We start from the raw sequence: 140,135 nt of genomic DNA, 5'->3' as shown, positions 1-140,135 counted from the left end.
CCAGACTTAAGGTCTGTGTTGACGTTACTGCTGGCCGGCTTTTCCTAAATTCCGAAAGGGCGGAGGGCGGCATGAGGCGTGGCCGACCACCGCTTCCCATCGTGGCCTGAAGCAGTCTTTCTGGTTAACGTTGGGGTGTCCTGGCCCAGAGGAGGGGTCCATTCAGACGGTCGGGGAGGAGCCTTAGAATTTTATTTTTTGTTTACACTGCAGAGATGGCTTTGAACACCTCTCAGCAGGCCACCACTGCTCCCACCCACATGCAGGCACCCCAGGCTTCATTCCACGGCCAGGTCAGAGGGACCCAGGCCTGGAGGTCCGTGGTCACTGGCCCAGGTGGTCACCTCCAGGGGTCACCAGCATCTGGGCTCCCACAACTCCACTCCAAAAGCCCACCTGCTGGCAGGTCCCTGAGGTCTCATCACAGACCTGGAGACTCTCCCAGAGGAGCCTCAAGAAGGTGGGTGACCAGGGAATGGCCCCTCCTGCTGGGAGCAGGTTCCAGGGAGAGCCTTTGGGAATGAGGAGGGATGGGGCAGCCAGACACAGAAAGGTCAATCCTGCAGGATAACAGTTGCAGGCAGAGCCTGGAGTTGTCAAATTCTAGGAGACACAGGCAGAACGGGGGGTGCCAGGGGCTGGGGGAGGGGAATGGGAGTCAGTTTAATGGGTGCAGAGCTGCAGTTTTGCAAAGGAAGTTCTGGAGAAGGATGGCGGTGATGGTTTTACAGCATTGTGACTGCATTTAATGCCACTGAACTGCTCACCCAAAAATGGTAAAAATGGTAAAATGTTATGTGTATTTTATCACAATACAAAAAATACCAAAAAGAAAATGCAAGCAGACAGTAGGGGCCTAGAGATAAACTAAATCCTCCCCCAACCCCAGCCCCTTCCTTCTGCAGAGGACAGTGGCGCTTGATCCTGGCCTCTAGTTTTCTGAGAGGAGGCCAGTTTGATTAAATCAATTCACACCTAGGCAGGCTCTCCAGGGAGGGGGTCCTGTTTAATCTAAATTACTCTCTGCAAGGTGCTCTTTCAGGCCTCTTGGAAAAGATATTTTTGTCCAGGGACCTTCCTGTTTCAAATAACATCCTTTGTGAGCCCTTCCTGGCTGGTCCTGGAAAGGTCAGTGAAGGGGCTGGCAGCCTCTGACTTCCTGTGGGCAGATTCCAGGAAGGGGCAGCAAGCCTGGCCCCTAGGCAGCCTGCAGCCTCCGATGGCTCCTCAGTGCTCCAAGAGCAAGCACCTGGCCGCAATTACCCCGCTGGGCACTCAGGGCTTCTGCAGGGGCACCTCAGCTGGGAATTAGGGGGAGGGGTGACCACCCCAGCAGCTGTGTCCCCACAGGGAGGGGGTCTGCGGAACCGGCCGTCATTTACTGCACAGACCGTGTGATGGACATGAGCCGTCGCTGGTCTTCCAGGCCCACTGGCAGCAGCCCCTGCCTGGCCCTTGCGGCCACTCACTGTCCTGTCTCCAGAGACCCCGCACCCAAGTGTGAGGGCCGAGTTCTCGGCGCAGGTTCCCTTTGAAGAAGGGGTGATCCCTGGGCCCCCTGCGGCCTCCAGCTGCTGTCCCATGCAGGCTCTCTCCAGCCCTCCAGGCCCGGCCTGGCCGTGCCGACAGCACATGCTCCTTCCCCAGCCCTGGCCCGGTCCGTCCAGTGGTGCCGGCTGCTGCTGTGGGTGCTGCACTTCCTTCCTCGGATGCAGTAAACTTCACGTTTTGCCTCAGGACGTTCCGAATCAGCCGTGGGAATTGAACACTGGTTTAAAGCCACATTGGTGTCATCCCTGCTTTCTGCCGCTCGGAGGCCTGTGCATGCGTGGCCGGGATGGCAGCGGCCCCTGTTTACTCAGACGGGCATTTCAGCAGGGCTGGAACTCAGAGACACACCTGGTTCTAGTCTCTGCTTCCTTGCCTGTAATTTTCTCACATGTCCCCACCGCAGCCTGGTGATCTGTTGGTCTGGAAGTGGTGCAGGTGTTAATGGATAAATATCTGTACTCAATTGTAAAGTGTGGTGCGGTCTGCTGGTTTGAGGGGTCATTTTCAAGGCGGGTGCCCACCGGGCTGCCTGCCTCATCATCTCACCGTGACCCAGCGTGACCTCACCGTGCCCTCCACCCAGCGTGACCCGGAGCTGAGGGCTCCTCCCGTTCCACAGTTGAATTCCTGCCCCCAAATTGTCATGATGATGCTGGGACCAAGAACAGGTGGGTGGGGGCGGTGGCGGCGGCCTGGGAGCAACTGTTTTAAAGCTGAGTGAAAACCCTGACTCTCCAGGATCTCGTTCAAAGGGGCCACTCCTTGTCGGAGCTGCCCTGAGCTGCCCTGGCAGAGGAAGGCCCTGGCGTGGAGCCCGGGACGTGGGCCCCTGCCTTGCAGGAGCTTGGGCATGGCGTAAGCCCCAGACACCATCCTCTCCCGCCACCCGGCGCTGCGCTGGCCAACTTCCCCTCCCTGAGGTTGGCAGGTGCATCCAGGTCCCCTCCCTGAGGTTGGTGGGTGCGTCCACGTCCTCTCCCTGAAGGTGGTGGGTGCGTCCAGGTCCCCTCTCTGAGGTTGGCGGGTGTGCCCCTCCCTGCAGGGCTGTTCGCCCCCTCCCTATTTCTTGGTTCTGGGCTGCAGTCTTAGAACACACTGGTGATAGCCGCCCGAGCCAGCCAGGGGTAGGAGGGCAGGGTGCCCAAGAGGCCAGGTTTCCCAGCGCCAGGGTGCCCAGGAGGCCAGGGTGCCAAGCACCAGGGTGCCCAGGAGGCCAGGGTGCCCAGCACTCTGCCCGAGCGTGTCTGCTGGCCCCGGTGCAGCCACAGGTTTGCTGGTTGGTACTGAGGAAGGTGCAGGGCTTGCAGAGGGGACTGGGCAGGTCACATGTCTGAAGCTCAGCAGTGGGTGGCAGCACTCTGGGTGGAGAAGCAGCACCAGGACACAGGGAGAACCCTGGGAAGGTCAGCGGAGGCGCACGCAGGACACAGACAGCTGCCGACTGAGTCGTGCCCCCAGATTCGCAGCTGAGGCCCAGCCCCAACGGGACTGTATCTGGAGCTAGGACCTTGAGGGAGGGACTTAAGGTTAAATGAGGTTGTGAGGAAGGCCCTGACCCAATAGGACGTGTCCTTGTAAGAAGAGAAAGCGACACCAGGGATGCGTGTGCGCAGAGGAGTGGCCGTGGGAGGACACAGGAGAAGCCACCGTCTGCGGGCCATGAATAGGCCTTGGGAGAAACTGCCCAGCAACCCCTTGGTCTTGGACTTCCAGCCCCCAGGCTGCGAGGGAACAATTTCTAGTGTTGAAGCCCCCGCCCATGGCGCTTTGTTACAACTGCTGGAGCTGATGAGGCCGGTCTTACACTTGCCCCTTATCTGAGAGGACTGGCACCAGCGCTGCGGGAGGTGGCGGGATGTCGGGAAGCTCCGGTCTTGGGAAATGCCACCTTCCGCAGGTGATCCTTGAGCTGTGGCTTCTGACCCTGCGGACGGAGGGGCGTGTTGCCCGGGAGGCTGTGTTGGGGCCCTCAGGGAAGGAAGGCCCATGTCACAGATGGAGCCGTAAGCTCTGTGGTGCCCGGCACGGGAACAAGCCTTCTTTGGCCGCCTCTCAGCCCCCGTTACCATGAATACCGGGGCCCGGGGCCTGGGGCCCAGGGCCCAGTGCCCTCCCAGGATGGAGAATGGGCCAGGAAAGTCCATTTCCTCTTCTGCTGACCTACTCCCCCTTACCTCCCCTGAGTTCTGAGCACGTTGCCCAAAGAACAGGGGCTCTGAGTGAGTTTGGGATTGGAGGGGAGGGGTGTGTATGGGGGGGCAGCTGATGGTCACGGGTATTCTAGGGGGAAGATGTGGGGAGGGCCGTGAGCAGCTCCTGCCTGGAGTTCTGGGCAGTGGCTCAGGAAGACGGGAGGGGGACAGAGAGAGACACAGAGACAGAGACAGAGACAGAGAGACAGGGAGACAGAGACAGCCAGACAGAGACAGCGAGAGACAGAAAAACAGAGACAGAGAGAGATTGACAGAGACAGAAAGAGAGACAGATGGACAGAGACAGAGACAGAGAGAGAGACACACACAGAAAAGCAGAGAACGGGGAAGAGAGGGGAGAGAGGGGAGTGGGGAGGGGAAAGGGGAGGGGGGGAGGGGAGGGTGGAGAGGGGAGGGGACAGCGAAGATGCGAGAGTAGGGAGGGGAGAGGGGAAAGGGGAGAGGGGAGTTGGGAGAGGGGAGACGGGAGAGGGGAGACAGGAGAAGGTGGAGGGGAGAGGGGAGAGGGAAGAGGAGAGAGGGGAGAGGAGAGAGGGGAGACGGGAAAGGGGGGAGGGGGGAGGGGAGAGGGGAGAGAGGGGACAGGAGACGGGGGAGGTTTTCTTCCTCCTGATTATGGGGGCACCAGGGCTTATAGGGCTGGGCTGCCCCTGCCCTGTGGAGCATCTGGGCTCTGTATGGAGGGGCCCTGTCTGGGGCCCAGAGATGCTGCCAGGGGTGGCCGGGTGAACTGACTGTGGCCCAGTGCAGCTCTGGGGAGGGGAGCGGCCACCCTGACGCCACCTGCCCCGCCTCTAGCACCAGAAGCAATAGTGGAGGCCGGGAAGCCCCGGGCAGTCCTGCAGGGCTGCAGGGAAGAGGGGTATCTCTAAGCAACAGCCACAGTTGGTGGCTGGGAGCACTTCAGACTCCACATGACCGGGTCTGATCCTGCCAGCAGCACCCATGATAATGGTGACTTGGACAAAATGAAAATTCACTTCTCCCTCACTAAGCATTTTGTTCTGAATTTGTTCATCTGTTGATCTGTCCCGGCGAACCCTCTTGTCTCTGCCTGAGTGTCCAATGGCCTCTCTGCACCAACGGAGTTATTCCTTGTCCACGCTGTCCTATGCAGCAGCCACTGGCCACATGTGGCTATCGGCACTTGAGCTGTAGCTGCTGTGGCTGAGGACCTGGATTCATTTTTTTAAAAAAATTTTCACTTAAATATAAACTTCAGTGACCACACAAGCTTAGTGGCTGCTGTCCCAGTGAGGTCTGGGTGCTGAGGACACAGCGGGGAAGACAGTCCCCAGGGAGCCTCCATCCCAGGAGATACAGAAAACAAGCCAGGGGAGAGCACAGAAAGGGAGGCAGGGACAGCTGTGGTGCCCGTGGCGGCAGGGACAGCTGTGGTGCCCGTGGCGGCTGTGGTGCCCGTGGCGGCTGTGGTGCTCGTGGCGGCAGGGATGGCTGTGGTGCCCGTGGTGGCAGGGATGGCTGTGGTGCCCGTGGCGGCTGTGGTGCCCGTGGCAGCAGGGACGGCTGGGACAGCCAAGTTACAGGCTCAGTGACATCTCTCCATTAGGACTGGGAGAGGACTGGGGGTCCTACTGCCTAGCACTTGAGAATGTGATGGTATTGGGAGGGAGCTGTTTGCAGAGGTCATCAAGTGACAGCTCACAGGGGTGCGTCCTAATTCAATATGACGGGTGTCCTTATTAAAAGGGGGAATCTGGACACAGAAATAGACACTCACAGAGCAGGGACGATGCAGAGACACAGGGAGAAGCTGGGGCCTGCAAGCCAAGAAGAGGCCGGAACCGGTGCCCCCCACAGCTCAGGGGAGCAGCCCAGCCACACACTGACCTGGGACTTCAGGCCCGAGGCTTCGAGACGTGTCTGTGGTGTGCACAGCCTGGCTGCACTCATTTCCACAGCGGCCCGAGCGTATTGGTATAAATGTCCCGTGTCCACCCTCCCCCTCAGCCTGGCTGCTCTGAACTGGCCCAGGCCCAGCTTGCCCACCTTGGCTGCAGCCCCCCACAGCTCTGCCTCATGCTGAGCCTCCCAAGGGGTTCCCCTCAGAACATTCTCCCATGGCGTGGTCACCAAGAAGCTACTCTGAGCTGTCATGCCGGTGCAGTGACCACATCCCTCCCCAGCCAGTGCTTGTCAACGGCCCTCCTGGGTGAATCTCCCTCCCCTGCACCCCCTCCGCCAGCCACCTGAGCCCTCCCCGGGGCCCTGGGCTCCGCCCTTGCGCCTCTCGTTGCCTGGTGAGCAGAGCTTTCTTGTCCCCCTGGAGTAGAGAGCGTGGAGCCAGCGGTGCGAGTTCCTGAGCACGGGGAACTCCGGGATTGCTGGGCATGCTGGCACCATCCTGAACCCCATCTCCCTGTTTACAGAATGATGCCTCCCTCCAGGGACAGCTGTGGGGAGGGGAAGCCAGCAGGGAGCACCCCCCTCACCAGCAGGGGGCACCCACTCACCAGCAGGGAGCACCGCCTCGCTGGAGCTGCACCTGTTTCCTCCTCCCCTGCTTACCAGTGTCTTCCAGACCCGGGGGTGGGAACGGAACTGAGGGAGATGGAGACGCAGGTGTGGCTGTGTGTGCAGATTGGCGGTCAGCATTCACCCGAGGGGCCATGGGGATCACATGCCTCATCGCCTGGGATGTGCTGGCTGGGGCAGGGCCACCTTCCTCAGGAGGGGGATCTGCCTGGGTTCCCATGGGGCCCTGCTCCCTGCACGCAGGTGGGCCGGGGCTGCAGAGTCTCTCACATCCTGCTGCGGCTGGTACGAGACAGCCAGCCAGCGATGGGAAACAGCGTTTCTGGGGGGCCTTCTGAGGGCAGGACGGCGCCTCTGGGGTGCTGGTTGAGGCCAAGGCGGTGGTGCCCGGTCACCGACCTCGGAGCATTTGATGCCCTGAGACCTGGGATGCTCTGGGAGACAGAGGTGCAGGTCGGGCGTGTCCTGACACCTTCCAGCATGTCCCGGCCTGGTCCGCATCTGTGACCACAGAGGTCTTTTTGGCACTTCTTGGGATCAGAGCCCTGAGGCCCATGCATCCGGAAACGCCGTTTGGAGATGTGGAAAGTCCCTTTTGACTCACAAAATCTGCCTTTGTCTCAGCAAGTGTCCCAGAACCGTGGGGACACAGTGGCCCTAGACTGGGAAGTGGGGCTCGGGAACCAGATTCAGAATTACTCACCTTCCCCAAAGACACAGGGCCTGCCGGGAGGAGGGGCGTGGGTCACAAAAGTGGGCCGTGGCCACCCCAGGGTCAAGCAAGCTTGCTGTGTGCAATCGGGGAAGGCAGGCTGTGCGGACGCCCGCAGAGGAACATGGGGGCCACTCTGCCTCCTGTTTCCCGGCACCCACACCCGCTAGGGCCACTGCCCAAACAGTTCTCGAGGCAACCTCGGCTCCAGGTTCCGGCATGTGGCACCATTGCTGCTGTGTGGACACCACCCCTCAGAGAAGGCCAAGCCGGCAAGGCCCAGGCAGTGTCAACCGCCCCAGCTCCCAGAACCGCATCTGTCAGGCTGAGCCGCCTCTTGGTTTGGGGCCCAGGGCCCTCGTGAGGATGTAGCTGAGCACCAGTTGCATTTGCCTGGAGTGGTTCCCGCCTTCCAGGGGCTGCTCCCCACCAGGACTGGGCTTGGGTGCAGGCACTGGGGCCGCACGTCCTGGGGAGATGCTGTTACCAGCGAGGGTCCCCCGCCAGGATCCCAGCCGGCTGCCGTGGAGGCCAAGGGCCCACACTTTCCCCCTTCCTCTTGCCTACGGACCATGAGGACTCAGCAGCCACCTGGTGGGCTACACCCATGGGGATGAGGAGGGAGCCCAGCTGTGGGGACCATCGGAGGCTCCCAAAGTGCACCTGCTGCCGCCCAGAGGCTCCCCCACCCCAAGCTTGGGTGAGGGGCGACCCCTGCAGCTGTTTCAAAGTCAAGACTTCAGCTTGCTCTCCTTTCAGAGGCCTGGGTGGTGGGTGCAGGTCCAAGGCTTCTGGCCAGTGCCCTGGAGTCGAGTATCCCCGGCTCACCTCAGGGCACATGTTAGGACCCAGCATGTGTTAAGGACCTGGTAGAAAGCTGTGTGTTGCAGCTGAACAGACACCCTGGGGCTCCCACTGTGCACACAGGGCTGTGTCGGGCAGTGGGGCTTAGCTTCCTGGGCCTCTCTCTGGAGCCCAAGTCCTTCTAAGTTTGGACCTTGATCCTGTTTTGGTTTCAAGGTTTGTAGTAAGCTAAATGGTGGCCTCCAAAGAGCTACATCTATGTCCTGATTCCTGGAACCCGAGAATATGACCTTATTTGGAAAAGAATCTTTGCATGTGGGGTAAAGATCTCCAGCTGAAGTCGCCCCAGTTTATCTGAGCGGGCTCTAAGCCCACTGGCAAATCAGAAACAGAGGAGGAGAGAGGCACGCAAACGAGGAGGCCCTATGAGGTGAAGAGGTGAAGCCCACTGGGCTTCTGGGTCGGGTGGGGACTTGGAGAACTCTTCTGTCTAGCTAAAGGATTGTAAACACACCAATGAGCAGCTCTGTGTCTGGCTAAAGGTTTGTAAATGCACCAATCAGCACTCTGTAAAAACGGAGCAATCAGCACTCTGTAAAATGAACCAATCAGTGCTCTGTAAAATGGACCAATCAGCAGGATGTGGGTGGGGACAAATAAGGGAATAAAAGCCGCCCCGCTGCGCCCGGCCGTGCCCCGCCATCCATTTCAATGCTGTGGAAGGTTTGTGTTTTTTCCGCTTTTCCCCTTTTGCAATAAATCTTGCTGCTGCTCACTCTTTGGGTCCGTGCCACCTTTAAGAGCTGTAACATTGCAAAGATCTGGGGCTTCATTCTTGAAGTCAGCATAAACCAAGAACCCACTGGAAGGAACCAACTCTGGACACAGCGTGACCACTCCTGAGAAGAGGAGGGGCAGGTGCCGGGGGCTATCCCTGCTCCAGGGTCACTCAGGAACCAGGAGCCCAGGAACCAACCCAGCAAGAGAGACTGCTCCTTCTGCCACAGCCCACTGGACCCCCTTAGGGTGTCTTCCACAGCGCTGGCGCCGACGTCCATGATTCTCCCTCACAGTGCGCCAGGCCCCGGGGAGCTGGTGCCGGGGGAGGGGCAGATCCGGGCGCTTGTGCTGGCTTCTCCGCCAGCCAGACCACGGGTTCTGATGACGCACCTGGGTGAGCAGGGAGGGCCTGACCTGCAGAGGCCATGTCCAGGAAGAGGAGCCCCAGCCCCGAATCGCCCAGACGTGTGGCCCAAGGACAGCTGTGCGAAGTCCTGGGGCGGGCCCTGTTTGCCAAGTCCAGGATGAGGCCGTGGACATGAGTGGGGACCACCCGGAGGGGAACGGGGTCATTCAGTGCCTGCTCTGGGGGTCTGGACGTCCAGGCAGGTTGAGGAGGAGGGAGAAGGTGTGGATAACGGGAAGGGAAGGTGTAGCTGGAGCTGAAGGTGGTCGTCTAGCAGTGGGGACCCCCTGGGGCTGGATGGGGTGTATTTGACGTCCCTGGCAGGTGCCGACCTGTAAGGAAACAAGGTGGGGAGGCAGGCAGTCAGGGATGGAGTCCTGGCTCTCTGGGCCAAGGTTCTTTGTCATTCGTGGTCTGATCCTTGTCCTTCCGAGTCCTTGGTTTCTCGGGGCACAGATGGAGGGGGCTACACAGGAAGTGGCTCCGGATCGTGCCTGGCCTCGAGTGCTCTGGGAAGAGGGCACAGGTGGCCCCGCCTGTGATTGGGGCATGAATCCTTGCAGTAGGGGCAGGGTGAGGTTGAGGGGGTGAAAACCCGGGACTGCAGCGGCCTCACTGTGGCTGGGTGTGGCTCTGTGCAGCCAGCTCTGGGCTGGGAAACACTCACTGTAGACACACGTGTGTCTGCATGTGTGTCCTGGTGTTGGAGTGTGTGAGCACGTGTGTGTGTGTCCTGCTGTTGGTGTGTGTGCACGTGTGTCCTGGTGGTGTGTGAGTACATGTGTGTGTGTCCTGGTGGTATGTGTGCACGTCTGTGTGTCCTGGTGTTGGTGTCTGAGCACGTGTGTCTGCGTGTCCTGGTGTTGGGGTCTGAGCACGTGTGCCTGCGTGTCCTGGTGTTGGTGTCTGAGCACGTGTGCCTGCGTGTCCTGGTGTTGGTGTCTGAGCACGCGTGTGCCTGCGTGTCCTGGTGTTGGTGTCTGAGCACGCGTGTGCCTGCGTGTCCTGGTGTTGGTGTCTGAGCACGCGTGTGCCTGCGTGTCCTGGTGTTGGTGTCTGAGCACGCGTGCCTGCGTGTCCTGGTGTTGGTGTCTGAGCACGCGTGTGCCTGCGTGTCCTGGTGTTGGTGTCTGAGCACGCGTGTGCCTGCGTGTCCTGGTGTTGGTGTCTGAGCACGCGTGTGCCTGCGTGTCCTGGTGTTGGTGTCTGAGCACGCGTGTGCCTGCGTGTCCTGGTGTTGGTGTCTGAGCACGCGTGTGCCTGCGTGTCCTGGTGTTGGTGTCTGAGCACGCGTGTGCCTGCGTGTCCTGGTGTTGGTGTCTGAGCACGCGTGTGCCTGCGTGTCCTGGTGTTGGTGTCTGAGCACGCGTGTGCCTGCGTGTCCTGGTGTTGGTGTCTGAGCACGCGTGTGCCTGCGTGTCCTGGTGTTGGGGTGTGAGCACGTGTGTGTCTGCGTGTCCTGGTGTTGGTGTCTGAGCACGTGTGTGCCTGCGTGTCCTGGTGTTGGGGTGTGAGCACGTGTGTGCCTGCGTGTCCTGGTGTTGGTGTCTGAGCACGTGTGTGCCTGCGTGTCCTGGTGTTGGTGTCTGAGCACGTGTGTGCCTGCGTGTCCTGGTGTTGGTGTCTGAGCACGTGTGTGCCTGCGTGTCCTGGTGTTGGGGTGTGAGCACGTGTGTGCCTGCGTGTCCTGGTGTTGGTGTCTGAGCACGTGTGTGTCTGCGTGTCCTGGTGTTGGTGTCTGAGCACGTGTGTGTCTGCGTGTCCTGGTGTTGGTGTCTGAGCACGTGTGTGGCTGCGTGTCCTGGTGTTGGGGTGTGTGCACATGTCTGTGTGTCAGTCGTGTCTCATGTCTTGGTGGGTGTCAGGAGGAGTCGTGATTTCTCGGAGCTGGGTTGGAGGGACAGTGGAGTGTTTCCCTCTATTGCATGGATGGTTCCTTGGGAGGACAAAGCCGCACAGCAGTGCCTGCAGGAGCAGAGACGGCCACGATTCTCCCTCCTCCTGTGGCCTCTCCGCAGTCTCCTCTTCCATGGCCTCTGAACCTTCTCATCAGCAGCTGTTTGCTTAAACATGGGAATCTCAGCATGAATCAAGGGGCAATGTGCATCCGTGTCCTCTGGACCCAAGCCAGGCCTGGAGATGGTGTGCTGCTTACCCCTGCACCCCGCAGGGCCGACGAGGCCACCATTTCTGTGGGAAACTTACAGGATGAGCAGGGAGGTTGAGGGAAACGGGGAGTGCGTTTTGGATGTGGGGATGGTGCAGTCCAAGCTGGCACTGTTTGTCAAACTCTTGAAGATATTTTTGGAAAACCCACCAGCAGTGAAACTGCACTCCTCTGCAAGAGACCTGGTGTGTTCCTGCCCTTACCAGGGCGAGGGACTTAAGCTGAGCCTTCAGTAAACCCTGAATGGGACGTTTGTCTTTCCAGGAATATCGTCACACTGTCACCACTCATGCACGCACCTGAAGCTGCGTGTGGCATCACTTTGCACATGTTCACACTTACAGAAATGGCACTAGGGGTAAGCACCGCCCTAGACTTGTTTTGGAGCTGTCTTTGTACCCCTGTGGCGACTTCAACCCTGGGACCAGCATCATGTATCTCCATGGCCACCCTGGATCCCGGGGCAGCAGGGCTGGGGACGAGGGCCGCAGGTGACATCACCCACAGTTGACTGCACCTGGGCTGGAGCGAGAATGGCTAGTGTTGAGGCATTTGTCCAAGGCCCTGGAAACGGGCCTAGTGTTGAGGCATTTGTCCAAGGCCCTGGAAAACGGAGCATGGTGGTTGTGTGTGGTTGACTTCCTGGGTCCTGGGAACTCCCTCTGCCTGTTTAGTCAAAATCTCACAGGCTCAGCTGCAAATGCACCTTTCAATTTCCTTACTAGGAAGGTTCTGGCTGGCCCCACAGTCTTTCCAGATGTTTCTCCTTTCATTTTCCATCTACTCATCCCCATCTTACAGATGAGCAAACTGAGGCTCAGGAAGGTGAATGTCTTTTGTTTGAGATGGAGTCTTGCCCTGTCGCCCAGGCTGGGGTGCAGTGGTGAGATCTCGGCTCACTGCAGCCTCTGCCTCCCGGATTCAAGCGATTCTCCTGCCTCAGCCTCCCGAGTAGCTGGGTTTACAGGCCCCCGCCACCACACCCAGGTAATTTTTGTATTTTTGGTAGAGACGGGGTTTCACCATGTTCGCCAGGCAGGTCTCGAACTCCTGGTAATCTGCCTATCTCAGCCTCCCAAAGTGCTGGAGTTACAGGGATGAGCCACCGCGCCTGGCCGTGTCCTTCTTTCTTAAGGCGGAACAACATCCCGCTGTGTGGACGGACTTGTTTTGTTCATGGCTTTATCTGCTCACCACCTCTCGGGCTGATTCTGCCACCTGGCTGTTGTGGGTAGTGCTGCTCTAATCACGGGTGTGCAAATATCTGTTCGAGTCCCTGCTTTCAGTTCTTTATAGCACGTGCAGAAGTGAAATTGCTGGGTCAGAGGGTCATTCTATTAACTTTTTCAGGAACTGCCATTCTGTTTCCGTATGGACTGTACCAATTTACACTCCCACCGGTAGAAGACAAGGGCCCTGTATTTTCACATTCTTACAGCATTCATTTTCTCCTGTTTTGATAGTAGCCGTCTTCATGGGTGTTCAAATTTTTTTTTTTAAACGGAATTTTGCTCTTATTGCCCAGGCTGAAGTGAAATGGCATGATCTCAGCTCACTATAACCTCTGCCTCCCGGGTTCAAGTGATTCTCCTGCCTCAGCCTCTCCAGTAGCTGGGATTATAGATGTGTGCCACCACACCCGGCTGATTTTTGTATTTTTAGTAGAGACGGGGTTTCATCATGTTGGCCAGGCTGGTCTCAAACTCCTGACCTCAGGTGATCCGCCCACCTCGGCCTCCCAAAGTGCTGGGATTACAGGCATGAGCCACCGCGCCCAGCCAAGTTTTTTTAACTCACTAGAAACACGTAGCTGTCCCAGAATTGCAGAGCTGGAGCTGGGAGAGGCACCCAGTTCTCTCAGAACATGAGAGTCAGCCGGGAGGCTTTTAAAGGGGAGGCTGGGCTTGTACTAGGCTCCGGCTGTCTGGGGTGGGTCTGTGGTGGGCCAGGGAGACTGGCTGGGCTGAGCAGGCTTGTGGGCACAATCAAGCTCCCTCTCTCCATGGTGTACGTGCTGGAAAGTTCAGGGAGCAAGGCCACGCAGCGGTTAGAACAAGAGCCCACCCCCACCTCCAGCTGCAGCTCCACACAACCCTCTCTGGTGTTGCTGCCTCGGTTGGTCAGGGAAATAACTTGGCTCCCCTGGGATTACTGGGAAAGTTATTTACAGGGTCTGAGAACCCCAGGGGGTTCCTGAGCTGCCCCCAACCTCAGCCTCTGAGATTCAGCAGCAGATGTTCATACCCCAAAACTCCACACATAGAGGAAGTTCTCACCGAGGGGCGCACGTCCAGCCTCCCGTCTCTGACAGTGCTTTGGGGTGACACCCAGCAAGCATGCCGGCCAGCAAGCGTCAGCGTCAGCAGCAGCCACAGCGGCCTACCAGTATTTGGGATTGTTCTCTCCACCCACAGTCAACCCCAGAAAGCACTGTGTGGGGTCCCCCTCGCCTCTCTTGCCTTAAGTCCTGTCGACGGAAAGAACAGGCACCTCATGGCTCTGCCCCCACCTCACCCAGCCCTCTCCCCCAGGACCAGCAGGGCAGGGTTTCCAGGGAGCTGTGTGCATTTGAAAATCCTCCACTCCTGGAGGAGGTGGGGCTGACGGGATTCAAGCTGGGGTCTGAAGATCCTGAGGAGGTCGGGGGGTTGGGGGGAGCTCTTGCCCACATGTGCAACTCCCAGCCATTAGCCCAGCTCAGGGCGCCTGGTTAAATTTGTTTCAAACTAACACAAATAATTCTTAGTAGAAGCAGCTGGGTGCGGTGGCTCATGTCTGTAATCTCAGCACTTTGGGAAGCCAAGCCTGGCAGATCACTTGAAGTTGGGAGTTCGAGACCAGCCTGGCCAACATGGTGAAACTCCGTCTACCAAAAATACAAAAATTAGCTGTGTGTGGTGACGCACGCCTGTAATCCCAGCTACTCGGGAGGTTGAGGCAGGAGAATCACTTGAACCCAGGAGGCAGAGGTTGCAGTGAGCCAAGATCCAAGATCACGCCCCTGCACTCCAGCCTAGATGACAGAGCGAGACTGTCTCAAAAATAAATTCTTAGTAGAAGCAATATTTGGGTCACACTACATCAAAATAAAATTCATCATTTATCTGAAATTTGTGCTGGGCCAAGTGCCCGTGTCTTATCTGGCAGCCCTACCAGGTCCTTTGGCCATGGACACTGCAGTGCAGTTCTTGGGAGGCGGTGCTGGCCCCAAGGCTCCAGAGGGAAGCAAGCTGGGCACACGCCTCTTAGGAGGGGCCGAAGCACGCCAAGGAGATGTTCTGGGGACATTAGGATGATCTCAGGAAGCCGAGGGGGAAAGCTGGCCCCGGAATGGTCCAGAAGGCAGGCAAGGGTTCTTCGTGCGTCAGGGCCCGGAATGGTCCAGAAGGCAGGCAAGGGTTCTTCATGAGTCAGGGCCCCCTGGAAGGGAAGGGACAGAAAACAGCCCGGGTTTTAGTTCAAAAAAGAAAAGAAAAAAGAACTGTTACCAGAAAGGGGCCCCAATCCAGACGACCCCCAAGAGAAGGTTCTTGGACCTCACACAAGAAAGAATTGGAGGCGAGTCCATAGAGTAAAGTGAAAGTAAGTTTATTAAGAAAGTGAAGGGATGAAGAACGGCTCCCCGACCAAGGACACTTACTGTTACTTCTTCATTATGCTCTGAACAAGGGGTGGATTTTTCATGAATTTTCCGGGAAAGGGGTACAAAATTCCCAGAACTGTGGGCTCCTCCCCTTTTTAGGCCATAGAGGGTAGCTTCCCGACGTTGGACGTTGCCGTGGCCCCTATAAACTGCCACCGTGCTGGTAGGAGTGTCTCTTAGATGCTAATGCATTCTAATTAGCGTGTAATGAGCGGTGAGGGCAACCAGAGGTCACTTTCATGCCGCCTTGGTTTTGGTGGGTCCTGGGTATCGGGCGGCTTCCTGACCACAACTTGTTTTATTAATCGGGTTTTAACGACCTGCCTCTTGCGCGGTCGTCCCGTCTCACCGTGTGACTGAGAATCCCTAAGCTCCTGGGAATGCAGCGCAGCAGGCCGCAGCCTCATCAGACCCAGCCCCTGTTCAAGATGGAGTCACTCTGGTTCAAAAGCCCCTGACGGAAGCAGGGGCAGTGAGCTTTGCCGTGTACACAGCCAGGGCGCTGGGCCCCGCCTGGGAAGCTGCTCCTGGCAGGCATTGCCCTACCTCCCAGGAGGATCACCTTGCTTACCGAGCCCTTCCACAGCACAGGCCACAAAGGGAGCCCCTTTCCCGTGTCCTGGACAAGGATCTGGGAACCCACCCCAGACAAGCCATGGCTGGGCAAGGCTCTGGGGGTTGGCCTGACTCAGGATCTCAGTCCCAGCAGCCGTTCCAGGGTGGATTCTGGGGGCCCCAAGGGAGGCAGCCCTAGCGCCTGGTTAGGGACCCGGAGAGGTCAGGTGAGGCCCCCAACACTGGGCAGGAGAGGTGGTCCTGGCAGGTTGCCTGGAGCATGCCCTCTGGGGGGTCCTCAGGACTTGTGTTGACCACCAGGGCCGGTGCCTGCTTCCGACAGCGTGGCGGCCATGCAGGACTGTGCCTCAGGTGCTAGGATTGTGTAGAATCCTGAGTTTCTGGAACCATCTGCCTGTTGCACCAATACCGGCTCCCTCCCCCACGCCCTTCAGCAGCTGCTGAGGCTGAGGTGCCAAAAGGAGGGGCCCAGGAATGCCCCTGTCTGAAAGTGGTGCCAGGCCCCAGCCTCTGGGTGACTCTCGGCAAGGAGCAGGACAGCCGGGGGGGACGGTGTCCCTGCACATCCCCATGGGCCCCTGCAAGTCCCCGTGAGTCCGAGCATGTCCCCACGTGTCCCCGTGAGTCCCCTAGCGATCCGGGACGTCCCTGTGAGTCCCTGTGTGTCCCTGCTAATATGGGCGCTGAGCTCTGAGTCTCTGTTTTGCTTTGATTAGGCCTCCATCTCCTAGTCCAGGCCTTGCTACCCTCCCCCAGGCCTCACCCTGGAAACACCACCCACTCCCTGTTCTGTGTCCTGGGACCCCATCTCCTAGGTGGGCCCCCAGCGGCCCTCAGACCACCCTCCGACGTGAGGTTCTGTCAGGGACCCCTGTGCTACTCCAATGCTGTCCCCAGGGCTTACTCCCTGAGCTGCCTCCCGGCTCAGACTGGCCCAGCCGCTCCCCTTGGCCGGAAGGAGACTGCATGGGCTGTGCTGAGCTCAGCCTCCTCCTCTGCCCGCTTCTGCCACCCTCCCACCACCCGCCCACCTGCGTCTGTGCTGGGTTTCCCTGGCAGGAGCTCCGTGCACCTGTCCAGGTGTGTCTGCTGGAAGCTCCTGCTGCTCCCTCTGGGCAGGCACAGGTGCACCTGCAGGCCCAGGGAAGAATGCAGCACGCCCTCCCTCCCTGCTGCCCCCGCCCTGGCTAAGGAGGTGAGGGGACCTGCGCGGGCAGCCGCCCTGGCTAAGGAGGTGAGGGGACCTGCGCAGGCAGCTGCCCTGGCTAAGGAGGTGAGGGGACACGCATGTGCAGCCGCCCTGGCTAAGGAGGTGAGGGGACATGCGTGTGCAGCCGCCCTGGCTAAGGAGGTGAGGGGACACACGTGTGCAGCCGTGGGCAGGGCTGTGGGAGGCCCCAGGTGGCCTCTCCTGGGGTGGGGCGGGGGCGGGGCTTTCATTCAGCCTCTCTTCCTCCCACAGCTCAAGCTCTGGGAAGGCCACGTCTTTGCTCCTCCGCACAGACGCAGATGCAGGTGCACCCTGGTCCTCCTGTCCTCGCTGGGTGTCGAGCGGAGACAGGAGGTGCCTGCCCAGGTCCCTTGTCCTGAGAGTGCCTACTCCCAGCCAGCCTTGCCCGGTGGGGTCCTGCAGGTTATGACTGAAGCGAGTGCTGTGGCTTCTGGAAGATTCTGGAGGGTCCTGGGCTGCCCGGGAGGCCACTTGATGGGGGTGGTGGAAAAGGGGCCCCCACAGCTAATACTCCTGTAAACCAAACGGGTGCAATTCTGGGTGATTTTCCGCAGATTTTTCTGAACCACATCCAGAAGTAAAGTCATGGAGGAGATATCAAAGCTTCTTGGGTATTTAAACTTCCTCCTTCAGGGGAAGAAGCAGAGGTAGCTTTGACTGCCCCAGGTGGCCAGGGCGTCCCTTGAGTTCTGACCCCTGACCCACAGGCTCCTCACCTGGGAGTCAGGTGATGGCTTCACGCCCAGGACACAATGGGCTGTGCAGTTTCCAGCTCTGACGGGAGCAGGGCGTTCTTTTCCTCTTGAATCACCAGGTTTCGGGTCAGCAGTGTCAAGAGCCCGGCTCCAAGGTGCTTCTGAACAGTAATCTCAGCCGGGATCTTTTCTTCCTGTTTAATCATATCCAGAAATTACATCCCATCAGGGTGACCGCTGTGACTTTTTCCGTGAAACAGTGGGCGCCCCAGGTGTTCTCGTGTTCATCCGCGTGAGGGCTTTGGAAACCTTGCCAGGGACGCCTGAGCAAGTGTGTCTCTCGGGGGTTGGCCAATGCCCCAGCTGGGCTCCTGGAGCCGCCCTCCACCCTGTCGCCTGGGACACTGTGGTTTCCCTGGTCCTGGTCCTTGTCCTGGTCCTGGGCGTCACAGGAAAGCTGAGGGGGCCAGGAGGGGAGGGCGCCTGGTTCTGTCCCTTACGCCAGGGGAAGCCCGGAACTTTCTCTGGCCCTTGTGGGCCTGGGATGCCCGGGACACTCCTGGTGGCCCTGTGGCCACCTCCTTGCCTTGGGTGGCTGCTAAGGCTCTGTGAGACTGGACTTCGGAGGTGGGGGTGTTACCTGAACGTCCTGCCCACCTCCGACTTTCACTTGGAGCCAGGAGGCGTTGTACCCTGCAGCAGCTCAGTCCTTGGGGATGCACGGAGGGGCCGGCAGCAGTGGCGGCTGGCTGAGGGAGGCCTCTTGGAGGGGTGTCCTCGTGTGTCTAGGAGAGATGTGGCTGTCCCCCTGGCCTGGCAGGCCCTAGGCAGCAGCTGTGACCGAGGTTTGAGGAGAGGGACTTCTAGAGGCCATCAGACTTGGGATCCCAGGGGTGCTCCCAAGCCTTGCAGGGGCAGCGGGGTATGCTTGGCCATCAGGGAAAGCTGAAAGCAGAGCTGGCAGGTGTGTTGGACGCACATGGGGATGGAGCACGTGGCAGGGAGCCGCGTGACTGAGGGTCCAGCTTGTGTGGGTGGATGGTGGGAGTGGGTCTGGCTTCTGCATGTGTGTGCACATATGTGTGTATGCAAACATGTGATCCGTTCTAGGAAAAGGCTGGAAGCCGTGTAGAGACCAGGCAGGCACTTGGGGCCACTCCCATTGGTGTGCACGCATGCACACACACACACACATGCACACATGTGCACACATGCTCCGCTGCAGCCTGTCAGGACTGGTGGTCACAGGGCAGCCCCAATACCCATGGGCCACCTGGTCTGTACCAGTCTCACTAGCCACCGCACCTGCTGAGCCTGTTGTTTATCAAATATTTACTGAGCCCCAGAGGTCTCAGACTGTTGGGGGCTGGGCAGCACTTTTCCTCCCTATGAGAAGACGAATTCTAGAATCTTCCGTCGAGCCTGTTGTTTATCAAATATTTACCGAGCCCCAGTGGTCTCAGTGTGTAGGGGGCTGGGCAGCACTTTTCCTCCCTATGAGAAGATGAATTCTAGAACCTTCCATCAACCACATGAGGAAAGAAACCCCTGTTGGGGGCTCCATCTGTACCCAGGCATGCTCCAGGGTCCCTGGGTCCGCGTGAGATGTCCCGTCCTGCCTCCATGCATTGCTGGTGGCTTTTGTTTGTCTGAGTCTGGCTTCATTTCCTGGAGTGAGGCCACCAGTTTCCACTGGGCCTGACTGCTCCGTGAGAGCTCGTCCTGGGATTTGGCTCTTGTGCTGCAGATCAGCGGGAGTTTACCTGGCAACTTGGATCCAGCAACCCTGATCCCACAGGAGCTGGAGCGGACTTCCCACCAGGTTGAGACCACAGGTGCAGGGGAGGGGGCGAGAGTGTTCCTCAGGCACCCACCTCCCAGCCACGCCCACTCCCGGCCTTCCTTAAGGACGAGATCTGTTTCCTCAGTGAACTTGCCCCAGTGCATGGCGTGAGAAGCTAAATGACACACATCCTACATTCACTGCTTCTGGAATAACCAGAGATCACGCGCCTGTCACCACCCCCAGATGAAAACCAGGACGTCGCAGCCCTGGAGAATCTGAGCCACTCTTGGGACACTTTCCTGGGGTGTGGGCATCTCCTCGTGCTTTGTCTTCCCTTCTGTGATGACAAGTGCTAATTTGATAACAGGAGATGTGCAAAATTACTTCTTTTTTAAAATTCTCTGAAAGACTTCAATGTAACTGGTATTATTTCTTCCTTCAGTGTTTGGAAAAGTTTATCAGTGAGTCTGTGTGGCCCTGAAGGTTTTATGTGCAGGAGGGGGGCAAGGTTAAATCAAGGATTTAATTTCTTCATGAGACATAGTACTATTCAGAGCTTCTGTTTCTTTTTGTATGGATTTTGGTAGGTTTTGTTTCCCAGAGAATGTGTCTATTTTATCTCCATTTACAAGATCGTTATCACAGAGTTATCTGTGGTATTTGTATATCCATCAGTTTCCTCGGACTGCTGTGATCACCACACACTGTGGCTTCACAGATCTGCCTTCTCAGTGGTGGAGAAAGGAAATCTGAAGTCCAGGTGTGGGCAGGGCTGCACGCCCTCCGGAGGCTCTAAAAGAGGATCCTTCCTGCCCCTTCCAACTTCTGCGGCTCCAGGCATCCCTGGGTCTGTGGCCCCATCGCCCCAACCTCTGCCTCCATCTCTGTGGCCCTTGCCTTTTGCCTCTCCTCTGTGGTCTCAAAGCTGTCCATATAAGGACATCAGTCGGCCAGGCGTGGTGGCTCACGCCTGTAATCCCAGCACTTTGGGAGGCCAAGGCGGGTGGATCACGAAGTCAAGAGATCGAGACTATCCTGGTCAACACAGTGAAACCCCATCTCTACTAAAAATACAAAAATTAGCTGGGCGTGGTGGCGTGTGCCTGTAGTCCCAGCTACTTGGGAGGCCGAGGCAGGAGAATCACTTGAACCTGGGCGGTGGAGGTTGCAGTGAGCCGAGATTGCGCCACTGCACTTCAGCCTGGCAACAAAGCAAGACTTCGTCTAAAAAAAAAGACATCAGTCATTGGATTGAGAGCCCACACCCTACTCCAGGATGACCCCATCTTCATGATGTGGTCCCCACTGCAAGGAGCTACCTCCCAGTCAGGGCATTCACAGGTACCTGTGTTAGAACTTCAACATATCCTTCTGGGGGAGCCCAGCTCAACCCACCCCACTACCTTTATACTTTTGCAGGATCTACAGTGGTGATGCTTCCCTTAAGCACAGTTTCAGCTGCATCTTATGGTTTCGATAGGTTGTATTTTCATTATAATTTAGTTCAACAGAAAACCAAATACAGCATGTTCTCACTTATAAGTGGGAGCTAAACGATGAGAACGCATGGACACATAGAGGGAAACAACACAGCCTGGGGCCCACTTGAGGGCAGAGAGTGGGAGGAGGGGGAGGATCAGGAAAGATAACTAATGGGTACTGGGTTTAATACCTGAGTAATGAAATAATCTGTACAACAAACCCCATGACACAAATTTACCTGTGTAATAAACGTGAATATATACCCCTGAAACTTAAAACACAAAACAAAAACCAAAAACAAATCAGAAGAGAAAAACTAAACAATTTAAAATGTTTTAAAAAGTGAGTAACATCTCAATTATATTAAACATTAAAAAGAATAGGTAGGGGCTGGGTGCAGTGGCTCACGCCTGTAATCCCAGCACTTTGGGAGGCCGAGGCGATCAGATTACCTGAGGCCAGGAGTTCAAGACCAGCCTGGCCAACATGGTGAAACCCTGTCTCTACTAAAAATATAGAAAATTAGCCAGGCATGGTGGCCCATGCCTGTAATCCCAGCTGTCAGCTACTTGGGAGGCTGAGACACGAGAATCACTTGAACCTGGGAGGTGGAGGCTGCAGTGAGCTGAGATCATACCACTGCACTCCAGCCTGGAATGGGACTCTGTCTCAAAAAATAATAAAATAAAATAAAAAGAATAGATGAATTCATGGGTTAACATTGTGTAAATATACTATGTGTATATTGCTAAGAATTAGCTTAATAACATGGGTGACTTTTTGGAAACATTAACAATTAAATTAATGAAGATATAACAATGCAAGCAGACAGACTTTTTTTTTTTTTTTTTTTTTTTTTTGAGGCAGAGCCTGGCACTGTTGCCAGGCTAGAGTGCAGTGATGTGATCTCAGCTCACTGCAACTTCCGCCTCCCAGGTTCAAGTGATTCTCCTGTCTCAGTCTCCTGAGTAGCTGGGATTACAGGCACATGCCACCATGCCTGGCTAATTTTTGTATATTTAGTAGAGATGGGGTTTCACCATGTGGGCCAGGCTGATCTCAAACTCCTGGCCTCAGGTGATCTGCTCGCCTCGGCCTCCCAAAATGCTGGGATTACAGGCATGAGCCACTGTGCCCGACCCAGGTAGACATTTTAACCATGTTTGATATATTTCATATGTTACCATTTATCCAAAGTAATTGGGATCTAATTAGTCAAAGTTATAAATAAATTAGAATAGTCTCCCACCCTAGATAAACTTTCCAAAACCACTGTTTTGCAGTTTGGAGAGCAGTGACATTTTCCACAGTACAATTTCTAACATGTTGACACGCCTGCAGATTCAATGAAAATACTAAAATACCATTATTATATACTATTCAGCATGAAAATACTAAAATAAACTTAAAAAGTGTGCCGTTTGACTTTACTTGCTTTTACCCATGAAGTGATGTTTCTATATGAAAGTCTTAGAATTAAAAAGAATACACACACACACACACACACACACACACACACACTTTCGTTGAAAACATTATCTCATTCCGATCACGGCTCACTCTTCAGCACGTGGGTTTCTCCATGTGCTGCAGTTCCCAGGCCCCGGGGGATTTTCCATTATCTTTCCACAGCTGCTCTGCGCTCCATTCCCAGCTGTCAGAGCTCCTCTCTCAACCCTGTGGTGTGGAGTAGGGGCCGGGCATTGGCTGGGTGCATTTCCACATAGCTGACCATTAGGTCAGTCTTGCTTATGTGTTGTTCAAATCTTCTTTCTCTCCAGTGATTTGTTTTACCAGTTATGGGGCGAGGTGTCTTGAAATCTCTAGCTGTTCCCTGGAGTAGTGTCTGTTTCTCCTCCAGTTCTCTGGATTTTGCTGAAGCGGGGCGTCATCAGGGCATGAGATTCGAGGCCTGGCCGGCCGCCTCGGTTCTCCGGTTAGTGCAAGCACCGGTGTCTTTTCTTTTGATTATTTTGGATTAAACACTTTTTTTATTACTCCATTTTCTCCCTGTGTTTGCTTGCTAGCTGTGTGTTCTGCTGTTCTCACGGTCGTCGCCCCAGTGTCTGCCCTGCACAGATGCCCTCGATGGTCCAGGTCTGCTGCGATCAGGGACTCCAGGGCCTCCCTCCCCTGTGCTGGGCGCTGAGTGTTCAATGTGTCCAGCGCCGCAAGGCTCCGCCGCCTGCCCCGCCAGTCCGTGTTCTCTGAGCTCTGGATTTCGGTGTTTCCATCAGGAACCATTTTCCTTCCACTTGGGATAAATCCTCACAGTTTTCGTTTGTCTGGAAATGTCTTGATTTTGCCTTCATTTTTGAAGATAGTGTTTGCTGGCGCAGAGGTCGAGGCTGCAGCTGTTTCTCTGTACTTTGGAAGCACCCTCCCATGGTCTTCTGTCCTCTGTGTTTTCTTTGATCTTTGACCACTGCACGCAGCTACTTCCTCATGACCAGGCGCTGGAGCTGCAAATCTTTTTGGTTTTTGTTTTTCAAATGTGCATTCCTTTTCTCCTTGAAAACAGTGAGGGATTAGGTGGGCTTTGAAAGACTTTTCTCTTGGCTTGTGGGCGCTGATCTCTATGCTGAAGATCTCTGGCCTGTGAAGTGTGTCCCTGAGGACGAATCTAGCTGTTGCTAGTTGTTGGAGCAGATTGACCTGCTGTCAGCTGTGGGTTTTGCATTGCGAGGTCCATGGAGGTTGCTGTCCTTCAAAAGCAATCAAAGCTTATTTTTTTAATGTATTTTTAACTTATCGCCCTGAGAAAATAGAAATTGATGACTTGTGGTATTTGCACAGATAAGTCATTCTCCATTGAGAGCGATGAATTTAGTAGCATATTGGCCTCACTGTTCTCGTGATGCGAGCCAAATATTTAAGGTTTCAATGAGGCAATCAGACCAAGAGAGTTATCTCAGAAACTGTTACTCAAACATGTTTCCTCTTCTCTCTTCTCTTAATGAAACAAACGAAGAAAGTCAAGAGAGGTGGATTTGGGTTCAGTTTGCCAAGCAAAATTTGAAGCTTAAACCTTCAGGATATGCTCCACCAGTTTGCAACACTGTTTGATGGAGGCCCCGATCCCGGCTCCTTGGCCAACACACGTGACGTGTGTCCTCCAAGACCAGGACACTCAGAGAAGCTGACCGCGGCCCCCGGCCCCTCGGTGGGGAATGCCCACTCCTGTGCGGCGGTCTCTGGCCGGCCTCGTTGCCTTGCTGAGCCGCTACCCCTCAGTGGGCCGGCGGGGCCAGGCTGGGCAGCTTTATTCATTTATCTGGGGGTCTTTGGCAGGGAGGAGGCTAGACAGCTTAACTCATTTATCTGGGGGTTCTTTTGCCAGGAACCCCAGATGTGAGCTCTAGTGCGCCTCCAGGAGTTGGTGGTGTTACCTGGCAGGGCTGTGCTTGCAGGTGCTGGGACCCAAGGGTTCAAGGGCCCAGGAGCGGCCCCCTCCCCTCCTCGGAGCCGGGGTCCCTGCGACCACTCCTGCTCTGCACGCCCAGCATGCCTCTCTATGCGGCTCCTGGAACTCACTTCCCCAGAGGGAATGTGGACCCAGGGCAAGCCACTGCCTCCCTGGGGCTCCACAGAGTGACCTTGGGCACAGGCCACCCGAGACCTTATCTGAGCCAAGTGTAAAAATAGGACAGAAATCACTGCCGGGAGCCCGAGCGTGCCCTGCTTATCTTGGGCAGTGGCAGTGGCAGCGGCTCAGCCAGAACGATTAGGAGGTATTTTTGGCCAGATGCTGCTGGCGTAGCCACCCCAGGTAACAGGACAGAGGAGCGTAGGCAGAAGGTCAGGCCCCGCGCCCCCAGGCAGCCAGGGCGACGCCCCCAGCTCCTCCCAGAGGGCTTGTGCATGCGCACGTGGGGGGCTTCACACATTTTACACATTTTCATTTTTACTTAGATACATACCTTTGAAGTTGTTACCCATCACTCTACATAGGGGGAATAGCAACCCTCGTGTCCATCAGCACATGAGTGGGTGAACAAAACGTGCCCGTCCACACAGTGGACACTCGACAGCCGAGAAAATGAAAGAGATGCTGGCACGGGCTACAGCACCAAGGAGCTGTGTGGACGTCATGCCGCGGGGCCCTGTCTGATCCTCTCCTGGGAGGTCCCTGGAGTTCCCAGATCTGTAGAGACCGAACGCAGAATGGCAGGTGCCAGGCTGGGGAGAGGCCTTCAGTTTGGGAGGACTCTGGAGACTGGTGGTGAAGGCGGACGCACAGCTGTGGGAATGCGGTTCGTCCGTCGGACACTTAAAGATGGTGAAAATGGCAATTTTATGTATTATTTTACTACAATTAAATAAAATGGATTTTTTTAGAAAAAGGAAAAAGCAAAGTTAAAACTAACAAACATTTTTACCAGTTATCTGAGCTGGTGTTGAGAACCCAAGCCCCTTGAGGTGCCAAGCGCAGTGGCGGGGGCTGTGCCGGGCAGCCAGAATTTTCATCCCCCCACTGCCCGGATGCTGATGAGATTCTGACACCCCCAAATCCCGCCCCGCCTCGCACAGCCCTGCCGGGGGTTCTGGTTTCTCAAGGGTTGGGGTGACACATTTCTAGGGAGGCCCATGCGCAAGGGCAGGCGGTGGGGGCAGGGAAAGTTCCCAAGGACAGTGTCCCCCCACACCATCCCTGTCTTCCCTGCTGTTCCCTTGAGAGCTGGAGAGTCTGGCTCTCTGGAATGGGGGCTGCGTTGCCGTGGGCCCGGGGCACAAGGCAGAGAGGCTGGGAGGCGGGGCCTCCACAAGGGTCTGGGAGTAGGCAGAGCCCCGCCTCAGGGACCCCATCCCCGCTTCGTGCCTGCAGCGCAGTGTGTGCCTGGCATGAAGCAGGCCTAGGGTGGGCACTGAGCTGATGAAGGGGCCCCCTCTCATGCCCCCCACACTTGCACAACCCCATCAGGGACAGTGGCCTCCAAGGCCTGCAGGAAGACAGGACGGCCCCTCCTGAGTCTGGGGCACAGTTACCCCTTCCTAGGAGGACCTGCGCAGCTCCGGGGCTGACCCATGGGTGCTTCCAGGGTTCACCCCTCAGTGCTGGGCATGGCTGGGGCGGGTGGGGGGTTCCCATCTGGGAAGGGTCCTTCCAGTCATCCATGGGACAAGGAATGTCCTGAGGCTTCTGGAACTCCCCCTTGTCCCTGCCTGCCACTCACTGACTGTGAGCCCTTGAGGTCACACTGCCTCTCTGGGTCCCACAAAGTGGCATGGATCCTTCCTGTGCCCACCGATGCCGCTGCCTTCTCTTTCCACGATTACTTGAGACCATATGCTTAAAGGACCTCTCAGCAGCATTCCACCGGAGAGGAATGTGAGGGTGACGATCCTGCTTGGGACTCGGCTGCAGGGGGATCCGCACACGGGCGCTGATGTCGGCCCTGCCCCCCAGCAAGTCCACGAGCTTTCCCGTGGGCCTCAGGGGCACAGCCCTCCACAGGCCAAACCCCTGCCAGGTGGCACCACTGCTGTCTGGGGACTGACACAGGGAATTCCACGTGTAAAGTCCAGGCCTTGGGACGGAGACAGCTGTGTCTGGGGACCGCATTGACCAGACACTTGGTGATAAATATTTGCTGGCCTGGACTCTTCTTCACAGAGAATGTGACAGAAACAGCCCAGCTGTCCCACTGCCTGCAAGATGAGGGATGCGGGGACGTGCAGGAGGCAGCTTGGGGAACGGTGGTGGGGCAGCAGGAGGGTTGGGTGGACTCAGTGTCAAGGTCAGGATGCACCGAGCCTACCGTGCAGCACATGCTCTGAGCCACTCTTATTTCCTCTGAGTGAGGTGCAGCTGGCACCCAGGGAGCGGCACACATCTTAAATCTTTGCCGGGTGAGCTCCGAGCATGGGCAGGCCCAGGAGCCCTTCGCGTCGAAGCGTGGCCGTTCCAAGCCCTGGAAGCCGTCTCTGCTGCACAGGGACTGCCGTCTGTGCTGGTGTGCACCCCAGGGTGAGTCCTGCCTGCCCTTGAGCTTCACGTAGACGGCATCATGCCGACCTCCTCCTGCCCTGCGGCCCGCGTGCGAGATCATCCCTGGCGTGTGTGGTAGGCACTCCCTGAAGGGACATGCCATCCGTGGCCCGTCGCCCACTGCCCTGCTGATGGGAATGTGGGCTGTGTCCAGTCTGGGCTCCCAGGAAGGCCTTTGTGTGTCTTTTGCTTAGTGTCTGTGTGTTTCTGTTGAGAGTGGGGTTTCTGGGTGGTGATGGAGGCGTGTCTGGAGTTTTCCACAGTGGCCGTGCATTCCACGGGCCTCCAGTTGTGCGGGGAGGTACAGCGGCTGTGAGCATCTGGCCAGCACACCGTGGTGTTCCCGGCACGCTGCCGACGGCGCGCGTCCCCGGGCGAGGTGGCATCTGCACGTGCTCCTCCATGTTAGTTCAAGTCTTTGTCCTCTTGTCCTCTGGGTTTGGCGTTTCCTTGCTGGTCTGTAGGCCGTCTTCGTGTGATCCGGACACTGCCGGTGGGGGGGCCCTGTGGACGGCAGGTGCCCACCCAGCTGTACCTGGGCTTGCTCCCCTGCCCTTGAGAGCGTCTTCTGAGAAAGAGAAGTGTGTCATTTTAGTGAAGACCACTTTGTCAGCCTTTCTCTTATGAAGAGCATGTTTGGGGCTGTGGCAGGGTCTGCAGCCATCATTCTGAGTGTGAATCTGTGCTCTGTGGCTTTGGGGCCATGGAGGGGGTCCCCTCAGCCCCAGGGGGATCCACTGCACTCTGGGGGTGAAATTCAGGGGACCTGGTCAGTCCCTGCCAGCTGGGCAGAAAGGCCCTTGAGTGACCCCAATGAGAGGCAGTTGACCTATGGGGGTCGGCATGATGCTGTCTACGTGAAGCTCAAGGGCAGGCAGGACTCACCCTGGGGCGCACACCAGCACACCAGCTGCCTGGGCCATGGTGACACCTGTGCGCCTTCAGCCAGCTCAGACTGGATTTTTCGGGGGAGGCAGAAGCAGCCACAGGGGGCAGGTGGCCTGAGGGGAGGCCTGAGGCTACAGGGCCCAAAGCTGGGCACTGCCCCCCAGCCCGCCCATCACAGGACAGCGCCGGTGGACCCCATTTGTCCATTGCCTGGAAGGAATCGGGCGTGTTCTGGTCTGCACCCTGACATGCAGCCCTCCAGAGCCACCGCGTGCCTGGGATGGGGCTGTGTGGGTGGGGAGCCTGGCACGATGTGGCTGAAAGGGTGCTGGGGAGAGGAAGGTGGCTCAAAGTCCGTTGTTCCCGTGCTTCCTGAAACGGTCGCTGCCCGACGGTCAGGGCTGAACCTCACCACCCAACCAGGACCACGGCACCATGGGCGGCGAGCCGGCCGCACACAGCTGGAGGGGATTATGGTGCAGCCAAGGCAGCACCAGAGCTTTCCAAAGGGTGTGTGTAACCTCGGCGTCACCCGGGCAGGGATGTGTGCGTGCCTGCGGCGTCCCCTGGGAGCTGGGGCCCTAGCGGGTGTCTGGGTGCTGCTGTGCGGGGTGGGGTCACGGGGTCCTCACCTTTAACGAGTGCTGGCCCTGATGAACAAGTCCAGAAAACTCACCCCAAAAGGGCTCTGGGAAAAAGTGGCGGTAACTGAGGCCGGGCTTTGCAGTCCAGGTTCCCAGCTGCATGTTTAGAAAACGCAGGGGAGGTTGTGCAGGTGCTTCTCTGATCCCACCAGAAAGCTGTAAAATGCAAAGCTGATGGCAGAACTCAGCCTTCCAGCTCTGCAAAAGCGACTCTGGCCCCTGCCTGTGTCGGCTCTCATCAGGAGGGCTTCGAGCTGCTGCAGACTGAGGGTGTGCACACCAGATGCAGGGCCACAAAACGAGGCAGGGCTCTCCTTTCGGGAGCAGTCGTCTGTGCCACTCCCTCTCCCCCAGAACATTCCTCTGGGGAGGTCTGGCTCTGGGTGCTCAGTGTGGGTTGTGAGCCCCTCCCGCCGGGAGGCTGATGTCAGCGCCAGCTCTGCCTCTCCCGCCAGCCGGCCCAGAAGTTCAGCGAGACACCCCCACACCTCCCACAGCCTTGGAAGAAGCCACCAGAAACAACCTTGGTACCTGCAAGGCTGCGGGGCCAGCACATTTGATGTTATGAGCACAGCTGTTTACTGTTGTCTGGGTCCCCCACACTGTCTGATTTTTAATGGGTTCCATTAGAAATGGGTGAGACCAGGCTCTCTGAGGCCTATGCCAGGTCCAGGCTTTCTCCTTCCTCCTGGACTCATTCGAATTTCCTGGCAAGAGGCATCCCCCGGTCTAGAAAGGGGAAACTTCCCAAGACCTTTCACGCCCAAGGATGGCTTTGGCGGCCTTCGCATTTGGCCAACAGCTCATCTGTGTCTGGCGAGGGCGCGAGTCTGGGTCACACCTGTTTTTGGAGAATCCCTGGCGCTGCTGCCAGGAAGACTCTTCTGCCGGGTCTGGATGGCTGCCAGGCCTGCCCACGATGTTCTCAGATTGCACTGAAACGTTTCCCAGTGTGGGATCTTCTTATCTCTCTGTTCAAGGGGCTGAGGCCCATGGACTCCCCCTCATGTAACCGCCCAATGGGTTCACCTTGCCTGCTGCCCAGACAGAGCTGATGGATCAAGACAGGGGAATTACAGTGGAGAAAGAGTGACTCACGCAGAGCTGGCTGTGCAGGAGACTGGAGTTTTACTGTCACTCAAATCAGGGGAATCGCAATAGGGAAAGAGGGATTCACGCAGAGTTGGCTGTGCGGGAGACCGGAGTTTTATTATTACTGAAATCAGTCTCCCCACACATTTGGGATCAGTTCTTTTTTTCTTTTTTTGAGACGGAGTCTCACTCTATCCCCCAGGCTGGAGTGCAATGGCGCGATCTCAGCTCACTGCAAGCTCCGCCTCCTGGGTTCACGCCATTCTCCTGCCTCAGCCTCCCGAGTAGCTGGCACTTCAGGCACCTGCCACCATGACCGGCTAATTTTTTTGTGTGTATTTTTAGTAGAGACAGGGTTTCACCGTGTTAGCCAGGATGGTCTCGATCTCCTGACCTCGTGATCCACCCACCTCAGCCTTCCAAAGTGCTGGGATTACAGGCGTGAGCCACCGCGCCCGGCAGGGATCAGTTTTTAAGGACAGCTTAGTGGGTGAGGAAGCCAGCGAGCCAGGAGTGCTGATTGGTCAGGTCAGAGATGAACTCATAGGGAATTGAAGCTGTCCTTTTGTGCAGAGTCAGCTCCTGGTGGGGGTCACAAGATCAGATGAGCCAGTCTATTGATCTGGGTGGTGCCAGCTGATCCATCTAGCGCAACGAGGGTCTGCAAAACATCTCAAGCATGGATTTTAGGAGCAGTTTAGGGAGGGTCAGAATCGTGTAGCCTCCAGCTGCATGACTCCTAAACCACAATTTCTTTAATCTTGTGGCTAATTTGTTAATCCTACAAAGGCAGTCTAGCCCTTAGGCAAGAAGGAGGTTTATTTTAACTATAAACTAAGTTCCTCCCAAAGTTAGTTCAGCCTACGCCCAGGAAGGAACAAGGACAGCTTGGAGGTCAGAACCAAGATGGAGTCAGGTCGGAACCCTTCCACCAACGGTGATAATTTTGCAAACTTGGCTTCACTAGTTGCTTCGTTGCTCCATCTCGGGCTGGTAGGAACCCCTTCCCTGGCTGCCTCCACAGCGAAGGCTGCACCCCCACCCCCGCAGACCAGGCCCAGCCCACCCCAGCCTGCTCAGTGGCCCCTCGCAGTACGCCCCCCACCAGCCCCCCAGCCCATCCCCGTGGCTCTGGGGTTTGAGCAGGACCCTCTGCGGCTCTGAGACAGAGCCAGCAAATCCCTGATCTCATGGTGTTGCCGGGGTTGGGGGCGGCATCCATGAGGGTTGGCCTCGTCTTCCAAACCCAGCTCTTTATGACGTCTGAGAGAGGATTGGCCACATCGTGTGCTGCGCTCTGCTTCCGTTTCTGAAGGGCTGCGTGTCTGCCAGGTTGGGAGGTTTTGAGCCCATCTGGACCCTGGCATGGCCTTTCCCCCTGAGCCGACAACAAACATTTGCCCAAGGTTCACGGGAAAGAAGTCACCTGTGGAGCAGGAACGAGAGCTGGCGGGGGGTGGGTGGGCTTCTGGGCAGCTTGGACTTCAGAGGAGATGCGAACCTTCCCTGTGTCTGCAACTCACGGGCGTCCGTGTGAGATTCTGAGTAACATTATGTGAGTTACACTTTGAGAGAAGGAAAGCCACACACGTGGTCTAAAAATCCTGGAGCCTCCTGAGTGAGGGGAAGAGTGTGTCGGACTCATCCACGGAATCTTCCAGAGGGAACTTGAGCGAAGACTCAGTGTCCGTGAATTACAGGACTGAGAGCTTTGTCGCTCAAGCTTGACCTTCTGTTGGCGTCACTTACAGTCTCAGACACAGATGGTCTCAGACGAGCTCTGTGGGAGGGGAGGCCCCTTCTATTCCCAGATTCAGCTCCATGGGATGTACCCCTGCCCAGCAGGCACAGGACCCGGGGGAGGCTCAGAACCCCACGTACCTGGCCACTGTGCAGACAGGCTCCCCAGCGCCAGGCCAGGCCCACCATCCACCAGGCCCAGGGGCCCCGCCCTGGGCAAGCCAGGGATCGGGGCGGGGGGGGGCAGCTTGCGGTGCCTGCCTGGGAAGAGCCTGGCATTGTTTGCAGAACCCTTGGGACAGGGCTGCTTCTTCAGGGGAGATGCGGCCGTGGGCCTGGGGCTGTGGCTGGGGTCTTCTGTCATCCCTGCCTACCACAGCTCCCTTCGAGCCCCCACAGGTGGTGGCGGATGTGGGGATTTAGGGCCACCCTGGCCATGGGCAGAATTCTCGGCCCTGGTGGGACTCCTGGGCAGGGAGAGTGCGGGTCCCACAGGTGGCCGGAGCCTCTGCTTCCTCCACTGATGTCCACATACCCCACCCTGCCAGGAGAGGCTCACCACACTTAAAAAAAAAAGGTTTGTTTTTTAAAAATAACTTTAGCCTTGGGTAACTGGGGCTTCCCTTCCCTCTCCTCCCTTCCCACCTCTTTTCTTTCCCTCCCCCCTTCCCCCGATTCTCCTTCCTCCCCTCTCTCTTCTGCTCTGCCCTACTCGCTCTCTCCCCCACTCACCATGGGTGCCAGGCCAACAGGCAAGAACCTGGGTGGGTGCCCGGCCCTGCCAGGCAGAAGGCGGGTGGCTTTCTGGTGAGAAGGAGTGTGGGGCCTCCAGGGCCGGCCTCCTCCAGGTGTCCCCTTCCCTGGACACGGAGCTCTCCACAGACACTCTGCCTGCCAGCCCCACCTGCATCCTTCAGCCCTGGAGGTGCGCCCTGCCTGGTACCCGACAGCAGGTTCCCAGCCGAGAAGGATGCAGATGGCGCACCAGGAGATGAGCCCCCCACCCTAACAGGAAAGCAGAAGTGGACTGGGGGGACCCGCGGACCTGGGGAGAAGCTCCGTGGGCAGAGGCACACAGACACCTGGAGGCAGCCTGCGTCTGGTGAGAGCCCTCCCAGGCCACAGCCCTGATTCCAAGCCGTGGGCACGAGCGGCCTCCTGGCTTGGAAGCTGGCATTGGGTGTCCGTCCTAATCAATTAGAAACTCCACCCCAGGGTGGCAGGCAGCAGGGACTGTTCCGAGAATCTACACACAGAATGTAACCACCATCGGCTACACTTTCGCACTAAATCCCAGGGTTCCCCTGGCTGTGCCCTGCACACGGCCAAGAGGCCATCGCAGATGACCAGGCTCACATCATAAGGACGTGAGATTGCATATGAAGAGACTCCCCTGGGCAAAGCTGGACGCCGACGCTTGGAAAGGGCACTAATGGTGATCGACTGAGACCCACCAATGTGTTTCATCAGCGATGTACAAATATACTTGGGAGATTGTCGGGAACCAATTCACCGTTGTGAAAACCGACAAATGAGGGAGAGGCACCCTTGCCCTGCCTTTCCTGTGGGCACCATTATCCAGACGGCCAGACGGACAAGATGAGCCTCTCCCTCCAGTGAATTCATCATGAAGCCACCACGCACTGGAAAATCACCATTTTGCTCCATGAATCTGTCGATTCAGACATCAAGCACCAACGACTGCGGATGGAGGAGCTACCACCAGACAGTGCGTGGCTCCCTCTGCGAGCCCCCGGCCTTGCCAGGGGACTGGACCCGGATCCCAGCAGGCCCCTGGCTCCAGGTGCCCACTTCCAGGAGACGCAGAGGCCTGCACCGAAAGATGCAGCTCCAACCCAGGCCTCGAGTACCTCCACGTGTCCGAGGGCCACTTCCTACAACAGGTGCCGGGTACAGAAAAGGACAGAGGGATGGAGGTGGGTAGGAAGAGGGCACTGAAAGTCACACAACGCACATTTAACCCCAGGCTGCCGTGTGGGAGGATATACGTGGACACGGAAACCCACAGAGTGAAGGGAGGGGCCACCAGACCCCTAGGGATGGGCTACTGATGGGATGGGAGGGGCCTGCAGCGGCTTCTGGGCTCCGGCAAGGGTCTTTGTCTTGACCCGCAGGTGCTTACAGGGTGCTGATCCCTGTTGTGACTCACCTGATTAGAATGCAAAAGGCAGACCTCACCCCCCACCCGAGGTCTCCCATAAGTAAGATCTAAGATTTAAACAAGAGAAGCCACCTGCCTTCTGCCTGGCAGGGCTGGGCACCCACCCAGGTGCTTCAGCCATGGCCCCTGATCCTAGTCAAGGTTTTGTAATCACAGAGAAGACCACCCTCGGAGCTGCCACGGGACCCTAAACTCCTGGGCCTCAGTTTCCTCCTCTGTAAAATGAAGCTGATGAGTCCTGAGTCCGGGAGCTGGCCCTGGCCCCAGACCCTCCAAACCAGCTCCTCTGAAGGTCCACAGCCAGCACATGGCGGGCAGCCGGCCCTGGGGTCCTGGGTTGTGAAGCAGAGCTTGGACGTGCGACAGGAGCCCTGCACATCTGTTGCTCCTGCTGGCATCACTTGGGAAGGCCTCGAGCCCACCCTGAGCTCTGTCCAACCCTCGGGAATAGCGCTGGGTGGCGACCAGGGTTGAATGTACAGAAGCCCCTGCTGGGGTGACTGAGGAGAGGGTTTACCCAGCACCCTAAGTGTGAACCCTATAATTGACCCCATTGGGCACTTCTGTTCCCACCCCCTGGATCTTTTCAGCAAAGCCAGCCCTCCTCATAAGGATGCCTGGGAACTATTTTATCTTCTGGGGAGGTGATGGTTTCCTACCTTCCAACCCACTGACCCAGGGAGGCAGCTGACCTAGCACCATCCACAGCCCTGAGCTCCCTTTGGTGGGAAGTGGGGTGAGAGTGTGGAGCAGGCACAACTCCAGACACCCAGGCCAGAGGAACACCCACCTCTGCAAGGGCTGGTGCTGGATGGGCGACGTTCCAGGAGGGTCCCAGGCCTACAGCTTCTGCCCAGAAGAGTTCATGGGGCAAAGGGGTAGAACCCTGGGCCACCCCAGGGCATGACTGGCTTCACTGGAAATGGCTGGAGAGGTTGGGCTTGCGTTCCTTGAACCCACAGAGCCCCGTGATCCCACAGCCCGGAGGCCATCACTCTCCTCCAGCTGCCTTTTAGGATTAGACAGGCATACTGCTAAAACATGGCCAGGCCATACCCATTTTCCACGTGACAAGAGGCTGTGGCCGTGTTTGCCCACACCACCTGTGTTTCTGCTTTGTTGTCGTACAGCAGTTGTGGGTGATTAGGAATAAAGGCTGACTCATTGCACCTGTGTGCCATAGCATTTTAGCCCAATTCCCCATTGACGGACATCTGATTGTTCCGTTTTTCATGAGTCATTTGTTGAGAAATGCGCCAGGTGCTGGCCGGTGGTATCCTGGTGTCTGACTGGTGGGTTCTGGAACTCCACCTTCCCTGCATCACCCTGTGAGCTTCTGGAACATTTCCCAAGGAGGGAAGGGAGGGTTCCAGGGCAGGGGCCGCGGGGCACTCCTGGGGCAGGTGTGGAGGAGACTGGGGTCTTCGTGGGTGGTATTTGTCATGGTGGGGGGGACTCTCTCTACTGGGTTAGGTCCCTAAACTGGAGCTGGACCAAGCTCCGGAGGACCCCACCCCCAGGCTATCCAAGGCTCCGTTCACTGGAGTTGCCTTCGCAGCCAGGTTGGGCTAGCCAGGAGCCAGGCTAGGAGCCCAGGGTCTGAGCCGGTGTTGACAGCCTGGAGTGGGTGGGTGGACTGTGTGGGAGGTGGGTGCTGGAGGATGGCAGGGGGCAACAGGAGGGGGAAGCAGGAGGGGTAGGGGGCTGGAGCAGGAAAGGGGGGGCAAACAGGGGGTGCGGGAGGGGGCGCAGAAGGAGGAGGGGCCCAGCAGGAGGGGGTGCAGAAAGGGCAGGGGTTCCAGCAGGAGGGGGTTCATAGGGGCAGGGGGGCCCAGCAGGAGGGGGTGCAGGAAGGGTGGGGGGGTGCAGGAAGGGTGGGGGGGTGCAGGAGGGGTGAGGGGTTCCAGCAGAAGGGCGTGCAGGAGGGGCAGGGGGCTGGAGCAGGAGTGGGGGGTCGGGGAAGGGGACAAGAGGGGAGGGGGGCGGGGAGTTCCAGCAGGAGGGGCAGGGGGCTGGAGCAGGAGGGGGTGCAGGAGACTGAGCGGGGATTCGCGGGCTCTGCGATGGTCGGGGGCGCAGGCAGCGAAAGCCCCGCGTCCCGGGTCGCGGCGGTCAGACGGACGCAGCCTGGGTTGGGGTCCCTGCAGGAAGTCGCCTGGCCCAGCTCCGCCGCGGGCCAACTTTTCGTGGGGCCGCGGGGCAAGCAGGTGAAGTCACGTGGCCCGGGCGGGGCGGGGCGGGTCGGTCGGACCCCGCCCCTGCCTCCAAGTCCCGTGGCGTCGGCGGGAGCGGCGCAGCGCGGGCCGGGCCGGGACGGGGACTGTGGGCTGCAGGCGGCCATGCCCACCAACTTCACCGTGGTGCCCGTGGAGGCTCACGCCGACGGCGGCGGGGACGAGACTGCCGAGCGGACGGAGGCTCCGGGCACCCCCGAGGGCCCCGAGCCCGAGCGCCCCAGCCCGGGTGAGCGCGGCCGCACCTGGCCGGACAAAGGCCGAGCGCCCCGAGCGCGGGTCTGGGCCCGGCATCCGGGAGCGGAGGCGAGCGGCGGGGCCGGGGGTACAGGAGGCGCCCCTTCCCGCGCCCTCACCGCCTGTTCTCGGTACCCCACGAGGGCCCCCACCCCACGTTAGTGGCAGGGCTAGGGGGCGAGGGGCCCTGCCCGGCCTCCCGGTACCGTCAGCTCGGGTGGAACCGGGGGCAGAGGTGTGGACGCCGCTGCTGGTAGCCATGGAAACGGGGAGGGGCTGGAGCGCGCCTCCGGAGGGAGCCCGGGCCCCTGGGTGGTCCCTAGTGGGACAGGGGTGGCGGTTCGGGAGCCGGGGCGTCTTGCGTCCCCCGCGCTCTCCCTTCCCCTGCGCCGCGGCCGTCCGGTAACACTAGCCCGGGCCGGCCCGTCCTGCCCCCGCCTGACCCTGGAGGAGCCGCCCACCCCCCAGAGGCGGAACAGGAAGGACTGCGCCCTGGCTGGGGAGGGGGCAGCCACCGGGGCCTTGCTCAGGCCGCGTCCTCCGTGTTCCCGTCCCCCGTTCCGGGAATCTGGAGGTTTCTAGCACTTTCACTTTCTCTAGGGGGTGGGGATGGGGCTGGGGAGAGAATCCCCCAGCCCTGTTCCCTCCATCCTGGCTCCAAATCCCAGTTACTCCCCGGATCTCAGCCCCCTCTAGAAACCGGAGGCTCTTAGGCCCTTCCATCCGGAGTCTCTGAGAAGGTGTCCGGACTCAGTCCAGCCCCCACCCCGCGTGCTGGCAGTGCCCGCATGTGCCCGGGTCTCATGCAGTGGGTGGCAGCCTCCCTGCTCCCTGGCAGTGGAAGGAAGGTGAGGTCTGTCCAGGGACAAGTCCGGCGCCAGACCCCAGATCCTTCCTAACCCACCATCCCGGGCAGGAAAGGCCAGACATCCCCTCCAGGCAGTTTAGGAACCCCGGGGACACGGGTGGGGACCCACCGTGAAGGCACTGGCCTGGTGGCCTGGGGTGCGTCATCAGGGTCTCCGTGGTGGGCGAAGGGTGGTCTCAGCTTCCTCTGCACAGAGGCCAGCCCAGATCTTGGAAGTGGTCAGGCGGGGCGCCAGGCTCAACACCAGGTGAAGTGCTAACTAAGCAGGGTCCGTGAGTCCAAGCCCCTTCTCTCCGGTCACCACCGCGGAGGCAGGAAGCACCAAGGAGGGTGGGCCCTGGCGTGGTCTTTCTGTGTGAGCTTTGTAGCAACGCCCCCGGAACGCACTCAGAAGGAGCCTCTTCTTGCCTGGCCGGCCCCTTCTCAAGGCTGATCAGGTTCACTTTTGTCTCTAGACTGTAAGTGTCATTTGCTTTTAAGCCAGAGAGAATTTTGTGCTTGTTCTTTTTCTTGTCTCTTCTACTCTCAAGGCTGTTGAGCAGTGCCCTGGGCCTGTGTCTGCCCAGCAGGCAGTGGCCCTGGCCGAGCGCTGCCCATGTCGCTGCCCGCGCACTCAGGTCCTGCTACGGGCGTGTCAGGAGGCTCCCTGGCCTTCACGAAATTGAGAACGGGAGGGCATGGGCCAGGTGTGGGCTTCTGGACACTTTTGAGGGTGGCCCTGTGGTGTGAGCTGAACTTGGGAGATTTCTCCGAACTGGCAGAGAACTTGCACCTGGGGCTTTTGTGCTGGACCCACTTCCTACTTCCACAGAAAGGGCCTGGTGCCCAGCCACTGCCAGGCTGTAACGGGCACGCAGCTGCCCTTCGGAATCCACTTGATCACATCCTGATCTTCAGCCCACAGAGGTGCGGCGAGGAGTCCCGTGATGGGCACAGAGCCTGGGGAAGGAGGCACAGGCTTTGCTTTTTGGTGGTGGTGGGGGGCGGGGGTCCTGCAGAAGCCGGAGCCCCTCCCAAAGGCCTGCTGTGTGGGGTCCACACCACAAGGTCACAGGCCAGGTCCAAAACTGTCCGGCCACAGAGTTACCAGCACCCAAGCTCTTCCTGACTCCATTGCCGTTCCCCTGAACGGTCTGTGGAGGTACTGGAGCTTCTGGGCTGGCGCCTGGGTGACGGCGAAGCAAGTTTGAGGGGCCTGGTTGGTGTGGAGAGGGCGTCCTGAGCCACCCCAACTTGAGGAGCAGGGGCCTTGGTGTCCCCAGCCTGGGTTGGGGGGTTCTGGGGAAAGAAGGGTAGATGCTGCTGACCAGGCTGCCTGGCTCGACCCAGAGCCCAGCAAGGCCGCGTCTGCCCAGCCTGGCTCCAGGAGCCTTCTGTCCCTGACCCCTGCAGCTTCCCTGCTGCTTCTGGTGGAGCCTCTGTGGGAGGCGTCCTGTCCCGGGGATGGGCACTGTGCCCTCAGCACTTCTTGGGACCGAGCTTTTATTCTTGGTTTTATTTTTATGTGAAATACCTCGTCTTGAAATGAGAAGGACGTGTTAGCCCTCAGTTTCTCAGTGGGGTGGTTTTTTGAGAGTAGGAGGTGGGAGGACACTGCTGGGGGCTGGCTGCGTCTCGTCCGACTTCAGGGTAGAGTGGGTTTTGTAACTGACTTGGGGGAGCCCACCCTTCCTCCGTGACCACGTCAGGGTAGACTCACTCCTTCCCAGGTTGTAGGGGTGCGTCCAGAGGCCTCGGAGACCCTGGGAGGGGTGGGAAGGGAGGGCTGGCCAGTGCCCTGGCCTGTCTGGAAGGTGCAGCGTGCAGATCCTCCGTCAAGGTCCCACAGGCCCTGGCCACCCACTCTCTAGGAGGGACTTCCACTGGTCCGGGGCTCCCTGGGCTGGGAGAGGGTGGGTCCTGCCTTGCACCCCCAGGTCTCCCACCCTCAGCTGGGGCTCTCCCAGGCTTGCCGGGAGCTTCTTCCTGGCTTGGGCGCCACTTCCCTCTTTGAGTTCCGTTTCTGAGATTTTCCACTGTGGCTGAGCTCGTGTCGGTTGTCCAGGGGCGGTCCTGCCTCCCTCTGCCCCTGGCCGCTGACAGAGGCCCGGTTGTGTGGTCAGCGGCCTGCCTGTCCCTCCTGCTCCAACTACCTCCCGTGTCCATGTTGGGAGCCCCCTCCCAAAATCTGAGGACAGCTAGAGCTGCCGCTTTGTCCTGGGCCATCCTTGCCTGTCGGGTGCTGGGTGCCATGCTCTGTACTGCCCTTGGGAATGGCGAGATGGTGCACGCCGGTCGTGCTGATCTGGGGTCCCCTTTGGGGATGCAGGGACTTGGGGGATCACGCATTAGATAGGGGGACCACACACAGAGCGTCCAGGTTCTGTCCTGCCGAGTAGGGACAGAGAGCTCTCGTTGTGCCCAGATTTCAGGAGGGCGTTCCCGACACGGACATGGGAGGCAGTCGGAGCAGGAGGGACAGGCAGGCCATTGACCCCGCGGCTGTGCCCGGGAGCCCCTGCAGCAGCTGGGCACCGCGTTGCGGGAACGGAGGTCATGGGTATGTGGTGAGCAGGCAGGGAGGCTACAAGACATGCATTTTGTGTATCGAGTTCCCTTTTTAAAACCAAAGGAAACAAAAGATACACAGGAACGCTGTGGCTGCTGGGCATCCAGGCCGGGGCCTGTGCTTCCTCCTGCGCCTGACATACTCCCAGGCTGTCTCCCGGCAAGAGGCTCTCCTTAGCAGGCATGCAGTAAAGCATGGTGCTTTAGGTCAGCTGGCTGGGTCCATGTGTGTGGGCACCTATGTGCCTTGTGAGTGTGCAGGTGTATCCACGTGTGAGCCATGTGATTGCACCGTGTATATGTGCACATATATGTACACGGGTGTGCATACATGTGTGTACTGTGCTCTTGCACAGCTGTGTGCTGTGGGCATGCTCACGTGTGTGTGTGTGTGTGTGTGTGTGTGTGTTTGTATGCTGTGGCAGGTAGAGAGGGGCTGGGGCTTCCTCCGCAGCAGAGGGTCACGCAGTGTTGGGTGTTGGATATCCGTTCCCTCCCCCCTGGTCTAGGCCCGTCAGTGAGTGGTCAGGGGCTCCCTCTCCTGGTGTGGCCTCGTGTTCAGGTCTGAACCTGCTCCTGAGCCTCTGATCATATGAGGAGACCTTTGCCTCGTGGACTCAGGTTCATGGTTTCCTCTTCTGCAAAGCTCCCCAGGCCTCTCTGAGTGGGCGAGGCCAAACGGATTCCACGGTGGTTTTCTGTCTAGCGTTGGACACCAGATCCCCTTCTTAGAGTGCGTGGCTTTCTCAGTGCCTCTCCTGTGGTCTGGATGGCTGTCGGGAAGGTGGTGCCAAGGGGAGGGCCAGGTGCTCAGGCCTGGGTGCAGGGCGGCTGGTCGGGGCTGAAGCCACACAGGTTTGCTGGGGATCGTGAATGTCGGAGACCTTCAGGTGGTGGCTGGAGTCAAGCAGAGGCACCTGAGGGACCCTGAGGGTGAGTTGGGGGCTGTCCTCCCCTCATGCCTGGCAGTGAGTGGGCCGTGGAGTGAAGCCACCTCTGTCAGGGCCTCTGCCCTTTGGACGTGGGGCCACGTCCTACACAGCTCCCTGGACCTGACCCAGGGATTCCCAGATGGCCCAGGCTCCTGCATGGGGGATGGGTGGCCTTTGTAAATCACAGAAAGCGACCCAGGTGGGCCTCAATCACTTGAGAGGTTTATTTGCCGAGGTTAAGGATACGCCTAACACAGAACCACGGGAAACTCCTGTGGTCCGGCTTTTCTTCTCAAAGAAGGCTGAGAACTCGAATATTCAGAGAGTAAAGCGTGAGTATTAGGGGAAGAAAGAAAGAGAAAGAAGAGGGAGGGCAGATAAGAGGCAGGCAGTGTTTGATCAGCATTCACTGAACCCGTGTGTTACACATGGGGGTAAAGGAAGAACCCCTCACGGCTCACGCTCAGTGAATCTGCACATTTACCTTCGACACAATCAGTACGGGGTGGGCGAAGGAGCCAGGACACAGTCAATACAGGGTGGGCGAAGCAGTCAGGTGTGCGTTTGCCTCCGGCGAGCAGAGCAGCGACTCCTGGTTCTGTCCTTGGTCCCACACCCGTGAGGATGAGCTGTCGTTTCCACCGTCAGGGTGAGTTTCATCGCAACTGCTTTAGCGTAAGGATCCTGTGGTCCTAAAATGTGAGGGAGGCCTGCAGCTTTCTACACAGGAAGAAAGTGGAAGGCAGGTTGCGTGACCCGGTTCCCAGCCTGACTCTTGCCTGTGGCGTAGTGTGTTTGGGTCCCGAGATCCTGTTTTCCTTTCATACCTTGGACCAGGGAGCCTTCCCAGGGCTGCCGTCCTTGGGCACTGCAGACACATCCCGACGTGGCACCGCTGGGCACAGCACTGGGAGTGGAGGTCAGCCCAGGGTGACCCCCCAGCTGTGAAGGGCACGAGTGGAGCCGACACCCCAGTGATGGATGGCCTCTGTGAGGCCAGCTGGCTGCCCGGAGGGCTCTCCTGTTACCATCCCTGTTGGAATATGAATTTTCTTTTTTTTTTTGAGACAGAGTTCACTCTGTCACCCAGGCTGGAGTGCAGTGGCACAGACTCAGCTCACTGCAACCTCTGCCTCCCAGGTTCAAGCGATTCTCGTGCCTCAGCCTCCCGAGTAGCGGGGACCACAGGCACGCACCACCGCGCCTGGCTACGTTTTATATTTTTAGTGCAGATGGGGTTTTGCCATGTTGGCCAAGCTGGTTTTGAACTCCTGGCCTCTAGTGGTCTGCCCACTTCGGCCGCCCGGAGTGCTGGGATTACAGGAGTGAGCCACCATATCTGGCCAGAATATGAATTTTCTAAGCTGTGCCTTAGACCGAGGTCTGGAGGGCAAAGTTTGATGTTTGACGTTAAGTATTAACCACAGTTCCTGGCTGGGTGCTTTTGATTTCAACCGGCTCCATCAGCTGAGTGTTTCTGAGGGTGGATCCCAGAGTCATTTTGTGACAGCTGTGTGGTGGGTGGGGCAGGAGTCCCTGGGTGCTGGGGAGTGTGAGGCCCGCCAGGGGCCTTGAGGGGCAGACCTCCCCCTCCCACTGTGGGGCATGGGAACCCCGTGGAGCCCAGTGGGGCTGGGCGTGGACGGCATTCAGGAGTGGACCAGCTGGTCTTCAGGGCAGTGGGCTGGGCTGGGGGTGTCTGGGGCCTGGTGAGCAGCTGGCTGGGGGCCCTCCTGGTAACTGACATGGGGGGCTGGTCTCCTTTGGCCTTCCTTCTCAGATGCTGGGGAAGTGCTGCCCAGGGACAAGGGCAGAGCACAAAGGGTTAATACCTTTCCTTTATGAAGAAGGGGGAAACTCCCTTTTGGGGGCAGAGGCCTGTTCTGTGCAGATAAACCTCTGGCTTCAGCGCAGCAGCCTGAACGATGAGCTGCCTGGCTGGCCATGCTGTCCAGGCCCTGCCTCTTCCCCTGTTTGTGGCCGCTGACTCCCCAAGGGTCCTGGAGCCTCTGGCCGGGAGTGCCGGGGGGCAGGCCCACGGCAGGGTCCCCTTTGGCTGGTGGGTGACTGCAGGACCTCATCCCTGCGGGGAGGGTCCCCTTTGGCTGGTGGGTGACTGCAGGACCTCATTCCTGCGGGGAGGGTCCCTTTTGGCTGGTGGGTGACTGCAGGACCTCATTCCTGCGGGGAGGGTCCCCTTTGGCTGGTGGGTGACTGCAGGACCTCATTCCTGCGGGGAGGGTCCTTTTGACTGGTGGGTGACTGCAGGACCTCACCCCTGCGGGGAGGGTCCTTTTGACTGGTGGGTGACTGCAGGACCTCACCCCTGCGGGGAGGGTCCCTTTTGGCTGGTGGGTGACTGCAGGACCTCATTCCTGCGGGGAGGGTCCCCTTTGGCTGGTGGGTGACTGCAGGACCTCATTCCTGCGGGGAGGGTCCTTTTGACTGGTGGGTGACTGCAGGACCTCATTCCTGCAGGGAGGGTCCTTTTGACTGGTGGGTGACTGCAGGACCTCACCCCTGCGGGGAGGGTCCCTTTTGGCTGGTGGGTGACTGCAGGACCTCATTCCTGCGGGGAGGGTCCTTTTGACTGGTGGGTGACTGCAGGACCTCACCCCTGCGGGGTGGGTCCCTTTTGGCTGGTGGGTGACTGCAGGACCTCATTCCTGCAGGGAGGGTCCTTTTGACTGGTGGGTGACTGCAGGACCTCATTCCTGCGGGGAGGGTCCTTTTGACTGGTGGGTGACTGCAGGACCTCACCCCTGCGGGGAGGGTCCCTTTTGGCTGGTGGGTGACTGCAGGACCTCATTCCTGCGGGGAGGGTCCTTTTGACTGGTGGGTGACTGCAGGACCTCACCCCTGCGGGGTGGGTCCCTTTTGGCTGGTGGGTGACTGCAGGACCTCATTCCTGCAGGGAGGGTCCTTTTGACTGGTGGGTGACTGCAGGACCTCACCCCTGCGGGGAGGGTCCCTTTTGGCTGGTGGGTGACTGCAGGACCTCACCCCTGCGGGGAGGGGCGTGTGCTGCCGTTGCAGGGGTCTCAGGGTCCGAGTGGTGCTTGCGGCCCTGGGCTGTGACGTGGGCCCCCATCCTGCCAGCCCGTGCCTGTTTCCGCTCTCCCCTTGGGCGGTGTCTTTTTGAGGAAACAGTTGTGGGGAGGAGAGTGCTGCTTCTGAATCACGTGTGGACCTGGGGTGGTTTGTTTCCTGCGTTCTGGGGTTTTCTTGGGCAGCACCCCACACGCACCCCACACGCACCCCACACGCACCCCACACGCATCCCACACGCATCCCCCTGGTGGGCCTCGGCTCTGTGGGGAGTGGTCGTGGGGTCTGGGATGAGAGTGGGCCCCGCCCAGGCCTGTGTTGACCCCTGGAATCAGATTGCCATCCACTGTAGTGGTTACAGTGGCTCTGGGAAGTTTGGGGGCTGGGACCTGAGCCCAAGGCTGGCCATGGATAGCCGCACGCAGCATGCCCGTGTGCTTGGTTGGCGTGCCTGGTTTGTGTGTCTGCCATGGCCTGGAGCTGTCCTCATGGTGGGGTAGCCCCGCTGGCCCTCCCAGTGTTCCTGTCCATTTAAGTCCCGTGCACAGGGGATGTCCACCTTGCAGACGTGCAGCCGGGAGGAGGTTGTTAAAGTGATCCTTGAACATTTGCTCTGTGCCTCAGTTTCCCTTGGCAGGAGCCAGCCTGTCACGAGGGTGGCGGTGGCTGTGACCTCTCATCTCCTTGGCTCTGTCTGCAGACCTCTGGCGCCAGCGGGTCGGGCCTGGGCTTTCAGGGAGGCTCAGAGACGCCCTGGGCAGTCACTGGGGAGGGATTGAGTGGAGTGGAAATCGGAGGAGGGAAGTGCACCAGGCCAGGCCCCTCCTGGGTCCCCTCCATGCCGCCAAGGGTCCCCGACCGCAGCCCAGAGGGAGCCTGTAACAGGAGCCGCCCTGGGAGGGCCTGGCAGGTGCGCTGGGGGCCCTGCCTCTCCCGCCTTCCTTCATCTCTGCTCCTGCAGGCTGCCTGGGCCCCGAGTCTCTGGAACTAGGGGACCCCACGGCCCCTCCATGGCTCAGACGTCACTCTGGCTGCTGAGGGAGGAGGCTGGACCAGGACCAGCAAACAGCCACGTGACAGAGGGTTCGGGAAGTGAGTTCACCCGAGGCCACCTTCCCGCGAGCAGGCGTGTCCTTCAGATGGAAGGGCTGTAGTCCCAGTGCATGCCTGTGTCCTGGGCACCCTGCCCCGTGGGTCGTGCAGTCTGGGGGCTGTAGCCCCTGGGACTTTGTGCACATGTGTGTGCTGCAGGTATGTGTGTGTGTACACGTGTATGTGCGGGTGTTGGTGTGTGTATGTGACTGCGGGTATGGGTATGCACATGTGAGGACAGGTGCGTGTGCAGGTTTGCGAGGTGAGTGTTGTGTGTATGAATGAGGGGGGAAGCGTGTGAATATGGGTATGGAGAGTGTCTTCCGTGTGAGCAAGTTTGCGTATGCATGTGGAAGTGCCTGTCTGTGCATGTGTACACATGCATGTCTCTGTGCATGTGAGTGTATGTTTTGTGTGGCATGTGTTCATGTGTGTCTGGCCATAGCTTGCCAGGACCTTCCAGCCAGGCTTCCTTGCTTCCAGTGCCTCTGACGGTGAGCTGGGATCTCCCGGCGCTCTCCTGGTTTACAGGATACTGGCGGTGGTGTCTGCACAGACTGTTGGGATGAGGTCCCTTCGGGAATGGGTGATGAAGGGCCTGTTTTTCCCTCAGAAGGCAGCGCTGCTTTAGCCAGAAACTTGTGCTGGAAGCCTGAGAGCTTGCCTGAAGCCCCCCGTGTCCCAGCCTGAACACTGGGCCGTTCTCATCCTGTGCCCCTTGAGAGCCTCAGTTTCTAGATTTTAGGGCCCACACAGCACAAACTGTGAGGGACAGAGGGAGGGCAAGGGCCAGGGGTCGTCAGCTGGCGTTCGGATCCTGGAACCTAAACACACTTTATTTCAGTGCCCGGCACCTTCACAGGGAGCCCAGCCTCCAGGCAGTGGGGTTGGGAGTGTTCCTGGGTCCATTCAGTCTCGGGCTGTCCCCAGAGGCCACGTGGGCTGAAGCCACTGGGTCACTAGGTGGGACTCATTCTGCTGCAGGTGCTCCTGTGGCTCCAGGGGAGGGTGGCCCGCTGGACCCAGGGGACACACAGAGCCAGGCCTGAGAACCTCCTCGAGTGCAGGGAGCCGGGAAGCCTGGACTTGCTTGTCCCCTGCCCCAGGCCCGGCGCCTCTCTGTGTGCACAGGTCCGGTGCCACCCGCCACTGCTCTGCAGGGCTGGGTAGCTGGACGGACCACCCACGCTGGAGGGCAGGAAGGGGCGGAGGCTGTCGGACCTGGCTTCAGCTTCACGGCCCCTCCTGCCTGTCAGCTGCTTCCGGCTGAGGCTGAGTCTAAGAGGAAGTTCCTAGAGCCCTTTGCGGAGAATGGCTGTAAAATCCCAAAACGCGGGAGGAAGAGGGGGAGGGATGAGCCACTGAGAAAGGGAGGAGGTTGTGCCTGGAGGTAGGGAGGCTGATGGAGGCGTTGTGATCTCAGAGGGGATTAGGGCCGATTAGGGAGGTGAGCCAGCTTCTCCCTGCAGAAACTACCCATGAACGCACTTCCCAGGCCTGGATCGGGATGGGTCAGGGATCTGACACACAGACTCTCACTGCCTCTGGCTGGAGGGTCTGCCACTCCTCTGGCCGGGACACTCGTGTGTCTGGTCTTTGCCCTTCCACCTGCAGCCGCCTCCTTCCCTCTCGGGGTGGAGACACAGCCTGGTTGGACAAGCCCAGGAGGCTGCTCCCCAAGGGCCCAGCCCATCAGGATCTGCTTACTGACCACAGGGTCTGCATTCACTTTGTTGATAAGGTGTCCGGAAAACTAGCCTGGAGTGAAAAACAGACCGGAGGTTGCCTCTGTGGCTGGGGGGCTTGGCAGGGAGGGAGCTGGGGAAGCGGTGGGAGGCTCTTGGTAGGTCCGGTGAGCAGGGGCAGGCCTTTGTTAATGCTCAGCAGATAGACGTTCTCTTGCCCAGGCGGCTGCAGCCAGAGAAAACTCAGCAAAGCGGCTCCGGAGGGCCACAAGGCTGCTCAGTGTTGGGGGGTGGAGGGGGGTCGGGGCGGTGGTGGCCACTGTGTGCCATGACATGCATCAGACCAGGGCTGTGTGAGGCGGATCTGTGCGTGGACAGCTGGCACCCGTAGGGCTGCACAGGGTGTCTGCCCACTTGCTTACCTGGGGTCGTTTTTATAATAAAATGAAGAGGTAGAAAAAATAAGACGAGAAAAAACTGGCTTGTGGCCAGTTCTCCAGGCCAGGGCTTGACCTCGCCGCCTTCATGGCTGAGGAGGAGGGCAGCATTGGTCAGCCTGGTGTCGCTGGTTCTCCACCAGCGGCTGTCGGCCTTTGCTGGCTATTGGGAGGGCCCCTCCAAGGTCTCAGGGACCCACCAGAGGCTGTGGTTCTGGGGCCTGGACCCAGGTCGGGCCTGCTGGCCAGACGCTGTCAGTCCCGGGCACGTCTGTTTGGGGCACGTCCTGTTGAGACCCTGGCCCCTGGGGATAGGTCAGCCTGGTGCATGGGGTTCATGAAGGCACCAGACAAGCTGTGAGCAGAGCTGCTGCTGGAACTGCTTTAAACCTGGAGGGACGGGCACCGGTGACAGTGACCGAGGCCCTGTCCCAGTGCAGGTGGGCAGGGCAGTCCACCCAGTGCCAGCTGCTTAGGGCTGCTCGGGGCAGGTGAGCGAGGAGGGGCCTCTGGGGAGAGGGCGCTGAAATAGGCTGTTCCCAGGTACGAGGCGGGCCGAGGCCGGGGCTGTTCCCAGAGCTGGGAAGAAGTTGGGATGGACGGAGCAGGAGGGCAGCGCACACAGCTGTGCGGGAGCTGGCCACGGGTGCGGGGCTCAGCTCGTCGAGGGCTCCTGGTGGGTGGTCACCATGCGGAGCCACATCCCTGCAGGCTCATGTTTCACCGCCTCTTCCCGGGTGTGCTTTTCTGTCCCAGGACACGTCCGGGATCCAACGTGACAGACACCAAGTTCCCACGCCGCCTCGGGCTCCTCTTGACTGTGACAGTTTCTCAGACTTTCTTTTTTTGACGACTGTGGCAGTTTTGGGGAGTCCTGGTCCATTTTAGAGAACGCCCCTCAGTTGGGAGGTGTCCGGTGTTTTCTCTCGTGGTTAGCCTGTGGCTGAGTGTTTCGGGGAGGAAGACCCCAGAGGACAGGCGCCCTCCCTGCATGCGGCGTCTGGGCACGCGTCAACAGCACTTGGCACGGTCTCCCCGAGGGCGCCGTCTTCCTCCTCTGTTACCCACGAGCGCAGCTCACCTTCCTTTCCCGCCCCAGCCAGGCTTCTGGACCCTCGTTTGGTTTTGGTTCCCACTGTCGGATCCGCAGATGGGCTTGCCTTTGGGGCCTGCTGTGCTGTGGAGTAACCCAGGGCACCTGGGGGCTGCTGTGAGACCATCGAGCCTTTGAAAGGCTGTGGAAAGATAGATGGCAGGTGGCTGCGGGTGGCCCAGGGGCCAGGCGGCCTTTACATGGGCTTCTTTCCCAGTGACTCTGGCCGGGTCCTGTGGATTTTTAATTCCGACGGCGTGTCTGCAGAATGAAGCACCGTACAAGCCTCATCAGGCGGCGCGGAGAGTACCAGCCCCTGCCGTCCCAGTGCTGCCCGAGGGTGAGGGACATTCGTGGATGATTCATGGGCTTCGTGAGCTATTTGCAGACACCCGCCTGAGTCTCCTTTAAGGGGAAATTCCTGAGCGGCTGCCTCGCTCTTCTCTTCCGAGGCGTGTGGGAGCCCAGCCCGGCCGGGTAGGAGGAGAGGGTTGAAATGCCATGCCTTCTTCTTCTCGCCCTGGATGCTACTGGCTGAAGTAGCCTCCTTTTAAAGCCTTATGAGTCGCTTTTTTCAGTGATAACAGGAATGGTCATGCACCGTCAGGTTGCGAAGTGGGGCGGCCCAGGCCTGGGGGACCCCGGAATTCCCCTGCGCACTCCTGCCCCACACGCCCGCCGGAGGGGACCGTGGTGTTTCTGAAGGGGCCGTTCCTATTGCTGGTTTTAAGGTGTCCCGAGTTTTGCTGCACTTGGTTTTGGGGAGACCATGAGCTTGGCACAAACTGAGATTCCCGAGTCAGCCTTTCTAAGCTGTCGTGGGCAGGCCACGGCTGTGATGTACAATGTGAAAGGAGCCGCCGGCCTTTACAGGGCTTCTGTGAGGTGAGTTCAGCATTTCAGCCCTTAAATGTGGAGACAAGTCAGAAACGGGTTTGTCTTCGGGAGGAGGGAGGGCAGGCGAGTTTTGTGGAGGTCGGTACCATGGCTCATTCTGTGTCCTGGCCGGAACTGGGATCAATCCTCTGACCCGCTGAGGATGCCTGCCTTCCCCCAGAGGAGGTGGACTGGGTCTGGCCCTGCCGTCCCCCGGAGGAGGTGGACTGGGTCGGGGCTGGGTTGATGTCCGTCCCCCGGAGGAGGTGGACCGGGTCGGGCCCTGCCGTCCCCTGGAGGAGGTGGACTGGGTCGGGGCTGGGTTGATGTCTGTCCCCCAGAGGAGGTGGACCGGGTCGGGTTCTGCCATCCCCCAGAGGAGGTGGACCGGGTCGGGGCTGGGTTGATGTCTGTCCCCCAGAGGAAGTGGACCGGGTCGGGGCTGGGTTGATGTCTGTCCCCCGGAGGAGGTGGACCGGGTCGGGGTTGGGTTGATGTCTGTACCCCGCTCCTGCCTCAGGGCACGTGGTATCTGGGTGCTGCTCTTTGGCCCATGGGGTGGGGTTTGGCTGGGGAGACCTGATCTGGGTTGTTGGGCCATCCCTCACCCCCGCTTCACCCTGCTTGGCAGAGGCCACTGGTGCATGGCGCCTGGGCAGGGGCACCACCGGGACCTGCCCTGAGGGTTAGACACTGTGGGCCACCCGGCAAGGACCCTGCCCATCTCACCTTCCTGCACCGCACGCCCAGGCTTTCCCCTGTGTCCGTTTGTCCTTTCAGCCTTCCGGTCATCATGAACATGCAGAATGACAAGGGAGGAGGTGCTGTCCCAGGCGAGCGGCTCTATCCCCAAAACACAGGCAGGGCTCGGCCAGAGGAAAACTCACTGCCCAGGCGAGCGGCTCTATCCCCAAAGCACAGGCAGGGCTCGGCCAGAGGAAAACTCACTGCCCAGGCGAGCGGCTCTATCCCCAAAACACCCCAAAGCACAGGCAGGGCTCGGCCAGAGGAAAACTCACTGCCCAGGCGAGCGGCTCTATCCCCAAAACACAGGCAGGGTCGGCCAGAGAAAAACTCACTGCTCTTCACAGCAGCCAGGCCTGCCAATGTCCAAGTCCAGGCCAGGGAGCGCAAGGGACGCGGCTGGGTGTGCAGAGGGTTAGAGGGTGGCTGGGCATGCAGAGGGTTAGAAGGGGGCTGGGTGTGCAGAGGGTTAGAGGGGGGCTGGGTGTGCAGAGGGTTAGAGGGGGGCTGGGCGTGCAGAGGGTTAGAGGGTGGCTGGGCGTGCAGAGGGTTAGAAGGGGGCTGGGCGTGCAGAGGGTTAGAGGGGGGCTGGGCGTGCAGAGGGTTAGAGGGGGGTTGGGCGTGCAGAGGGTTAGAGGGGGGCTGGGCGTGCAGAGGGTTAGAGGGGGGTTGGGTGTGCAGAGGGTTAGAGGGGGGCTGGGCGAGCAGAGGGCTAGAGGGGGGCTGGGCGTGCAGAGGGTTAGAGGGGGGCTGGGCGTGCAGAGGGTTAGAGGGGGGTTGGGTGTGCAGAGGGTTAGAGGGGGGCTGGGCGAGCAGAGGGCTAGAGGGGGGCTGGGCGTGCAGAGGGTTAGAGGGGGGCTGGGCGTGCAGAGGGTTAGAGGGGGGCTGGGCGTGCAGAGGGTTAGAGGGGGGCTGGGCGTGCAGAGGGTTAGAGGCGGGCTGGGCGTGCAGAGGGTTAGAAGGGGGCTGGGCGTGCAGAGGGTTAGAGGGGGGCTGGGCGTGCAGAGGGTTGGGGGGGTTGGGCGTGCAGAGGGTTAGAGGGGGGTTGGGCGTGCAGAGGGCTAGAGGGGGGCTGGGCGAGCAGAGGGCTAGAGGGGGGCTGGGCGTGCAGAGGGTTAGAGGGGGCTGGGCGTGCAGAGGGTTAGAGGGGGGCTGGGCGTGCAGAGGGTTAGAGGGGGGCTGGGCGTGCAGAGGGTTAGAGGGGGGCTGGGCGTGCAGAGGGTTAGAGGGGGGCTGGGTGTGCAGAGGGTTAGAGGGGGGCTGGGCTTGCAGAGGGTTGGGGGGGCTGGGCTTGCAGAGAGTTAGAGGGGGACTGGGCTTGCAGAGGGTTGTGGGGGCTGGGCATGCAGAGGTTTGGGGGGGCTGGGCTTGCAGAGGGTTAGAGGGGGGGCTGGGTGTGCAGAGGGTTAGAGGGGGGCTGGGCGTGCAGAGGTTTGGGGGTGCTGGGCTTGCAGAGGGTTAGAGAGGGGCTGGGCGAGCAGAGGGTTAGAGGGGGGCTGGGCGTGCAGAGGGTTAGAGGTTGCCTGGGCTTGCAGAGGGTTAGAGGGGGACTGGGCTTGCAGAGGGTTGGGGGGGCTGGGCTTGCAGAGGGTTAGAGAGGGGCTGGGTGTGCAGAGGGTTGGTGGGGGTGGCTGGGTGTGCAGAAGGTTAGAGAGGGCATTGGATTTTTAACGAAGGGTCTCTTGACTGGGATGGCATTGAGCCCATGACGTCCCCGGGACGCACTCTTGGTTCAGGTCTGACCTTGCTGTTTTAACCAGATAGAAACGTTTGTGCGTCTCCCAAGTGGGCACTTCCATCCTGCTGAGAGCACGCTTGCCGCGGCCTCCGTAGAGACCAAGTGACACTCTTCTCAAGAAAGGGGAGATGCGTTCTCTTTAAAGCCTTGAAGGTTGTAATCATGCTCTGAGGCTGCTTTTGGTGACAACATGCTGGTGGCTGAACACACGCTCACGTGTTCAGTGCAGTCCCCACCTGGGAGGACCAGCCACACCCCGATTTTCTGTGTTCCGTCCCCCTTTTCTGTGCGTCCTCGCGTTCTGGACTCATCGTCTGTGTTACTTTAATAAGCAGCAGCAGGACAGAGTCGTGCCTCGCTGGCCCCATGCGCAGGGCTTTGTCGTGAGGCCGCTGGCGCACAGCCCTGCACAGTCAGACGAAGGGATCTCGGGTGTGACCCTGTGGTGGTTACATCGTTATGTTTTCTAAGTTTAATGAATTTCTCGATATTCATCCAACTTGAGCAAGTTGTTTCTAGTGCTTTTTTCCAACTGCATAGGTTGCCTGTGGGGAGCTTGTGTTTGTGTTTTTCGGGGTGTCCTTGGGGCCTGATAGGCGTTGCCATCTTCCCAAGTGGGCTGTGCAGAGGAGACGCTGTGGTGAGCAGGGGTGTGTTGGGAGTGTTGGAGGCGACGGGAAGGATGTTGCTCCCCTTGGTTTGAGCGAATGTGCTTGCTGTGTACGCGTTTTTCCTACTTGCGCAGTTCGTAGAAGTTCAGATAAACAGTGGTTGCTTGCTGGACGCAGACATAGTTACATGCTAAGACCCCAACCACCAGTAAACCTGTGCTTTCCAGAAGGGACGTAGGCCGGGCAGCGGAGCCCCAAGCTGCACTCCTGGTGGAGAAGGGCAGGCAGGGCTGAGCCTCCGGAGCCACGCACCCTTCCTGCGGGGAAGAGAAACTTGAGCCCAAGCAGCTGTGACTTTGTCCAAGGTTGTCTGTGGGGTTGGCTGCGTGGGAGGGAGAACCTGACACCCTCGGGTCTCTCCCTCCCTCCCTCCTTCCTTCCCTCTCTTCCTCCCTCCTTTCTTCCTTCCCTCCCTCGCTCCTTCCTTCCCTCCCTCGCTCCTTCCTTCCCTCCCTTCCTCCCTCCCTCCTTTCTTCCTTCCTTCCCTCCCTCCCTTCATCCCTCCCTTCATCCCTCCCTCCCTTCCCCCCTCCCTCCTTCCCTCCCTCCCTCCTTTCTTTCTTCCCTCCCTCCCTTCATCCCTCCCTCCCTCCCTCCTTTCCTCCCTTCCCCCTCCCTTTCTTCCTCCCCTCCCTCCCTCCCTCCCTTCATCCCTCCCTCCCTCCTTCCTTTCCTCCCTTCCCCCCTCCCTCCTTTCTTCCTCCCCTCCCTCCCTTCATCCCTCCCTCCCTCCTTCCTTTCCTCCCTTCCCCCCCTCCTTTCTTCCCTCCCTCCCTCCCTCCCTCCCTCCCTCCCTCCCTCCCTCCCTCCCTCCCTCCCTCCCTCCCTCCCTCCCTCCCTCTAAGAATAGCTGCACCAGGGTCCTGGTCCTTCATCTTCCATTGACTCCAGAAAGAGTCGCCAGTCACCACTGATCTCTCTGTAAACAGCTGGTTGTTATGTCCAGAAAAAGGGGCCTGAGCAGGAATCCACTGAAACCGTTGAAGAGTGGGGAAGGGCCCTGGATGGGACTCATCTTGGAAAGACACCTATAATTGATGGGAAAGACATTTAGACATATTTTCTTAGTTGAAAGTATTTGTAATTTTTCTTTTAACCTGATTTCCATGTAACTTCAGATTTCAGAAAGGTTGCAAGACCAGTGTGGAGAATGCCCATCTGCCCTTAGCCTCCGTTACCCAAATGCCAACCTCCTGCTGTGTTGGCTGTGTCCCTCCTGCCTCCTGCCCTGCCCCGGGTCTCTGTCTTTCACCCCCACGTTTGTTTCTGAACTGTTGGGAGTAAGCAGCTGACGTGGTGCCACTCACAGGCGTATTTCCTAAAAGCAAGCACGTTTCTTTCAGAATCTCTGCAGTGCAGTCACCAGAATCAGGGAGTTAACGATCACACCCGAGAGATCTTTTTCAGATCTCACCAACTGGCCTAATCACGGTCTCTAGAAAAAGAAAGTCTGAGGTTGTGCGTGCATTTGGCCGTCTCTGTCACCTGGAGCTTCCTCTGTGTTGTCTCCCTGACGTTTTTGAGGGGTGGGGCCGCTGCTCCGTGGCACTGGCCTCTCTGTGGTGTGCCCCATGGTCTAGGCATCTGCAGTCACTCATGGTCGCACCGAGGACCTGCACACCCTGAGGGCTGTGCTTTCCGCCCCAGGCACCCTACTGGGAGCACGTGCTGCCCGTCTGCCCCCCGGATGGCGATGCCCTCTTTGCTGGCACGGCTGGAACCCACCACTCCTGTGGCTGGTGCCTGTCAGCCAGCCAGGGTGGCTGCCAGTGGGCTCTGGCACATCTGAAATGTCCCATAGAGAATGCCCACCCTCCCAGCTGGGGTTGTTTGGCGCAGTGATGAGGTCTTGGCCTGCCCTCCTCCGGCCACCTCGCATCCTGCCTTGACCGTTTCTTCTGCACCCTCAGGGTCCCGCACCATTCTGTGCAGGGCTAGGGTGGACTGGGCAAGGATGGGCTGAGCACCCCTAGGAAGGGTCCCGGCTTGGTCGTTCCCAGTCTGGGGAGCTGGTGTGCAGCACATGGGGCAGAGGGCCCTGAGGGCCCTGGGGTGCGCGGGTGGCTGTGGGTTTGATGCCCTTCAGCTCCTCACCGTGCCTGGCTGGGGCATGTGCATTTGCAGACCCTGTTCTCCTGGCCATGGGCTGCTGAGGGGTCCCGGGAAGGCCGTGGTCTCTACAGTGGCCTGTGCCGAGTTCCTTGTGTTGCTGTGACAGTCCCCCAGGTCAGGTGATTCATGAAGACAGAAACTTCTCAGAGTTCTTGAGGCTGAAAGTCTTAGACCAAGGCCTGGGCAGGTTTGGGGTCTGGCGAGGGCCCTAGGTTCCCTGCCGTGTCCTCCGATGGAGGGTGGGAGGGCGAGAGCTCTGCTGCGGAGGCCTGGGTGTAGGGACTTTCATCCCCTTCCACACCTCATCACCTCCTACTGACCCCACCTCCTACAGGCCCCACCTCCTACGGGCCCCACCTCCTACGGGCCCCACCTCCTACGGACCCCACCTCCTACGGACCCCACCTCCCACCGGCCCCGCCTCCTACCGGCCCCACCCTCCTATGGGCCCCACCTCCTATGGGGCCCCACCTCCTAAGGGCCCACCTCCTACCGCCCCCACCTCCCACGGGCCCCACCTCCCATGGGCCCCACCCCCTACCGATCCCACCTCCCATGGGCCCCACCTCCCACGGACCCCACCTCCCACGGACCCCACCTCCCATGGACCCCAACTCCTACAGGCCCCACCTCCTACGGACCCTATCTCCTAACACCATCACATGGGCCATTGGGCCTCAACCCGCCAGGGAGCCTCAAGTCCTCCTCCCCAATTCCCTTGCTCATGCTCTCGGGCAGCTGCTAGGATTATCCCCTGGTTCCAAGCCCTGGGCTCAGCCCCATGGAGGGGTCGCCGGCCCAGCCTTCTTGAAAGACTCAGGAGGGGCTCATTTACCTAGAGAGCCTGTGGGCGGCGTCCTCAACAGGGAACAGTGGGAAGTCCTCTGTGTCCCTCCGAAATGGCGGATTAAGCAGCAAGGCTAGGAGGTGCCCCCCCCCCCGACTTTTAAAAGTGAGAATTTTGCCCACATTTGGCTGAATGAGAGATTTTCAACACCAGAGGGAGGTACCCTTGCCCTGGGCTGAACAGCTCACTTGCTGAGGCTTTCGGGGGCTTTGTCTTCAATGATGATGTGTGTGGGGGATAGCATGTGCCCTGGGGCTAGCGTGTGCCCTGGGGCTAGCGTGTGCCCTGGGGCTAGAGTGTGTCCTTGGGTTATCGTGTGCCCTGGGGCTAGCGTGTGTCCTGGGGCTAGCGTGCACCCTGGGAAATGCCTCTTTCTTTGGAACACAGATGTGTGGAAGGAAGGAGAGTGTGTGAGAAGTATCACCCTTAGCCATGGTTTAGAGGTGACAGCTGGTGGGGACCAGAGCCGTCTGTGCAAGATCTGTAGTTGGCCTTCTGTGCTTGCTTTTAGTTCCTTCTAAGCTGACTCTGAATTGTTTTTCCCTCACTAGGAGATGGAAATCCAAGAGAAAACAGCCCATTCCTCAACAATGTCGAGGTGGAACAAGAGAGCTTCTTTGAAGGGAAGAACATGGCACTTTTCGAGGTAACTTTACTTTTTAGAAGAAGAAGGTGCCAGGGCCGTTGCTTTGATGTGGAAAAGTAAAGGAACCCCTGGGGGTCCCCAGGCCGGGGCCTCCCACAGGACTGGACACCACGTGGAAGGAACTGGGGCCTCCCTGTCCTGAAGGCCATGGCGGGGGCCCGGTCCCGCACTTGAGCTGGGACGTGCTCCTCGGCTGGTGCCTTCTGGGCTCCTTCCTGGATCTAGGGTGCTCTGGCCCCACGGGAACCCCTCTGAGCTGCTGAGTGCTGGACATCCTGGGGTCCCTGCCATGGGTGGGTGGTCCCACTCAGTGAGGCCTGGAGCCCTGGCCTCGGACTCAGACCTGCCACACAGGTGTCCAGGCCTCTCTGGCTTGCTTCAGACCCAGGGGCTGAGGACCAGGTGAGGGCCTGAGCTCCACACCCTGAACACGGGGAGGGAGCTCGGGGGGCCCACGGCGAGGTGCGGGCCGCCTGTGACCACGTCCACGCCCCGCAGGAGGAGATGGACAGCAATCCCATGGTGTCCTCGCTGCTCAACAAGCTGGCCAACTACACCAACCTGAGCCAGGGCGTGGTGGAGCACGAGGAGGACGAGGAGAGCCGGCGGCGCGAGGCCAAGGTACTGCCGCCCTGCCCGTGCCCGCCCAGTCCCCGCCCTGTGTGTCCCAGCAGGGTTAGATCACGCCGGCAAGGCAGTTGCTCGTCAGAAGAGCTGCCCTGAGCTCTGGTGTCATGGCCGCATCCAACCCTTTCTTCCTGGGAGGGCTCGATGGTGCCTGCCCTGCAGCTCCTGTCGAGCCCTCTTCCCTCTCCACCGTCCGGGGAAGCGTGACATCCCCCATGCATCTGGGCGGCCGGGTTCCCTGTCGAGAAATGAACTTGGGGTGTTTTGTTCGTTCTGCGGGAGCGGCCCCATCTCCTGCTGTGGAGAGGAGTCTGAATGGTGCCGAGAGGCCGGGACATGGCCCCTTCCAGAGGGTGCTGTGGCCTCGGTGCTCCCAGGGGCCGCCCTCCTTTTCATTTCCTGTCCAGGACACTTAGCCTGGTAGCATTTTCCCTGCAGTTTTATTCCTTGAGGATTTGTTTCCAGGAATCCATCCTAGGAAACGAGGCGGGGTGCAGTGGGGAAAGGTTTCCCTTGAGTGGTTTCTGTGGGTGACGAGGTGTGGAAACCCCTTGAGCATCCTTGGGAGGGTTCTGCCGTCCTGCACAGATGGGTTGCCTGAGAGCCACCCTGAGGCCTGAGGCCCTGAGGTGACGCTCACAGGCGAGAAAGACCCTGGACCCGCGTTGGGGGAGATCTTACGTCCTCGCTGTGGGGGTGCGGCAGGTGGCTCAGTTTCTTCTCAACTCCCTCTGCTTTTTAAATCTTCTTTCAAATATGTGTGTGTTGCTTTAGAATAAGATACAAAAAACAAAAAAAAATAATCCACCGGAAGAAACCAAGCAGCGCAGGCCCTGCTCTGAAGCCGGGCGACGGCCTCCCCCAGTCTTGACACAAAATTGTCATTTCCCAAGTCAGCCCCTAGCCTGTGCCCCCCTCCTTCGGCAGACAGCTAAGGGCATACGTTGGCTTTTTAGGGTGATTTTTAAATTCCCCTATTATTTTCCTTAACTTTCTAACTCTAAAAATACCGTCAGGAGATCCCTATCTTCTCAGAAGGGAGGGTTTTGTAGTGCCAGGTAGAGGCCAGTGAGCAGGAAGGAAGGAGGTGCTGAGCCAGGCGCCCCCAGGTCCAGGGAGGGTGGGCCCCCCTGCTGCGTGTGACCTCCACCAAGTGGGGCGTCCCTCGGCCGGCCCCTTGCCCTCCCCTGCATCCGCCCAGCCTGGGCTCTGCGCTTTGCGTCGACACCACCCCTGAGTGCCTCCTGCCAGCGTCCAGTGTTCTGCTGACCTGGGTCCCACACAGCAGTCGGGAAGTCAGGCCGCTGAAGATGTCTCTTTCCTTCCTTTTACTGTAAACACAGCGGAATTAATACTGCATTTCCAGAATACTTGAAGACATTTGGTTTTGTTTTTGAGAAGCCTCACTCTGGGGTTGAAGTAACCGGAGACGAGGGACGTGACCGTGCGGCCACCTTGGGGTGGGGCCTGGCCTCATGAGGGCCCTCAGCCCTGGCTGTTGTCCCAGGACAGGGTAGTGGCCTCTTCAGAAGCTGCATCTCTGGACCTCTTTCTGGTTCCCCTGCTGGGTCCCTCCTGGCTCGGGGAGCCTCTGGCCGCCCCGCCTGTCTGTAGCTCGGCCAGCCTTTGGGGTGGGACCATCACTGCTGCACGTGGACGCTGCGAAATTGGGTGTTGCCGGGCTCAGCACTCAGCACCTTTCTGCACGTGAATGGTGTGGAACTGGGCATTGCCAGGCTCAGCACTCAGTACCTTTCCGCACGTGGACGCTGCGGAACTGGGCATTGCTGGGCTCAGCACTCAGCACCTTTCTGCACGTGGATGGTGTGGAACTGGGCATTGCCGGGCTCAGCACTCAGCACCTTTCTGCACGTGGACGCTGCGGAACTGGGTATTGCCGTGCCACACGTGGACGCTGTGGAATTGGGTGGTGTTGTGCCGGGCTCAGCACTCAGCACCTTTCTGCACGTGGACGCTGTGGAACTGGGTATTGCCGGGCTCAGCACTCAGCACCTTTCTGGAGTTTCACGCATGCTGGGCACTACCTTGAGGCCTCATGGGCTCAGGCTGGTACTCTGGCACCAAAACTCAGGAGCCACAGGCCTTCCCTGTCTGTCCGCCTGTGTGCTGGAGTTTGTGTCCTAGGGAGATGTTGGCTTTCTCCAGGGAGCAGGTGTCTTGCCACGGGCCTGGTCCGAGTGCTCCGGGAACAGGCTTCAGCTCCAGCTCGGCTGGGCTCAGGCACCACTGGCCTGGCCATCCAGCTCCAACCCCTCTGCCTGGTGGAGCCCAGCCTGCCATGAGGTGCCCATAGAGAGCACACCCCAGCTTCTCTCACCCTACTTGGTACTGAGACATGACTGAAACGTCCAGGCAGGTGCGTTTGTTCACGGCACACGGTGGGCCAGGGCCCAGGAGGTTCCCACCTGGAAGGCTCTCCCTGGCCCTCCCTGGCAACCCTACCCCCAGGCTGGTGGCTCTCAGGCCTCTGTCCCTCAGGGACAACATGCAGGTGCCCCAGGCTGATGCTGCCTGCGTTTCAGTCGTGGAGGGACCAGGGCCCGTGACCCCAGCAGGCCTGTTGTTTGACGGTGGCGGGTTTCAGTTGGCAGTGACTCCTTCGGCTCCCTTAGGGGACCGTGGCTCGGCCCCTGGGGTGGAGGGGCAGGGGCCACCCCTCGTCCTCTTTGCCAGGCTCAGAGGCTCATCCCCAGCAGACCTGCTCCCATTGAGGAGCCTTTTCAAGGGCCCAGGCATCTCCAGCCTCCCGCGCCTGAAATTGGGTCAGGTTGAGCCTTAAAAGTTGCCTTTTAGGCGCGAACCAAGAGGCCAAGGCCGGCCATGCCCTTCCGTGAGGAGTCAGGATCCCCCGCCTTTGGCCGAGAACCAGCTTCTGACTCGCCTGTCACGGGGCTGCGGGATCTGAGGCTGAGCCTGGAGGGCAGGGGCCCCTGTGTGGACCGCGTCTCTGCCTGGAGCTCTGCCTGTTGGCTCCTGCATTAGCTGAAGCCTCTCTGGGAAGTCACAGCAACAATTGTCCCTGGAGCCTTGCTGTCACCTCTGCCCTGGGCTCTCAGTTTTATCCAGTGAGAATGTCCCAAAGCCGGTTCTCCACCATCCGCCACCGCTTCTCTCGTTTGCACCAAGAACAAAGCATACCCAGATTTGGGGGGCCCAGCAGCGGCCCCCAGCCCCGTCACCCTCTCCTCTCCAGGGCCCCCGACAGAAGCAAGTCGCTCCCCTGTTGCTTCCCACCTAGGGCTCAGGGAACCAAGTGAATCCCCCAGGCTCTCAGATCCAGGGCTTCCCACGCTCCGAGCTGCTCTCTTACATTATTTTTCCCAGGGTCCTAAAGTTGGTGGAGCCCTAGAGCCCTGCCCTGGCCCCAGCCTCGGCCTGTCTGTGGGAGGCGTTCCGGCACGGTGACCCCGGAAGCCACCCTGTTTGCTTTTGTGGTGTGGTGTTCAGCGTGCTCTCCCTGGGAGCTGCCCCTCACCTGGTGCCCTGTTCCCATCCTCCCCAGGCCTGGGCTGTGTGAACCCCAGGATCGAAGCCCCGCACGGGGCCTGTTCTGATCCACATTGTGGCCGTTGTTCACAGGAAGTGTCTTCAAATAAAACCTTCCCCCTTTTCCATATTGACCTTGAAACGTTTTCCTGTTAAAACGTCACCTTGTGCTGGCACCAGCCGTCCTCCAGGTCTGAGCCACGTGCCTCTGCTCATGGCGGGAGTGGGGCTGAGCAGGCAGTGGGGATGGAGCTGAAACTTCTACCCCAGCCTGGCCTGTCCCGAGCGGAGCTGGGGAGCTGCCTGGCAGGCGCTGGCCTGCTCCTGGCTGTGCTGCTGACCCTTGCCCATGCGGGTTTCCTCAGGGCACAGGGTGTGTCCCCCTCTCTGGCACAGGTGTCTGAAGCAGGCTGACTGCTCCGTGCTGGGGCAGGCGGGGTGGCCCCCAGGGTGCATATCTGAACCTTTGCTGTTATCTGGTGGTGACCTCCGTGCCCGGTTAAGATGTGTCAGTTTCCGCCCAGGGCCGATGCTGAGCTGTGGATTTTTTTTTTTTTTTTTTTTTTTTAGCTTTATGGGCAGCAGCCGTCTCATCCCTCCGCTGGCTCTGCTTCCATTCCTGAAGTCTCAGGCTCTCCCGGGGTGTCAGATCTGAGGCCCTGAGCCATCCAGGGAACGGAGCCAGGGGCCCTCTCGTTCTCCCTCTTGTTTTTTCCATAACTTTTCCAGTGTAACAGGTTTCCCTCCGTCGGGGAGGCACAGCGGAGCAGCTGCATCTTGGTTCTCTGCCAACCATGTGGTTCTGCTCCCCTCTCCTAAGCCCTCGTTCCGGGATGGTCAGGGGTCCTGTCCTGGGCCTCTCTCTGAACCTCCATCTGTTCTGGGAAGGACTCCTGCCCCCTCCTGCCCCCACGGCCGCTTTGCCTGCCCAGGGCCTGAGTGCAGCCTGGGGAGGGGGCTCCCTTTGGGTGTGGGGTCCGAGCCCCCGGGACACGCTATGCTCTGTCGCAGGCTCCGCGCATGGGCACCTTCATCGGCGTCTACCTGCCGTGCCTGCAGAACATCCTGGGCGTCATCCTCTTCCTGCGCCTGACGTGGATCGTGGGGGTGGCCGGTGTCCTGGAGTCCTTCCTCATCGTGGCCATGTGCTGCACCTGTGTGAGTCTCCCCCGGCCAGGTGTGGCTGTGCCTTCGGGCGGTGGCAGCCGGACAGTAGGGCCCTCCCCAGACGCCCGTGTAGACGTCGTTCAGCGCCGTCTCCTCCACAAGAGCTGGGGCAGCTGCGGGGATGAGACGCCACACTGTCCGGGGTTAGCGCTGGTGTGTTGACTGGCGTGCTGGCACCTCATTTACCCATGTCTGCGGACAGGCATCTCAGCCAGTGGTGGGTGTCATGGGGCGGCACCGGGGGCTGAGGCTTCCTAGGGAAGGGACACCCTGTGTTTTGATGACATCACCTCCAGTTTGGAAGGACCTTGGGCACTTTCAGGGGTCGCTGTCATAGGGAAAGGGGTGGGAACCAGGACACTGCATGCCAGGTGCCCGGGAGCCTCCAGGTCCTGTTTCCTAGCCACTCCATTGAGATGGAGAGCCCTGGAGTTGGGGGCTGGCATTCGGCGGGAGCCAGGTCATAGACCCTGACTTGGGAGTGTTGCGATGCTGGCAGGCTGTTGGAAAACTCTCCTCAGATGGCCGCCTGTCTTTTTGCAGACAATGCTGACCGCCATTTCCATGAGTGCGATCGCTACCAACGGTGTGGTCCCAGGTAAGGGGTGCCCGCCAGCCGCGGCCCTGAGTCCTGTTAGAGGAGTCTGTGTTTTGCCGCACGGCAACCGCGAGGAGGCCGCTCGGCGAGGCCGGGCTGGGGGCTGCCTGGGGGTCTCAGCCGGGCCTTCTGCGTGTTCTCCACTGGCTCCTCTGGCATTTGAGCCGTGAGGTCACGGCTGTTTGGTTTTCTTCCCCATTTTGCTGCGTGGTGACCATGTCTTGCCAGGGTAGGCAGTGCCCACCAGGCAGCGGGCTGGGGAGGGGGAGGCACGGGCGATTCCAGTGGCGCCTGTAGCCCAGCGTGTGCCATAGGCTGAGTTCTTGGAACCTGTATCTCACGAGGGAAGGTGAAGACAAAACACTGCCCTGACCTTGTTAATTAGTAATAAGTTAATTACAATACATAATAACTAGTGAACTGAGATGATACTGTTAATTAGCAATAAATGAATTACGATACGAAATAACTAGTGAACGGAGATGATGCCACGTCTGCCTCTGAGTGCATGTGTGCTGCGCGTGTTAACGGCCGGGCTTGCTCAGCACCAGGTCCTCACGCAGCTGGTCCCCATCCCCACGGGGGCATCGCTTGGTGCTCAGCGGACTTCCCCGGCCTCAGGAGAGCACGAGGGCCTTCACCAGGGGTCTCCCTCCGCAGCCAGGGGACCAGTCTCTGCCTCACGATGGCCGCGTCCACTAGAACCCCTTCCACATGGCACACGCACTGCTCAGAGCAGGGAGAGCTGCGTTCTCCAGGCAGCCCTGGGGTTGCGTCCGGCTTTCCCGCCAGTGCTAGCGTGCGTGGTTCACAGTACACGAGACGACTCCTGAACATCCTAGTTTCTCTTTTACCTTTTGTATAAGCAAAACTTCGTGGAAGTGGGGGCTGGGGCTGCCACTGATGTACGCGGGACTTTTTCTGGGACCTGCTGGGGCCTCCTGCTCCCCAGGGAGCCTTATCCCTGACCTCACCTGGTCCTCATGTCCATGAGAACGCGTGCTCTCGGTGTGGAACGTGTGCCGAGCCTCGGGAGGGGAGAGTTCACCGTGGAAGCGTCTCCATGTGCTGCTTTGCGGGTGGACGAGGGTCTACACGCTGCCTTCGCAGAGACAGGCCCTCCTTTGCCCGTGAACGGCAGCGCAGACCGCACCTCGGGTCCGAGTCCAAGTGCGCCCCGACCCGCGGCTGCCGCCTTTGTCTCCGCAGCTGGCGGGTCCTACTACATGATATCGCGCTCGCTGGGACCCGAGTTTGGAGGCGCTGTCGGCCTCTGCTTCTACCTGGGCACGACGTTTGCAGGGGCCATGTATATTTTGGGGACCATCGAGATTTTTCTGGTAAGTGTGCTGCTTTGGAAGGGTTCCCACCCCACAGTCTGTGGCAGGATGCCAAGGCGCCCTGCCCGACCCACTCTGTGGCACACACAGCACACTGAGCCATCCTGACCCCACTGTCCTGGCTGCCCCTGGGCTCTCCTGGGCTCTGGCCATGGCGGAAGCCACTGGGCAGCGTCCACTCAGCAGCGACCTGTGTCCCCCTTGAGCACCATTGCTGCCCTCCGTGAGGGGTGCCTGGCATGAGCTGGGTAGACATCTGGACTGTAGATCTGAGCCCCGCGTAGGTGTAGCCCTGCAGTCGGAGCTGTTTTAGGAGCAGGGCTGGAACTCGGCTTAGAAGAACCTCTCACCAGGATCCCAGCCTCTTCCCTGCCTGATCTGGGCACTTGGCCGAGGGTCCCAGAGCCCAGCAATGTACAACCAGGTGATGTCATCACCTTCTCAAAACAGGCATGCTCAAAGCATGCCCCACATCACCTGAGCACAGCCGAGAGCTGTGGCCTGAGTTCCTTGGTCTTCGCGGGGACGGGAACCGCCCTTCTCTGGCCGACGGGTGCTGTCCTTCCTGCTGAGGTTCTGAAACCCGCTGTCCCTGCAGGGCTTCAGAGACGCTCACCTGAGCCCCTGTCCCCAGTCTTTCTGCCCCTCCCTCTGCTGCCAGACCTGGTTCCTGGCCTCCTGGGCTCCTGAAGAGAGCCACATGGCCAAGAAGGTTCTGAAACCTTTCAGTGGGGTCCCACCCACACCCGTCCCAACCCGAGTCCCCCTGGCCATGTCCCTCCGTCTTTCCACCTGCCCCGGGTGCCGTGGCTGCCGCACTCCCAGGATCCCCTTTGGTGGGGGTGGGTGCCATGCCCTCCATGCCTGCTGCACCCCAGTCCTGTCCTGGTCTTGAGGGAGCTGAGCAGCACCGTCTCACGTCTCCGTCCCTTCCCTTGAATCTGGGCAGAACAGAGGTTGCCCCCCGCCGGCGTGGTCAGACCCTATGTGTGTCCAGGACGTCCAGCCGGGGTGGGCTGAGCTCTCTGGGCAGCAGTCACATTCCTCTTAGCAGAAGGTGTTTCTTTTGAGTGCAGACATGCGGATGCCCCGGGTCCTGAAGTTGCTTTACTCTAAGGCTCCTGGGTGGTTCCTGGGAAACGTTCAGGCCCCTGGCTGTCCATGGCCTGTGCGCTGACCCCTGCGGGCTCCGTCCAGCACGGATGCGTCCCGATGGCCCCGGCACCTGTTGGGAGGAGGCCCCTGTGTGGCGCTGGGGGCTTGCGGGAGGGACGGGCACTGGGGAGTTGTGTCCGGGGACGGCCTCCCGACCCGCCTTGTTCCCGCAGACGTACATCTCCCCGGGTGCGGCCATCTTCCAGGCGGAGGCTGCGGGTGGCGAGGCGGCCGCCATGCTGCACAACATGCGTGTGTACGGCACGTGCACGCTCGTGCTCATGGCTCTGGTGGTCTTTGTGGGCGTCAAGTATGTCAACAAGCTGGCGCTGGTCTTCCTGGCCTGCGTCGTGCTGTCCATCCTGGCCATCTATGCCGGCGTCATCAAGTCTGCCTTCGACCCCCCGGACATCCCGTGAGTCTCGGGGCCTCTGAGCCGTGGGTGGTGTGTGGGGCTGGGGCCAGGTCCCATGGGCTCTGCCCGCCTCTCGTCCATCATCCTTGAGGCCGAGCTCCCCGCAAGGGGTGGGCTGGGTGTGACCGCGGCGGGAACCCCCGTGGGCTCATTCTGGGGATTACGGGAAACCCAACGGTGAGGTGGGCTGAGGTACCCTCGTGGCCGGGTCTGAGCATGAAGACCCTCCTCAGTGGCAGGAGGGCTGGTGAGGGGTCTGGCAGGTTTCAGGGGTGGCCGGTGGCCCTGAGCACGGTCAGGTGCACTGAGCGTCATGGGTGTGGTCCTGGCTGCTGCTGGGGCCTGGGTCTCTTCTCCCTCCCAGAGGTGCTTGGAGAGGCTCTTTTCTTGTCCTTTTGGAGGAGCAGCTGGGAGGCGGCCCAGGGTCCTGGAACATGGGAGTGGCCACCAGAGCCCGCAGGGAGCAGGTCCAGAAAGGGCCAGCAGCCAAGCCCCTTGAGGCTCCCGCGGTTTTGCCGTCTCCGCGTGGAGGGAGCCCCTGAAGGAACAGCCTCATAGAGGCCTCAAAACAGAGGGAGGCAGAACAGCTGCAACCCCACAAGCCCGTTTTAGGGAAGCACAGCTGCCCTCCGCCTCGGGGACCCGTCCTGAGACCCCCCGCCGATGCCTGACGCTACGGCCCTGTGTAGACTGTTTTCCACGCACAGGCCTGGCTTATACGTCGGGGGCGGCACTCCTGTGCTCTTGGCCGTTGGCACGTGGCACGAGGGTGGCTTGAACTCAGACACTGAGATTGTGACAGCTGACCCGGCCAGGACGCCGCCAAGGGCCTCGGGGAGGGAGCGGCTGCAGCGTGGCTGTGCTGGCGCGGGGGGAGGTTGCTGGGTTCCACCTCACTACTCGGCACCGCGCGGTGGAAAACGTGTGAATTGTTTATGTCTAGAACGCTTCATTTAGCACGTTTGGACCATGGGTGGCCGAACCATGGATGAGGGGATGGCTGTACGGTACAGCGTTCCTGCTGCAGCCTGGCCTGGTCCCCGGTCCCCGGTCCCCGGTCCCTGGTCCCCGGTCCCCAGTGTGATCCCTGGCCCTTGCGTTCCTGCTGCAGCCTGGCCTGGGCCCGGTCCCTGGCGTGATCTGTGGCCTTCCTGTCTTGGGAGGTGCAGGGTGCCAGGAGCCACTCGCGGGCGACACCATGGGTGCCCGTTGGGGGAGCTGGGTGGGGCAGTAAAAGCCACTTCGGTGGCAGCACACGTGCCGTGCCTCCCTGTCCCGCCCAGGGTCTGCCTCCTGGGGAACCGCACGCTGTCATGGCGCAGCTTCGATGCCTGCGTCAAGGCCTACGGCATCCACAACAACTCAGCCACCTCCGCGCTCTGGGGCCTCTTCTGCAACGGCTCCCAGCCCAGTGCTGCCTGTGACGAGTACTTCATCCAGAACAACGTCACCGAAATCCAGGGCATCCCGGGCGCGGCCAGTGGTGTCTTCCTGGGTGAGGCTCGCAGGGCTGCAGCTGGAGCTGGGGGGTGGCGGGGGCAGCAGGGGCTGGGGGGTGGCAGGGGCAGCGGGGGCTGGGGGGTGGCGGGGGCAGCAGGGGCTGGGGGGTGGTGGGGGCAGCAGGCGCTGGCCCTGGTGGCTGCTCTCGCCTTAGAGTCACTCTCAGGGCCCCAGTTCCTCCTGCCTGGCCGAGTCCCTTCCCAGCTGCTGCTGATGAGCCTGGGGGTCCCTGTACACACCCCTGGCAGAGCCATAGAAGCCAAACACGGTGTGGCAGGGAGACAGCCTCCGTCATGGTCAGCAAGCTGGTCTTAATGCCATGGATTTATTTTCATGACCTCCTGGCAGCATGTATGGGGAACTTGCTGTGTTAAGAAGGGAGTGGTGGCTGGGCGGTAACTTCCCCCTCTGTGTATCCTTCTCTGATGAGAGGCTGTCTCGGACCTGCCCCAGGGGGTTGAGGGAAAAGGACCCCTGGCAGGGTACACGAGACCTGCTCCAGAACCCGAGACGGGAAGCCCGGACTTTCCAGAACCCGAGACGGGAAGCCCAAGCTTTCCAGAACCCGAGACGGGAAGCCCAGGCTTTCCAGAACCCGAGACGGGAAGCCCAGGCTTTCCAGAACCCAAGACAGGAAGCCCAGGCTTTCCAGAGCCCTAGAGAGGAAGCCCAGGCTTTCCAGAACCCTAGAGAGGAAGCCTGGACTTTCCAGAACCCGAGACGGGAAGCCCAGGCTTTCCAGAACCCAAGACGGGAAGCCCAGGCTTTCCAGAGCCCAAGACAGGAAGCCCAGGCTTTCCAGAGCCCTAGAGAGGAAGCCCAGGCTTTCCAGAACCCGAGACAGGAAGCCCAGGCTTTCCAGAACCCAAGACAGGAAGCCCAGGCTTTCCAGAACCCTAGAGAGGAAGCCCGGACTTTCCAGAACCCGAGACGGGAAGCCCAGACTTCCCAGAACCCGAGACGGGGAAGCCCGGACTTTCCAGAACCTGAGACGGGAAGCCCGGACTTTCCAGAACCCTAGAGAGGAAGCCCAGACTTCCCAGAACCCGAGACGGGGAAGCCCGGACTTTCCAGAACCTGAGACGGGAAGCCCGGACTTTCCAGAACCCTAGAGAGGAAGCCCAGACTTTCCAGAACCCAAGACGGGAAGCCTGGACTTTCCAGAACCGGAGACGGGAAGCCCAGACTTTCCAGAACCCTAGAGAGGAAGCCCAGACTTTCCAGAACCCAAGACGGGAAGCCCGGACTTTCCAGAACCCGAGACGGGAAGCCTGGACTTTCCAGAACCCTAGAGAGGAAGCCCAGACTTCCCAGAACCCGAGACGGGGAAGCCCGGACTTCCCAGAACCCGAGACGGGGAAGCCCGGACTTTCCAGAACCTGAGACGGGAAGCCCGGACTTTCCAGAACCCTTTAGAGGAAGCCCGGACTTCCCAGAACCCGAGATGGGGAAGCCCGGACTTTCCAGAACCCTAGAGAGGAAGCCCGGACTTCCCAGAACCTGAGACGGGAAGCCCGGACTTTCCAGAACCCTAGAGAGGAAGCCCGGACTTTCCAGAACCCTAGAGAGGAAGCCCAGGCTTTCCAGAACCCTAGAGAGGAAGCCCGGACTTCCCAGAACCCGAGACGGGGAAGCCCGGACTTTCCAGAACCTGAGACGGGAAGCCCGGACTTTCCAGAACCCTAGAGAGGAAGCCCGGACTTTCCAGAACCCTAGAGAGGAAGCCCGGACTTTCCAGAACCTGAGACAGGAAGCCCAGGCTTTCCAGAACCCGAGATGGGAAGCCTGGACTTTCCAGAACCCTAGAGAGGAAGCCCGGACTTCCCAGACCCCGAGACGGGGAAGCCCGGACTTTCCAGAACCCGAGACGGGAAGCCCAGGCTTTCCAGAACCCAAGACAGGAAGCCCAGGCTTTCCAGAGCCCTAGAGAGGAAGCCCGGACTTTCCAGAACCCTAGAGAGGAAGCCCGGACTTTCCAGAACCTGAGACAGGAAGCCCAGGCTTTCCAGAACCCGAGATGGGAAGCCCAGGCTTTCCAGAGCCCTAGAGAGGAAGCCCGGACTTTCCAGAACCTGAGACAGGAAGCCCAGGCTTTCCAGAACCTGAGACGGGAAGCCCAGGCTTTCCAGAGCCCTAGAGAGGAAGCCCGGACTTTCCAGAACCCTAGAGAGGAAGCCCGGACTTCCCAGAACCCGAGACGGGGAAGCCCGGACTTTCCAGAACCTGAGACGGGAAGCCCAGGCTTTCCAGAACCCAAGACAGGAAGCCCAGGCTTTCCAGAACCCAAGACAGGAAGCCCGGACTTTCCAGAACCCTAGAGAGGAAACCCGGACTTCCCAGAACCTGAGACGGGAAGCCCGGACTTTCCAGAACCCTAGAGAGGAAGCCCGGACTTTCCAGAACCCTAGAGAGGAAGCCCGGACTTTCCAGAACCTGAGACAGGAAGCCCAGGCTTTCCAGAACCCGAGACGGGAAGCCTGGACTTTCCAGAACCCTACAGAGGAAGCCCAGACTTTCCAGAACCCTAGAGAGGAAGCCCGGACTTTCCAGAACCTGAGACGGGAAGCCCAGGCTTTCCAGAACCCTAGAGAGGAAGCCCAGACTTTCCAGAACCCTAGAGAGGAAGCCCGGACTTTCCAGAACCTGAGACAGGAAGCCCAGGCTTTCCAGAACCCGAGATGGGAAGCCTGGACTTTCCAGAACCCTAGAGAGGAAGCCCAGGCTTTCCAGAACCCAAGACAGGAAGCCCAGGCTTTCCAGAGCCCTAGAGAGGAAGCCCAGGCTTTCCAGAACCCTAGAGAGGAAGCCCGGACTTTCCAGAACCCGAGACGGGGAAGCCCGGACTTTCCAGAACCCGAGACGGGAAGCCCAGACTTCCCAGGAATATGTTGTTCCCCACATGAGGCTTCTCTTTAGTGCTGACCTTCCCTCCGTAGACGCAGACAGGCAGCTTTCCCAGAGGTACCATCTCAAAAGCTTGTTTGAATTGGAGCCTGCTTGCAGCGCGCAAGCTGTGACCCTTCCCCTCCGGCCACCAGTGGCACCTGCCGGGGAGTGGGCGGCCCCATGGCGGAGGCACTGCACAGAAGGTGCCAGAAACCCATGGGATCTTCCTTGCCCGGCAGAGAACCTGTGGAGTACGTACGCGCACGCGGGGGCGTTTGTGGAGAAGAAAGGTGTGCCCTCGGTGCCCGTGGCAGAGGAGAGCCGTGCCAGCGCACTGCCCTACGTGCTCACCGACATCGCGGCCTCCTTCACCCTGCTGGTTGGCATCTACTTCCCCTCCGTGACCGGTGAGCCCGCTGCTCCAGGCCTCTCCTTCTCTTTCTTTCTCTCCCTCTCTTTTTTGAGGCAAGGTCTTGCTCTGTCACCCAGGCTGGAGGGCAGTAGTGTGATCACGGCTCACTGCAGCCTCAACTCCTAGACACAAATATTCCTCCCACCTGAGTCTCCCAAGCAGCTGGGACCCCAGCCACGCAGTACCACGCCCGGCTAATATCTGTATTTTTTGTAGAGTGGGGCAGCCGGGACCCCAGGCACACAGTACCACGCCCGGTTAATGTCTGTATTTTTTGTAGACAGGGGTCTCCCCACGTTGCTCAGGCTGGTCTCAAACTCCTGAGCTCAAGCCATCCTCAGCCTCCCAAAGTGCTGGGATTACAGACGTCTTGAGCCACCACGCCTGGCTTCCATCTTTCTCTTCCTTTGTCTTTGTCCATCTCTCTGTCTCTGTCATTCTCTCCTCCTGCACTCTCTCTTTCTCTCTCCCCCTACCCCTTTCCCTCTCTCTCTGTCTGTCTCTCTCTCTCTCTCTCTGTCTCCCTCTCCTTCCCTCCCTCCCTCCCTCCCTCTCTCTCTGTCTCTCTGTCTGTCTCTCTCTCTGTAGTGTGTTCCTTCCTGCCCCTGCTTATCTTGCCTGTTTGGCTCAGGGGAAGTGGCTGAGGTCTCTGCCCTGCGTCCTGATGGATTTGTGAGAAGCCTGTCTGCTGCTCTCCCAGGCAGGCCTGTGTCAGGAGAAGCTGTTGTAGGGTTGCTGGGAACACCTGGCAGGCTGTTAGGAGACACCTAGGAGTGGCTTCAGTGTGAGCTCAGAGGCTGGGGACCTCGGCCCTCTGTGTCCTGCTCAAACAGTGGGCCTTGTTCCGGCGGTGGGTGGGGCCCTTGGTTGTTCCCCAGGGGGTGGGGCCAGGCCCCGTGCTCTTCGAGTCGCACGCACACGCCCCCGGCTGTCTCCACTCAGCCTTCCTGTCGGGACGCCCCTGACAGCCGCTGGCTGCTTGTGCAGCCTGCAGCTGCCCTTCTGGTCCCTTCTGGTCCCTCCCACGTCTGCTCCCGGCCTTCATCTCAGCGCATCCGAAAGCCCTGGAGCCCAGGGTCAGCCACAGGGCCTGGCCACAGCGCTGGCTTCTCGTGTTTCCCTTGCCTCCCCTGAAGGTGGGCCCGTCTTGCTATGGAGGGGGCGATCTGCCCGGGGTCCTCTCCCTGTACCTCCGCTCCAGCCTCCCCTGTCCGTCTGCATGCGCTCTGCGCCGTGGGTGGAGGGCGTGGGGGCAGAGCCTCTGCGTGGCTCCGGGTGTCTCCGCGGCACTGGATTGTGGGCTCTGCCGCCTCCCAGGCCACCCCGAGCAACGGGTGCTTCAGGCTGCGCCTTGGATGGGACTGAGCCGGGCGTCAAGTGGCCCCCACCGATCCTGCTTCCCAGAGCTTTGTGGGAGCCGATTGTGTGGAAACATCCCCAGCCGTGGCTCCTTAGAGCAAGGTGGTGCCACAGCGGGAGGGGTCGCAGCGTCTGCTGGCCTGGCTGGCTGGGCTGAGTCGTTCTAGGATCTCATTCCCAAAGTCCTTAGGTCCTGGGGGCCTGTGAGCCATTGCTCAGCACCGTCTCTGGGCTGACCCTTGGCCATGGGATTAACACAGGCTCCAGAGAAGCCCTGGGTGTGGGGGGCGTGGGGGTCAGTGTCGGGGTCGGTTCTCGTCCTCGGATCCAGGGGAGCAGTAGACGTGGGTGCTCATCCGCGTGCCTGGGCCCGCATCCCCCCAGCCGCAGTATTGCAGCGTGGGCTGGCGGAGCTTGGACTGCAGCCTCGGCTGCAGCTCACCTTCGGGGTCTCCCCAGAGACCGCCTTTCCAGCTCTCCGGGCAGGGGCTGCCATCACATGGCACTGACTCCTCAGATGGGTCTTTGCGGCATTTTCCATGTTCACAGGTATCATGGCGGGTTCAAACCGGTCCGGGGACCTCAAGGATGCGCAGAAGTCCATCCCCACGGGGACCATCCTGGCCATAGTGACGACGTCTTTCATCTGTATCCTTGGAGGGGTGCAGGCGAGGGTTCCAGCCTCTGCCTGGGGGGAGGCCCCCATGCCCTCCCCGGCTCCGCATCGTGCCCTCGGCCACCAGCGTGTGACCTCCCAGGTTAGGCTGTGCTCTCACCACGTCATCCTCCCTGGGAGACGGGGCAGGGGCTGCTGTCAGGACCCCGGCTTCTTCACCACTGTGTGATGCGATCGCAGAGAAAACAGAAGCAGTCACCCTGCCGCGTGTGGACAGTGATGCGCAGCGGTGTGTGGGGTGTGCCGCCGGCAGGCTGGGCCCGCGGGGTCTCTGGCTTCTCAATCCCAAGGCTGCCTCTTTCCAGCCGAGCATTGTCCCCTCAGCGTGGTCCCCTGCCAATCCCTGGCGGTCAAGCACCAGGCCAGGTGTGTGTCCACCACCCCAGGGCCCCGTTCTGTGGCGCTGGACAGAGCCCCAGGAGGGTGCGCTGAGGACACGGGGGACAGGATGTGCCCGGGATGGGATGGGATGGGATGCAGAACGATCCCCGCCCACCTGGATCCTGCGGCCCGCTGGCCAGTGCATCTCCCCACCCACCCCACCCCCCCCCACCCCCCGTACCTGAGGACCCTGCACCCACGGACCCGCCTTTCCTTGACGAGGGCTGTGGATCTCTCCTGCATTGTGCTGTTTGGGGCCTGCATTGAAGGCGTGGTCTTACGAGATAAGTACGTTTCCACCTGCAGTTTTCGTGCAAAGCCTGTAGTCTTCACGGGTTTTCCTGAGGACAAATTCGGCTTTGAAATTACATCGCCCTAGGACTTCATGTCCGCGTGCAGAGCTGAAGGCATCCTGGTCCCAGGGTTGGGATCCCTTGGTCTGATATGTCGTCTCTTCCGCTGGAGTCTAGGGCCTGGGGAACCGTTCAGAGCCAACTCCAAGCCCTGATGCGGCTGGGGGCGCAGGCCCTTCCTGGGGAGGCCACAGGGGTGTGGACGGGTGAGGCTTGGCCCTGGGAGATCCCTCAGCCCTGCTGCCAAGTGGAGAAGTAGTGGGGTCCCAGGCAGGTCATCACTGACCCTGCATCCTCATGGGGTGTGCCTGTCTGGCAGCCCCAAGGCCCCGGGGGTCCTGGGTGGTCCCTGACTGAAGCTGATGCCAGGCTGGGTCTTCCCTGCTCCCAAGAGCGACCCTGAGGTGAGCAGGACCCCCTCCCCCGCTGAAGACCCTCCAGAGCATTCTGGCCATGCTGGGCAGAGCCTGGTGGAGGTTTCAGCCAATGGGGACTGGAGGCCGGGCCTCAGCTTTCCAAGGAGCCGCCCCCACTGCATTGGGCCTCTCGCTCTGGGTGGGAGAAGACATTTTGTCTGACTTAGGCTCACTTCTGAAAGCCGCCCGCCCGCCCGCCTGCCTGCAGGTTCGGGGAGGCCCTGCAGGGGAACCTGGTCATCGGCATGCTGGCCTGGCCCTCCCCCTGGGTCATCGTCATCGGCTCCTTCTTCTCCACCTGCGGTGCCGGCCTGCAGAGCCTCACGGGGGCACCGCGCCTGCTGCAGGCCATTGCCCGTGACGGCATCATCCCCTTCCTGCAGGTGAGTCCCGCGCCCTCATCAGGGGGGACCCTGGAAGGTCAGGGTCGGGGGCTCTCCTCCCCTGCGGGATCCTCACAGTGCCGTGTGTGGGACGCACGCCTGCAGCTTGGACCCCATGGTGGTCATTCTGCCCCTGGCCACTGCACGGAGCATGGGAGTGGTGGGAGGTGGGTGGTGGGCAGAGGCAATTCCAGCCCTCCTGCCTGCAGGTCCCTCCGAGCTCGGCCCTGGGTGTGTCAGGAGCGGCTGTGAGGGCCCACAGCCACGTGTCCAGAGGTGCCTGGTCTGTTGTCTGGTCAGAAGCCCTCTGTCTGCCTGCCTGCCACGTCTTTCTCTGTGTGGCTGAGCTCTTCAGCCCGTGGGAGGTGGCGTCACCAGCCACCTGCAGCCAGTGTGTGTGGCTGCTCTGAGGATTGCATGGACGCCCGCATGGGTCCTGTCCGTGTGCTGTGCCCAGAGCTGCCGATTGTGGCTCCTCCTGCTACTTGGGCCCAGGGGCAGCTGTGGGAAGGTCGTGGATGGCAGAGCCATCCTTGCCCGTCGCTGGTCCCTCAGCAGGGTGCTGACCCGCAGGGCCTTTGTGTGGTTGCATCTTCAGTCCCAGCCGGGCCTAGGGCATGGTGTCCAGGAAGGGGACAGGCACACAGGCCCCATGGGCTTCAGCTTCTGGGAGGTGAGGGTGGCCTGATGAGAAAGGTCACCACAGGGTCTGGGGAACCGCGAGTGCCCTGGAGATGCTGGTCCTGTGTTGTGTGGTCAGGGAAACTGAGGCAGGTGGGGGGCAGGCTGGGGCCACACAGGTTGCAGGCAAGCCCGGCGTAGGCACAGCTCTGAAGCCTCCTGGGCTGCAGCCCTTTGTCAGGGCTTCTTCCCAGGCCAGCCGCGTGATGTCCCGGGGACCTACCATGGAAGGTGTTTCTGCTGGTCTGTGTCTTTAAGATTCATCTGGGCTAGACCTGAGCAGCCTGCAGCTTCTCTGCTAAAAGGGTGGTGTCATCTGCCCCATCTTCCTGCCCTTTTCCCTGCAGGTGTTTGGCCACGGGAAGGCCAACGGGGAGCCCACGTGGGCGCTGCTGCTGACAGTCCTCATCTGCGAGACTGGCATCCTCATTGCCTCTCTGGACAGCGTGGCCCCGATCCTCTCCATGTGAGCCCCCACAGGACGGGGACCTGGGGATGGGTGTATGGGCCTGGAGCGTGGGGCAGTGTGGATGGGAGGTCCTGCTCAGGACAAGCAGTAGACAGGCATGGCCAGCTGTGGGCAGTCAGGATCCTGCCGGGAAGGGAGTTGCGCCGGGGAAGGCAGGTACACAGGCCTCCAGGCAGCCGCCCGCTGGGGTCAGCCGGGGACAGTGTGGCTGGACAGACAGCTGCTGGGGAAGGGACGATGGCCCATCTCTTGATGGACCAGGTGGTCACAGGATGGCTGGAACCTGAGGGGGCCTGATACGGAATCAGTCTGAGTCAGCTCACGTGCAGAGACAGACATGGGGAGACAAGGCGCAGGTGGGAGGGACAGTGACAAGGGTGGTCTCCCAGGTGGCAGTGACTGGGGGCTCGGGGGCCCAGTGGGCCCGTGTCAGTGGCCAGCCGTCCCTGCAGGTTCTTCCTCATGTGCTACCTGTTCGTGAACCTGGCCTGCGCCGTGCAGACCCTGCTACGTACCCCCAACTGGCGTCCACGCTTCAAGTTCTACCACTGGTGAGGCCACTCAGCACGGACATCAGGGGCCCCCGCAGGCTGGGACACTGTGTGCCTCTGCCAATGGTGAGGCCACTCAGCACGGACATCAGGGGCCCCGCAGGCTGGGACACTGTGTGCCTCTGCCAATGGTGAGGCCACTCAGCACGGACATCAGGGGCCCCGCAGGCTGGGACACTGGGTGCCTCTGCCACTGGTGAGGCCACTCAGCACGGACATCAGGGGCCCCGCAGGCTGGGACACTGGGTGCCTCTGCCACTGGTGAGGCCACTCAGCATGGACATCAGGGGCCCCGCAGGCTGGGACACTGGGTGCCTCTGCCAATGGTGAGGCCACTCAGCATGGATATCAGGGGCCCCACAGGCTGGGACACTGGGTGACTCTGCCACTGGTGAGGCCGCTCAGCACGGACATCAGGGGCCCCGCAGGCTGGGACACTGGGTGCCTCTGCAAGGCCAGCTGCTCTGGGCCTGAAGACCCCAGTGTGTTCTTGACTGTCCCTTTGCGGAGTAAGCCCCTGCGCAGCTGATGAGACTGCACCTGAGGAAGGTCTCTGGTTACGAGGATGCCCAGGTGTCTGCATGCGCCTTGTACCTCCTGTGGTCAGCCCAGCCTTCCCAGGCTTGGGGCGTAGCCCATCAGGGCTGTGGGTCTTCTTAACTCCCCTCCCCAGGAATCAGGCGCTGGGTGGACGCTTCAGCCCCTTGTTACATGCACAGCCGAGGTGCTGTGTGCACGCTGGGAGCTGGAGCTGTGTACTGGGTTTTGGAGTGACAGCTCCCACAGGGCCCCAGGGAGCCACGTCACCCCTCAGAGGTGGTTGAGTACAGCCATGGTCGTCAGGCGTCAGTGACTGTTTTCCTAGTGTTAACAGAGAGTTTTACTGAGGGAGGGGCAGTGTCCGTGTGGTGGTGGCTGAGGTGTGGGGGCTGCATGGCATTGGGCCGCCCCTGAGCCACTTGCCCCGCCCCCAGGACCCTGTCCTTTCTGGGTATGAGCCTGTGCCTGGCGCTGATGTTCATCTGCTCCTGGTACTACGCGCTGTCCGCCATGCTCATCGCTGGCTGCATCTACAAGTACATCGAGTACCGCGGGTAAGCGCTGTCAGCCCCCCTTACAGACCCGGCGCACGGGAGGGCAGGCCCCTCTCATGCTATGCCTGGGGCAGCTCCCTGGAGGGGCCTCCCTGGGGCTCGAGCGTCATGTGCCCTCACAGGGGCAGCTGGGAGCACGTCCAGGTGGGCTGTGTTGTGAAAGCTGGGGTTTCCCTCCCACTTCCAGCCAGGCCGAGGTGCCTGCACTTGTGGACAGGGTCTCCAGACTGGAGCTCTGTCTCGTGCCGTCCTCAGCAGGCGGTGAGCCCACGGCTGACTATTCCTGCTACGTGTCTCGCGAGGTGTCCCCAGGTTGTGTCTGTACTCGGCAGCCACAGGCGTCCTTCCCCGTGCCCCAGCGCCCACCCTCCCTCCACCTGCACCTGCCTCGTGCCCGGGGTCCAGCCACTTCCCTGTCACGGGCCTCCTGCCCCCCGTCCTGTGAGGAAGGCACCTCACGCGTGCTGGACGTAGACCTCATTCCCTCCACAGCCACGGCACCCTCTGACCCGGTGCCTCCTAGGACGGGCTCCCTTGAGGGCAAGGGTGGGCATGGAGGCCTCCTCCTCATCCAGGGACTTTTCCCAGGGGTTCTGTTTGCCCCAACTCACCTGCCCCCAGAAGTCCCCTCTTTCCCAGGTGGGAGAGAAGCCTCCAGGCACGCGGCTGGACAAACCCTGACTTCCTTTCCCACAGGGCCGAGAAGGAGTGGGGCGATGGCATCCGTGGCCTGTCCCTGAACGCCGCCCGCTACGCCCTGCTGCGCGTGGAGCACGGTCCCCCCCACACCAAGAACTGGAGGTGAGCACCGCCCATGCCCCATGGTCCTCAGACGCACGGAAGAGCCGTTTCTGAGGTCGGCCTTTGAGTGGGGACCTTCGAGTCTCAGGGGTCTCTCACCTTCAGCCGCTCAGGCAAGGTCTGGGGTGTGAACACTGCCTGTTGCAGAGCGGATGGCGCAGCTGGGGGCTGGGGGTGTCCCTGCTGCAGGGTGGGGGTGTGGGGAGCCGGCCCCTCTGCTGGCACAGCCCTGGGCTTGGGGTGGGAGAGGGTGGCTCCTGCTGAAGCAAAGGCCATCTTTGGGAAGCCTCTGCCCCTCAGGGCCTCGGCGGGGGCCTCAGGCGTGTGCCCTGGGCCATTGTCCCCTCAGGGGCCTCGGCGGGGGCCTCAGGCGTGTGCCCTGGGCCATTGTCCCCTCAGGGCCTCGGTGGGGTCCTCAGGGGTGTGCCCTGGGCCATTGTCCCCTCAGGGCCTCGGTGGGGGCTTCAGGTGTGTGTCCTGGGCCATTGTCTCACCTGTCTAGCATGTCACCTGTCCCACCTGTCTAACCTACCTATTCCCCTGTCCTGCCTGGCTAGCGCCCAGCTGTCTATCAGTCCTGCCTGTCCCACCTGGCTTCTGTGGCCTGTCTCACCTGTCACCTGTTCAACTTACCCCACCTGTGTCACGTTTCCCCATCCCATCTGTCACCTGCCCCTTTTGTCCCCTGTGCCGCCTGTCGTGTATCCCCCGTCCCACCTGTGTCGTGTGCCCCACCCGTCCCATCTGCCCTGCCTGTTGATGGGCCGTGCCCGGGTGAGCGTTGCCGTGGTAACAGCCGTCCCACCCTGGCTGCAGGCCCCAGGTGCTGGTGATGCTGAACCTGGACGCGGAGCAGGCCGTGAAGCACCCCCGCCTGCTGTCCTTCACGTCGCAGCTGAAGGCCGGCAAGGGCCTGACCATCGTGGGCTCGGTGCTGGAAGGGACGTACCTGGACAAGCACATGGAGGCTCAGCGGGCCGAGGAGGTGGGCCGGGCGGGGTCTGGGGGCCAGGCCTCTTTCCCACCCCAGCTGCACAGGAAACGTGCCCTGGCATGTCCTCATTGCAGCGTGTCAACACGGTGCTGTGCGTGGTGCTGCTGTGTTTTAGCCGTGGCGGTGGCTTTGAGCTCAGAGCAGTGCGCTAAGGCCTGGGAGCACCAGCCGCACCCCGGGAAGCTTGGGAGGTGCTGAGGGCCATTAGCTTTCCAAGGGCGAACCCTGGGACCGCCTCCTCCTGCCATGGGTGAGCCCCGTCCAGAGGGTGAGCCCCGTCCAGAGCCGTAGTCATGGTTCTGCTGCAAGCTCAGTCTCCCGCTGTTCAGGCTCACTGGGGGCTGCATAAGTGTGATGCCCGTGTGCTGGGGGCTCACTGGGGGCTGTGTAAGTGTGATGCCTGTGTGTTGGGGGCTGCATAAGTGTGATGCCCGTGTGCTGGGGGCTCACTGGGGGCTGCATAAGTGTGATGCCCGTGTGCTGCTGAATTTCTGCCCACTCAGAGCTTTGTGGGGAGGGACGGGTGAGTGCCCTGGGCATGTAGCATGCTGGTGCCAGCTCTGAGCCCTGCTGCTGCAGTCGGCTGCCCCAGGACATCGGGGTCTGAGACTTCGTGTCTTCATTTCTCTGATTTTCAAACTTCTTATGGGAAGCTTCACACTATCCAGAAACGGAATGATGACACGATGAAAGCCTGTGGGGTCACGTCACGTCACGTCACCTGGAGTTACTTCTGTATTTCTTGCTAAAGCAGGGAGCTTCTGAGTGCCCACCTGCGTGATTTTCATGCCAAGGGCACCTCATTCCCAGGCAGGGCTGGCTGCCGTGGGCGCCTCGAGCCTCCTCCTTCCCCCTCGTGTGTGTGGGAGTCTGTGGGGCCTATACCAAGTGCCTGTCGCAGTGGTGTGTGTCCGAGGTCCCTCCCATGCGGGTGCCCCCTCTGTCCTTGCTGTGGGTTGGGAGCCAGCTCCCTGCTGCCAGGCCCCCACTGGGACCTTGTGGGTGTGTCCAGGCATCTGCAGCCACCCCCACCCCCCACCCCCGTCCGTTTCTCTGCACAACCACAGCCGCACTGAGGCTCGTTCAGGTCCGGGCCGGTCAGCCTAGGGGTGGGAACCCTGCTCAAGAGGGCTGTGGGCACGTGGACGGTAGCAGCCTCAGGTGGCGTGGCCTAGGGCCAGGATCCCATGGAGGTAAAAAATGGCCCCCGCCGCTCCCGCCACGTTGGCCACGTGGATGGCCACCCTCTCAGGCTGTTGCGCAGGTTCGCTTTTCCAGGGAAGACAGGAGATGCCCTGGGCCTTCCCTTTCCCTGACGGCGGCGTCATGGCTCACCACGGGTTCAGGCGTTAGCTGCTATTGACTGTGAACCCGTGGATTTAGGTATCGTGGTTTTCGGGGGGATGTTCACAGTCCTGGTCCCCATATGTCCCTTTCCGTGTTCCTTATCCCATGCTGGAATGCTCTTAGGAGGAATCCCGGAGTTGGAACTGCCCTGCTGGCATGGATTCTAAGAATCCTGGCACTGCCTGGCCTCCCTGGAGGTGTGTGAGGGCGCGTCTGTGCGCATGAGGGACAGGGCAGGGATTGCAGTGACTGGGGGATGACGGGACCCCCTGCCACGCTCTGCCACAGTCTTCACGGCCATGGGAAGAGGTGCGCTCACTTATACTCTCACGTTAACGCAGCTCACAGGCAGATCCTCTCCGTCCGACAGCCCTTCGGCTGGGGGCTCTGGGGCAGCCTCAGACAGGAACCCGCTCTCGCGGACGGGAGGACGAGCGCACCCTGCCCCCGCTGCTCTCAGGGAGCCTTTGGCTGTCACTTAGCTGCATTGGTTGCGAGGGCTGGAGCCAGCCGCAGGCCCCGCCTTCCCTTGGCTGCCTTTGGGGCTGCACTGCCCTGGGGAGCTGTATTCTCCTCCATCGTGGCTACGTTAGTGTGAAATTAGAGAAATCTGGGCAAATCTTTTCTTATTTCTTTGTTTTTTAATTTTTATTTATTTATTTTTTGAGACAGAGTCTCCCTCTGTTGCCCAGGCTGCAGTGCAGTGGTGCCGTCTCAGCCCACTGCAACCTCCACCTCCCGAGTTGAAGCAATTCTCCTGCCTCAGCCTCCCAGTAGCTGGGATTACAGGTGCCCACCACCACGCCCGGCTAATTTTTGTATTTTTAGTAGAGACGGGGTTTCGCCACATTGGCCAGGCTGGTCTCGAACTCCTGAGCTCAAGTGATTCGTCTGCTTCGGCCTCCCAAAGTGCTGGGATTACAGGTGTGAGCCACGGCACCCGGTCTGGGCAAGTCTGTAAAGCATGGACATTTCTCTAAGAAGCGTGCAGCTTTGTGACTCATGCAGTCGCCAGGGAGGCTCATGCGCGCCCTTGTGCTCTGTTCTGTGTGGCACTGATTGGCATAAAAGGGGTCCTAAGGCCCTGGTGTTCTTGCTCCCCACTCGTAAAGTTGTCCTCCGGGTTGCGGTCTGTCTGCACGGAGGCCTCTGTGACTGCTGCGCCCGGCAGGTGCGGGGACTTGTGATAACAGGGTCCCCCGACACAGTGTTGACTTGTGATAACAGGGTCCCCGACACAGTGCTGACTTGTGATAACAGGGTCTCCCGACACAGTGTTGAGTTCCTGCCAGGCCAGGGCAGTGCCGCGTCCTCCTGAAACCCTGCAGTCCTGCAAGGTGGTTTTCCCAACAGTGAGGCCAGAAGAGAGTTGAGATCCCCAGCTCCGACTCCTCGGAGCCAGCATGTGGGGGTGAGCACAGCAGCCAGTCATGTAGGAAGTGGCCCCGTGATGTGGCTCCAGCACTTGGAGGCCCTCAGGGCCCCTCCAGTGGCTGCATCCAAACTTGGCTGATCCTGAACAGCCGTTTCCCTGGGCTCCGTTCTCCGGCCAGATGGGGGCACAAGAACAGAGAACCTGAATTGCCCTGCAGAGGGGTCTCGTGGGGATGAGAAGCAGCCGCATAAAGGGGCTGCTGTGTGGCCTTTGCTGAAATAGCCGCGCTTCCTGCCTTCTTCCCACATGACCCCCGATGCGGGTGCTTCCCTGTGCCTTCCTGCCCAGAGACCTCTGTGTCCACCCCGCAGCGTCCGCCTCCAGCTGGTCTCTGCCTCTCTGGGGCCCCTGCCTCCGCTTGCTGGCTGGTGCCCCTTGGGGGTAACGTGTTCAGGCCTTTCCTGACCTAAACAAAAGTCTCAAAGAGGAGCATATCTGCTGGCCCTGCACCCTGTCCCGTCTTGCACCCGGGCAGCTGGGCAGAAGGTGCAGGTGTCTGGAGAGCAGGGTAAGGACGGGGGATGCCTGAGGAGGAGTGGGGCCGTGGGAGAACATTGGATGTTGTTTTGTGTGTGAAGGGCTGGTGGAGCTCTAGGTGTGAGCCAGGGTAGGGGGTGAGGATATCAGTCAGGCTGACGTAGGGGCCGCTGGAATCTCGGCAAAGGAGGCAGGTGGTGGCTCTGATCCCTGAGTGGCCCGGGGCTGCTGTGATGGGACACAGACCACACGGCTCACAGCAAAGGGCGTCTGTTCTCTCCTAGTTCTGGAGCCCAGGAGTCTGAGATGAAGGAGACCGCAGGCCACGCTGCCTCCAGAGTCTCCCGGGAGGATCCTCCTGCCTCCTCCAGCTCCTGGGCCCCCGGGCGACCCTGGGCGCCTGTGCCTCCACGCAGTCTCTTCCTCCCAGTCTGAGAGCTCTTCCTGCCTTCATCCTGTAAGGTCACTTGTCAGTGGCTTCAGGGCCCACCTCTGACCCAGGATGCTCTCTCAACATCATAACCTAATTACAGGGTTCTTCAATACATCCATAAAGACAGGTTTTCCAAATAAGGTTGCATTCTCAGGTTCCTGGGGCTGGGATGTGGGTATCCTCTTTTTTGGGGCCACCATTCAACCCACTGCAATTGAGCTCTCGGCCCTAAAATTCATATCTGCCACACATGTACAGTATGTTCACCCCATCTCAGTGTCTCCTGAAGTCTGAGCCCTGCACAGACCAGCTCTGAGTCCCAACTCTCATGTAAATCTCATTGCTCGGAGCTCCCAAATCTCATCCTCTAAGCATCCAAACCAGAAGCCAGTGAAATGCGGGGTCTGGTCCATCCTGGACAAAACTGCTGTGTCTGTAGATGTGCAAGTGAGGAAGTGGTTATCCCAGAACGCAGCAGGGGACAAGCCAGGAGAGGCATGTTTGCTCCAAAAGGGAGAATCAGGTGGGAAGGGGCCACTGGTACCACACAAGGCTGAGACCCAGCAGGGCAGGCCCTGGGGTTCCAGGGCCTGAGGGTCAGAGGGTGGGAGGCCTGCGTCCACACATGCACGGCTTTAGTGTGTGGCAGGTCCTCGGCCACGCACGTGCAAACCCCATGGAGTCAAGCCGTTCCGTGGTGCAGCCTCATCAGACACCCCTGGGAAGAGACTGCACACAGCAGTGACCCCCCCAAGCCCGGGAGGAGACCACACGGCAGTCCCCCACCCCCGCCCCCCGCCGTTGCTGTTAGGGTGCTGCATCCTGGACCCCACGGCCTCCCTTTGAAGAGCTGCTCATTTGGCCCATTTTCGGGTGTTTCTGATGCACCAGGTGGATGAACCTGGCCCAGAGCGTCCGAGTGAACTGGGGGTGGGTCTGGGATGCTGTGGATCGCCTCAGAGAACTGCCTGGCGTTGTGTCCCCAGAGCAGCCCTCCACATCCCCTGCACGTGGCATCAGTCACACCTGCTCTGTCTCTCTCCCCAGTGTGTGAGCACACACGCACGCACACACACGCACGCACACACACACATACATACACACACAGCGGCCTGGAGCACCGCAGCACACCGTTGAGCCTTCAGGCCTTCCCTCCTGCTGGGTCCACAGAGGAGGTGGTGCGGGTGCCCTGGCCACCGTGGGTGGTGGGCGTGGGTCTCTGCACCCCATTCCTGCTTCTTGGGGGCCGTAGCACCAACCTGTCCTGTCTCCCGCAGAACATACGGTCCCTAATGAGCACAGAGAAGACCAAGGGCTTCTGCCAGCTGGTGGTCTCGTCCAGCCTGCGGGATGGCATGTCCCACCTGATCCAGTCGGCCGGCCTGGGCGGCCTGAAACACAACACGGTGCTCATGGCCTGGCCCGCATCCTGGAAGCAGGAGGACAACCCCTTCTCCTGGAAGAACTTTGTGGGTAGGTATGGCTGGCGGCCCTTCAGCATCCTCTCACCGTCCCCTCACTGTCCCCTCGCCATCCCCTCTCTGTCCCTTCACCATCTCCTCGCCGTCCCCTCGCCGTCCCCTCTCTGTCCCCTCGATGTCCCCAGGCCCGTGCGCTGTCAGGTCCTGATGGGCCTTGAGGCCACCGACCCGAGGGTGTGTGCTCTGAGGCTGTCGAAGGCCCTGGCCCTGGCCCTGGCCCTGGGAGCAGCCATCTGAAAGTGTCCAGGCGCTCCCTCCCCTTCTCCCAGAGCCCCGCAGGGGCTGGGGCATTCCCTGGACACATGACCAGCAGCTGAACTCTGCTGTGAGTCTCTGGCTGGTCCTTGGAGGAGCTGACGGAGTGAGGGTGGGGGCTTTGTGGGGACCCCCCTCGCCTCACCGTGCCCGCCCCTGCACTGGCTGTGAGTCCCCGGGGAGGCCCTTTCCGCACCCTGGCCTCAGATGACCTGCGGACGGCCGCCTCTCTCCGCAGACACCGTCCGCGACACCACCGCCGCGCACCAGGCTCTGCTGGTGGCCAAGAACATCGACTCGTTTCCGCAAAACCAGGAGCGCTTCGGCGGGGGCCACGTCGACGTGTGGTGGATCGTGCACGACGGCGGCATGCTCATGCTGCTGCCCTTCCTGCTGCGCCAGCACAAGGTGGGGCGTGCGACGGGGACACGCCAGCCGGAGCACGGCCACCCCACGTGCTGCGGGCCGGGACGGGCTCCTCCGAGGCCCCACAGCCATGCCCTCCCTGTCTGCAGGTGTGGAGGAAGTGCCGGATGCGTATCTTCACCGTGGCCCAGGTGGACGACAACAGCATCCAGATGAAGAAGGACCTGCAGATGTTCTTGTACCACTTGCGCATCAGCGCCGAGGTGGAGGTGGTGGAGATGGTGAGTCCCGTGGGCTTGAGGGGAGGAGGCCGGGGGGAGGTGGAGGTGGTGGAGACGGTGAGTCCCGCGGGCTTGGGGGGAGGCGGAGGTGGTGGAGACGGTGAGTCCTGCGGGCTTGGGGGGAGCAGGTCGGGGGGAGGTGGAGGTGGTGGAGACGGTGAGTCCCGCGGGCTTGGGGGGAGCAGGTCGGGGGAGGTGGAGGTGGTGGAGACGGTGAGTCCCGCGGGCTTGAGGGAAGGAGGTCGGGGGGAGGTGGGGAGGAGGTGGGGGCTGGCCGGGGAGGGCTGTGGGCCTCGTGAGGTGGGGGGTGGAGGTGGAGGTGGGGAGGAGAAGGCGGTGGCGATTGTGGCGGGGGCTGCCAGGCCTTGCAGGGTGGTCAAGGAGGCTTGGTTTTGGAATCGCCAGGACATCACAGAAAGCACAGAGCCCCGTGTGTCCCTTGTGGACACCTCGTGTCACGCGGGTGTGGGTGTTGCCCTAGAGCCGGCATCAGCATCTCCGTGTCCCCCATGGTCCCGTGTTCTCCTCGGCCCGGGACCCCGTCCAGGACCTCACACCTCAGTGGTGTTGCCATGGTGGGTGCACCTCTGAGCACCTCCCGTTTTGGGTGCTCTCCCCAGATAGGCTCACCTTTCCACGGCTGGAAACCACACATCAGCAGTCAGGACCCGGGGAGAGGGGCACTGGTCAGTGAGGCCAGGCTGCAGCTGTCACATGGGACAGACAGGCCCTCGGTCAGCTATAGGCAGGGCCTGGACAGAGACTCGTCCCGTCCTTCACGCCTGGAGAGGACGGGGTTGATGGGCGGAGGCCTGACATTGGAGCGCTTGCTCCCGGCCCCCAAGCATGGAGCTCTGGATCCTGGGGATCTGGTGGGCCCCTTGTGCTGGATGGAACCATGCCTGCTCGCTACCAGCCCACCCGGATCCACGGCTGTGCTTTCTCCTCTGGTCCTGCTGGCGGTCCCGGGACTTTGTGGGTTCTGACCCCATTTGGATCACGCCGACAACACTGGTCTTGAAGTCAGAACCCGCAAAGTCCTGGTTTCTTCCAGCTCCCGTGACCCCAGCGCATGGTTTTGCAGGCCCTCAGGGGCCTGGACTCCTGGAGGTGGGTGCTGGGAAGACATAAAGCTGGATAGAGACTGTCACGCTGTCCCCCAGGAAGCCACCTGTGCCCCTGCAGCAGCCTGGGAGGTGCGGTCTCCCCAGCCCCACAGCCCCCCAGTCCCCCAGTCCCCCAGCCCTGGCTATGGCAGAGGCCCCGAGCACCTGCTCCTGGTTTGTGTCGGGCTGTGAGTGAGGCCAGGCACGGCTTCGTGCCTCACCGACAACCTTCTGTGTTTCTGTGTCAGTTCCCGTGGAACTCAGTTGTCCTATGGGGTTGCTCTTCCTCTTGCCCTGCAGGACCTTTCCTAGGCCGAGGGCTGCAGGCCTGCGTGACGCTGGATGGTTTTCTGCCCAGTTTTGTACACTGGGCTTAGTTTCCATGTGGCTGTGTCTTCGGGGACGATGGCTGGAGTTTGTCTTGTTTGGACAAGGCTTTGCGGGTTCGAGGTTGTAGGGGTTATTATTGGTGCTAATAGTCGTATGAATAACGTTATTTCCAAGTCATAAAACCACTTAGTAAAATAGTAACAAAATGCTGCCTGGGAGAACCAGCCCTGCCAGGGGGCCAGGTGGGGCGGCCACTGGGGCCCAGAGGAAACAGGCAAAGTGAGCCCATGGCCCCAGCCGCACCCCCAGCCCCTCCGTGGTGCCAGAAGCAGCTCACCAGCTCCCGAGCAGGGGTTGTTAGCTCTGAAGTCCGGGAACCTGGAGCTCCCAGCACCCCCCATGCTCCCAGCCATGTCTCTGGCAGGGCTGGGGCTGCCCACCCCTCCGTAGCTCTGGCCGCAGGGACAAGTGTCACCTGGCTGGAGAGGGGCGTCTGGGTCGCTGCCATTCAGTCTGGCATGCTGTTTATTTTTTTAAAAAAAGTTTTGAGACAGAGTCTCGCTCTGTCCCCAAGGCTGGAACCTTCACCTCCTGGGTTCAGGCAATTCTCCTGCCTCAGCCTCCTGAGTAGCTGGGACTACAGGTACACGTCATCATACCTGGCTAATTTTTTTTTTTTTTTTTTGTATTTTTAGTAGCAATGGGGTTTCACCATGATGGCCAGGCTGGTCTCGAACTTCTGACCTCAGGTGATCCACCCGCCTCGGCCTCCCAAAGTGTTGGGATGACAGGTGTGAGCCACCGCGCCTGATCTGGTGTGCTGTTTTAAATACTGGTGCTTAACAGGCACAGCTGCTCCCAACTCCCATGAGCCGGGTGCGGCGGGTGAGACGCAGGGGTCCCGCATGGCGGATGCGGCAGGTACGGCGGGTGAGACTCAGGGATCCCACACGGCAGGTGCGGTGGGTGAGACGCAGGGGTCCCGTACGGCAGGTGTAGTGAATGAGACGCAGGGGTCCTGCCCGGCGGGTGCAGTGGGTGAGACGCAGGGGTCCCGCACTGTAGGTGTAGACGCAGGGGTCCCGCACGGTGGGTGCAGTGGGTGAGACGCAGGGGTCCCGCACGGTGGGTGTAGACGCAGGGGTCCTGCACGGTGGGTGCAGTGGGTGAGACTCAGGGATCCTGCATGGCAGGTGCAGTGGGTGAGACGCAGCAGTCCCACACTGTGGATGTTCCGGGTGAGGCGCAGGGGTCCCGCACGGCAGGTGTAGTGAATGAGACGCAGGCGTCCCGCACGGTGGGTGCAGTGGGTGAGACGCAGGGGTCCTGCATGGCGGGCGCTGAGGTTGTGCTGTGGCTTCTCCATGTGTTCTGGGTGGGTTTCCCATGGTGCCAAGCCCCCCTGAGCATAGACAATGACACCTGTGAGCGTGGATCATGCAGCCCCATGGGGCAGTGCCTCGCCCTGAGCCGTGTGTGCCAGGTTGGTTTGTGGCTGTGGCCTTGTCCTCACAGCTGCCCTTGTGCCTGGTCGGAGGGTCCCGGGGAGGGACATGAGCAGAGCGTGTGTGCGGCGTGACTGCCCATCGTGCGCTCACACCTTCCTGGCCACTGGGCGGGGGTCCTGAGAGCCAGAGGGGGCCTGTGGGGCCCGGGACGCGTGGCCTTTCCCACCGCTCGGGGCGGCTCAGTCTCTGGGTACCGGGCTGGTGTTGGAGCCATCCGTGGTTCTGTGCACACCGGGCTTACTACGTGCTTGGGAACTTTCTAGGTTGAAAACGACATATCTGCTTTCACCTACGAGAGGACACTAATGATGGAGCAGAGGTCGCAGATGCTGAAGCAGATGCAGCTGTCCAAGAACGAGCAGGAGCGAGAGGTACGTGGGGGCCGTGGCCACAGACACCAGGCTTTCTGAGAAGTATAGCCGGCTTCGCTGAGTCTTTTCTGGGACCCTCCTGCAGCCCACGAGGGTCCTCCAGAGAGCATGCCTCAGGTACTGCGTCGCAGTCTCAGCCCCCAGCCTGCGTGGAGGTGGCAGAGGTCCTGCAGGAGCACAGGAGTGGCGTCAAAGCCAGAGCTCGTCGGAGCCTGGGCGTGCGGGTGCCTGGTTAGAGGAACGGCAGCCTGCCAGATGCATGCTCATGTGCAGGAAGGGACGAGGGCCGAGACCTTTGAACTTAGCTTTTCTAACCGAGCAGCGTGCAGGTCAGCGGCTTCTGAGCCGGATGAGTGTCCACAGCTGCTTAAGATGGCTGCTTTGTCTCACAGCCTGAAACCCTGGAGCCCCTCAGTGCCCTTCCCCGCAGCATGCACAGATTTCTGTCCTGTCTAAGACCAAGTGGGAGGGGAGAGTGAGTGTGCAGGGAGGGAGGGAAGCGAGCTGGAGGGGAGGTGCCACCCCCCCTACCCCCCACCCCCCGACGCAGACCTGTGCAGCCTCCGTGCGTGGAAGCTGGCCGCCTGGCTGCAGCGGCTTTGGCTCCGTGGGTAACTGTAGGCTGCTGAGGACGTCTGGGTGTATCCACCTGAGTTATACTGGCCTGGGCCCCATGGCCACTGTGAGACCCCAAGGGCAGGCGTCTTTGTGGTCACTTCGCACTGGAGGACGGCACGGGGGTCACCTGGTAGCGGGATGCTCAGCTCTGTGAGGTCACGGCCTCATGGGGTCTTCGTGGGTCCCACCAGGCTGGTATCACACACGTGTGTCTGCAGACCAGGTGCAGGTGTTGGTTTTCTGAGACTGCAGTGACGGCGGAGGCAGGGATGGAGGATTTGTCTGCCCTGGGGCCTCGGCCTCAGCAGGAACCTGCAGTACACAGGTCTGCGTGTGGGGCCATATGCGCTGACAGCCGGAATCACTAAGCAGCGACCGCTGCTCTCCCCCAACAGAGAAAGGCGTGTGGAGCTGCGGTCCTGCCCACTCCCAGACCCCGGGCAGGTCAGGGTGGGCACAGATGCAGGACACGGGGGGCCGCCCAGCTTGTCTGTGGACAGAGACCCCTTCCACGGGGGTCCGGGCAGCCGGGAGTGTCTGGGAGGACCCACATCCTCTGTTTTCTGTCCAGGCCAGGTCCCTGAGATCCGGCAGGGTCGCCCTGGCGTCACAAGGGTTCAGCCTGGGTCCAGCTAGGAACAAGAATCCACTCATGGCTTGATGGGACGTTCAGTGTGGAGAGTCAGCAAATGCTGACCGAGGAGGGACTGGGAGCGGGAACAGCAAGCTCGAGCTCGAAGGGCCCCTCCTGGGCCAGGTGGGGGTTGGAGGTGTCACCGCTCTGCAGAAGCCGGGGTTTGGATGAGCTGCTGTGCAGACGCTGGGTGGACACCCTCTAGTGACTTACACGGTGGCCCTCGGGCCAGGTGGGCGGCGCTGGCTCTGCTGAGAGCGGGCAGCCCTTGGGCTCTGGTTTCACGTTCAAGGCCATGGGAAATTTAGGCTGGGCCGGGCTGTGAGGTGGCTGCAGCGCCAGCCACAATGAGTAGAGGCCTGGGGCCCACTGTCTGTGTCCAGAGAGGGAGGCAGCCCCAGGCCCTCCCCCATCTGTGCCAATCTCTTCCTTTTCGGGAAGGACCGACATCCAAGTTAAACAGTTTTATCCGGGGAAGAAGAACCTGGTCCAGTGAAATCACTCTGGACCTTTGGCTTTTTAAAATCACCCCGGGGCTCACAAACTCCTGATGCCCCTGGGACGAGTGGCTCCCCGGGCTGGGTCACAAACTCAGGCGGGGCTCCAGCCACAGTGGGAGAGGTGGCCATTCCGGTGTGTGCATAAATACCACTTCCAAGGTGGCACCCGTGTCTGGGAGCTCCCATTGGCCTACCTGTCAGGCTGGCCACGACAGCATGGAGGGCGTGAAGGGTGCAGGGAGGAATGAGAACCCAGTGGAGAGTGTTTAACCACCAGGGGCTGTGTCATTGGTGCGATCTCGCGGTGAGGGCGCCACTTCCCCTTCGGCGCCTACAGCTAGGGGCGTGGACGGTGTTTTCATTTTCCTCGGATTGTCAGAAGTGACGCACAGGGGGCCGGCCCTGTCATTGGCCCCAGCGGTGCCCCACAGGGCCCCTGTCAGCCTGGCCGGCCCCCAAACGTCCCCTGGCTGGTCAGACACAGCCTGCTTCCCCGGGGACAGGGCCTGGATGCTGGCACGGCCCCACCTGCCCCAAGCCTCCCTGAGATGGGGATGCCTGCGTGCTGGTCGTGTGGGCGAGCAGGTGGTCTGGGGTGAACACGTGTGTGGAGCCCCGTCAGGTGAGGGGGAGACTCTGCCAGCACGTGTCACCTCCTGTCAGTATGGGGTCATGGGGCCTTTCCAGTTCAGGGCCAGGGCGGGAAGGTGAGGGGGTGAGCGTTTGGTCGGGAAGCCTGGCAGGAGGGAGGTAGTCACGGGGGCGGCGCAGGACCAGTGTGGGACGCCAGGCTGGGTCCCGGGGTAGGCACACAGGGCCCTTTACGTTCTGTGAGCTGGCCTCACCTCCGGCCTGGCATCCTGGGTCGTTCTCGCCCAGAGGAGTTTTGAGACCAGCTGGTCTCACCGAGTCCTGGGCCCGCCAGGCCCAGCTGATCCACGACAGGAACACCGCGTCCCACACCGCAGCGGCAGCCAGGACCCAAGCGCCGCCTACGCCAGACAAGGTGCAGATGACCTGGACCAGGGAGAAGCTGATTGCTGAGAAGTACAGGAACAGAGACACCAGCCTATCCGGTTTCAAAGACCTCTTCAGCATGAAGCCGTGAGTGTCTGTGCGTGTGGCCTGGGGGGAACAGATCCTGGCAGTGCTGGCCCGGCAGTGAGGACAGAGTCCCTTCCCTGACCACTGAAGAGCTTCGGGGCAACCCTGCAGGCCAGTGGGCCCGTTAGAGAACAGGGAGCTGCCTGAGTGGGCACTGAGGGGTCCTTTTGGTGCCAAGGCCGGGCGCTGAGGGATCCTTCTAGTGCCAAGGCCGGGAGTCCTTGTAAGACCTGGGTGCCAAGCGCTGAGGGGTCCTTCTAGTGCCAAGCGCTGAGGGGTCCTTGTAGGACGTAGGGTGGGCCCTGATGTTAACCCCACAGCTGGGTGACGAGCAGTCCTCCTGGTACCTGGGCCAGCCCTGAAGTCAGCCCTGCGGCCAGGCCTGCTTTGCTCAGGCAAGCCTCACTGCGGCAGGCAGATGGGTCTGTTCCATGGAGGCGAGGAGGCTTGTGCCGCTGGGCACAGAATTCCTGGCCTTCACCCTGTGGGTAGTTCAGGCTGCTGTCAGGCCCTAGGGCCTGCCCTACACCAAGGCTCCCACCTGTGGCCTTGGGCTGTGAACACCAGGGCTGTACAGGGTCCTTGCGGGTGTGGGTTTGGTTCTGCAGACGCAGCCTCTGAGTTCCAGATGAGAGCGCCAGAGACACCTCTCACCCGAGGTCAGAGCCAGACCCTAAAGCCAGGTTCTCAGGAAGGGCTGGGGGCTCCTGGGCCCTGTGGGTGGGACGAGGCGGCGTTCTCCCGGGCAGCCATGCGATCTGGAACAGCCTGGTGCTCTCTCCTGAAGTCAGTAACGCACTCTTGTTTTTTTCTCCTGCATAGAGAATGGGGAAACCTGTAAGTCCACTCGCTACAACCAGGTTGCCTTCCGGGCCCGGTTGCCCTGCATGCCTGTGTGTGTGTGGCCTGCGTGTGTCTGTGCGCGTGTTCTAGGCCTGTGCCTGCCCCGTGCACGGTGGCTTGTGTGCGTCTGCGTACAGCCAGAGCTCACCCAGAGCTGCCGCGGCTCCCACGTCAGTTTCCTGTTGCCTTCGCTCCCCTCTGTTCACGGTGGCTCCAGCACACGCCTGAAGCCTCTTCCTAAGTGAGGCCCAGGAACTGAGACCTGGGAGGTGGCCGAGCCGCTCCGGAGCGGAGGGGAGGCGTGCGCCTCGCAGGGCCCGTGTGAGTCCAGTGAGGCCCAGGAACTGGGACCTGGGAGGTGGCCGAGCCGCTCCGGAGTGGAGGGGAGGCGTGCGCCTCGCAGGGCCCGTGTGAGTCCAGTGAGGCCCAGGAACTGAGACCTGGGAGGTGGCCGAGCCGCTCCGGAGCGGAGGGGAGGCGTGCGCCTCACAGGGCCCGTGTGAGTCCAGTGAGGCCCAGGAACTGAGACCTGGGAGGTGGCTGAGCCGCTCCGGAGTGGAGGGGAGGCGTGCGCCTCGCAGGGCCCATGTGAGTCCCAGGAACTGGGACCTGGGAGGTGGCCGAGCCGCTCCGGAGTGGAGGGGAGGCGTGCGCCTCGCAGGGCCCGTCAGTGAGTCCATCCACATCCTTCTGGGTCAGGCACTAGCTGAGTCGCGTGCCCACCTGGAATGCCTTCTGTGTTAAAGCTGTCCAGCCTCCAGGCGGAGAGGGGTGCAGATCAGTTCTCTGTGTGGTCGGACCCTCGGGCAGGAGCTACCTGCGTCTGAGCTCCGGGGCAGGTGGGAGGGTGTACCCTGGACGGACCCCCAAGCTGCTCCCTGGGAGTCCTCAATGCTGTCTCTGTCCCCTGCCTGCCCCCGCCAGTAACCGCCTGGGCCATGTTTTCCTTGTGGGCAGGCAGTGCCTAGTGCCTGGTGCCTGAGTGAGGACCGCCTTGGCTGAGTGGCCACACTTACCTTTTTATCTTTAACCCCGAAACCTGAATTAATCAGACTCAAGAAACTGTGCCGCTATGTGCGAGGCGTGCAGGGAATCCCTGTACTTCCTGCTCCATTCTGTAAATCTGAAAGTGCCTTCAGAATAGCGTGTTAATTAAAGCCGCAGAACCACGTAGACCCAGGAGTAGGGTTTGACACACGTGCGCAGGCACACACGCTCGGGGACCCGCAGTGGCACCTGTGCCTCCTCCCAGCGCCGGGGCTTGCCTCCCCTTGGTCGGGGCAGGGGCAGGTCTCCACAGGCCTATAGGGTCAGGAATGGACAACGCGTGGGCTTTGTATTCATGTGGGGTGTGCGTCGGGGATGGCACTGACTCTCCTGGCCCAGCATTTCCTCGGGGTTGGGCTGGGAGAAGCCCTCCGAAGATCTGGAGGTCGGCCCTGACCTCTTCTGGGCAGTGCAGGCGTGAGATGTGTGTGGCTTACTGTGACGTCCCCGGGAGCACACTTACGGATGTCTGTGTGTTTGTGTGCGTGCTCGCGTGTACCTGTCAGCTCACCTGCCGGTGGACGTGTACCTGCCTGTGTGCACGTCCACGTACATGTTAGTGTGCATGTCTGTGTGCACATACTATGCATGTCTTACATGTTAGTGTGTCTGCACGCATTTGCACATTGTGGCTGCATGCCTGTACATGATAGTGTGTGCACGTGTTTGTGTATTAGTGTGACTGCCTGTGTGTGTACACGTCAGTGTGTCTGCGCATACACACATTAGCGTGCGTGTCTGTGCCTGTGTCTGCACTGGTCCTCCTTGCTGTGGCGGCCGGCATACTCCACCAGTAGCCAAGGGCCAGGTCCCCGCTTCACCCCAGCACTCACTGGCTGTGGACACGCTGCCCACTCCGACCCCCCTGTGCTCCTGGCCTGCTCTCACTTCCTGGAGCTGCTCTTTGTCCCCAAACACACTGGTAATTGTGGTCTATCCAGAAGTCGAATTCAAAGTTCCAAGTTCTTGGCACGAAAGCCCCTTGACTGTGCTGTGGACAGAGACCCCATCTGTAATTAGACCAGGCTGGAGAGAATATAGAAGGTCTCTCCCTGTGTTCCTCCTGGAAATTGGTGGTTATGATCAGGCTTATTTGGCTTAAGCATCAAGCGGATCAAAGGGCGTGAGCCTGGATGGCGTCCTTGGGGCCTCTCCGTGACCCTGCGTGGGCGGCCTCTGTCTGTCCGCGGGCGGCCTCTGTCTGTCCGCCGCCGCCCCTCTGCGTCCAGGGCACTGGTGACCTCCCCAGGGGGCCACAGTCACAACCGCACTGACTGCAGCTGGCCTGAGACCCGCTCCGACTTGCAAGTCCACACACGGGCCGGGTTTTTCCAACACAGAAACGCAAGTGCTCCCCTAGGGCTGCCCTCCGCCCGGCGTTTCCCGAGGTGGCCTCCTGGAACACCAGTTCTGCTGCAGTTTAGGGGCCTGCCTAGGAGGGGACCGTGGGGTAGAGGAGGGAGATAAGCTCTGTCCCGCAAGGGCCTGAGCACCTCACAGCATGATTCTGCAGTGTCCCCAGACCTACTTGGCTGGGGAGCCTCCTGCGGGGCTGTGGCCGGGCCCAGGCCGCCAGGGACGCTTTGAGACATGGACTGGCCACAGCAGCTTCAGAGAGCAGACAGGGAGGGTCGTGGAGCAGAGCTGTGTTGTGAGGACGGAAGGCGGGGGCTGGATGGCCACATGGTGGAAGTGCTTGTCCTTTAGCCCTTGGCCAGACAGGGGCAGGGTGGGCTGTAGGAGGGGACCCAGTAGTGGCCACTGAGGGCCTGTGCCTGCAGCTGAGTCCTCGTAGTGGCCACTGAGGGCCTGTGTCTCCAGCTGAGTCCTCGGCATACGCTGTCCCTGTCAGGCCTGGGAGCTTCAGCAGCAATGGCTGCAGAGGCCGGTGTTGGGGACTCTGGGCCTTTCCTTCCTGAGCTTCCAGCCGCTTGGACCCAGTTGTATCAGGACCCTCGGAGAGGAGGCCATGTGTGCCCAGCCTGACGGGTCTGTGTTTGGCAGCGTCTGCCGTGGGGTTTAGGGGCGATGATGTAGATGTCAAAGAAATGTGTCAGCCTTGAAGGCGTCAGGCACACAGGCCACCCAGATGGCTTTCACTCTGTTCTGCCTGCTTTGCAGATGTAGATGTAGTTAAGAAAGCGCTTGCGGTTTGTGTCGTGTGACTGTAGCCCTTAGAAGCTTGGCAGCCTTAGTGGGCTGAGTTCTAGGTCCCTGGAGGCCAAAGCATCCCGCTGCTGAACGCCTGCCCTGGCTGCAGTCAGCGCCTTTCGCTCGGAGCCGCCACCTCTGCATCCTTCAGGGTCAGAGAATCCGCCTGATCCTGACTCACACAGCCCTTTCCAACACGTGTGAATGCAGCTCATCAGGCAGGGCTCAGCCTCGTGTCCGGAGCGTGGGGTGCACCCGCCGCCCGCTGACTGTGCCCACCTCCCCCTGCAGGGACCAGTCCAACGTCAGGCGGATGCACACGGCTGTGAAGCTCAATGGCGTCGTCCTCAACAAGTCCCAGGACGCGCAGCTGGTCCTGCTCAACATGCCAGGTCCTCCCAAAAACCGGCAGGGAGACGAGAACTGTATCCTTTCCTGCAGTGTGCCTGCTGAGCGTGCGGGCACCCCCTGGTGGCTTCTCGCTAAGACCTGGGTTTGTGGGTGCTGGGAGTGAGGCTGGCTCCCCGCCTCTCCTTCAGCCCCAGGCCCTGGGAGCTACGACCGGGATGCAGTGGGGCTCTGAGCCCAGTGGTGACGGGGCCAGAGTTGGGGCCAGCCCTGGCATTGGTGTGGGGGAGGGAGGGCCCGCCTACAGTACCAGCCCCACTGTCCCCGGGTGCTCAGGGCTGCCCTGGGGCTGGGAGGCTCCCCGTCATGCATCCCCACAGCAGCTGTGCATTCTGGGACGTCCGCTGGGGCTCAGCCCTACCCTGCGCCGACAGCGGTGGGAGGTGAGGAGCCCAGCTCTCGGCTTTAAGGCCACAATTGGTCGCAGCTTTGGGAATTTGTGCTTTGTTTGGAAGGAGAACTCTGCAGTGCATCTGGGCATATTGGCACAGACAGGGTGACGCCTGGCACATCCCTGCCAGGTTGGCACCAAGAACTGGGGCCAGTGAGGGCATGTCCTCCCTGCGTCCTGGTCAGAATCCGTGGCCCAGGTCCCCTGGAGGCTGGCGAGGACCCAGTCCCGTGGCTGGGGTTCCCTGTCGGGTGGGGTCAGCACTGTGGGCTGTGTCGCTGTCTCTGCTCGTCCTCCCTGTGGCCACGGTGCTCCCTCTCTTTCCTGAGCACTGGCCCCTCTGTCCCCTGCCCTGCTCCTCCCCGCCTGGGGGTCTCTCTAATCCCCACCTCTTTTTTCACCTTGGCTCTGGGTTTCTCAAACCAAATCTTAGCTAACCAGGAAGAGGACGAACCTCACTCCTAGCACGATTTCAGCTACACACACTCAGGTGAGGTCAGCTGCGGCCTTAACTCTGTTGACCACAGACATGGAGTTTCTTGAAGTCCTGACCGAGGGGCTGAACAGAGTCCTCCTGGTCAGGGGTGGCGGCCGGGAGGTGATCACCATCTACTCCTAATGCCCAACAGCATCACGGCACTCTGGGACAGGCAGAGGATGGTGTGGGCAGCCTGGGCCTGGGCCTGGCCCAGGGAAACAGACGGCAGACACACCTGTCCCCCAGTGATGCCGCCCAAGCTGCCCATGGGGCTTCCTACGGAAGTTTCTAGGCCCGTCACCTAGGGCTCTCCTGTTCAGCCTTAACAGGCTCAGCAAATCAGGGCGTGGCTGGACGATTTCCTTGCATCTGAGGGCAGACGCTGCTACAGGAGTGACCTGGACGTGGCCAGATCTTCTCGCAGGTCACAAGAAGCCAGTGAGCCCTTGCCTTGGTTTCTGGAAGTTCTTTTCCTTGGCTGGATTTACCCAGTGGTTAGGTTGCATTTCTACCCCATCCAGAACATTCTTGGAAGAGCACCCGGAGCTGAAGCTGTCCCTGATGATGGTGAAACGTCAGCCCTGGCCATGGCTCTGCTCAGGGCCCGGGTCACCTCCGAGTCACTCTGTTCCTTGACTGTCTTTGTGTTTCTGTACCTCAAGGCACTGAAGGTGGAGGACTCTGTCCATGCCCGTGTCACCCTCGTGTGGGAGCCTCTGGGCTCAGCAGGTCCACACTTCACGAGCTGAGGCGTGAGCCAGGGCCATCCGGAAAGGGAACTCGGCTTTTCCAGAACGTGGTGGATCATCTGTCGGGTGTGTGGTGAACACGTTCAGTTCATCAGGGCCTACGCTCCGGGAAGGGGCCCCCAGCTGTGGCTCTGCCATGCCGGGCTGTGTTTGCAGCCGTCCGAGTCTCCCTCCGCCTTCAGAAAACCAGCCACTTCTTTTCATAAGCACTGACAGGGCCCAGCCCACAGCCACTGGTGCGATCAGTGCCTCACGCAGGCAAATGCACTGAAACCCAGGGGCACACGCAAGCAGAGTGGACAGTGAGTTCCCCCCACAGCCCACGACAGCCAGGACTGCCCACCCCACCCCAGGAGCACGGCACACAGTTCAGCCTCTGAGCTGGCTCACACGTGCCATCCCCACCCCGGTGCTCCAGTGTAGGAGGACACGGCCCCCGCGTGGGAGGTCCTCGGGCAGCAGTGGCGCCTGGTGTCAGGTCTGTCTGGCTGAGTCCCAGGCGTCCCCCGCCATGGCCTGTGCCTTGCATGGAGGCGACAGTGGCACTGAAGAGAGAGCTTTCAAGGGCCCAACACTTTGCACTTCGGCTGGCTGTGAGTTTCTGCTTTGTAGGTTGTGGTCACATTTGCAGGCTGCGGGCAGTGGCACCGACTGGGCCTCCCTTTCTATGTGGCATATTTATTTATTTAAACACCCCAGGGAGTTACGTGGTAACGAGGTTGTCCATAAAGAGGTTGCTTCTATATACTAGAGGCCCCAGATGGCCAGGCCTTGGGCTACGTCCGGCTTGCATGGTCTCCCAAGGGAATCAGCCCCATCAACAAAGTTCAAATCGGGGCAGAGGCTGCACTTGTGCCCCCAGATGTTTCTGAGGAGCCAGACTAGGGCTGGCATTGCTGTAGAGTGCCGGCTGCTGCCCAGAGCGTGTCCCAGACATCACAGCGGGGCTCAGCAGTTCCCACAGCCTCTGCCTGCCTTGGCTAAGCATGAGTTAAGCAGCAAAACGTTCCTCCATGTCTGGATGGGGCCGGCAGGTCCTGTGTCCCCTGCACCTGGAGGAGAGCAGGCTAGAGGCACAGCGGCCACATGGTGCTGGCTCTGAACGTTGGTTAGTGGCTGGAAAACAGCCCTGCTTCTGAGGGCCGCTCAGTTCTGCACACGAAACCACCTCGTGAGGGCTCAGCTCTGCCCCCGCCCTGGGCTGCAGCCTCTGCACGCAAGCACCAGGCATCCTTTGTGTTGTCAACTCCGTGTAACCAGTAACTACAGCCATTTACAATTGACTCCGTTTCCTTTTGTAGGTTCCCTGTCTTTGTTAGTAGAAAAATAAAATCCTATGAAATCTGAGTATGTTGAAGAATCTCTTGAGTCTCATTCAGCATGAAAGACAGCTGGAGAAAATGTACTGGCCGCCCCTTTTCTAGCAGGAGCGTCAGGGCTGACCAGCCACAGCCAACTCAGGTGGCTGAAGAGTGACCATATGAATTGGACGAGGGCTTCCAAATCATGTCATCGGCTTGGAAATGACCTTACCCCAAACTTCCTAGTGCTGTGTGTAGTGCTGTGTGTTGAAGAAGTGACCCAATCTATGTATTTCTGAGACAGTCTCTGTTGCCTAGGCTGGAATGCAGTGGCGTCACCTCAGCTCACTGCAACCTCCGCCTCCCAGGTTCAAGCTATTTTCCTGCCTCAGCCTCCCAAATAGCTGGGATCACAGGCGTGTACCACCACGCCCAGCTAATTTTTGTATTTTAGTAGAGATGGGGTTTCACCATGTTGGCCAGGCTGGTCTCGAACTGACCTCAAGTGATCTGCCTGCCTCAGCCTCCTCAAGTGCTGGGATTACAGGTATGAGCCACCATGCCCGGCCATTCGATTTATAATCTATATAAGGATGGAGGCACCAGAGAGTCCGCCATGAGTGGGGACAGCGTGTTCTAACTCGTGAGATGCCAACTCACACCTGTGATGGCCACAGCCAAAACCAGAGAATCGCGGGGAGGACGTGCAGAATCTGACCCCTCTTGCAGGGTTGCAGCTGCACGGGAAGGGCCTGTGGTTCCTGAAAGTGTGAGAGACAGAGCCGCCCCTTCCCCAGCAGGTCCACTCCTGGTGTGTGGCACAGCCTCAGGAACGGGTGCACGCAAGTTCACAGCAGCCAAAATGGATGCAGTCCGAGAACATGCTGAGTCCATGTGGGCCGTGCCTGCTGCGGGCCTCACTCAGCTAGAACCAGGAGCCAAGCTTGGAAGCCTCACGCTCGGGAGGAAGCTGGACACAAAGGGTCTCACGCTGTGGGACTGTACTTACTTAACACGAAATGCCAGAGTGGGCCAGGCACAGAGGCAGGGGGTGCACTGGCGGGTGCCGGGGGTGGGTCAAGGGGAATGGGGGGAGATGGGGGATGGGGGGAGGCTGCTTACAGGGTATTGATTTCTTTTTGGGTGAAAATGTTCCAAAATGGCTGTGGTGAAGCTTATGTGACTGAACATGCTGGAACACTGCCTCGTGCACGACGAAGGGCGAATTGTGTGTGTGAAGCTGTCGGGCACCGTGTCCAGTGGGCCTGACACATGGTGGACAGGAAGGGACACGGCACAGGAGGGTGGCGGGTCCTGCTCTGGCTCTCGGGTCACAGGAGAGTGACCGTGAGAGCAGCGTCGTCCTCGGACCCCCGAGGGGTGAGTGCTGGCTGCACCCAGGCATCCACACCCGGGACTCAGAGCACGGGAGCAGCCGGCTGGGGTGGGCCTACTATCCTGAGGGCCACGTGCTCACAAATTCCAGCAGGGAGGTTTGGAGACCCACTGATGCCTACACATCTGGGACCAGGGCCCAGCCAGAAACCCCTAGGTGTCCCCTTCCCTGGGACCCCGAAAACCAGGCTGCTTCCTAGCCTTGGCCGGTGCTTCCCAAGGAGCAAGAACTCGGCTAGAGCAGTCACCCACTCATTCACACACAACTCGCCCACTCATTCACACGCTAACTCGCCCACTCAGTCACACACTAACTTGCCCACTTGTTCACACACTAACCCACTCATTCACAAACCCACCCACTCATTCACACATTCACACACTAACCTGCCCACTCATTCACACACTAACCCACTTGTTCACACACCCACTCATTAACTCACCCACTCGTTCACACACCCACTCACACACTAACTTGCCCACTCGTTCACACACCCACTCATTTGCACACTCATTCACTAACCCACCCACTCGTTCACACACCCTCATTCACACTAACGCCCACTCGTTTACATTCACCCAACTCATTCACACATTAACCCACTGACACACACTAACCCATTCACAAACTCACCCATTCATTCACACACTAACCCACTCGTTCACACACCCACTCATTCACAAACTCGCCCACTCGTTCACACACCCACTCACACACTAACCCACCCACTCATTCACGCACTAACCCACTCATTTACACACCAACTCACCCACTCATTCACACACTAACACACCCGCTCATTCACACACTAACCCACTCACTCGTTCACACACTCACACACTAAATCCCTCATTCACACACTAACCCACTCATTCACACACTAACATCCACTCACACACCCATTCACAAACTCGCCCACTCGTTCACACACTAACCCCCATTCACACACCCTCATTCACACTAACACACACACCCATTCACACTAACCCACTCGTTCACACACCCATTCACACACTCATCCACACAATAACCCACCCATTCATGCACTAACCCACTCATTCACACAACTCACCCAGTCACACACTCATTCACATACTAACCCACTCGTTCACACACCCACTCACACACTCCCTCATTCACACACTAACCCACTTATTCACACACTAACTCACCCATTCACCCACTCATTCACACTAACCCACTCATTCACACACCAACTCACCCATTCACACACCCATTCATACACTAACTTGCCCACTTGTTCACACACCCACTCATTCGCACACTAACCCACCCACTCGTTCACACACCCTCATTCACACAAGCCCACTCGTTCACACACATTCACCCAACTCATTCACACAACCCACTGACACACACCCATTCACAAACTAACCCATTCATTCACACACTAACCCACTCGTTCACACACCCACTCATTCACAAACTCGCCCACTCGTTCACACACCCACTCATTCACAAACTCGCCCACTCGTTCACACACCCACTCATTCACACACTAACCCACCCACTCATTCACGCACTAACCCACATTCACACACCAACTCACCCACTCATTCACACACTAACACACCTGCTCATTCACACACTAACACCCACTCGTTCACACACCCACTCACACACTAAATCCCTCATTCACACACTAACTTACCCACTCATTCACACACTAACTCACCCACTCGTTCACACACCCACTCATTCACACAATAACTCATCCACTCATTCACACATCCACTCATTCACAAACTCGCCCACTCGTTCACACACTAACCCCCTCATTCACACATCCTCATTCACACACTAACACACAAACTCACCCATTCACACATTAACCCACTCGTTCACACACCCATTCACACACACATCCACACAATAACCCACCCATTCATGCACTAACCCACTCATTCACACACCAACTCACCCAGTCATACACTCACCCACTCATTCACATACTAACCCACTCGTTCACACACCCACTCACACACTAACTCCCCCATTCACACACTAACTCACCCACTCATTCACACACTAACTCACCCATTCACACACTCATTCACACAATAACCCACCCACTCATTCACACACTAACCCATTCACACCGACTCACCCATTCACACACCCACTCATTCACACACTAACCCACTCGTTCACACACCCACACACTCCCTCATTCACAAACACCCATTCACACACTAACTTGCCTACTCATTCACACACTAACCCACTTATTCACACTCATTCACACATTGACCCACCCACTCATTCACATTCACACACTAACCCGACTCATTCACACACCCATTCACACACGAACTCACCCATTCACACACTAACCCACTCGTTCACACACCCATTCACACACTCGTTCAACCATTCACACACTAACCCACACACTAACTCACCCATTCACACACACATTCATACACTAACCCACCCACTCATTCACACACTAACCCACCGACTCAAACACTAACCAATTCACACACGAACTCACCCATTCACACACCAACCCACTCGTTCACACACCCATTCACACACTCGTTCAACCATTCACACACTAACCCACACACTAACTCGCCCATTCACACACTCATTCATACACTAACCCACCCACTCATTCACACACTAACCCACCGACTCATTCACACACTAACCAATTCACACACTAACTCACCCATTCATTCACACACTAACCCACCCATTCACATGCTAACTCACCCATTCATTCACACAGTAACTCACTCACTCATTCACACACCCACTCATTCACACACTAACCCACTCATTCACACACTAACTCGCCCACTCGTTCACAAAGTAACTCACCCACTCATTCACACATTAACTCACTCATTCACACACTAACCCACCCACTCATTCACACACTAACTCATTCACACACTAACCCACCGGCTTATTCACAAACCCACTCATTCACACACTAACCCACCCACTCATTCACACACTAACCCACCGGCAAATTCACAAACCCATTCACACACTAACCCACTCGTTCACATACTAACTCACCCACTTGTTCACACACATTCACAAACTCACCCACTCATTGACACACTAACTCGCCCACTCGTTCACACACCCATTCACACACTAACCCACCCACTCATTCACACACTAATTCATACACTAACCCACTCATTCACACACTAACCCATTCACACACTAACCCATTCATTCACACACTAACTCACCCACTCGTTCACACACCCATACACACACCCACTCATTCACACACCCATTCATTCACACACTAACTCACCCACTCATTCACACACTAACTCGCCCACTTATTCACAAACTCGCCCACTCGTTCACACACTAACTCACCCACTCATTCACACACTCACACTCACACACTAACCCACCCATTCATGCACTAACCCACTCATTCAAGCACCAACTCACCGAGTCACACACTAACCCATTCACACACCCACTCATTCACATACTAACCCACTCGTTCACACACCCACTCACACACTAACTCCCTCATTCACATGCTAACCCACTCATTCACACACTCACCCATTCACACACTCATTAACACAATAACCCACCCATTCACACACTAACCCACTCATTCACACACCAACTCACCCACTCATCACACACTAACTCACCCACTCATTCACACACCCACTCACACACTAACTCCCTCATTCACACACTAACCCACTCATTCACACACTCATTCACACAATAACCCACCCATTCACACACTAACCCACTCATTCACACCAACTCACCCACTCATTCACACACTAACACCCATTCACACACCCACTCTTTCACACACTAACTCACCCACCCACTCACAAACTCCCTCATTCACACACTAACTCACCAACTCATTCACACATCCATTCACACACTAACCCACTTATTCACACTAACTCATTCACACATTGACCCACCCACATTCACACACTCATTCACACACTAACCCAACTCATTCACACACCCACTCATTCACACACTCGTTCAAACCACACACCCATTCACACACTCGCCCACTCGTTCACACACTAACTCACCCATTCACACACTAATTCATACACTAACCCACCCACTCATTCACACACTAACCCACCAACTCATTCACACACTAACCCACTCATTCACACACTAACTCATCCATTCATTCACACACTAACCCACCCACTCATTCATACACTAACCCATTCACACACTAACTCACCCACTCGTTCACACACCGACTCACACACTGACTCGCCCACTCATTCACACACTCACCTACTCATCCACACACTCACTCATTCACCCACTCACTCATTCACACAGTAACCCGACTCATTCATACACTAACCCATTCACAAACTCACCCATTCATTCGCACACTAACCCACTCATTCACACACTAACCCACTCGTTCACACACCCACATTTACACACTAACCCACTCGTTCATACACCCGCTCACACTAACCCACTCATTCACACACTAACTCGCCCATTCATTCACACACTAACCCATTCACACACGAACTCACTCATTCACACACTAACCCACCGACTCATTCACACACTAACCAACTCACACACTCATTCATTCACACATTAACCCACCCATTCACATGCTAACTCACTCATTCATTCACACAGTAACTCACCCACTCGTTCACACACCCACTCATTCACACACTAACCCACTCATTCACACACTAACTCGCCCACTCGTTCACAAAGTAACTCACCCACTCATTCACACATTAACTCACTCATTCACACACTAACCCACCCACTCATTCACACACTAACCCACTCATTGACACATTAACTCACCCACATGTTCACTCACACTCATTCACAAACTCGCCCACTCATTGACACACTAACTCGCCTGCTCGTTCACACACCAACCCACTCATTCACACACTAACTCATTCATACACTAACCCACCGGCTCATCCACAAACCCACTCTTTCACACACTAACTCACCCATTCACACACTAACCCACTTGTTCACACATTCACTCATTCACAAACTCGCCCACTCATTGACACACTAACTCGCCCACTCCTTCACACACTAACCCACTCATTCACACACTAACCCACCCACTCATTCACACACTAACCCATTCACACACTAACCCATTCATTCACACACTAACCCACTCGTTCACACATCCATTCATTCACGCGCTAACCCACTCATTCACACACCCATTCATTCACACACTAACTCGCCCACTTATTCACAAACTCGCCCACTCGTTCACACACCCAGTCATTCACACACTCACCCACTCGTTCACAACCCATTCACACACTAACCCACCCATTCATGCACTAACCCACTCATTCACGCACCAACTCACCCACTCCGTCACACACTAACTCACCCACTCACACACCCATTCACACACTAACCCATTCACACACCCACTCAAACACTGACCCATTCACACACTAACTCGCCCATTCACACACTAACTCACCCACTCGTTCACACACTCACCCACTGATTCACACTAACTCATTCACACACTGACCCACCCACTCATTCACACTCATTCACACACTAACCCGACTCACACACGAACTCACCCATTCACACACTAACCCACTCGTTCACACACCCACTCATTCACACAGTCGTTCAAACAACCACTCATTCACACACTAACTCACCCATTCACACACTAACTCGCCCACTCGTTCACAAACTCACCCATTCACACACTAACTCACCCATTCACACACTAATTCATACACTAACCCACCCACTCATTCACACACTAACCCACCGACTCACACACTAACCCACTCATTCACACTAACCCACCCATTCACACACTAACCCACCCATTCACACACTAACCCACTCATTCACACACTAACTCACCTACTCATTCACACACTAACTCGCCCACTCATTCACACACTAACTTGCCCACACGTTCACACACTAACCCACCGACTCATTCACACACTAACCCACTCATTCACAAACTCACCCATTCATTCACACACTAACTCACCCACTCATTCACACACTAACTCACCCACTCGTTCACACACCCACTCATTTACACACTAACCCACTCGTTCACACACCCTCTCATTCACACACTAACTCACCCACTCATTCACACACTAACTCGCCCATTCACACACTCACCCATTCACACATGAACTCACTCATTCACACACTAACCCACCAACTCACACACTAACCCACTCACTAACTCACCCATTCATTTACACACTAGCCCACCCATTCACACACTAACTCACCCATTCATTCACAGTAACTCACCCACTCGTTCACACACCCATTCACACACCCACTCATTCACTAACTCGCCCACACATTCACACAGTAACTCACCCACTCATTCACACACTAACTCACCCACTTGTTCACACACACTCATTCACAAACTCGCCCACTCATTGACACACTCGCCCACTCGTTCACACTAACTCACCCACTCATTCACACACTAACCCACCCACTCATTCACTCATTCATACACTAACCCACTGACTCACTCACACACTAACCCATTCACACACTAACCCATTCATTCACACACTAACTTATCCACTCGTTCACACACCCACTCATTCACACACTAACCCACTCATTCACACCCCTATTCATTCACACACTAACCCATTCACACACTAACTCCCCCACTCATTCACAAACTCGCCCACTCGTTCACACACTAACTCACCCATTCACACACTAACCCATTCATTCACACCCACTCATTCACACACTAACTCACCCAGTCGTCCACAACCCACTTATTCACACACTCATTCACACACTAACCCACCCATTCATGCACTAACCCACTCTTTCACACACCAACTCACCCACTCACACACCCATTCACACACTAACCCACTCCTTCACACACCCACTCACAAAATCCCTCATTCACACACTAACCAACTCATTCACACACTAACTCAGCCACTCGTTCACACACCCATTCACACACTAACTCATCGACTCATTCACATGCCCACTCATTCACAGTAACTCACCCACTCATTCACACACTAACCCACTGCTTCACACACTAACTCGCCCACTCCACACACTAACTCGCCCACTCACAAACTTGCCCACTCGTTCACAAACTCACCCATTCACACACTCACTCATTCATACACTAACCCACCCACTTATTCACACACTAACTCATTCACACATTAACCCACGGACTTATTCACACACTAACCCACTCATTCACACACTAACTCACCCATTCATTCACACACTAACCCACCCACTCATTCACAAACTAACCCATTCATTCACAAACTCACCCACTCGTTCACACACTAACCCACTCATTCACACACTAACTTGCCTACTCGTTCACTAACTCACCCACTCATTCACACTCATTCACACACTAACCCATTCACTCATTCACCCATTCATTCACACACTAACCCACCCACACTCACACACTAACCCACTCATTCACACACTAACCCATTCATTCACACAGTAACTCACCCACTCGTTCACACACTCATTCACACACTAACTCATCCACTCATTCACACACTAACACACTAACCCACCCATTCACACTCATTCACACACTAACCCACCGACACACACTAACCCACTCATTCGCACACTAACTCACCCATTCACAAACCCACTAATTCACACACTCACCACTCGTTCACACAGCCATTTACACACTAACCCACTCGTTCACACACCCACTCATCCAAACACTAACTCACCCATTCACACACTAACCCACTCATTGATGCACTAATTCACCCACGTGTTCACACACTAACTCACCCACTCATTCACACATTCACAAACCCACCCACTCATTCACACACTCATTCATACACTAACCCACCGACACACTAACCCACCCATTCATTCACACACTAACTCACCCAGTCGTTCACACACTCATTCACACACTAACCCACTCATTGACACACCCACTCATTCGCACACCCATTCACACACTAACTCACCCACTCACACACTAACTCGCCCACTCATTCACAAACTCGCCCACTCATTCACACACTAACCCATTCACACACCCATTCACACACTAATCCACTCATTCACACACTAACCCACTCGTTCACAACCCATTCACACACTCATTCACACACTAACCCACCCACTCATTCACGCACTAACTCATTCACACAGCAACTCACCCACTCACAAACTCACCCACTCATTCACATGCTAACTCACCCACTCGTTCACACACCCACTAACTCCCTCATTCACACACTAACCCACTCATTCACACACTAACTCACCCACTCATTCACACAGTAACTCGCCCACTCGTTCACACACTAACTTGCCCACTCGTTCACACTAACCCACTCATTCACACACTCATTCACACACTAACCCACCCACTCATTCACACACTCATTTACACACGAACCCACTCATTCACACTAACCCATTCACACACTACCTCACCCATTCACACACTAACCCACTCTTTCACACACCCATTCACACACCCACTCATTTGCACACTAACTCGCCCATTCACACACTAACCCACTCGTTCACACACTAATCCACTCATTCACACACAAACCCACCAACTCATTCACACACCCCCTCATTCACACACGAACTCACCCATTCACACACCCACTCGTTCACACACCCACTGATTCACACACTAACCCATTCCTTCACACATCCACTCATTCACACACTAACCCACTCATTCGCACACTAACTCGCCCACTCGTTCACACACTAACTCACCCATTCACACTAACTCATTCACACACTAAGCTACCCATTCACTCACTCATTCACACACTAACCCACCGACTCATTCACACTACCCCACTCATTCACACACTAACCTACCCATTCATTCACACTAACCCACCCATTCACACACTAACCCACTCATTCACACATGAACTCACCCATTCATTCACACACTAACCCACCCATTCACACACGCACTCATTCACACACTAACTCACCCACTCATTCACTAACTCACCCACTCGTTCACACACTAACCCCTTCACACACTCATTCACACTAATTCACCCACTCATTCACACACTAACTTGCCCACTCATTCACAAACTCGCCCACTCATTCACACACTAACCCACTCATTCACCCGTTCACACACTAACCCCTCACACACTAACGCATTCATTCACACGCTAACTCACCCACTCGTTCACACTAACCCACCCACTCATTCACGCACTAACCCATTCACAAACTCATTCACACACTAACCCACCCATTCATGCACTAACCCACTCATTCACACACCACCCACTCATTCACACACTAACCCACTCATTTACACACCCACTCATTCACACACTAACTCATCCATTCATACATCCACACACTCCCTTTCACAAACTCACCCACTCATTCACACTAACCCACTCGTTCACACACCCAGTCATTCACACACCCATTCACACACTAACTCCCTCATTCACACACTAACTCACCCACTCGTTCACACACTAACCCATTCACGCTAACTCATTCACACACTAACCCGCCCACTCATTCACACACTAACTCATTTACACACCTACTGACTCACACTAACCCACTCATTCACACACTACCTCACCCATTCATTCACACACTAACCCACTCGTTCACACACCCACTCACCCACTCATTTGCACACTAACTCGCCCACTCATTCACACACTAACCCACTCGTTCACACACTAACTCATCCACTCATTCACACCCTCATTCACCCACTAACTCGCCCACTCGTTCACACACTAACCCACTCATTCACAAACCCAACTCATTCACACACCCATTCACACACGAACTCACCCATTCATTCACACACCCACTCGTTCACACACCCACTCATTCACACACTAACCCACTCGTTCACACATCCAGTCCTTCACACACCCACTCGTTCACACTAACTCCCCCATTCACGCACTCATTCACACACTACCCCACCCATTCATTCACACACTAACTGACCAACTCACACACTAACCCACTCATTCACACACTAACCTACCCATTCATTCACAGACGAACCCACCCACACACACTAACCTACCCATTCACACACTAACCCATTCACACACGATCTCACCCATTCATTCACACACTAACTCACCCACTCGTTCACACAGCCACTCATTCACACACTAACCCACTCGTTCACACACACACTCATTCACACCCACTCATTCACACACTAACTCGCCCACTCGTTCACACACTAACCCCTTCACACATTCACACACTAACCCACCCACTCATTCACACACTCATTCACACACTAACCCACTGATTCATTCACACTCATTCACACCCATTCACACACTAACCCACTCACACCCTAACTCACCCACTCACTCACACCCACTCATTTACACACCCACTCATTCACACACTCATTCACTCATTCACCCACTCATTCACACACTCGCCCACTGATTCACAAACTCGCCCACTCGTTCACACACTAGCCCACTCGTTCACACACTAACCCCCTCACACACTAACCCATTCATTCACACGCTAACTCACCCACTCGTTCACACACCCATTCACACTAACCCACCCATTCACACACTAACCCATTCACAAACTCATTCACACACTAACCCACCCACTCATTCACTAACCCACTCATTCACACACCACCCATTCACACACTAACCCATTCACACACCCACTCATTCACACACTAACTCACCCACTCATTCACACATCCACACACTCCCTCTTTCACAAACCCACTCATTCACACACTAACCCACTCGTTCATACACCCACTCATTCACACACTAACTCCCTCATTCACACTAACTCCCTCATTCACACACTAACCCACTCGTTCACACGCCCATTCACACACTAACCCACTCGTTCACACGCCCATTCACACACTAACCCACTCCTTCACACACCCATTCACACACTAACTCCCTCATTCACACTCACCCACTCGTTCACACACCCACTCATTCACACACTAACCCACTCACTCACTGGTTCCCTCATCCACTCACTGACTCGTTCACCCAGTCATCTGCATACTAATTCACTTACCTGCTCATCCATCCGTTCCCTGACTCACCCATTCATTCACCCATTCATCATTCACTCACTCCTTAAGCACCCATTCATTCACAGCTCACCCACTGTCACCCACCCATTCATTTGCCTACTCATGTACTCATTTACCCCCCAGCCCTCACTCATCACTGTCATTCACTCACTCACTCATTGTTCATTTATTCACCCGTTCACTCATTCACACACTCATTTACACACTAACCCACTCACTGTCATGCATTCATTCGCCTACTCATGTACTCATTTACCCCTCAGCCCTCACTCATCACTGTCATTCACTCACTCAGTCACCGTTCCATTCATTTATTCACTCGTTCACTCATTCATTCCCTAATTCACCAACTCATCCTTCACCCATTCACTCACTAATTTACACCAAGTCACTCCCACTCATTCAGATACAGGCTGGTCCAGCAACAAGATCATCTGGTAGTCAAAGTCTACACTCACACAAGAAGGAACAAGGCTCTTGGTTTCTGTGACACAGGCCTCTGTCCGTGTGTCACCTTTGTCACCCGGTCTCCTGCAGTGAAGCCTTTCTGGTGGCAGCATGGTGGGAAGACCGGGCCAAACGGCAGGTAGAGCTGCCCCAGGAGCAGGCTGTGTGCCAGGAGTCCTCCGAGGAGCCTCTGCCTCCATCTTGCCTGCAGCACAGCACGGCCTTCCTTCTGGTGGCACCCATGTCCCCCGACAGGTGTGGCCCGGGAGCCAGAGAGGGACCTGATGCCATCCTGTGCTGTGTCCCTTCCCATCCACCATGTGCCAGGCCTGCTGGACATGGTACCCAACAGCTTCACACACACAATTCACCCTTGGCCCCAGGCCAAGCTGCTGCAGCGTAACTGACAAGACACACTGATCTTTACATGTGGGTGTTTAATGAACGAGACCATTCAGCACTGGCTCACTTTTTGTGCATGTGTGTTTTTTGTAGGGTTTTTTTTGGCAGGGGGGAGGTTCTTGTGTTAGTCTGTTTTGCGTTGCTATAAAGGAATACCTGGCACTGGGGTATTTATAAAGAAAAGAGGTTTATGTGGCTCCCCGTTCTGCAGGCTGTACAAGCATGGTGCCCGCATCTGCTCAGCTTCTGGGGAGACCTCAGGAAGCTTCCACTCAACACAGGAGGCAAAGGAGGGGCAGGCATGTCACATGGTCAGAGCAAGAGAGAGAGGGGGAGGTGCCAGTTCCTTTAAACCAGCAGTCCCCAACCTTTTTGCCACCAGGGACTGGTTTTGTGGAAGACAAGTTTTCCACGGATGGGGTGTGGGGATGGTTTCAGAATGAAACTTCCACTTCCGATCATCAGGTGTTAGATTCTCATAAGGAGCACACAACCTAGATCCCTCATATGCGCAGTTCACAACAGGGTTCGAGCACCCATCAGGATCTAATCCCGCCTCTGATCTAACAGGAGGCGGCGCTCAGGCACTCATGCTCCCTCACCACCGCCCACCCCATGCTGTGCAGCCCGTTCCTAACAGGCCACAAACCAGTAGCAGTCCACAGCCTGGGGGTTGTGGCCCTTGCTCTAAAGAACCAGATCTCCCACAAACACCGAATGAGAGCTCACTCATCACCACAGCAAGGGCGCCAAGCCATATTCACCAGGGATCTGTCCCCATGGCTCAAACCCCTCCCACAGACCCCACCCAGCACCGCGGATCACGTCTCAGCATGAGACTTGGAGGCGACAAACATCCAAGCCATTCACCAGGGATCTTCCGCCGTGGCTCAAACCCCTCCCACAGACCCCACCCAGCACCCCGGATCACGTCTCAGCATGAGACTTGGAGGCGACAAACATCCAAGCCATTCACCAGGGATCTTTCGCCGTGGCTCAAACCCCTCCCACAGACCCCACCCAGCACCGCAGATCACGTCTCAGCATGAGACTTGGAGGCGACAAACATCCAAGCCATTCACCAGGGATCTTCCGCCATGGCTCAAACCCCTCCCACAACCCCACCCAGCACCACGGATCACGTCTCAGTGTGAGACATGGAGGCAACAAACATCCAAGCCATTCACCAGGGATCTTCCGCCGTGGCTCAAACCCCTCCCACAACCCCACCCAGCACCACGGATCACGTCCCAGCATGAGACTTGGAGAGAACAAACATCCAAGCCATTCACCAGGGATCTTCCGCCGTGGCTCAAACCCCTCCCACAGACCCCACCCAGCACCGCTTTATCCTTAAAAACAAAACAAGGAATGTAAATGCAAAACTGCTGCACGGCCTCGCCAGATTCTGGAAAACACCCGCACGTTCCTGTTCAGGGTAAACACGTGGACCCCTGCAGGCTCCAAGACTCAGAAACATTGGCACGGGCCCCCTGGGTCCCGGAAAGCACCCCCACGGTTCCTGTTCGGGGTAACCACATGGACCCCTGCAGGCTGCAAGACTCCAAAACATCACTGGGACGTCCTTCTGGCCTGCAACCGTCTCCTGACCCTTGCAGGACACACCTTTCTCCAAAGCTGACATGTGACAGAAGTCGCCCCGTGAGTGTTGGGACCATGAATGTGCAAGTACCCGTGTTCTGAGCCGCACCCAGTGTGAGCCTCTGCCTCTCCCCAGCATCTGTCGCCCTGCCCCTCCCCGCCTTGACTGTATCCTGCATGCACCTGAGCTGCTGTGGCTCCGGGACCAGGGGCTACCTCCACCGCCGCATGCTGCCCTGTGGCCCCTCCTCGCTGGTGTGGTCTCCCCCTGTACCCTGTGGCCCCTCCTCACTGGTGTGGGCTCCCCGTGTGCCCTGTGGCCCCTCCTCGCTGGTCTGCACTCCCTACTCTGGCACTTCTCTTTCTAGCACTGCTGCCTTCTGCTGCTTGGCCTCCTGCGGGGAGCCGCGGATGCTCCCTGCTAAGCACAAGCTGCTTCCCCCCCGCCGGCCCTGTCCCCTCTCACTTCATGATGCACAAGCCAGGCAAAGCCTCAGCTTTTCCATTTGCTCCCGGCCTCGCACTGGGACAGCCTACAGCAGTCACCCCTTGAAGCCCCGGGAGGAACACCCACCCCAAGCATCCGGGCACTCCTTGCGCACTCCAGGGCCTCATTTTGGAATCAAAGCAGGTTTTATGGGTTACACAGACGAGCCTTAGAGCCGGGAAACGTAGTGGCTTCAGATGTGTTCACCGCCATGTGGCATCGAGGGCAGAAGAGCAGAGGGCGCCTGGGCCTTGTCCACGTGTCCAAGGTGCACCGCCTCCATCATGCCAGCACCTGCAGTCAGTTGCTGTTTGCTGTCGGAGGTGGGGGGGGGATGGGCTCCCCATGGGCACACAGCTGGCAGCTGCTCTGCTCCCTGCCCTGAGGTCGCGGGCCATGGTGTGCTGGGAGTGAGGTGTGCTTGGCAGTGGCGCTAGGACGGGTGGAAGTGGTGGTGGTGGTGGTGGTGGTGGTGGTGCTCGTGGTGGTGGTGGTGCTCGTGCCGCTGGATCACTGGCACTGCGTAGCCCTCTCCTGCTGGCGTGGGCGGCAGGTCCCGCACCACCTCGTGCTCCACTGTGGCAGGCTGGGCGTGTGGGGCCTTGGGTGGCGAGTGGCCCTCCCTGCCCTTTTGGCGGTACCGCTTGTGGCTGTAGGGTGGCGGTGGGGGCTGCGGGAGGTGGTGGCCGTCCTGAGGGGCCTGGGGCGGCAGGACGGCCGGCAGGTAGTAGCTGAAGGCTTTCCCGGACTTGCTGCTGGCTGGCACCCCAGGCGGCTTCCCGGAGCCCTTGGGGGACTTGAGGAACTGCTTCTCCGGCCCCTTCGGCCGGGGCTGCGGGTCCAGGGCCCGGGCAGCAGGCTCCGAGGCTGGCACGACGTGTTCCACCAGCACCTGTGACCTGCGGTGGTGTACGGCATGTGTGTCTGGCTCCTGGGAGCGGGACCGGGCCTGGAGGTGCGAGGCCCTGCCCTGGGGCTCTTGCTTGGCTTGCACAGGAGGGGACCCTGCGGACACAGGTCAGAGTGTGAGGCCCTGGGAGTGCAGGCTCAGGTTCCCATCTCCTCAGAAACGGCCCAGGGCCCACTGGAAGAGCTGTGCCAGGGTTCCCACCTGAGGCCAGTCTGTTAGCCAAGTCTGCAGTCAGACGGCCACCAGCCCTGAAGGGAAGGGGCCCGGCCACTGTGGGTGACCTGCCTGGCTCCACAGCTCCCTGCAAAGGCCGACTCCTCTAGCCTTGTCCCCACTGTGTGTCCTGGGAGTGGAGCTTCTCTTCTCGCACAGCTGAGACCCTGCCTGGGGCGCCGTGGCAGAAAGCCAGGTTATATCAGGGAGGGCGCCCCCAGGATTCGCATCCCCTAAACCCTCATTACAAAATAGATTTGAGAAGGACTCAGGACTGCCACCTTCACAATGTGCAGTGCGAGCCCTGTAGGGTGCAGCTCCTGTGCAGAGCGCGGCCAAGGAGGGCAGGGTCAGCACACAGCACACTGAGCCCCCATGACCCTGATCCAGCTCCACCCCTCCTGCCCCTGGGGACTCCTGAAGCCGGGGTTATGAGAGGGACTTGGCCCCAGCCCTTGGGGAGTGGCCTGGGCTTTGGTACAAGAATCTCCATGCAGGCCACATAGGGGTGCTGCTAGTCGGAAATAAACGTGTGCTGGGCAGGCTGCCAGCTATCTATGCTGCCTGCCATCCACCTGCTTGCCTGCCATCCACCTGCTTGCCTGCCATCCACACTGCCTGCCGTCCACACTGCTTGCCTGCCATCCACACTGCCCGCCGTCCACACTGCCTGCCGTCCACACTGCCTGCCTGCCATCCACACTGCCTGCTGTCTACACTGTCTGTTGTCCACACTGCCTGCCCTGCCGTCCACACTGCCTGTTGTCCACACTGCCGGCCATCCACACTACTGGACGACCCCCTCTGCTGACTGAGCTGGTGATTCCACCCTAAAATACTGACTTCTCACCCCAAGGCAGGGTTTCCCTGAATGCAAACCCAATGTCTTCCATCTCACTTTCAACCAGGCACCCCCCCACCCACCACATACACACACCTGGACGGGACGCCCGCCTTGCTTTCAGGCGGCACCAACAGGTAGCCAGGAGGCAGCCACGACCAACAGGTAGCTGTGGAAGGACCTGGGTGCCGTCCTGGGTGGGGTGGGGTGGGGTGGGGTGGGGCGGGGCGGGGCAGGGAGGGGCCCCCTGCACTCAGGGCTGTGGGAATCAAGACCTTCAATGGGCACCCACAGCCAGGGCCTCGCGCCCAGGGTGGCCTCCAGGACCTACCAGGGCTGAATCTGGACGTGTAGTTCTCAATCCCGGCGAGGTCCAGGTAGTGGTTTCTGCGCTCCGTGTTCTCGTCCACGCAGTAGGGCCCCCGCTCCGAGCAGGGCTGGGGGTCAGTACTGGGCCTCCTGCTTGGAGCACAGAGAAGGGCGTGACCCCCGCACAGACTGGGTGGCGCACCCCTGATGACGGGGTGCCTACAGCAGGCGGCAGGGGTCCGGGGTGCATCCTGACCGGCACCCACCTCCTCGCAGAGCAGGAAGGAGAGTGGACGCCTGGGCACAGACAGTCAAGTGCTGTCCAGAGAAACAAGGTCACGGCCGACCCCCAGAACCCTGTGAACTCCTTCCCAGGCACCAGAGCCGCAGGTGCTCTAGGGAGTGGCTCATGCTGTAGTGGCACCTGATCACCACTCTGGGACCACTGTAGCCACTGCGCCAGCCACACCCCAGCCACCCAGCCACCCCCAGCCACTGCCTCAGCCACTGCCTGAGCCATCCCCAGCCACTACCCCAGCCACCCTTAGCCATTGCCCCAGCCACCCCGAACCACTGCCCCAGCCACCCTCAGCCACTGCCCCAGCTACCCCCAGCCCTGTTGCCCCCAAAGCTGCTGAGTGGAGCCACAGCAAGTCCAGACTGAGGGTGTCAAGGCTGCTGTGGCTGCTGCCCCTGAAAGCCCTCTGCTCAGACAGACTTGGGGGCCCAGCTCAGCCAGGGTGCCAGATGCTGGAAGGGCCCATGCCCCACAGAGCTGCTGGACCAGGTGCCCCCAGCAGGTCTGACCTAGAGGATGGTGTGTGGCCTGTGGCAAGCAGGGGTGTGGCCAGGGTGCCCCCGCCTAAGGCACAGCCCCACCCTGGCGCCCCAGCCCTCACCTGACGTGTGCAGACAACCTCCTGTCAGCCACCCTTGGCTCCTCTGCCAGTTCACCCTCCATCCTGCAACGGGTGGGCTCCCGGTCTGAAAGGGGGGGTCCTGCCATCACTCCCTCCCTCCTTCATTCAGCATTCACTCATTCATTCACTCATTCATTAACTCACTCATTCATTCATTCATTAACTCACTCACTGGTTCACTCATTCATTAACTCACTCACTTGTTCGCTCATTCATTAACTCACTCGTTCACTCATTCATTAACTCACTCGTTCACTCATTCACTCACTCATTCACTCATTCATTAACACTCATTCATTAACTCACTCGTTCACTCATTCATTAACTCACTTGTTCACTCATTCATTAACTCACTCACTGGTTCACTCATTCATTAACTCACTCGTTCATTCATTCATTAATCTGCTTACTCACCCACTTACTCTCTCACTCACTCACCCACTTACTCATTCACTCACTCACCCATCCATTCACCCACTCACTTCTCCATCCACTCACTTGTCCCTCCCTGTCCCGCGCACACAGCTTAGGCCCCTGCCAATGTTGGGTAGGGTCCTCTGTGTGTGCCCAGGCCTCACTCACCCTGGCCAGCAGGAGGACCCTCCTTCCTCTTGCTGGAGGGCTCAGGGCTGACGGTTAGCTTCACACGGAGGGTCTTGCTGCTGCCCGAGGAGTGGTTGACCGAGGCATCCACGACCTCATAGATGGTGTGCATGAGGCTGGACATGTCCTGGGGCCCGGCATCAGTTTCACTGACAGAGCAGACCCCAGGGGATGCCACCCGCCCTCCCTGCCAGAAAACACATCCGGCCCCCGCCCCTTCCTATGCCATCCTTGCATCCAGCAACAGACCTCAGGAACCAACACAGGCATCTTCTCGGAGCAGCCTGGGTCTGCCCAGGTGGCCCTGTGAGCGCCTCCAGTGCCCTGAGGGCAGCCTTGCCGTGTGGGAAGCACAGCCGCAGAAATGGGCGGCGCAGGCTCGGCCCAGAAACACACGTGAACTGGGCCCCGGGGAGACGCAAGCCCAGCTGGCATGAGGACCGCGCAGCAGGCAGGTCCCCTCCTGCCCCCTGAGGTATCGCGAGGCCAGCACAGTCTGTCTGCCCCGTCTGTCTACTACTGTGGACCTGACGCAAACACAAGCTCACCTACCTCCCTGGTGACCTTCCCGCAGTTGTCAAAGTCGTAGAGCGTGAACGTCCACTCCTGACGGTTGCCCTCCTCCACCGAGACGTTGCACTGGAGTGCCTGTGGGGGGACGCGGGGGCTGGGACCTCGCCTCCTACCCACGCCAACACGCCCAACTCCACAGGGGGAAGGATCTTCTGGGGCCTTTCCCAGGGGTCCCTCCTGCCAGCTGGGAAAGGCAGAGCCTAGAGGGCAGCGTGGCTGGAGCTCAAGCCCTGAACCAGCAGACCCTTTCTTGCCCAGCTCCAGCCCTCCTTGGGGGGACCCAGCTTTGTGCCCTGTGATTCGGTTCCCCCACAGTGACACCTATCTCAGCTCATGCAAGCACTCCACGTCACCCAGAAGGAGAAGAGGACACACTGGCCGTCAAGTGTTGTCAATTCCAGAAATCTTGACTGGACACGGAGACCCCACTCCTCCCTGAGCCCTCCTGGGAAACAGAAGCCCTGTGCCCTGCCTCCAGCGGGCAGAGAGTCGGGCTGTCCATCAAGTCAGCTTTGGCATTACTCCTGTAGTGCCAAGGGCACCAAGGCTGGGAACGCGGCTCAAGTTATTTAATGCCAGACCAGTCAGTTTTGGCCAAATTCACAGCAACATCCTGCACTCTCTGGCTCCTGCTGACTTTGGCTTGCACATTCAAGTTCTGCTTCAATGCCTTAAACGGGGTGAACTGTGGGGAAGACTGAGTGAACTACGCCGTGTCCACAGATGCCCAGTTTAGGGCAACACATGCCTGTCCCTGAGCCCCCGGCCCCAGGGACGTGTTCCCGCAAGTGAGGCCGGAGAGAGACCCACGTCAATGTTGAGGCGCTGCCCGCCCGGTCCTCGCGGGCCCTCGCGGTTTGCTGCCCTCTCTCCGTCATCTGTGCTGAGGAGTTGTCCCAGCTGCTCGCGGCCCTCAGCTTTCTCAGGGGGGAGTGCCACTAGGGGGACAAGAGGAGGCGAAGGGGCTAGCAGAGGGCACATGGAGGATGTGGCCTGCCATTGGGGGCCCTCGCTGCTCTCCCCTCACCACACCATGATCCTGTCCAGACGGGCCTGAGCTGAGAGCCCGATCTTGGGACCCCTGCGGAGGGGAGGGAGGCCCTATCCCGGCCAGCCACAGCCCGGTGTGCCCTCCTCTCACCAGCTCACGGTGGCCCCCGACTGCAACCACTACCTCAGAGCTGGGGGTGCAGCAGACTCCGAGGAGCACAGATAGGGGAACATAGCCTGGGCCTCCAGGAGATGCTCCCTGTGTCATCATCGGGCCCCCTCCCCATAGACACAGTCCCTATGGCCCTCCACTCCAGAATCCTAGCACTGAGCCCGCAGGCCACGCAGGCCACCTGTGCACTGAGTGTGTCAACAGGCGGCCCCCTCCCCCCAGCCTCTGGGCAGGATGGATGAACAGCCCTCTGGTTTCTGGGGCACAATTATTCCATTATTCTCCAGCACTTGCAAGCCGCGTCCCCAGGATAGGAGTGTGGGACTGTCCGGGCTCAGCACCTGCAGACAGGTGCACGTCGAGCCTGAGCTGGGACAATGCTCTGGGCCTGCCTTCCCACTGAGGCGGTCTGGGTGCCTCTCTCGGCTTCAGCAGCCATCCGAAGGTGGCCCTGCTGGCTGGCCTCCCAGCACCCTCCCACAGACCCACAGGTAAGCCAAGTGCTGACCTGCCACGCGCCACAGGTAGGACTGGTGCCACTGAGGCACACACGCGTGGCAGTGACTTAGGCTGGGCCAGCATCTCACACATCCTCCAGCCCAGGGCTAACTTGAAAATTCACAGGTCCCCTTTCTACAGAGCCACCCCCATCCACAAACACAGGCTCACAGAGACTCCGAATACATAAAGGTAACGCTTAGGGCTCTGCCCATGGGACGGGCCTTTTTGGTCTCCGCTGCCAGATCGCAGCTGCCAGTCCAGCGAGGACCCTGTGAGTTGTGCTGCCATGCACTCTTTAAGAACAAAGTGTGTCTAAGCCTGGGAAGTGCCCTCGCTCCGCACATGGGGTTGTTTTAAGGGTGGTTTTCGGCGTTGCCTTGGTACGGGATGAAGTCTGTGAGTTTGGGGAGGGAGGGCTGCGGGAGCTGCACTCACCCTGTAGGGGACACTGGTCCTCCCGGAAAGGCCCCTCCTTGGGGTCCCCGTTGGGCAGCTCCTGCAGGAAGAACGGGGCAGTCAGTGGCCACATAGCTCAGTGGGCAGGCGGGAGACGGGCAGGAGCTCTGGGCGGCTGGACTGGAGCCTGACACTCGCCTCAGGCCTCCTGGGGCGTCTCAATCTCTGGGTCCAGAAACACCAACCCTTCGTGCCCCACTCAGCCTCAGATTTTAGGAAGCAAAACACACAGACATTCCCGTGTTGTCAGGTTCCCCAAAGCATTTCCAGGTGGAAGACGCAGCTGCCTGGAACGACCCCTTCAGTCAGTGCTGCCCTGGGGATCCCCTTGGCCAGGGCCCCCATGCTGGATTACCCTAAATGCAAGAGGAGACACACTGCCCCTTCGCTCTGGGGCCTGCTCCCAGCACTGCCCACTGGAGCCTGACACGAGGACTCCAGCCGCTGCCCGCATGGCTGCCCAGGACCCCAACACGCCTCTTCTAGGGCTGCCGGCCGAGACCAGTTACGGAAAATGGGGAAAAACTTCAAACACATCCCAGTGGTGTTTCAGCTGAGCCGAAGCTCACATGGTTCTCATGAATAATCTGCAGCCTTGAGGACACAGAGAAGGAGACAGACTGTGGTCAGGGCAGGGGCCTTGCGCAGTGCTGGAGGTGCGCAGCCCCTTGGCCCAGCACACACCGCCCTGGAGCATTTCCTGAGAGCAGGCAGCTCTCGGGCAGGCGGGCGGGAGGGATGGGCAGCTGTGTTTCTGCTTCTGATTCCAGGTCCCTGGAAAGCCGTGGAGAGCCCCTGGAAAGCCGTGGAGAGCCCACAAGGAGATACAGCACAGAGCTCAGTCCCATCCACCTGGACGGCCAGAGCCTGACCCTGGAGATGACTTTGGTGCCAAGTTGGTGTCTCCGTGGGTGGACACAGGACCCCAGGGCTGCCCAGCTGGGACTGCCCTCACGGTCCCCACGGCTTCATCCCTTCCTCCTGACCAGGGGTCATGTGCCCCTCATCTCTTCTGACCTCCTATGGGGCTGTCTGCCCTGCCGGGGTCCCTGGGGTTCCTGGAGTCTGGCCCAGGCAGGAGGCTGAGCAGGGTCACCCTCGAGGGCACCTGGACCCCCCCAAGCACCTCCTGCCACCGTGGTCACTGGCCAGGGTCCAAACAGGGTATGGTGGAAGGTTCCAGGCTGGCCAGCTGCCACCCCAGACCTTGGGTGGGGAGAGAGGGACCAGACCCCCATCCACACATGAGCACTAAGGTGACGCTGCCGAGGCTGAATATTGTTGAGTCAGACCCAGGCCCCCAGCCCTCCCTGTGGCTGAGCCAAGGGCCCCCCGGAGCTGAGGTCTCCTGCCGGCCGCCCAGGGTGGTGCCAAGGCAGGGTGGGCAGCTCCCAGCGGGAGGCAGGAGAGCTTGCCCTCATTTTAATAAGAAACAAAACAGCTGATTATTAAAAAGTAGGCCTCCCTCCTGGGGGCTGCAGTCCCGACATTCCGGGACTGGCTGCTGCAGCCTGAGGGGCCCTATGAGCCCAGCCCCGGCGAGGCCTTTGTACATCCACACAGCAGGGAGGCACCGCTGTGAGGGAAAAGCTCTGTCCAGGTGGACGCTGGCATAAAACCAAATCATCTCTAAAACCCAGGCTGTGGTTATTTGTTTATTTTTTTCAAAATCAGAATAATGGGTGAGGCTGCAGTCGTGGGCTTCCGTGGAGTGCAGAGCGGTGCCCAGAGCCCCAGAGTTGCAGCCCCCATGGGCACAGAATCCTCGTGGGATGGACCAGATACCAGAAGCTCTACAGCCCCTCAGGTGGACTCGTGCAGGTGCTTGGAGGTGGCTGCCGACAGAAATGGTGTCATAAGGGCAGCCAAGGCCACCAATGCCCAGGCTAAGGGATGCAGGCACTGTCACTGCAGAGGGGGGCCAAAGCCACCAACGCCCAGGCTGAGGGGTGCAGGCACTGCCACTGCGGAGGGGGGCCAAGGCCACCAACGCCCAGGCTGAGGGATGCAGGCACTGCCACTGCGGAGGGGGGCCAAGGCCACCAATGCCCAGGCTGAGGGACGCAGGCACTGTCACTGTGGAGGGGGGCAGCCAAGACCACCAACGCCCAGGCTGAAGGATGCAGGCACTGCCACTGTGGAGGGCTGGGAGGGGAAGGTGACCCTAAATGCTGAGGTGGGTGCCCCGAGGCATCCCTGTCTACCCTTGGGAGCTCCAGCCCAGACCTTCTCCTCTGGGATGTGGGGAGGGTGCAGGGGACCTGTGTGGTGAAGCCCCCAGGGTTCTCAGTCCCCCACCCACCACAATCCCCCCTCAGGCACCCAGTTCACCTCCCATCAGACCAGCAGGCAGAGCTCAGGCCTCCTGCACGGTGCTGGGTGCCCTGAGCCTCCTTACAGATAGCAGTGAGGTGCCCTGGGGCCTAAGGGCCGGCGCGCACAGCACTCCTTGCTAAAGAGCCTTAACTGAGGTCACTCATGGAGGCCACATCGCTGTCTGGATGTCATTCATGGAGGCCACATGGCTGCCCAGATGAGGGGCAGCAGCAGTGGCTTCCTGGAAAGTGCCAGAACTCAGAGGAGCCGGAGGTGCGGTGGCTCCTGAGGACGGGCAGCGGGCGGCGGGTTGGACGGGGTGGAGTATTTTTTAAGGATTTTTAAGTGTTTCCCACGATTTGCTGAACATGTCAAGTGAGAAACAGCGCATCACACACTCCACGCATGAAGCTAATACAGTGAAAATGCAAACGCAGCCCGTGCCGTGTTTCTAAAAATTCTGAGCGCACTTGTGGGGGATTTCACTGGTTACAGACAGGAGTCTAAATGCACGGGGTGGCAGAAGGAGGGGCGCAGCTGTTCAAGACAGAATCTGCACAGACCCGTGGTTTGATGTCTGGAAACGCTCCGCGCGCTACACCAACCAGCCAAGCTACAATAACCAATAAAAACTGTAATAACCAACCAAAACTACACCACGTAGCCAACGCTGCACCAACCAGCCAACGCTGTATCAACCAGCCAATACTACACCAACCAGCCCATGACTGAGTTCCTAACACAGAGGAAAGCCACATTAAAAAAATATCCCCTTATACCTCAGCCCTAGAATTCTCAGCGCTTGAACGCACAGTGTTTTCTCTAAGACCCACGTCAACAGCTACCTCTGAGATGCAGGGAGGATCAAACGGGAAAAAATAAGCATCTGCAGTCAAAGCCACTCCAATCTCTGTGGCTGGTGATTTCATCAGATCTGTCCTGGGTGCATAAAACTGCCCTTTAATCTACGCTACCTCGGTTAACTAGAAGACCAAGAGCTTTAATTGCAACTTATAAAACCTGCCCCCGGGCCGCTGGCCAGATGTGCGGCCCCTCCCCACTGGGAAGACTTTCTGAGAGGCCAAGTCCGCACACGGGATCCCAGCAGGCCTGGCCCAATGTGCCCCGGCACCCACCAAAGCCTCAGCTTCCCAGGGCGGGCGCCCCTCCCTGAGATGCAGCCCCCACCTGGCCTCGCCCTCCTGAGGACCCACCCTACCCTCACTCCCTCCCGAGGGCCCAACCCTCCCCCTCAATCCCTCTGGCCCTGTCCCCAGCGAGACCCTCCTGTGACCCCCCAACCTGTTCCGCCCCCCTTCCTGTCCCAGCTGCACTTCCGGTTTGGGGTGCCTGTCCCACTGCTCTGCATCCCTGAGAACCCTCCATGTCAGCAGGGACCCCACGGCTGGCCTGCAGACCTCCCCATGCCCGTTGTCCCCCCCCCGCCCATGGCATCCTCCTGCGATGCCGGGGGCTCTCCTGGCCCCTGGGAGGACAGGGAACCCGACCGTGGGCCTGCCCCGTGGGGCCTCATCCCATAAGGAAAGCAGCCGCATCTGCCTGAGCAGCTCAACCCCACTCCCTCACTCAGCATCACCTCAGATTTGGGAGGAGGGTCTGACCCCAACCCACGGAGGCCTCCGGGACCAGAACCCATAGCTTCGCAGCTGCATGAGCAGCAGGCGTCTGTCACACGGCGTCAACAACAGGTGGCCTTTGCTTCAGGTCCCATGGCCCTACAGGATGCTCAGGAAGGCCACCCTGGTCTGTGAGCCAACCGCCCCGAGGCCACTGTCCACGTCCCCGCCACGACAGTGAGGACATCTGATCCCCACCACAGGCACCGGGCTGAGCTCTTTGTCCTCCCAGCACCCAGCCCCCGTCCTGGTCCCAGCCCAGACGGTAAGATGCAAACCACAGCCTCCACAGGCGGCCAGGCACGGAGAGACGCTCACAAAACCTCAACCCCCAGCTTCCTTGGAAAAGTCAAAAGGAGTGTGTTCCCCATGTGCCAGCGCTCGGTAGCGCCCAGCAGCTGGAGCACCACTGCCCCCCAGAGCCACCCCGTCTGTCGGAACCCCTGCAGAGGCGCCAGGCAGCTGCACCACAGGTATCATCCTGATGGCCTTCAACCTGGAAGTGCCGGTGCAGGCACCTCTGGGAGCCACCTGGAGCGGGTGATGTCCTCTTCCCAGTGGACAGGTGGGCACGGCCAGGCACCTTTCCCAGGTCTCGCAAATACAAGGAGGCGCTGTCCCCTTCTGGGCCTCGTGAGGGCAGCTGTTGGCCACAGCTCTGGTGGAACGCCCGGTGGGAAACACACGGGTGTCCACAGTGAAGTCACGGCCCTCTGGGACACGACCTAAACCCTGGTCTAGGGTTCTAGAAATACCAACCCCGATCAACAGGCAAAGGTCATGGCGTGTCCAGGAGACCAGGCTGGGAGCATCCCCTGGAGCCCAACGTCTCCCCACGAGTTGGGAGGGTGGAGGTGATGGGAGCCGAGGCAGAGGAGAGGGAGCAGGGAGGGAGGAGAGAGACAGAGAGGAAGGCTTCAGAGAACTGGGTGGGCGTGGCGGGCAGCATTTTCCAGACCTCGGGGCTCCCGGGTCCCTCTGGAGTGGGTGTGGAGCCCCAAGTCTGGGACATTATCCAGAAGGCGCAGCTCCTGCACCGCCCGACACAGGATGGGCCTCTCCTACAGCTTTCATCGCCACCAGCAGCACCTGGCACCCCTGGATCCATAGGCACCTCCCAGGCTGCACCCCAGCTCCCCAGCGCCTCGGCCACCTTGCACTGTGGTGGGGACGGCCCTGTCGGGTGGAGCCCCTGGCTCGAAGTTTCTGCCACTGGGGAAATGGCCTCGGTGCACCTCCCTGTCCTTGGCAGGTCAAGCAGTGGCTCTGGAGCTGTGCCCAGGGGGCCCCCAGGAGCTGGAAAGAAGGGCCGGGGCGACAGCCTGGCCCATGTCCTGTGGTCATTGCTGACACCCCTGTGGCCACCCTGTTCTGCAGGGCTAATCCTACAAACTGGGCTGCCAGGCCCAAGGCTGCCAGAATTACGGGGCTGTCGTGGCATCGAGGGCCAGTTTGTGGGGCTCAGGCAGGATGCCAGGTGGTGAGGAGCAAGGTGGGCGCCTGCCAAGCTTAGGCTGCAGCCACCGCCACCTCAGGGCACTCGGGAGGCACCTGGGATGCGGCTGGGCAGGACCAAGGCCACGTCCAGGCCAGCAGTGACCTCCTGCCTCGGGGGCTGGGAGGATGCTGGACGTGGTAGAATTAAGTGAGTGCCTGGCAGGTGGCTCAGGGAGGGGAGCTTTGGGATATGGCACACGGGCTGGAGCTGGGCCTCTCAGGAAAAGGCTGAGGGTGATGTCTGGATCCCAAGGAACCCAAAGGGCTGGGACACCCACAGCGGGTGGGAAGAGCAGGGACAACGGGCTGGGACACCCACAGCGGGTGGGAAGAGCAGGGACAACGGGCTGGGACACCCACAGCGGGTGGGAAGAGAAGGGACAACGGGCTGGGACACCCACAGCGGGTGGGAAGAGAAGGGACAACGGGCTGGGACACCCACAGCGGGTGGGAAGAGAAGGGACAACGGGCTGGGACACCCACAGCGGGCGGGAAGAGCAGGGACAACGGGCTGGGACACCCACAGCGGGTGGGAAGAGCAGGGACAATGGGCTGGGACACCCACAGAGGGTGGGAAGAGCAGGGACAAAGGGCTGGGACGACCACAGCGGGTGGGAAGAGCAGGGACAACGGGCTGAGACGCCCACAGAGGGTGGGAAGAGCAGGGACAACGGGCTGAGACGCCCACAGCGGGTGGGAAGAGCAGGGACAACGGGCTGGGACACCCACAGAGGGTGGGAAGAGCAGGGACAAAGGGCTGGGACGACCACAGCGGGTGGGAAGAGCAGGGACAAAGGGCTGGAACACCCACAGCGGGTGGGAAGAGCAGGGACAATGGGTTGGGACACCCGCAGCGGGTGGGAGGGACAGGGACAGCGCCACTGGCAACTGGTGGACAGGGGCCAGCAAGGTCAAGGGTGCAGGCTCTGGGGCTGAAGGACAGCAAGGACCCCGTTTCGACTGGCGGTAGGGGGAGGGTGGGAGGGCACCTTATGAGACAAGGTGGAAGATGAGGCCAGCAGGAAACAGGGAAGGAGGCCGGGGGTTGGTCGCAGCAGGCTGCAGGCGGCCCTGGGGGAGGGGCCCGGAGCAGCAGGCAGAGGGCGTGGGGCCTGGTGGGGAGCAGTGGTTTCCAAGGCTCTTTAAATGCAAAGACCACCACCCCATCCGCCTCAACCCTGCTGGGAGCTCAGATGCAAAGAAGCCTCTCCAAAATGTCACCGTGGGAGGGGGGAACCTGCCACCGGCGTCTGCGGAAGAGAGTGTTTTCTTACAAGGAGGTGCCGGGGGCCCACTTCTGCCGGCCGCCATAGGATGGAATTTGACTTCAAGGTGATCCGCCAGCGCGCCTGTCTGGAAACCCCGCAGCCGGCTTTGAAGTCAAAGTCTCGGTTTCAATGGCTAAACAGTTTCAGATGTGACAATGTAGTTTTATGGGCTTAATAATTCCGACACATGTGCAGCTGGGGCCCAGAAAGGCTACAGCAACACTGTGCGCCAGTTCCTTCCAGGCTGTGCTTGCTATTCTGAACTTCTGGTTCTAAAGTGAAAGATTTAAGGACTATGAGACTGAGGCCCTGTGGGGAGGGGCTGGGGGGGGGGGCTGGGTGGGGGGCAGGGGTTGGGATGGGTGGGTGGGTGGAGGGGCGGGGGGCCGGGTCAGCGGGAGGAGCAGAGGGGCTGGGAGGTGGGGGGCCGGGGAGACCGGGCAGGGGAGCCGGGCTTCCCACATAAGCCCTAGATACATTCAGACGGAGCCTCCATATCTGAGAGGCATTTGCAGATTTTGCCCATCGGTTCTTCTGGGTTTGAGAGATCTTTTAATAACCACATGTGAAATTTATACCTAGAAAAGCAGTAACTTTGGGGTCAAAAGGTCTCCTAAAATACTCAGATGTCCTCACAAGCCAGAGTTCTGCTGCGACTTAACTTCCTACAAGATCAGAAAATAGAAATGTTTCTGTCTCCCTCTTCATCCTGCCTCACAGCAGCTTTTCATCATCTGGATTGTTTAAATGGGAAAACGTGGAGGTGCCACACTACCCACGCCCCTCACTCCCTCACTACAGGGCTTTTGTGTTGGCATCCGCCCCCTCACCCAGTAAACGCCCTAAGCCCAGGGAGGGTCTCTGCAGGGCCCACCCCTGCCACGAGGGTGGACGCTCAGCCTAAGGGGACGACTGACCACACCAAGGGGTCAAGGGGCACCCAGCCCAACCCACGGGGCATCCTTACACGTGGAAGTGAAGAGATGAGTTACAGGGACAGGCCCAGGGCTGCCCTGCCCATGAAATTAACCCCAATGTAAAACACATGCAGAAAAAAAAAAAAAAAAAAAGACAAGCAACACATGGTCAGCAAGACCTGGCTTTACGACCAGGCAGCCGAGCTTCCCTCTCCCCACGCTTGGAGAGAGGGACTCAGGGAGCACTTTACCCGCATTAACCGACGCGGATGGGAGGGGGAAGCCGTGAGCGCCACTGGGCCCACACCTTGGCTCAGGAATGGGAACCCACAGGCCTCCCAGAGTCTCCATCGTCAGCCAGGTGTGGCTGAGGCTGAGCAGGGTGACCAGGGGCTGGGGGTGGAGAGCAGGTGCCTTGCAATGTTTTCAGCTCAGGTATTAAATACAGACCTACGTACATGTGTGTGTAACCTGTATATATGTATGTATACCCGTGTGTACTCACATATGTGAACACATCATACATACACCTACATATACATGTGTGCCTCTGCCCAGATAATAGAGGCGTGATCATAAACTCTGCCGAAACTTTATTCCCTGCCTTCAACTCTCAGCCTCCTGAAGTGCTGACACTGAATGTTAGACAACCATTTCACAACTCATCCGCACGCCTAATTTTCTTCTCCCAGTCACGCCTGCTACTGTCTTTGTCTTCAGAGCTAATGATCCCCAATGTCACAGAAAAAGGAAAACCTGCCAAATGCAGCTGCCACCCTCAGCTTACCATCCAGATCGCAGAACACACAAAATAAAACCACGACTCGGGCCCTGCACTTCCGAACGGCTGCACCCTCAACCGCGCCACTCAGAGGAGGCTGAATTCCACTGGGATTGAAAGCAGACCCGAATCCACTTCTATCTGAATTCTTCCCCGGGAAAAACCCACCGGACGTTTTTGTTTTCTTTCATTCATATTAAAGCCTCATGTTTCCTATTTCAAAGGAAGATTAATTCCAAAGCTGGAAAGAACCCTGCTGCGTTTCAGGGTTTTCTTTTTTCTAATTTGGAAGACACCATATGTGAACATGCAACATCGATGTCCTTACCAGAGAGAAACAGTGGAAAATGCTGGTGGAGGGGCTTATATTTGATTACAGCTCCTGACGCTGGGGACTGAGCTACTCAAACAAGTAATCAAGGCCTTTTCTTTCTCTAAAGCACCCCTGTCACATTCCCTGCACGCGACAATCTCAGAACCTCCACGAGGGCCCTGCTGTGGCTGGCGAGGGGCTCCACGAGATGAAAGGAGGGCCCAGTGGCCACCTGCGGCTTTGCTATTGGCCGAGGCTGCAGAGGGCTCTAGGGGGCAGGGGCTATGCCTGGCGGCTGCCGTCCACACAAGCCACAGCCCACTCTCAGGGGAGAGCGGTGAGAACCCACGCGTGAGAGGTAAAAATTGTTCAGAGAAGACCACGCGCATCTTTGTTACGGGACACAATCTCGTCTCAGGAAGGGCGCCGGATCCAAGGCCCGGAGGCTGCAGGGTTCTCGGGATGAGCTCTGAGCCGCACACAAAGACACCCTTACAGCACGTCTTGGGGTCACTCCAACCGCAAAAGAGGAGCAGCTGGCAAGGGGGGCGCCTATAGGGGGTATAATTGGCAGGGGAGGTGCAGGCAGCCAGGACCACTGCCCCGGTCACTAAAGCTAGAGGCAATCACAGCCCCGCCACGGGGACAGCGGGAAGGCGACGCTCTGGCCTGGTCGCTGTGCCCTTTGACCCAGGACTCACCAACAGGGCTCTGAGTCTCCCAGACTGCGCTGTGGACAGAGGCGTGACGTCCCCACCTGCTGCTCCCCTAGATGCCCCAAAGCAGGGATGGTGCTCTCTGACCTCTCGGAGGCCAAGGATGTTCCTCCCCGTGGGCCCAGCTTGCGCCACTCTCTCCCCACGACAGGCAAACGGACCCCGAGAATGGGCCTCTGGGGCGGCTTCCCCTGGGCACAGCTAGGTGGGTTGGCATGGGCAGGGCTCCCCTCACACACAAGATGCCTCCAAGCAAGGCCTGGCAGGGTCCTGACCACCGGCCAGAAGCATCCAGGCCACCTCTGTGCTCCGGCCTTGGGCCTTTCTGCTGGGCTCGGCTCAGCCTGTGGGCAGCTGCCAGTTCTTACCACCTCTCCCTGTCACCCTGGGGACAAGGGGGCTGGGCGTCACCGTCTGAGCGCAAGCCCCTGAGTCGCCCTGTGACCAGTCTCTTCCAACACACGTGAGCCCGCTGCCACCTAAAACATGTCTCAGGCCTGGAAAAGCTCATGAAATACCCGCAAGCGCCTTCCCCGGGCCCATGTCCGCTTTGTTTTACAGAAAACCTAAATCACTTTCAACAAATCAATGGGAGGAGAGGAAGGGCCAGAAGCCCCTGCTAGTGGCCCCACCTGCTCCACAGATGTGAGGACGGGGCTCGGAGCCGAGGAACCTGGCTCGCAGGGTGGGGGGGTCTTCCACCCCAAAGTGTCACCCGAGGGTCATCCGGCAGGCCTGCAGCTGTGGTGCTCCTCACAGACACCAGGTCTGGCCTCCCACAGCACAGAGACCAGTGCACACCTGTAGGCTGTGCCCGTGGCTCCTTCTGGCAGAGGGAGATGGGTGGGGGCCGCCATTCTTCTTCCTCCGCTGTGTCTCCCGCAGCCCCTGCCTGCTACCGTCCCATCCTCCAGGCCTACTCCTGCCTCAGGGCCTTTGCAGTGGCTGCCCAGCCTGGAAGCCTCTGGGGGGCCACGCTTCCTCCATGCCTCCTCACCACACACTGTCCTGATGCCCACATCAAGTGGCAGCCCCCACCCCTGCCTGGCCTGTCCCACACCCCAGCACCACAGGCCCTGCACCCCAGCTCGGCCTCTCTCACACCCCAGCACCACGGGCCCTGTACCCCTGCCTGGCCTCTCCCACACTCCAGCCCAGCATCTCTCACACCCCAGCACCACAGGCCTGCACCCATGCCCGGCCTCACCCGCACCCCAGCACCCAGAGCCCTCCAGGCCTGCCTTCCAGCAGCCACTGTCCGGTTCTCTCAGCATCCAGAAAGCAGCTCAGGCCCTGGGGCAGCAGGGCGGCCCCGTGGTGGGGCTGCAGGGCGGCCCCGTGGTGGGGCTGCAGGGCGGCCCCGTGGTGGGGCTGCAGGGCGGCCCCGTGGTGGGGCTGCGGGCTCTGGGAGGGACTTCTGGTTTGGGGTCCTGGCTCCGGGACTCAGCCCTTCTGTTTTTGTTTCCTCCTTTTGAGGCGGTGCCCAGGACAAGCCTGTGACAAACAGAGGTGCAGGTCCTGCTCTATCCAGCAGCGCAAGGCAAAGACAGCCCCGGAATCCCACAGCCGGAAGCCTACAGCAACGTTCTTTCGTGTTACACCACAGCCCTCAGGAGCAAAATCAGGGCCACTGAAATGGCCCCTGCTCCAGCTCTGTCTGGGACTGGCTGGTCTCAGGCATGAGTGGCTGCCCTGAAGGGTGCAGGGCACACGGACCTGGCCATTGGGACAGCTGGCAGGCCCTCGGGACAGTTGAGCTGGGTGCACCTGGGCAGCCAAGAGAGCAGGCGGTGATGGTGGGCAGAGGGACATGGGGTCCCTCTGAGGACCCCAGGACGCTGAGGCCCAGACGCCAGCCACAGAGAGCCAGGCTACCCACGTCCCCGGGGCAGCAGGGAGGCCACCAGGGGCAGCAGCTTTGCACCATGTCCAGGCACGTCCTGGTGAGAAGTAGGATAGGGTCAGCTCTGCTATCCTTTGTGGGAACGAGGATGAGGTCAGCTCTGTTATCCTTTGTGGGAAGGAGGATGGGGTTGGCTCTGTTATCCTTTGTGGGAAGGAGGATGGGGTCGGCTCTGTTATCCTTTGTGGGAACGAGGATGAGGTCGGCTCTGTTATCCTTTGTGGGAACGAGGATGGGGTCGGCTCTGTTATCCTTTGTGGGAAGGAGGGTGAGGTTGGCTCTGTTATCCTTTGTGGGAACGAGGGTGAGGTCGGCTCTGTTATCCTTTGTGGAAAGGAGGATGGGGTAGGCTCTGTTATCCAAAAACAGCTGTAGCTCTTGTCATGTCCCCCTTAGCGGATGTGAGAGGCCTCGTCCTGGAAGTACATCCACGCAGGACCACGGCCTTAAGGGCAGGTGGGAGCCCTGGAGGGTCCTGCCAGCTACCGACGTGAGTGCCTCACGGAGAACCTCACCGGAGACAGCAAGGAGGGACCCCCGTTTCCATCAGCCTCTGGCAAGGCTCTCAGTCCAAATCCGCCAAGACACTTACCATTAAAATAATCTCCAATTTGAATGTTTGTATTACAATATTTCGTGTTTTTTAGCTTCTCTGATTTTGGTGCGCAAAACTATTTACTATTTCCTTGGAAAATTCTGCAGAACAAAAGGAAAACAAACCCTCCCCCTACAGCTGCCAAGGGCTGGCCATCACCACCAGTGAATTCCAGCTCTGCGCAGGACAGGATCGAACAGACCCAATTTGTTTCACGCCAGCGTGAAAGGCTGCCAAAGGGTGCCCTGCCAAGTATTTGCCAACATGAAAGCAGATTAAAGCTCCCATCAGCCAGCACGGGTGCAGCTCGCCGTGAGAGCGGATCGGGGTCTCTGCAAGCTTCCTGTCCCAGCAGGTCCAGGCTTCGCAGCCCAGAGGCGGCAGCCAGGTCAGCACCGTGTGTCCCTCCCGGCCAGCACCACGAGCTCCGCCCCACGCTGGGGAGTGTCCGGTGTCGGGGGGGATCCTGCTACCTGGGCAGACCCCTCTCACACACCGCGCCTTCTGCTCCCCATGGTTCCGGCGTTAATCCAGCAGCCCCGCGGGAAGGGCTCCTTCCGCACCTCCAGGGACAGCTGACGGTCGTAATCTGTGACAGACGACGGCTCAGAAGGTGGCAGAGACTGAAAGCTCTGGAGCCCTTGGAACTGATTAGGGGTCCTGGGCTCGGGACCCCTCCCCATGTTCAGGAAGGCAAGTCCAACAGGAGAGGGGCCACGGCTGGTAAGACCTGTGAGAGGACGGAGCCACAGGAACCCTCCAGCATGAGTGCCCCAGGACGCAGCACAGGCCCCCTCGGGTTCCACACACGGACAGGCCGATCTGCAGTCCTGCTGGGAGCAGCCCACCCTGAAATGCTGGCAGCAGCATGTGCGGGCAGGACCGCCCCTAAATGCTGACCTCACCCCAGCAGTGGCTCCTGCTTCCTGATGCTCCTGAGGCTTCCCCAACTCCCTAGGGGTGTCATAGGCCTTTCGTCATAACCCAGGGAGTTTCTGATGCAGGCATCTGTCTGAGAGCCCTGCAGGAAGGATATAGGGCTCAGCCTTCAGAGCTCCAGGGACCCAGTGATTTGGCAGGTAGCTGTCTACAAATTCTGGGGTAGGCTGGGCAACTCCAAATTCAGGTGTGTCTGGCTTCAAGAACTACTGCTTCCGTAAAGTGTGGCTTTGCCAACTCAAGAACAGCAGCCAGGAGGCCAGAGGCTTCCTCTCTACAGGAAGGACAGTGGACCCCACTCCCACCCACTGGCCTCTGCTCCCACCACACCTGGCCACGCCAGGGAGGCTGTGGGCACTGCCAACCAGTGAGAGCTTGCTGACAGCTCAGATGACTGTGCAGTACGGATCAGGCCCGCAGCATCTTGGCACAAGCTCACGGACTCACGCACCCCTCTGGCTTGCAGCACCCCGGCACTTGGGGCAAAAGGCCAGGAAGGGGCCCGGCCACACCTGGCTGCTCTCCAGGTGGCCCTCGCTGCCTGGCCTTATGGAGCGTGGAGCTGTCCCTTTTGTCTTTCCTCGCAGGACCACAAGGGGAAGCAGGCGGCCCAGGCATGAGGGATGTGGCCAGGCTGTGAGTGGCAGCACCGGGTCCGAAGCCGGGTCCAGAGGCTGTCAAGCCACCCTGCAAGCCGCCTCTGCTAACGATGGGATGACAGAAACCTGGTGCTGGCGAGGGGGCCACACGTAAAACGGCCATATGGTGGCTCCCAACTATGGTCTTTGACCAGGACTTCGTTCACAGCCTCTGTCGGGGCTGACCAGGTGGGTATCCCTTGGCCGCAAAGCGGGGGTGGAGGACAGGAGCCCTTGGCCCAGACTCCTGGCTTCCTTAGAAAGAGCCGAACCCCCAACCCTAGCCTAGACAGGACAGTGGCAAGGTGCGTGTTTCCCCCAGTCGGGGCCTGGACCTGGGGCTGCCACGGACTTACTGCCAGCTCTGAACAAGCGGTGGCCACCCAGGGGCAAAGGAGAGCCAGCCACTCCTAAAAGGCAGATGAAACTGCACTTCCAATCTCACCATCACCTTGCTGCTCACACGGGAGGCATGCACAGCAGGGGCCCAGTGCACCGAAGGGCACTCGTGGATGGGTACTCGAGACGGCCCTGCCCTTTCTGGCACAACTGCCTCGGCCGGCACCAGCCACAGTTCCCGCGGCTCCCAGGAGTCGCGTGTGCGTCTGATGGACCCCCAACCCCCTAATGCAGGCATACGGCGGCCCAAAGCTGCAGGGCTGATGATTGGTTTCCGAGGATTGCAAACCAGCCTGGGTTTTTTAAGAAAAGGAAAGATGTAAGCTCTTTAGCCAAAACAAGATGAAAACCTCAAAGAAATTCAAATTACTCAGCCACAAGTAGGAAGGAAGGAGGACGGAGCAGCACCAGGCTTCCCATGGTGGTTCAGCCCACTGAGGAGAACAGGGTGCAGCCGCCTGTCTTCTTTCACCTGCAGAAATCTAAAACTTCAGCTCATTCAGCAGCAAAATGGGCAGTTTTAGCTTCAGGAAGCTGTTTTGGAAGTCCAGGGGTGACAGCTGCCCCAGATGGCCTCGTCTGTGAAACCCCCAGCTCTAGCCCAAGGCCCTGTGGCAGGGACGCTCTGTGCTCCAGGGCCTCCATCCAGACACCTGCCTGGTCCATATGCAGGGCTTCTCAGGATGCACTTCACAGACGCAGGGGCCGACACTGAGAATGCACATCTGCACTGTCCAGGTGCAGTGACCCGAGCGGGCAGGATCACGCCACTGGCCAGCCTCCGGCCTCCACCATGGGCAACACAGATCCACTGGCCCAACCTCATGGCCAGGCACCGGCAGCAGCCTCTCCCAGTCAGCACGCTCTCCCAGTCAGCACGCTCTCCCAGTCAGCACGCTCTCCCAGTCAGCACGCTCTCCCAGTCAGCACCCCAGAGCCCCTGCTGCAGGACAGGGGATGCCTGCGGCTTGGTGGAGAGCTTGGGCGCACACACAGCCCTCAGTGGGCCCAAGGCCCAGGCTGGCACAGAAACTACATACACGGTGTCCAACCCGTCCCATGGCTCTCAGGTGCTGGGCATCAGGTGTCATGCCCAGAGGTGACCTCGACGCCTCCCACAAGGGGTGATGACCAGGTGGCCTGGCAACTCCCTTCGGTTCCCTCTGTGCCTGAGCCTCTGTGCATGTCTGTGCTGGCCTCGCCACATGGCCGGGCCACATCCCAGGGTAGGAACACGGCTGCCTGTATCCAAGGGCCAGGCACACAGAGGGCACCAAAAAGAAAGCAAAGGGCAGCCATGACACACTGCAGCTGCCGCCGGCTCTGACACAAAGCCCCACGTGGGCCTCAGCTCCATGAGGACACAGGGTCCCGGAACATGAGTCACAGAAGACAGAAGGTTGGCCCTCAGAGTCTGTGCTGGAGGCATCCCCAGGCGCCCCTGCTCCCTTTGGAAGCTGCCATTCTCCTGGACATCTTGGAGTGGCTTGCACCCCCAAATGCAGAGCAGGGTGGACTGGGCACCCACAACCTCTCCTTCTGTGTGGCACGTGGCCGAGCACCAAGCAGAGTATGGTCCACGCTGCCTTGTCTCTGGGCGCACGTGCACTGGCCCGAGTCTTTCCTGCAAATGTGTATCTTGCCCCCACCCTGCATCTCTGTGTTGATGCGGTAGCGTCCAGACTGTGCTTGAAGCCATGAAGAATTTTCCAGGATCTTCTACAAGAAACTGCTCCCACTGACCGAGAACTGGGCATCCCACTGCCACATCCAGCTCTCTGGACCCACAGAGGACAAGTGAGCGCTGGCTCCTGGGTGGCCAGGAGGGGCAGGGAAGGGGCAGCCCCACCCCTGCCTCTGGGGGAAGGCCAGCTGCAGGCATATGAGCCTCTGGGGCACTGTGGCTGGCTCCAGTCGGAAGGCGTCAAGCCATGTAGTGGGGCTGAGCCCAGTTCCCGTGAGCAAGGCCATGCTGAGGGCAGATGGAGTTTGCTGCTGGAAGCCAGAGGCCAGTGCAGGTGAAGGCCTGGGCCCTGGCCTGGAGCTCAGCCCTGGACAGAGCCAGCAGGTCTTGCGACTGTAGTCCTCCTGGCTCCCTTCCAGGAAACATGTACCATGTTGGCACACTCAGAAGGGCCGTGGCATGGGGATGGGACTGGCGAGTGCCTCCTGTAAGCTGGGACCTGCCCTAGACGGGCCAGTCAGAGCCGTGCCTGCTGCCTCCTGCAGATGTGGGCAAGAGCCCCCCGTGCAGGCCAGGGCCACGGCCTCCTCCACGCACTGGCTGGTCTGTCACGAGTGTTCGCTACAATATGCTGCCTCTGGAGCTAGCCCCAGCGCACCTTCCTCAGCACTACTTCATGGAAGCCTGTGCTCCATTCACAACAACATTCCAGTTAACAGTGACTCTTGTCTTCAGAACCATTTTCCGCCAGCCTCAGGGAGCGCTGTAGAAATTAAAGCTAGTCTCGCAGACCAGATGGTGAGGGTGAGTGTGCAGGGGCAGCCTGTTCCCAGGCCTGAAGCCATCCTCCCTGCAGTCACTACCACTTTGAAAAACAGCCACACAAGTGCACTGCCACCATGGCACCACTCCTCACCCACGCACATCCCCAGGGACTCCGGATCCCTCACAATCCACTCTCCAGACCTTCACGGCACCGTCACCAGTGATCCCATGGCCCTGGCCCTTCAGGGATACTCGGTGATGAAGCCTTGCGGGTCCCGCCAAAAGCAAAGAGTGGCGCTCCGCAGAGTCGCCAGGGAGAGCCACGTCGGGGGTGCAGAGACACACCTGTCTGGGAAAGTGCTGCTGTTGGTGTTTTCAGACACGTACAGAGGCAGGAGCCAGCATTGCTCACAGGGAATTAATAATAGCCAATCTCATTTGTGTTATTTTGTGGGCTGGGGAGAGAGGGTAGGTTGGAGGTCTTGGCTCTTAGGGCGCCCAATCTCCACAAGGTTCTCTGCCACCGTTCTGTGGCACCCAGGATGCCTCGCACGGAACCAGGAGGTGGACTTTGGAGAAGGGAAGGAGTGAGTCCCCTCGCTGGCCTCAGCCAGGCATCACGAGGGGTGCCCTGGGTGACCCAGGACTGGCCCTCCTCAGTGGATACCACCTGGGAGGACAAGGACGATGGGCGAGGCTCTGGACAACACAAAAGAAGAAGGTGAGAGCCAGAGGGACACTTTGCTGTGGTGGCCGCGACTCTCCTGGACCTCAGTAGGATCTGTCGCAGGGGGAACAGGTGCCAGGTGAGAGGAACAGCAATGTGGCAGGGAGGGCACTTGGCCAGGTGAGGGCGCACCTGGGCCCTGGGGTCTCCATGCCAGGTGGGAGGAGTCATGGCCAGAGGCGGAAAATACAGAAAGGCAGCACTTTTGTCTGAAAGCTGAAATGTATTTAATTCACAGGACAGCCTTTGATTCTGAGTTTGTTCATTTTAACTTAGAAAGGAGTTTTCTTTCATGAAATGATAGCAAAATTAGAAGGTAACAATCCAAGCAAGCCCCAATTCCCAAGCTATTCTCTAAAGAAAATGTCCCAGTGTAGAGTGGCAGGTCTAAACGCCCACGAGCAGCCCTCACGCTGACATCGTAGTCACATGAGGAGCACCTGCATTTTCCAGAGCGCACCGGCCTCGCCCCATGGCCCTGGGAGCTGCACTTCATGGTGAGGGCGCTGGCTCAGGGATTTTAAGGTTCATGGTGCTGCGCCTCCCAGGGAGAAGGCTCCAGGCCAGTGGGCCAATGAACAGGGGCCGGCCAAAGCCCTGACCACGAGAGAGGTGAACGCCCGCCCACCCCAGGTGCTCACATCACTGACTAATCATACCAGGAGCACCTGGCTGCTAAGTGGCACAATCCACTCACCAGCAAGCCCCTGTGCAAATGTAACTGGCAGAGAGAGCCAGATTGGGGTGGGGACAGCTCCCTGGATGACCTCACCCTGGTCTCCCTGTCCCAGTAGAGGCTCACAGGACCACCCAACTTACTGTACCTTACAGCGTGCTTCCCACCATCACAGGCGTTAGATGGTCACTCTCAGGAAGCACCAATCCTAACTCTATTGCATGTTAATTTCCAAGCAGACCTAAGCCCCTTCTCAAGACAGAGCTACAGAAAATGTCTCCAAACACACCCAGAACTTTTTTTAATCAACTGCCAGAACAATGTCTTTCCAAAAAGGAAACTGATTGCGTGACCCGGCATGTTCTGTGTCTGGGGACCTCTGGGGACAGTGGGGGAGGAAGCAAGGGGCAAGTGTGGGCCTGGCCACCTGGTGGGGCTGTCTGCACCGATCCAGTTCACACTGACACTGATGACCATCAAATGTTAGCTTTCTCACGCTCAGCAAACATGCAGGTCTAATTTACCCCAGACCCTTCCAGGGCCCCAGACCTGGACAGTTCTCTGCTCCTGGACATAGCACCTTCCTCACCCACCCTCAGGGCCGCCTGGGTCTTGAGCCAGCCTTGCAGTCTCTGCAGCCTTGCCACAGCTGTGCAGATGTCCCTCTGTCTCCTGAGCCTCTAGCAGGCCTGTGGTCACCCCTCCCAGAGATGGGAGGCACCGAGGCCTCTGACTCTGGCCATGTTTGCTGATTGAGCACTGAGGCTATGGCCAGTGATGCCCCAGGCCTGTAGCTCCCACCTCTCCTCCAACTCCTCCAGCTCATCCAGCCGGGGTACTGCATTCCCGCTCCCCGGGACCCCCAGCCCGGGACGTCTAGGTCCAGCCCCTCCCACTCGCCCAGCTCCTCCAGCCCGAAACATGGAGCCCCCACACGGCTCCCAGCCTAGGACAAGGAATTCCGATTCCCCTACCCGCCACTCAGCATGGGACACTAGCAAGGGCTCGCCCCACGGGAGCCCCAGACGTCGTGGAGGCTGGGGAGGGACTGGCTCTCCTGGCCCCCCGGTCACTCGTGCGGCCATGGCGGCCCACGTCTCGCCTGTCCGCGGGCGGGCACCAGGAACAGCTCTGACACCGCTCCCTGCCCCCGGGCGGGTGCGCGGGCGCAGCGCGACCCCAGCCGTCGCCCCGCCGCCTACCTGCTTGTCCCGCGCGCGCCGCTCCGCTTCCTCCGCGCCTTTGCGGCCGCTCGCGTACGCGGACGCCACGAAGCTGTCCCCTGCGGTCCGGGGGCGGACGCGCGGGAAACCCGCACCGAGGAGGGAAAGAGACGCGCCGTGAGCCCCGCGGGCGCTGCGCCTTCGCTGTGTCCCCATCGCCTGGAGACCGCGCAGGGGCAGGCGTGGCGGTCCCGCGCGCTCCTGGAGACCCGCGGCCCCGTCCCCCCACCGCTGGCTCCAGGGCAGGACGCGCGCGGGCTCCTAGCTCTGAGGGTCCCGGCCCGGGTCGCCGCCCCCCGCCCCGCCCGTCGGCTCGCCGGCTCACCTTCCGGGCTCTCTCTCCGCTTGCGGGCGGCGGCGGCTGCGGCACGGCGGGACGCGGGGAGAGGAAAACGACAGTGAGAGGCGGCCCCACGCCCTCCCGCCCGCCCGCACTCCCGCCCTCCCGCCCCACCGGCCCGCGGCTCACCGTGCTTCGACTGCAGTTTCCCCATCGCCGCCGCCACGCCCCGCCGGGCCCCGCGCTCAGGTGCAGGGCTGAGTTCTGAAGCCGGGGCCGGGAGCCCGCGGGGGCCGCATGGGCCGGGAGCAAGCTAGGGTTCCGGTAGGAGGTGAGGGAAGATGGCTCCACGCCACGCGGGGGCCGGGGGAGCCAGGGGGCGCCAGGTGCGGCCGCGGGGCGGAGGTGGGGGGCCACCGGGCGCAGGGCGCGGGGACAGCGACGGCGGCCCGGCTCCCTCTGAGCGCGTGCGCCCGGGCCGGGGCTTTAACCGCGGCCCCCGCAGCGCCCCCGGCGGCCGCTGCCCGCAGCGCATCGGCCTCGACCCCGGTTCCCAGCCTGGAGCCCCACCAGCGATGAGGACCCGGCCCGGCCACCTGTGAGGGCGGTCAGGTGCTGCAGCGGAGCCTGGCGGGAGTCAGCTCCGACCCCTCACCAGGCCGTCCTGGGTCAAGGGATCCCCAATTCCAGAGGAGCCTGAAGGCACCTCCCTTTGAAGGGGAGGACCCGCCTCCCTGGGCTGCTGGAGAGGGGGTGGGGGGGTGGGCAGCCCAAAGGGGGGTGGTATCCGTGCAGGACTAGATCCCCGCCCTCTCCTGGCGCTCCAAATTGATGAAGAACCAGCGTTGGCCCCCCCGGCCCCGGCTGGAAGGGCCCTGCACCCCCTCACTTTGTCCTTGGTTTGAGCAGGGTCTCCTCCGACCTGTGCCTTGAGGGTGTCGGAGCCTCCCAGGAGCCCCAAGCCTGGCCACCTGCGCTGCCTCCTCCACGTGTCCAACTCAGTGGCTTCAGCTGCTACCTCCCTGGCCTCATCTCAAGCTCCTCCAGCTGGCTCTGGAGACCCGTCCCTCAGTACCCTGCACTGGACCCCCTCTCTGCCTCCTACCCTGCTGGGTACCTCAGGGCTCTCTTCCTTATTTACCTTCAGAGGAACCTTCTTCCCTCACTTCCTCCTGGAACCCTAACTTGCTCCTGTTTCTGGGACATTTCTCCCTTCCCTACCCATGAATCTCCTGCCTGCCACGCCCTGTTGCATTGATACATTGTATCTCCCCAGCCTTTCAAGAGCTAGCTCAGCATTTTCCCCACGGGCTGTTGCCACGCCCACGTCTCCAACCTCAGTGGGTGACCCCACCTTCTGCCAGGGCAGCTCCCGTCCCTGGAGTTGGAGCTCCGAGGCTGGCGGTGCGGGACCCCTCACCTGCCCAGCTCCGGCCCTGCCAGGCCTCCGCTAAGCTGGCCCAGGTCCCACCCGGTCTCTCTGTTCCCACTCCCCTGGCTGGAGCCCTGTCTCACAGCTGAGCAGCGCAGCTCCGTGGCTGCCCAGTGCTGACTTGCACCTCTGGAGCTGACGTCCAGCCAAGCCCTTTCACTCCAATTACTGCCTCCCATTCTCAGACCATCCTCGGGGCAGATGCCGCCATCACACGATTTTACAGAGGCCTAGGCTGCTCAGTGGCAAAACCGAAAGTTAAACCAGAGGCCGGCCCCCCACCCCAGCAGCGCCCCCCTGCTGGCTGTCCACAGATAGGTGAGCTGTGGGCGAGCACATGAACAAGGGCACACGGACCCTCCTGGGAGTAGTCTTGCCTGCGAGCCATTCCCACCATCCTCTGAAGAACCCTAGTGGAGGGGCCACTTCCTGCAGGCAGACAGCTCTGGCACCTGGTAGCAGGGTTGCACCCGGCCAGGCCGTGCCTGCGATGGGCTCAGAGTGCCCTTGTGTATAGCGTCCAGGCGTCCAGATTCAGGGCCAGGGCCACCCTCCCAGGCTCTTTCGGCCCCTCCTCTCTCCCTTGCGCTACCCCACGTGGACTTTAACTCCCAATTTGGAAGGTAACAATGCCATCTTCTGTGGTCTCAGGGTCCTAGTGAGTGTGTGAGGATAATAGTGTTACATGTTATGCAAAGTAGCACAGCCTGAGGATTGCAGCCCTTTCCGTGCCTCTAAATCCTGCCCTTACGTGAGGACCGATGAGCCACCCTGGGTGAAGATCTGCTGGTGGGCTCGTGACCCCTGTGTGGCTGGGAGCCTTGCCTCACACATGCATGGGCCCTCCTCCCAAGACCCTGAGAAGGTCCCACTGAGGGAGGTTGGCTGAGGTGCCCCAGCCAGGTGGGGAAGGGCCATTGTGTTTCACTCCTCTGCTGACTGAGCTCTGGTCCTTGCTAAATGCAGATGTCAGGAGGTCTGGGGGAGGAAGTGTCCTGGGAGGACAGGTGGAGGTGGGGGGTGGGGGCGGGCCATGGCACCAACCCCACACCCTACAGGGTGCCCAAGCTGGAGGAGCCCATGAGGCTGGGCCTGCACTGGCTGCTGTGCCCTCGCACCCACCTTGTCACTTGGAACTAGGCACATGCAGAGTCCAAACAGCAGAAACTCCCCGTGCACTCCAGTG

At 59.4% G+C, this 140,135-nt stretch overlaps 2 protein-coding genes across 4 annotated transcripts; one reads left to right on the top strand and one right to left on the bottom strand.

The window, feature by feature from the left end:
* The first annotated feature begins 35,325 nt into the window (after positions 1-35,325).
* On the top strand, positions 35,326-96,309 carry SLC12A7 (solute carrier family 12 member 7). 2 transcript variants are annotated; one of them, XM_063604362.1, is made up of 24 exons: positions 35,326-35,540; positions 54,790-54,884; positions 55,383-55,505; positions 60,030-60,176; positions 60,729-60,783; positions 61,993-62,123; positions 63,452-63,693; positions 64,977-65,188; positions 68,319-68,486; positions 70,400-70,498; positions 71,138-71,195; positions 71,885-72,059; positions 73,088-73,206; positions 73,662-73,760; positions 74,735-74,854; positions 75,551-75,655; positions 76,472-76,640; positions 81,619-81,814; positions 82,316-82,485; positions 82,593-82,724; positions 85,932-86,039; positions 88,717-88,895; positions 93,228-93,361; positions 94,876-96,309. In XM_063604362.1, exons 1-24 carry the CDS (start codon positions 35,417-35,419, stop codon positions 95,037-95,039), a joined length of 3,324 nt encoding a protein of 1,107 aa, XP_063460432.1. In that variant the 5' UTR covers positions 35,326-35,416; the 3' UTR covers positions 95,040-96,309. The 2 variants fall into 2 exon arrangements, with proteins under 2 accessions (XP_063460432.1, XP_063460433.1); XM_063604363.1 differs by having other exon boundaries at positions 94,263-96,309.
* A 15,532-nt stretch (positions 96,310-111,841) lies between these two features.
* NKD2 (NKD inhibitor of WNT signaling pathway 2) lies at positions 111,842-137,985 on the bottom strand. Of its 2 annotated transcripts, XM_063604360.1 has the most exons (10): positions 137,707-137,985; positions 137,563-137,598; positions 137,217-137,296; positions 118,223-118,283; positions 116,935-117,062; positions 116,104-116,199; positions 115,531-115,678; positions 114,928-115,012; positions 114,051-114,178; positions 111,842-112,760 (listed from the first exon to the last, which is right to left on the bottom strand). In XM_063604360.1, exons 1-10 carry the CDS (start codon positions 137,729-137,731, stop codon positions 112,189-112,191), a joined length of 1,359 nt encoding a protein of 452 aa, XP_063460430.1. In that variant the 5' UTR covers positions 137,732-137,985; the 3' UTR covers positions 111,842-112,188. The 2 variants fall into 2 exon arrangements, with proteins under 2 accessions (XP_063460430.1, XP_063460431.1); XM_063604361.1 differs by lacking the exons at positions 116,935-117,062; positions 137,217-137,296 and having other exon boundaries at positions 112,050-112,760; positions 115,531-115,700; positions 137,707-137,978.
* Between the last annotated feature and the right edge of the window lie 2,150 nt (positions 137,986-140,135).

This window comes from Pan paniscus, chromosome 4 (genome assembly GCF_029289425.2).
Source record: "Pan paniscus chromosome 4, NHGRI_mPanPan1-v2.0_pri, whole genome shotgun sequence".
NCBI lineage: Eukaryota > Metazoa > Chordata > Mammalia > Primates > Hominidae > Pan > Pan paniscus.
This window is presented reverse-complemented; position numbering and strand designations above follow the sequence as displayed.

What these genes read in the sequence shown, in the direction of transcription:
- SLC12A7 (XM_063604362.1), top strand. Translation starts at nt 35,417, where the DNA reads ATGCCCACCAACTTCACCGTGGTGCCCGTGGAGGCTCACGCCGACGGC. An exon ending in GGCCAGTGGTGTCTTCCTGG is followed by an intron (nt 65,189 to 68,318) that starts GTGAGGCTCGCA and finishes CTTGCCCGGCAG; the next exon opens with AGAACCTGTGGAGTACGTAC. An exon ending in CGCTTCAAGTTCTACCACTG is followed by an intron (nt 73,761 to 74,734) that starts GTGAGGCCACTC and finishes CCCCGCCCCCAG; the next exon opens with GACCCTGTCCTTTCTGGGTA.
- NKD2 (XM_063604360.1), bottom strand. Translation starts at nt 137,731, where the DNA reads ATGGGGAAACTGCAGTCGAAGCACG. An exon ending in GCGGAGAGAGAGCCCGGAAG is followed by an intron (nt 137,297 to 137,562) that starts GTGAGCCGGCGA and finishes CCCGGACCGCAG; the next exon opens with GGGACAGCTTCGTGGCGTCC. An exon ending in CACGTCCAGATTCAGCCCTG is followed by an intron (nt 112,761 to 114,050) that starts GTAGGTCCTGGA and finishes CTGTGTCCGCAG; the next exon opens with GGTCCCCTCCTGTGCAAGCC.